Consider the following 143,282-nt stretch of genomic DNA (forward strand, 5'->3'; position numbering starts at 1 on the left):
TTTGTTTTTTATTTCCATAGTACGGTATTTATGCACAGATGCAGCCTATACAAAGGGAAGTTTGGGAGACCTTGGTACTTTACTGTGTGAAGCAGGTCCTGAGACCCAAAGGCTGAGCACCTCTCATTTATTCAGACAGGTTGAACTGACTGACTTAGCTAACTCAGGAGTGAGTACTCCCTGTTTCACTGCCAGAATGACATGGTAAAGATGAAGCCTTAATTGCTCTTTTAAAGAACAAATGCATATTATGATGTTTTCTTGAGACAGGAAAAAGAGTGACATTTTGGAAGAGTGGACAACAAAACTTTCAGAATGTCTCTTGGGTGCAGAGGGAGCAACCACACCCCATTAATGGTCTGATTTAGGGAGCAAGGTAATCACTGGCAGTAATTAGTTTCTTGCTATCTTCAGCCCTGCATCCTAAAGCATCTTGCTATGTTTCCGGCTGTCATTCATCTGTATTCAACATCTAGTCCGTCCCTCTCTTCTTATATTCAGTATTTCTGCGCCTTGATCTTCCATCTAGAATTGAGAGTATGTGTAGTCCTCATTTCTCTCTCTGGTTCTTTGGTGACCGTGGCGTGCATATTTCTTGTTCTCTTTTTGTGCTGTTTTGGTCTCAAATTGCTCTCAGGAGTCACTTAAAAACCCAGAACTGTTTTTCTCCTCGAGTAAACCCCTGGCCAGAACCCCACCACGTCGCCCTTTACTGGGATTTCTCCATCTAGGTTCTTCCTTTCCTCGGGGGAATTTTAGGCAGACATGGTAGGGAGGGGCAGGGGGATTTGGCCCTGTGCCGGTTACGCGTTTTCTCCGCACTCACCGCGTGGATCTAGGGAGTTTTTTCCCCGTCAACTAATAGTTCACAGGTGCCATTTCTTAGTTTTCCCCTTCCAGCTGTCTCCTCTCTAGGCCCGTTTCTTCGCCTAGTTTGATTTTTTTCCTCAGTGTTTTACTCACACCACCCAGGCTAGCCTCGAGCTCCCACTGTACTCGAAGATGACCTTGAACTTCAGTTCTGCGGGACCACAGACGCGCACCCTCACGTGCCTGCGCGATGTGAGCGGTCTGGGGACTGAACCCAGGGCTTCACCGACAGTATCCTGGTCCCTAGTTTTACACGGATTTTGTACCATTGACACGTTCTGCACTCAAGATTCCCGAGGCCACTACCTCCCTCCGCCAGGGCCTGACCTCATTTTGGGTGCCCTTCGGTGTCTCTCATTTCTGGCGAGCGCACCCGGCTCTCCTGGGAGCCCCACTTTTGCTCCTTGAAGAGCCTTGGGGTTCGGGGGGCCTCGGAGGCCGAGCTCTAAAGAGGCTAGGACTCTCCCCCTGCCCCCGCGGAGAGCTGGGGGGCGGGGAGCCGCGGCCGGGTGAACCCGGGCGTAACAGGTGCGGTGGCCGCAGCTGCGCCGGGGAGAGCCGCTCGGCGGCCTACGCTCGGGGGTTTTCGGAGGCTTCGCCCTCTCCGAACCAATGCGGGTCGCGGTTGTTCGTCGCCTGGCAACCGGCGGAGCCAATGGGCGGCGCCAGCGCGGGGCGGGGTGGGATGGGCGGCCGCCGCGAGAGGCGGCGTGTGGCTGGCCGGGCGGCTAGAGGCTGCGCGGAGCTGAGGGCCGGGCGGGGGAGCCGCTGCGTGCCGCCGCGGGTGCGGGCGAGCTGGCCCGGCTGCGGGAGGCGCGAGCCGCTCCCAGTGCGGTGACGGTGAGCGGCGGGATTGTGACGCGCAGCCGGGGAGGCCACCGGGCTGGACGTGGGCGCAGGCACCGGGGCCGGCTCTCGGCGGGCTCGGCGCGGCCGTTGCGGCGGTTGGAGAGCGTTGCTGCCCGCTGCCTGCAGCGGGAGGTGCGAGGTAGGTACCGGGGGCTCCCCGCGCCCTTGCGGGATGTGACGCGGGCGAGCACGGGCGGGGTCTGCTCGGCGCGCGGGCTCGGCGATTTCTCAGAGGCTACCACAGGACTTAGCGAGTGGTCTACGGCTGCTGCAGGGGAAGGTGCTTCGTAGTGGTCCAGCCCCATGTTTAGGGGGAGAACTTGCATTATCGCCCCGGTAGGCTTGCTTGAGAAATCATTTGGCCTCGGGTTTCCCAGTGCAGTTCAGTGAACGGTGAGCTCTGGTCAGCGTGCATTTCTCCTAGTGCAGATCCCCGGGTTATGCAAGTCACCTGGGCCCAGGAAATAAAACTTGCCAAATAATTCCTCATCAGCACCAGTAGAGGAATCTTGGCATTAACACCCGCAGTTCAGGCTCCTTAGTCCTGAGTGTCAGGCTGATAAGTGGGAACGCTGATGCAGTTGTGAGAACTGGGATTTCCTTCTAGAGTCTAGAATCTAGACAGTATGGAAGGTGGAGGGTTTCCCAGCCCAAGGGTGAGAGCTTCCTGGATTTGAGGTTTGCTTCCATTCGGGTTAGAGTCCAAGCTGGGAGCTACATGAGAATAGTGCTGCCGTGGAACCGTTGAGCTTTTGGAAGACCCTTCTAGCTCATGATTTAGTCTCGAGCTGGAAAGGTCTGTATATGATATGACATGTTTACAAGGCTGGATAAAGTTTGAAAAGATCTGTATTAGAAACATGCTGTCTTGAAATTTGAACAGTGGCAGATACGTAAACTTCAATCCAGCCAAACTTAACCCGTCCAGTCTCCCTCCTCCAGGAGAGCTCGTGGGCCCAGGGAGCTGACAGCGTTCATTCAGACTAAACAAGTCTGAAAAGCTGTGACACTTTGTCCCCCGCCTGGTGTTCATGAAAGTCCCTCACACAAAATGGTTCTCCGCGAGGATTAGGAATGGATAGAATTCAAACCAGGGCTTTTTTGGTGACTGGTGGGGCCCCTTCAGCTTAGTCATCTTACACCCTTCCTTCCCCCCATTCCCCATCTGTACAGTGAAGATAATAAGGGCCAGGGATTAAGTAACCGGGTGAAGCAGCTTGAAGAAGGATGCAGAGACGCGGTTATTCTAGGTGGGAATGTGGAGCACTCTCCATAACACATTGAGGCTTGTGACAAGGCTTGTGCCTAGTGTCTGGACCTGCTGAGGCAGGTATATATGAAACAGGAAGGTTAACTGTAGTTTTTATTTTGTTTTGTTTTAATCCCAGAGGCCTCAAACCTAGCCCAATCAAATTATGTACCTGGGTTCTCTGAAAACCGGACAAACCAGCTCTTTGGGCCAAACTGCCTAGGATGCAGATTTTGTGGAAGTGTCCTCATTTAGCATTCAGCTAGAGAGAAAGACTTTCCACCACGATTTGAATTCATGCCTTCTATCCTGTTTACACAGGCACTGAGGCAGGAGAATAACTTGAGTTTAGGAGTGCCAGCCAGACAAAGTGGGACGATGTACTGATGCTATTTAAAAAGAAACAACACCCCTTCATTCTAAAAGCCCTCACCCCATCCCTTGGGGGCCCAGACCCAGGACCAGGCACACTTTAGGTAAGTGTTCTATTGTTGAGCCAAATGCTCCTTTATCCTGAAGCTGGGTTGCTCTGTCACTCAGCCCCAGGTAGCTGTGGTTATTGCCCTGTGACACTAGGCCCAGCTACTCTATCTTTTACAATAGCTGTGAGCACAACTTGTTGACAGCCTTTTGTTCCTAAGAAGACGCTGTGTCTTGGGTAATTATGGCTCCCTGTTAATGAGCATACCTCTTACCTTAAAATCACAGGCTTATGGGATGAGAGAGTGGAGAAATATTGCATTCATTTCATTATTGGTAACGGAAAACCATAGACTCACCATTTGATTCAGGTCCAGGATTCTATATAGCGTAGAGCAGATTTATTATGCTAATAAATATATTCTTTCAATAAACATCGGGCACTCAGCAGCTACTACCAGGCTTAAGGCTGAATACTTTGTACTTAGGAAATTTTCTATGTGGGGAAGGGGAAAAGGCAAACGTGGGAGGGCTTTAGAAAGGCATCTCAGCGGTGTCCTGCCAGGCACTCACCAAGCATCAAATGGGCGCAGGTTACAGGTGGCTGCTGGAGCTGCGTGAGCCATCAGAGTCCAGGCAGTGCTGTGAGCCTTGACCAGAAGGCAGTAGGAATGTCTAAACTGTTTTACTGGGGGGTCCTGTTGCTCCTGCCAGGGTAGAGTATGTCCACCCACATCAGTAGGTGGCACCGTCCGTGGGGCTGTAGACCTCGATGGGTCAGGGACTGCCAGAAAGTAGCCGCTTTTCACAGGACACTTATCTGGAGCTCACAGAAACCTTAAAAAACAGCAATGGTTCCTCACAAGCAGGTCTGTATCAAGCTTTTTTCGTTGGCCTCCAGTTCACAAATAACACCACCAAATTTATTATTATGAAAGCTTGAGCATTAGCTTAGGCTTGTGTCAACTAGCTCTTAAAACTTAAATTCATCCATAATTTTTAAACCTATGATCTACCACGTGACTTTTACCACTCTCCCATTGTGTGTCCTATTCATTCTGGTCTGGCTGGCATCTCTGGCAGACCTACATTCCTCCCTATGACTTCCTTCCTCTCTGCCTGGAAGTCCCACCTCTCCTCTCCTGCCTAGGCCAATCCAGTAGGCCATTCAGCTTTTTATTACACCAGTGACCCCCAACACCTCTTCACACAATGTCCAAACAGCCCGCAACACAGGTCCTGTGGAACTGTCTTCTGTTGCTGGCTGGGTGGCAGAGCTCCAGAGTGGTGAAGATGCTGCCCACCAGTGGGCCACAGTCAGAGCGCCAGGCAGAGCCTGAGAGATGGAGGCCCAGAAATGCCAGGGAAGCAGTGTGGGGTTCAGAGACGAGCCATGTGAATGAATAGTGAGGTCTTATGGAAAGGAAACAGAATTGTCTGGTGGCAGTCTGGAGTGCTGTGCACGCCTCTCCTCCCTCCGTCGCCACGCTGCTGTTCTTATGTTTGTTGTTGGCGAGGAGTGATGATGACAGCGACCTACTCCGTGAGGCTGTGCTGGCTGCAGAAGTGTATGTTTGGAGCATGTCCTATGTGACAGGCTTGTAATTAGCCAGGCCTGGTGGCTGGGAAAGGAGGATTCCAAGTTCAAGGCCACCCTAGGCTCCTAGATAATCCCTGCCTGAAAAAAACTAAAGCAAAGACCTAAATGTGATTCAACACAAAATCCTAAGTTCACTTAAAATAAGAAATTTGGGTGAGGTTTTTTTGAATTTTGTTTTGTTGTAACTGGATTGTGTAGTTCTCGTGGGTGAACTTTGTGGACGGTGTCATTCCACAATGTCAAAGGTTGGCTGTGTCTGCCCTCCACTTTAGTCCCCATTGAACACTTCTGTTTGTTCTGTCCTGATCTTGTCTCTACGCATCTACACAAACCCAGTTTCATTAACTTTATTCCTCTGTTCTAAGTGGTACTTTGTCTAGTACCAAAGACAGGCTTTTGCATGAGAGAACATGTGTTCTTTATGCCAGCATCTGGCACATTTATTCTCTGTCCTCGTTCACTACGGAGCCCATCGTGACTGTAAACTACTACTTTTGCTATGTCTTTCTTGAGAATATTTTCATTGTATTTTATAAAAGTATGTATGCTTGTATACTGAAAATTGGGTCTAGGTATCTAGGTGCATGCCTTTAATCTCAGCATTCAGGAGACATAGGCAGGTGGGTCTCTGTGAGTATGAGGCTAGCCTGGTCTACATAGTGAGCTCTAGGATAGCCAGGGCTACATAGAGAGAAACCCTGTTTCAAACAAACAAATTGAAAAAAGAAAAAAGTGGGATAAAAAGAAAAAATAAAGTACTTTTTTATTTTAGTTCCTGGAATAGAGTGAGCACTAAAAAATATTTTTGTGCCAGGTTGCTAAAAATAGAACATACTTAGAAATATTAAGTTTGGAGGAAATCTGCAGTATGTTGCTCTAAAAGAATGCCCGTTCTGTTACCCTGAGGGCACTAGCTCTTACAGGTCGGAGTGTGTTCTGGGTCGTGGTCTTGGTTGTCCCAGCTAGGACGGCAGCACCTTCTTCTTGTTGTTCTCTACCGAACAAGCTCTCTGTGTGGGATCTGGAATGAAAAGGTAAGACAGCATCTAAGCAGTTGTCAGCAAGTAGCCATTGTATTCTGTGAGGAGGAGACAGGCTCAGGGAATCTTCACCATTCCCCAGGATGCTGCTGACTCAGGAGTGGGCCTGGATCCCAAGGTCCTGGAGACTGTAGCTAGTTTATTCTCTTCTCCCGGGCTTGTAGCTGCAGATAAAACAGCTCTTAATTTCTTCCTGTTGACTGAGGTTTCTGTCCCACCCCAAAGAAGCACACAGAGGTCTACATTAATTAATAAACTGATAGCCCAGGCTTCTCATTAACTCTTATAACTTATATTAGTCCATAATTCTTGTCTGTGTTAGCCATGTCGCTTGGTATCTTTTTCGGCGAGGCAGTCAAGTCTTGCTTTCTCTGCCTCTGGGTGATGGCTGCAGACTGAAACGTCCCTCTTCCCAGAATTCTCGTTGTCCCACCTATACTTCCTGCCTGGCTACTGGCCAAACAGCTTTTATTTAAAATACAAGTGGCAGGGTACAGACCATTGTCCCACAGCATCTTCCATCAGAGTAGGGCTGTACCTCCCCAGTCGTCTCCTGTGGCCATCTACAGAGCGGGGGACTTAGCCAGTGAGCCACGTGTGGCATGTGCTGGAGTTGTAGCAAACCACGTGTGGCCCGAGGTCGATGCTGGGATTATGATCCTCTCCATTAGCTAGCATTACATAAACAGATGGTACACGCCTTCTTTATTCTTACTCCTCGCATTATTTGCCAGTCTCTGCATAGCTTCATAGATCTCTGAAACTGAAGCCAGAGTCCCTGCTCTTTATACTTTTCAGGGAAGACATAAAACACTTGACTCCCAGAACCCTTGAATCAGTGTGCCCCATGGCCAGAAGGACTGGAGGGAATTTCAAATGATTTTCAGTGTGATGAACAGTATGCATTTTTAGAAGTCTATAAAGGACTTCAGCTACAGAGTGAGCTAGTTTGTATTCCTTGGTTTCTGTGTGGGTCACGTGGCATGGGTGAGCACACTCACAACATGCATGTGTCTCACATGTGGGTCATTGGGTGCTTTCCCCCTTTTGTTTGAGCCATGGTCTGTTACTGGTCTGGAACCTTGCACATACTGATGAAGAAACTAAAGAGAGAGATTACATACTTCATCTAGATATTGATCTACACCTGTAAACCTGGAGGAATAACATACTGCCACAGAATTCTCAAATCCTCACACATCCTGAGTGAATGATGGGCATTCTCTGAGCCTGTCTCAGCATTATAAAACAACATGGCTAATGACGGGTCCTTAAGGGACCACCCTTGGATCTGCTTGTCTTTGCTTATGTCTTCCAGCACCTGGCTTTCCCATGGGTTCCTGGAACCCAAACTCAGGTACTCAAGGCTCCTGAGACAAACTCTGAACACACATTCTTTTGTTAATTTGTTTTATTTTAATAATAAAGCACCATTGAATACAAAGAGGGATGTTGACAGTACCTCTCTGTAACTGTATGTCGACCCCTCCTCCTTCTTCCATAAGGCAGTGACCACTGAATCCTGCATCATTCTTGTGTCTTGTAAAATGCAGATTTATCACATTTGATTTCCAGACTGTATAATAAAAACCAGGTGTTCATGCCCTCTCTCTTGGAACAATCTTTTTGTGGTGTATGCTTTATAATTCATGTTGTGTGTCCCTAGGTTTTCAATGGCTGCATTACAGCCCATCTTGGGAGTAGGTGCCACTTTTCCCTTCTGCCATTGGAGGGTTATAGTGGGGTCATACCCTGAGCTGCACTCTGCTGCTCCCAGACCTGCTCCTGGAGTCCATGTGTACTCCAAAGTCTCTCATACATACCGCAGCAATAGTCAGGGCTGTTTGAGGACTGTACCTACAAAGTCTCTCATACAGACCACAGCAATAGTCAGAGCTGTTTGAGGACTGTACCTACAAAGTCTCCCATACAGACTGCAGCAATAATCAGGGCTGTTTGAGGACTGTACCTACAAAGTCTCCCATACAGACTGCAGCAATAGTCAGGGCTGTTTGAGGACTGTACCTACAGCACGAGGGCCCTGCTGCCTGTGCTAGAAGGAAGTGACTTTCTGACAGCCACTTTTGGTGAGGAGCATCACTAAAATTGTGTCATCACATGAAATCTTTTATCATAATTTGCATCTCCACACTATTCAGCCTTTGCCCAATCGGGAGCTAGGATTAGAATCCTGTCTTTGGTGAAGTTCTTACAGAAAGAGATTGCTGTCTTGCACTGCAGGGCCAGATGGCCAAGAGAGAGGCTGTGTGGACTGGGACTGGAATCCTGGCGCAGCTCTCTGCTCCTCATTAGCCCTGTGACCCTGGATGCATTACCTAACCCATCTGCCTTCATTATCCTGTGCATGGAAAGGCGTTCCTACTGCATACAGGGATGCAGTGGGGTGGACTTGGAAACGTGTGAAGCGTTTAGACCAGTGTCCTGTGTTCTGACTGTACTTTGCTTAGTTCTACACCTGGTGTCTAGTTAAGTTCTTGCAGCAGACTGAAGAAATAGTGTGACCCTTACCATACAAGCGAGGAGACCAGCTTGCAGAGATGGCTTGTGGGAAGGGACTTAGAATAGGATCTCAGGTGTGGGACCAGGCCTAGGATGCCGTCATGCTGCATCCCCAACTGCAAATCTTCCTGATAGCCATAAACTCAACATGAGGGCCGGTTTCTAGCATAATAATAGCAGGTTTCTAGTTTGGGCCCTTCTGGTGTGGTAGTACTAGTTCCTTTGTTTGTGTAGGTTCTGCACACTCACTGGTAGCATCACTGGACTCTTATGGAGTTTACGTCTGTGGAAAAAATATATATACATATATATAGTCCTAGTTCATACAGGGGAAATAATTCAGGGCTTAAATTTGTAAAACTAAGAGGTTGGATTTAGTGTGTTTTTGTACCTGCAGTTAGGAGAGGTGTTTGCGATGGAATTAAAAGCTATAGTCGCCTCTGGAATGAAATTATAATTAAAGGTGTTTCTCAGATTGTCAATAATCAATTTCATTTTTGAGATTGGTGATATAAATACGGCATGCTGATAACTGAGTCTTCAGGTTCTGTGACTGCATTTAGAAGATGACTAATGTTTAAGGATTTAGTTTTAACAATTTTATTTTCATATTCCAACAATCTGCTAACTCAATTCGGTGATATTTTAGCAGAAATGTTAGTGAGCTATCTAAAAATCCTGTCAGTATTTAGAAGGCCAGCTGGCACCACGTTACTGTGTTCTTGGGTAATGGAAAGCTGTTATTTTCTGACACTTGATGGGCGTTTATTGTAGAATCTGGATTAGGTAGGCATTGTGTCTTCTCAAGCTTGGATTGCAAGTCAGCTTGGAAAGAACACTTAGAGAATGTACGGTGTAAAGAGGCCCATGCCATGAAGGTGGGGTTTCTGCCACATTCATGTTCCCTTTGTAGATACAGAACAGATCTGGGGTGACCAGGGCAGGAGAAAAAGGGCATTGGCTAGCACATCCTCAACCATTGGCTCTGCAACTGCATCTTCCCATCGCCGCTGTGTTTCTTACACATTTGCCAGCATGGACACACTGCCTTGTCGTGCGCTGTTCATCCGTTACTGCCCGTCATTTATGGTGTATTTGGGTAAGCGTGTAGCTGCAAAAGATGGAATGGGTAAGAATATGAGAGATCAAAGAGAGTTGGTGGCTGCATTAGCAGAACTGTGTGGGTCCTCAGGTCCAAGAGTGGAGATGTGTGGAGCCTTGATGTACCTCAGGCTACAAAGATGGGGCATTTCCTAACTCTCCAGAAGCCTATGAACTAGTAGGGACCCATCCAACATGATTGCAGAAAGGTTAAGTAGGAGATGCTAGTCACCATAAGTCCACTCATTTGCATTTGTAGTTCCTGGTATCATTTTTGTTCCATTTCATCAAGATGTATTTAAATTAGTTTTAGAGAGGACACAGAAATGTATCTTCTTTTTTAAAAAAGAAAAGTCATCTATTAGTGAATAACAAATTATTGCGGTTTACCAGCTTAACACAGCAGGCCTGTGTCATCTCACGGCTTCCATATAGCAGGAATCTGGGACAGCTTAGCTGAATTCCTCTGGCTCAGGCTCTCATCAGGGGCCGTCATCTAGGTGTTAGCCAGGGCTCAGGCAAAATCCACTTTGAACTTGCTCCTGGCTCTCGGCAAGCCCCGTGTCCTTTTGGCCCCAGATGTCAGGTCCTTGTCACGTTGGCTGTCAGGCTACTCACAGTAGGACATCTCACTTGGTCCAGAAAAGAACCTGACAGAGTGAAGAAAAAGCTGAAATGGAACCACACATTCATAGCCTGATTTTCAAAGTGAAACCGTATCATGTTGTCTATACTGTTAGAAGCTGCTCACTAGATACAGCCCTTACCTAGGAGCAGAATGACCCAAGGGTGTCCCAGCAAGAACGGGACTCTTAGAACTGCTTGCACCAAAGCTCTACAGATTGTTGATTTGTTAAGAATCCAAGTTTTTAGAGAGGATAGCAAACTTCTCTGGTGGAAAGGCTGGGTATAATTAATCAGAACTCAACATGTTTGTGTGAAATGTCTTAGATGTGCAGAGACAGTTTGCAGGCTTGCCTAGATTTGAGACCTAGTTCTGCAGAAATGGTGTTCTCCAAGTGAAGTCACTTAAAATTGATGAAAAGGACTCAATCTTTCAATGACACTAGGTACACCTCTTTCTGAACTCGGCAGTTGTCGATGGTTCCCATGCATACTGTTTAAGGTGGTGGGAGAAAGAAAGGGGCCCAGAGTGCCCCAAACAGAACCATAGCCTTAGGCATCCTGTTGTGCGCTCTGATGCCTAGTGTCCATCTCAAACAGAATGATGAGTTTGGGAAATCTTTCTTTCTAAAAAAGCGTTCCTTCGGGGATGGATGAAGAAGGCGCAGTAGAAACGAGGAAGCCGGTCGTGAGTCCTCGGGTCCCTGTATAAGATGTGCTGAGCCCTGAGCTACACCAGGACTTGGCCACAAAGATAGAGCAACATTAAGTGCAATGTCTCACTGCTTCCTGGTCTTCCTTCGAGATTCTACCCAATAAATTGCTACTAGATCACTCTTAAGCTTAGCTAATTACTTTTCCAGAAGGCTAGAGAGCCCTTGTTATGTTTATGTGTGAAGGGTACAACGTTTTCACCCAGAACCAACTACCTCGAAAGTGGTGATGTAACCTTTTTACTGAAGTTATTGCTATTTTCTGAAAGTAATATAATTTTCTCTTATGGAGACTATTGATTGGAATCTGTGTTAATTCTCTCAGGAGAGTTCATTAGATGTCAGTGTACATGCTGCCTGCAGATAGTAAGATGGTGTCTCTCTAGTGTGAAGAAGAGAAGAAATTTTGTTTTGTTCTGGGGATGAAACCCAGGGCCTCCCATTCTAGGCAATGCTTTGATTGAACTATGCCCCAGGCTGAGAGTGCTGATGTCCTCACTGGTCATATTGTAGGTTTTGTTCCCTCTACATTTTAGATGAATGAAATAGACTTTGGGTTCATGTAAGCTATTGATATTTCAGTCAAAGTGCGCACATGGACCTCACCTGTCTTGGAGTCTGGATGGCTCTCCGAGCTAGTTGTGCATGCACACAGTGAAAAAGATGTTAGAAAATGCCAGGATCCAGATCACGTGACCCAAATTGTTACGGCCAACTTTTCCCCTATTTTGAAATGTCAGTAATACTGTGGGCGTAGCCAAGCCTGTGATGGTGCGCTTTGTCATGGGCTGTTACAGTCTCGTACAACTGTTTGCTTGGTTGTGGTCCATCTGTGACAGGCCTTGCTCACTCTTGGTACTCCCACACTGCGGTGGGTGTGCGGTAGCGCGAGGCTGTGTAACACGGAGATGCCCTGATACTGTTTTCTTTGAAATTAGCCTTGATTTATTTTAAAATCATTAAAATAAAATCTTAAATTGAGCTACAATATAGTTAGTGTGAACTAACCTCTTGGGTTTTCCGGACAAGGTACATTGCCCTTTCTTGAAAACAGCTGGTAGAGTAACTTCTCCCAAGTCTCATGGTGTATAATTTGGTCCATCCTTAGATTGCATGGTTTGTGTGTGCGTTCGTGTGTGTGTGTGTGAGAGAGAGAGTGAGAGAGAGAGAGAGAAAGAGAGAGAACGAGAACAGGATAGGACAGGAAACAACTCACAGGCTAAACTTGTAGATGCTGAAGAACTAAGTACAGGCACAGAGGCCTTCAGTCTTAAGGAGCAGGTGAGCGTTCTCGGTCTGTGAGTCTCTGTGAGTGAGAAAAGCCATGCAGCTCTTTTCTCTCCTGCAGATACTGTAACAAATGAGCAAGTCTTCTTGGAAAGGAGCTGGTCTGTTCTTGCGTCTCCCCAGCCCTGCGATTACAGGGGATTAGGTCGCTGCTGCTTTCCATATGGACAGCCGATTACAGTGGATTAGATCTGCCCAGCGTCTACGTGGACATGAGTTTCCAGGGCTTCTGAATCTCTGTCCCCCTTTCCTTGAGAGCAGTGGTGCATTTCTGCCTGTCTTAGAATCCTGTCACTTACACCAGACAGAGCTGTGTCTAGGCCATGATTGTGATGAACAGTTGTAGATGTGAGTACACATCCATAAAGGACTGACTAGTGGTGAAGACCCACTCTGAATGGACAGCCACATCCCATAGGCTAGCATTATGCAGAGATTGAAGGAGAAGGCCTGCTCATGTGGATACTAACATTCCCACAGTACCCACCTTGTCTCTCTCTCTCTCTGCTCCTCCCCCACCACCAGTGATGTAGCTGCTCTACTTGGCCACATCTTCCCTCCCTCTCTCTCTAGTAGGCTGAAATCTCTGAGACTGTGAACCCAAATAGCCCTCTGTCTGTCTCCGATAGTTGGTCATGGCGATGAGGAAAAGGAACACAGCAAACTCACACTGTTCACTCCATGTACCAAGCAGTGTGGTAAATACTTCATGCATTGCCTCATTTAAGGAGTCACACTAAAGTACATGTCACCATTATGAGACATGACCAGTGGAAAACATACCCAAATGTAGTAGGAAGGCTGCTTGTTCGTTTTCTGGCTGCCCAGGCTCCTGAAATAACCACACAGAAACTGTATTAATTAAATCACTGCTTGGCCAATTACTTAAGCATTATTGCTAGCTAGCTCTTACATCTAGAATTAACCCATCTCAATTATTTTATATTTTACCACAAGACTCGTGGCCTATCAGCAAGGTTTCAGCATGTCTGTCTCTGGTGGCAGCTCAATGGGTTCTCTCTAATTCCTCCTCCTTTCTCCCAGCATTCTGTTTAGTCCCCCCCCCCCCCACCGCCTGACTCTATTCCTGCGCAGGCCCAAGACAGTTTCTTTATTAACCAATGGTATTCATAGCATACAGAGGGGAATCCCACATCACCCAAAGAAAGCTGTCACCGATATGTGGGTTTGTTTTGCTTAGAGCTGTGTCCCTGAGTCCTAAAGTCAAGTTAACGTGTTTTTCTTACCGGATGCAGACTCATCCTTATTACCCTTCTCTTCATGACACTGGAGACTTCCACTGAGGGATAAAATGATCCCAGATACCTTCTTTATCATATCACACAAGTAGAGCAAGGTACCAGTGCCAGACTGCTCAGCCTGCACGGCCTGCCACATGTCGTCTGCTGTAAGGACCATGTGATGCTCTGTGATCTAGATGCCCTGACTTCTTTATGCATGTTTCTGTCCGTCTTGAGACCTACAGGTTCTTTCTCTAGAACACATCTCCGCCGCTTCCAGGTGTTTGTTTCTGTGGCTGGACCTGTGCTGTTGCAGTAACCTTGTTACCGTCCCCAGCCTTTTCTGCTGATTCCTGTAGTTTTCCCAGAGTACTAACAGTGATGCTGCTTGCAGCATAAAGGAGCCCATGTTACTTTCCTGTTTCGGGCCCCTCTGCAGCTTCTCACGCAGTCAGAAATCCAGCTTGCTGCCCTCCAGCCTTGCTCGCTGTGCACCAGGCACACCGGCCTTCTGGCTTTTTCTTGCCAAGTTCAATTTTGTTTCAAGTCTTTGTACTTTCTATTTCCCTTGTCTTGGGACTGACTCCATAGTATTTAAGTCTTTGCTCAAATGTCACTCTCTTGTGTGAGCTGTGACAGGTAAACAGCATAAAGGGAGTGAAGATTTATTTGGGTTCAGAGTTTCAGAGCTTTGCATCCGTGCCTGACTGGTGCTGGCCCCACTGTGGCAGGCCTGAGGTGTGGCTGAGCATGCGTGAGAAGTAGAAAACACACAGTAGAAAACACGAGCTCTCCTTGTCACTGATGGAAGAGGGCAGAGCACTTCTCACCCCAGAAACCGATTCCTCTAGGTTCCACCCCTGACGTGTACAGTACCTTCCAAATAGTGCTTCTAGCTGCGGACCTAACCTTTAGCTAAAGAGCCCCTAAGGGACTTCCATTTGCAAACTGGAACTGGCCCATCACTATGTAACTTTCCCTGACTGATCTAGATTTTCCCTACCCAACACTTAGATGTTGCCGAGCTTGTTTTCTTTGTAGCTCTAATCTACCTGCTTCTGCAGTGTGTCCAGCTCACCTTCCTCAGAAGGTGAACGCTAGAAAACTCAGCCTCCGCCTCCTGTGTGCCTAGAAATTGTGCTTGCTGTGTAGTAGGAGCTCAGGTCACTTAGGGTGAGGGAAGGCTTTGATCTAACCTCACTAAATCGTTAACTTTTTTTTTTTTTTTTTTTTTTTTTTGGTTTTTCGAGACAGGGTTTCTCTGTGGCTTTGGAGCCTATCCTGGAACTAGCTCTTGTAGACCAGGCTGGTCTCGAACTCACAGAGATTCATCTGCCTCTGCCTCCCAAGTGCTGGGATTAAAGGCGTGCGCCACCACTGCCAGGCCACTATGATGAACTTAATTTGACTTGTTAGATGGTGAGTTATAGCTTATAACAAAGAGTATAGAACTTACACATACAACTTAATGAATTACGTGTGTTCCTATGTAATTGAGCCTCAGATAAGGCTGCACTATACCCCCTCACTCCCTCTTCCCATGGGATAAACTGCACAATGTTTTATAATTAGCCTTTAACATTTAAAAATTGGAAGATTTCCTATAAAAGTGCAGAACATCTTTAAAAATTGAAAGAGCCTCCAGCCCAGGGGCAGCCTCTTGACTGCAGTTTGCTGTGCTGAGAAGCAGCTGCCCACAGTGCCCCACGTGTCCTCCCATTTGCCCACACCCTCACCTCCTGCCTTCGCCTGACCTGGAAGTCTGTTGCCAGTTGCCAATTATAATTTCATTTGAATTGCTTTTCTTGTGGTCGAAATGCATCTCATCTGTTGAAAGGTGGAAGCAAGAATAGTAAACAAAAGTCCCGTCTTAATTTAGTCCACTACTCATTGTATTTCTAGACAGATATTCCTTAGCCATTTTTAATTCTGCAGCTTTGTTTAAATCTATACAATGTTCTATTGATGACCAGTTTTCCGTGGACATGTTTTTGCTTTGATTTTCCATATTATGAACAACACCCTGTAGATAAATCTCTGTGCACATCATCTTCTGAGGATAAACTTGTGAGCAGTGTTTCCAAATCCATGTTGCCAGCTTTGCCCCTTGAGTATGAGATGGTGTTGCCTAAAATGCCATACATAGAATGTTTCTTCCTATACTGTGCCAGTGGGGCTCAGAGTGTAAAAGATATGCTGATGTAATCGGGAGAAACAAAACAAGATTTCACCTTCTCATATGTATAAACAAGAATTGTTCTTGGGGCCAGATGGTGGCACATGCCTTTAATCCCAGCACTCAGGAGGCAGAGGCCTGCAGATCTCTTGAGTTCAAGGCCAGCCTGGTCTACAAAGTGAGTTCCAGGACAGCCAAAACTACACAGAGAAACCCTGTCTCGAAAAACTTAAAAAGAAAAAAGAGTTGTTCTTGGATATGATACAGAAATATTTCCTATTAGAGTCCCATACCCTTAGAGTCAGATCGGGTACCATGTGTCTTGGGAAATCTCTAACCTTGATACAAATACATATTATTTGTATTGCACTCATGCAAGTACACACACACACACACACACACCCTACACACACACACAGAACCTGTGTGTCTCTGTGTTCTAGTTTGCATTTTTGTTGATATAATTAAACATCCTGATGAAAATCATCTTTGGGAAAAGGGGGTCTATTTGGTTTATAATTCCAGGTTATGGTCTGTCATGTGGCAGGTCAGAGGTGGGAGTCTAGACAGCTGGTCACAGAGGTGGGAGTCTAGACAGCTGGTCACAGAGGTGGGAGTCTAGACAGCTGGTCACAGGTGGGAGTCTAGACAGCTGGTCACAGAGGTGGGAGTCTAGACAGCTGGTCACAGGTGGGAGTCTAGACAGCTGGTCACAGAGGTGGGAGTCTAGACAGCTGGTCACAGAGGTGGGAGTCTAGACAGCTGGTCACAGGTGGGAGTCTAGACAGCTGGTCACAGAGGTGGGAGTCTAGACAGCTGGTCACAGAGGTGGGAGTCTAGACCACCTGGTCACAGAGGTGGGAGTCTAGACAGCTGGCCTCACTATCACCGTTGTTAGAGTAGTGAAGCTCTAACATGGAGATTCTGCTTACTCGCTCTTTTGGTTCAGTTGGCTGTCTGCACTCTCACACAGTTTGGGGTTCAGCCCAGGAGACAGTGCTGCTCACATTCTTGAGCTAATAATGGAAACTCCCCCACAGGCATGTTCATAGACAGCCTGATCCAGGTAATTCCTCATTGAGATTCCTTCCCAGGTGGTTCTAGGCTGAAGAGCACACTGTGCACCTACAGGACCTTCTGTTGAAAGGAGCACATAAATGGACCACAGAGCTGGCTCCGTGGTTAAGAGCCCTTGTTGCCATTGGCAGGAGCATGGATTCAGTTCCCAGTACCCACATGGTGGCTCACAACCATTTCTTTTTATTTATTTATTTATTTACTTACTTACTTATTTATTTATTAAAGATTTCTGCCTTCTCCCCGCCACCACCTCCCATTTCCCTCCCTCTCCCCCATCAAGTCCCCCTCCCTCATCATCCCTAAGAGTAATCCGAGTTCCCTGCCCTGTGGGAAGTCCAAGGACCACCCACCTCCATCCAGGTCTAGTAAGGTGAGCATCCAAACTGCCTAGGCTCCCACAAAGCCAGTCCGTGCAGTAGGATCAAAAACCCAGTGCCATTGTTCTTGAGTTCTCAGTTTCAGAGAACCTGATGCCCTCTTCTGACTTCTATGAGCACCAGATATGCATATGGGGCACATACAAATTCAGGGAAAACATTTATCTGCATAAAAAATGAAATGAAATGAAACTCAAAGAACGTACAAGCTATTTTTTACTCTCATTGGGTCTCGCCTTTTAAATTTTAAATTTGACGCCTCTGTCCCTTGCTTCCTAAGGAGATGCTCACGTAGAGTGCCAGAAGCCCTTGTACATGTTTCAGCACTGAACCACCTCCTCAGGTATCCTGGCTCTGGAAATTGCTATGGGAGATTGGATGACTGTTACAGATCCCAGTCTGTGTGCAGGTAACTGAGTCCGAACAGCAGACGCCATCACAGAGGGATTAATGAGAAAACCACAGACATGGCAGATGCGATGTCAGCTATCAGTGGTTAGCACACACCCGGTGTTCATTTCCAGTAAAGTTATAAAAAGCCAAGTGGGCAATAGATTATTTATTACCATTTTTGAGAGAAATTTTACATATTTGAAATACATGTTTTGGCTCCTTCAGTATCTAACTCTTTGAGTCACATACACTGAATGGCACGGACAAGTATGTTTTTCCTATTTTTATAATCCAATAGTGGAAGTTAAGCTGTGAATCCATTTTAATATATCTACCAAGAAAGAGCATTAATGTAATTGTGTCATTTTCTCATTTTTGTAAAAAGTAAAAATGTATATATTTCACACAAAAGTATTTTGCTCTAATTTTATGTGTAATTCATAATCTTTGGTAATAGAGATTATGGTAGTTTTTTAATTGCTTGAATGCTTTTTTATTTTCAGAAAGCAAAAATCTCTCTCAATATACCTCAGAAACAAAGATGTCTCCATCAAGTTTATACTCCCAGCAAGTGCTATGCTCTTCAATACCTTTATCAAAAAATGTGCATGGTGTTGTCGGTGCCTTCTGCACAGAAGAGAACATTGAACAAAGCATTTCATATCTTGATCAGGTAATATTTTTTTTTTTTTGGTAAGAAGAGCATCAGTCATGTTATATACCAGAAAATATCAAAGCTACAAGAAAAGCATGTGCCAACCTGAGTGTGTCATTACGTAGTGGCCAAGACTTAGACGTTAGGTCTGCAGAGACTGTGGGAGCATCTGCACTGACACAGGGTTGACTGCTGTGCTTGCCCAGCTGGATGCCTTCTGTCCCAGGATCCTGTGCGGGCTGTCCAGCCCTCGTTTCATTGATAACGAAGCTGGTGAAGTTACGCCAGGTCATGGGTGATTGGTCAGCAAAGAATTTAAAGTTGTTTAAGTTTTTGTTCTCTGAATATTTAATATTAATGATCTAGGAATTTTTTTTAACTTTTTTCTTTTCACTAAGTTATACATTAATCCACTGCAAAAAAAAATTAATGTACATACTGAAAGTTCCAGTCGACAAATTGATAACTGTATATTATATGCTGCCTGATGTTATCAAGTCTGCGTACACTGTGGGATGGCCCTACAGCGCACGGAGTGAGGTTGGCTTTGTGTCAGGGTGACTTCGGTCTGCTCTGCAGTGTTGAGGATCAACATTGTTACTAGCTTATCACAAGGGGTACAGTAGCTCATTCCTGCCAAACTGAAACATCCTGCCTATGACCAACATTTTCCCAGAGATATCCAGCTGCTAAGAGTGCATTTTCTCCTCTCAGGAACTGACTACCTTCGGTTTTCCTTCCTTATATGAAGAATCTAAAAGTAAAGAGACAAAGAGAGAGTTAAATATCGTTGCTGTTTTAAATTGTATGAATGAGTTACTTGTGCTTCAGCGGAAGAACCTTCTGGCCCAGGAGAGTGTGGAAACCCAGAACCTGAAGCTGGGCAGTGACATGGACCACCTGCAGAGCTGCTACACCAAACTTAAGGTACACCTTATTGTCCTCCTGCGGTAGTGCTCACCCCTGCACAGTGCACAGGTGGAGCTGCGTTTAAGGCCTGATGCTCCTTTAGGAATGCTTTCAAGTAATTTGCACATATTGATGGTTCTGCTTCTTGCTGTCTATGCTAAAGGCCTTGGTTTTGTTGTTTAGTGACTTGTTGAAGCTGTAGCAAGTTAGGAACTTAAGAGTTCTGAGGAAAATCAGGGTACTCTCCTCTTCCTGTCTTGCTTGATAAAGTAGGTGCTTCATAACATGCTGACCCCACGGAAAACATTCCCAGGGTGTGTGAACCAAAGAACAGAGCTCAGGAGGGGAGCGAGGCAGACGGCTGCTGAAAGCAAGGAGTCCCCGGCTGCAGGGGAGACTGCAGTTCCCTGGGCTCCTCCCTTGTCACCCTTCTGTGTAGAAAGGCAAAGGTACTTGAACAGGCCGTTGGCCTGCCTCCTTCACATACACATGTTGTTGCCAGTTTTGGTTTGCTTTCTTTTCTTTATAAAAAGCTTTTTTTATGTTTTTCCGTAAGAAATACATTCTCCCCCAAGAAAAGAGGAACAAGTGTTTAAATCATGGTATAGGAAAGACTTACATTATAGTTACATTATTATATTTTCCCTCAGTGTTCTATATAAGGCCCTGCTTATGAGAACAAAGCCTTTGTGTACATGTGTATGCGCTTGGCAATTGGCTTTCTTGGGGTTTTCCATCTACTAGTCCTTGGCCCTCTTCCTTCCCACCCCTTCTAAGACAGATAAGAAAGCCGGAGAACCTTGACTCTCTGGATGCTGCAGGAGAGCACAGTCTCTGTAATGTTTGTAGGGTAGCAGTGTGTGCCGCCCTGCTCGTGAGCACTGGACACATTTGGGGATGCTCTAACCAAGTGTCACAGATCCCCGTACCACATGCTCCTTTTAGCCCATTGCTGCCCAGTGTACCTTGTCTGTCTTCAGACCTGGTGCGGTAACGCTGTCTCTGTAATAATGCTTTAGCTCCTTGTACGTCCTGTTTGCCTGAAGGACAGGGAGAGCACCCCACTGTGTGTCTTGGCTAGTGGGGGACCCTAGAGGCTGGAGAAGGAACTTAGTGGTTTCTAGGGCTGTGAGCTGTGCATGCTCCAATGACTGAGCCCTCTTAGGGCCTGGATGCTAATCGGGCTGATCCAGATCTGTGACCCTGGAGGACAGTTCGCCAAGTACTGCGCAGGGATGCATGCTAAGTTGCAGTGACTGAGGCCGTTCCTGTGAGGAATGAACTAGAGCAACCTAGAGCAGTTTGCTCTATGAGGATATCTTTTACCGTGGATTTGACATGAGCCAGAATCTGTTACTTTGCTTAGCTGAGGACAGAAATTTGTAAGATTTCTAGATCTAATGTGATTAATTCACCAAGTACTAGAAAAAAAACAGTTCCTGCTCATGTGTTTTCTGGCTACTGGAGTCCGATTCATGAGTCCATAGTTATAACTTCAGTGCACACACACACACACACACACACACACACACACACACACACACACACACACACACCATGTCATGTTTTCCTTATACATCTGTCTGTTGATATGTCTAGGCTGGTTCCATAGCTTAGCTACTATGCACAGTCTTCTTTCCTCGCATCCTGAGCAGCATTTGGAGTTGCTTCCTTCCTCGATGGTCGTAGCTGTTCTGACGAGGGCAATGTGGAATCTTGCTGTAGTTTTTAGTTTGCATTTCCTGTAAGGCGAGATGCTGAAGACTTTTTATATACTCACTGGCCATTCAGAGTTCTTCTGACAACTACCTTGTCAGTGCATCAGTCCATTTAGTGAATGATTTGGGGCTTTTGTATTTAATATTTGAGTTCTCTTTATAGATTGGATTAGTTCCCGCCAGACCTGTAGTTTGCAGATTTCCTCCCATCTTTTCCCCTGCTGACTGCTTTCTTTACTGTGAATAAGCAGGAAGCTTTTTGGTTCTGTGATGTCATTTGTCCATTCTTGAAATCAGTTCAGGAGCCCATCAGATCCTTGCCTCACCCTCTGTCTGAGCTGTTTCCTCTGTCCTTTCCTCTGGCAGCTTCAGGTCTGTGGTCTTATACTAAGGCCTTGCATCCATGGGATGGGGGAGGGGTCTCTCCTGCTTTCCCAGCACAGCGTAGTGAAGAGGCTGACTTTATCCATGCATATGTTTTATGCCCATGGTCAAAAATGAGGTGGCTGTAGCTGTGTGGATTTCTTTCTGGGTCCTGTGTTGTATTCCATTGGCCCTCATGTCTGTTTCTGTGGCCACGATAGGCTGTATTTTTGTTGCTGTGTTATGTTGAATGCCATTGGCCCTCATGTCTGTACCCATGGTCACAGTAGGGCTGTATTTTTGTTGCTGTGTTGTGTTGAATTCCATGGGCCCTCATGTCTGTACCCATGGTCACAGTAGGCTGTAGTTTTGTTGCTGTGTTGAGTTGAATGCCATGGGCCCTCATGTCTGTACCCATGGTCACAGTAGGGCTGTAGTTTTGTTGCTGTGTTGTATAATTTGGAATAAGGTGTCGTGGCACCTTCAGCTGTATTCTTTCTGCTTATGATTATTTTGTCTGTTTTGGGGACTTTGTGTTCCTCTTTGAATTTTAGAATTTTTAAAATAATTTCTCAGAGTTCAGACTTGAGCTTTTGCAGTGATAACATCCCCAAGCTCATCACACTCGGTGGCATTTATCATTCCCTGAAGCCCGGCATCCGCAGGATGGAGGTGTTGCTGTAGGTGAGGGTCTTCTTAAGTGTGCTCTGAGAATGTGAAAGTCTCAGAGAATTCTGGACTCTTCAGTGACAGAATCATAGATGAAGACCCTTTTGTGAGACCATGTTGCGGTTCTTGTATATAAATAGAATAAAAGAATGTAACTAAGGCATATGATTTTGTACATCAGACTTGATAGTAACTGCTTGAGGTAAACATTCCGTGGGCTCCAGCTCCAGGTTAGTGTCACTGCACTTCTGTGGACTCTGACTCCTGTCGGCTTCACTCAGATGGCTCATTTCACGTTACAGGAACAGCTGGAAACCTCGAGGCGAGAGATGATTGGGCTTCAGGAGAGAGACAGACAGTTACAGTGCAAAAACAGGAATCTGCATCAGCTCCTGAAGAATGAGAAGGATGAGGTGAGTCTCTGTGGCCGTGCCTGAGCTGAACTGCTGATTGTGATGTAATGGCCACTTGGCTTTATAAAAGATCCGGTGTCACACCACCCTGGTGTGACACACCTGTCCCTGTCTGTGTCACACCAGCGTGGTGGACACTCCTGTGCCTGTCTGTGTCACACCAGCGTGGTGGACACTCCTGTGCCTGTCTGTGTCACACCAGCGTGGTGGACACTCCTGTGCCTGTCTGTGTCACACCAGCGTGGTGGACACTCCTGTGCCTGTCTGTGTCACACCAGCATGGTGGACACTCCTGTGCCTGTCGTCTGCCCTGCTCCAAGAAGGTTTGCCTTTTTTGTTTGTTTGGTTGGTTCTTTCGTGTTTTTCGAGACAGGGTTTCTCTGTGTGACAGTCCTAGATGTCCTGGAGCTAGCTCTGTAGTTCAGGCTGGCCTTGAACTCACAGAGATCCGCCTGTCCCTGCCCTCCTGAGTGCTGGGATTAAAGGTGTGCACCACCACTGCCTGGCCAAGAAGGTTTTCTTACTTAGTACCTCAGGCCATCGCTGGCAGCAGGCAGTGCCTCCTGTGCCATCCTTCCCTACTCACTCGAGGGCCCACGAGAACTCAGCATGTTCGTCCTTTGTCTCCTCAGTGTTGCCACAGAAGCACGGCTCACCCCTTTCCACCTGCTCCTCGCTTCAGCAAGGTCTCCCTCTACAGTGAAGTCCTCTCTGGCTCTCACCTGACCAGGGCCCATGCATGCTAGGCAAGGCCTTTACCTACCACTAAACTATCTCCTTTCCCCTCTTGCACGATCTTAAATGTTATCGTTTTTCTAGCAAAGAATTAACCTTAGTAGATTACCTAGAATGCACAAAGCTATGACAATTCATATTAAAAATTTCATTTCTAACTGTAAATACCCTAATTCTAATCTTTGCTTAGTAGGTACCTAGCCCTCTTATTTTAGCTGGTGGAGCTGTGTGGAGCGCGGAGCTGCAGCGCTAGTGTCCTGGAGGTGTTATTTATGATGCGTCTGAGAGCAAGCCGTCAGGCTTTGTTCTGTCCTGTGAGCCTGTCAATATAGCTATAAAAATATTAGTTTAATGTTTTATTCTTTAAGGGACTTAAAAGGGAGTTTATTTCTGTTTTATTTATACTTTATTTTATTTTTGTATGAGGGTTCACTTCCATGTCTGTGTACCCCATTCATGGCTGGTGCCTTCGGAGACCAGGAGATTGGATCCTCAGGAACTGGAGTTACAGGTGGTTGTGAGCCAACTTATAGGTGCTGAGCATTGAACCCAGGTCCTCTGTAAGAGCAGCAAGTCTCTTAACTACTGAACCTTCTCTTCAGCCCCAGGAATCTATTTCTTAAAAAGCCCATGAACAAATAGATTTCTTTTTATGCTGTTTAATTAGTGTTTAAAAGAGAACAGTGATTATCTAACCAAAGTTACTGCATAGGAAATTTTGATGTAATGTGTTGATTATTGCATTTTGCTTGATGGTGGTTTGTCTTTGGTATGGAGTAAGTTAACACATTCTGTGATCAGGGTTGGAAACGACTCTAAAGAACAAAGTATACCAGCTGAGCCTGGTAGCACTGGCCTGTCATCCCAGCTGCTAAGGAGGTGGGCAGGAAAACTGAGAATGAAGTCCAGTGTGGACAGCTCTGTGAAACCCTGCCTTGAAGTGAAAGGCAGTCTGGGAGTGTGGTCAGCGCCTTGCATGCACAGGATGGCAAACTCAGAAGAGCAGTCCCTGACCTCGGCTCCCCGTGCTTGCTGCTCAGAGAGAAAGCAGCTGCTGGCAGCCCTGTACCACTGTGTGTTGTCGTTCACCTCGTGTTTTTAGGTGCTTTCCTCTGGCTATAACAAAGGAAGAATCAGGTTAGAAGTAAAAACTCATTGGTGGGAAGATGGGCATAGGACTTGCTTTGCCTTTTGAATTTATGGATTTTAGTGGGTTTATCAATACTTGTTTGATAGAAAGTATTTTTGCTTTCAGGTACAAAAATTACAAAATATCATAGCCAGTCGGGCTACTCAGTATAATCATGACATGAAGAGGAAGGAGCGTGAATACAATAAGCTAAAGGAACGGCTGCATCAGCTTGTTATGAACAAGAAGGACAAGAGACTAGGTATGGCACTGGCGGATAGCGGGAGGAGAAGCTGCGGGGATGTGCCCGTAAGCGTGGCAGTGGAGTGTCTTTGTCCGCTCTAAGTTCTGAGTGGCTCTAGAATTGAGGTGTTTCCTATGAACTACAAACTGAGAGAACTGATTTGTGGAGAAAACAAAACTGGGTTTTAGTTTGCATCACTAGTTCCATGTTGTCTTAGTCACTTTTCTATCGCTGTGAGACAAGTAACCAAGGCAGCTTAGAGGAGAGTGTATTGGGCTTACAGTCTCGGACGGTAGTGCCCATCGTGTCAGGGAGCATGGCCGCAGGCAGACAGGCATGGTGCTGGAGCATTGCTGAGAGCTTACATTCTGAGACAAACTATGAAGCAGGAAGAACCAAAGCCCACCCCTAGTGACACAGCTCTTCCTGCAAGGCCACGTCTCCTAACCCTTCCCAAACAGTTCCACCAACTGGGGACCAAGTATTCAAACATTTGAGACCACCACACATGTGTGTGTTTAACACACTGGGTATGGAGAGAACAGGAGATAGGAAGCATCACATGGCTCCTAAATGTCAAAAGGAGGGATTTTAGAGTTAGCTTTGTAAATGTCAGCAGCAGCAGCAGTCTGGGGTGGGTTGCCGTTTCTTATCCCAAACCCAGTTAGAAATGATAGGTTTCATCTTAGTTCAAAATTAGAATAACTTTTCTTATGCCAAACGATCTGTCTGCATCTGGGGAAGATGGAGCATTAGTACTGTCAAGAACAGTGATGTGGTTAACAAGGCAGGCCAGGCCAGGCCTTCTCTGTAAGTGCCAGACAGTGAGCTTAGTGTTGCCCTCTGCCACTGCAGGGCAGGTTCCCCTAACAGTATGTAAATAGGCCGATGAGTTCTAGGAAAGCTTTGTGTTCAAGAATGGGTTTGTCACCCCGATAGTGCAGTTAATGGCGACACTGAGCTCCCGCTAGTGAGCACGTGCCTCTGTCCTTGAGAGCTCGAGGGTCATTTCATTCCCCAGCCAGGGAAGAAGTGAAGGGTCCTGACTTATGTGCCAGGTCGGGTCAGCCCCTCGTGTGTCTCAGGGTAGTAGAGTTTTTAGCACGCGGTACAGAGATTGATTGTGTTCTGTGCTTACATTTGTAGCCATGGACGTTTTAAACTATGTGGGTCGAGCTGATGGAAAACGAGGCTCATGGAGGACCGATAAAACAGAAGCCAGGTATAGCCGTGTGACCTGACAGTGGTAGCTGGGGTTGCTGCCAGTACGTGTTCTCACATCCGCGGCTTCTCCCCAGGAATGAAGATGAAATGTACAAAACCCTGCTGAATGACTATGAGTACCGCCAGAAGCAGATCCTGATGGAGAACGCTGAGCTGAAGAAGGTCCTCCAGCAGATGAAGAAGGAGATGATTTCCCTTCTCTCTCCCCAGAAGAAGAAACCCAGGGAAAGAGCAGAAGATGGCACAGGCGCTGTTGTGAGTGTCTCTAACACCGACCTCGGATGCTAGCCCGCACAAGTCAGACTCTGGCTAGGTAACTCAGTGAAGGCGGTAACAGTGTTGGGGAGTACACACTGCTCTGCCCCTATAGTCACTGTGACAACTGAAAACTGCCCTGTGCATTTTCAGGCACATCCTGGAAATCACCTGGAGACGACCATCTGGTACTTCATGAGCATCACCTCCTTCATGTTTCTCCTGGAAATGATTTCCAGAATTACGATGCTTAAAATGTTATAATCATTTGACTATTATTTAATTTTACCCATCTTAGATGTGAGCAAACTTAGGCACAGTAGTTGGATTTGTATCTGCACTCAACCACCATGCCGTGTGTGACAGTCTTCACTTCTGTGTGACCGTGTTTACGTCGTGTGTGACAGTCTTCATGCTGTGTGTGACAGTCTTCATGACGTGTGTGACAGTCTCGTGCCGTGTGTGAGAGTCTTTATGTAGTCTCTGTGGAACTCAAAAAACATTCAGTCCACACCTTTATGGAAGCTCATTGTGTTCTAAGTCCCAAAAAGACAGAACGAAGATGGCGAAAGTTCCTCAAGAAACACTTTGGGAAGTGCTAGGCATGTAGAGAAACGGTGACCACCTGTGCCAAGTGTGGTGACTCTTCTCGTTCAGTCAAAGAAGACATCACAGAGAGAGTGGCTGTGGAGGGTTCTTCCAGACTAGATGCTCTCACAGTAGAAAGCACGGAGAAAGTCTGCTTGACTCAAACACCTGCCATGGGAACCTAAGTCTTGGCTTTAAACTAAGTTCACAGTGTTAAAATCTGAAGATAACAGTTTGATTTGGGTCTGTCAGCTGCTTTCAGATTGTGTGTACCAGGTGCATTTGGAATAGAGTTCATGTTAGGCTTTTGTCCCACCCCTAACAGACAGACAGACACACACACACACACACACACACACACACACACACACACACACAGGGGTTGGGGCAGGAGAGGAGAGAGAGACTAAAATCTCAGAATGTCTTAACTCCCAAGTGCTCAGGTCCTGCACCTCTGGTGAGGGTGCTCGGCCTGTAGTCTCAGAGGCTTTCGATGGGTTACAGGCCTATGATGGCAAGAGCTGCCTCTGAGCCTTCTGCCAGCTTTAGTCAGCTGCTCTGCTCAGGACCTCAAGTACCCCAGTGCTGACATCACAGCATCTAGCCCTCCTCCGTTCCTGCTGTGCTTGTCTGTGAGGGAGGGGCCTAATGACTCCTCTTTCTTTTACTTTTCTGCCCCCTTTCTCCTGAGGGTATTTTTCATAGGCAAGGATTTTGACCTTCCTGGAAGTTAGTAATAAATAAAGACTATTTAGTATTATTTCTCTGTGGTAACTTAATCAACATTGGCATATTTTCCTATAATTCCATGTCTTGCTACAATTAAAAGCATGTCGAGCATAAAATGCCGAGGGAATTGGGATTGCTCGTTTGACTCCGTAGATAACCTCAAAAGGTCCGTTTGTGGTGACAGTCTAACAGAAGTGAGTCGGCCCATCTCAGTGCCGCCTGCCGGCCGTGTGACACTCAGCCCACGTTTACCTTTCTGCAGGGTTTGTAACAGAGCATGGCACAGACAGCATCTGCCTCCCTCAGACAGCTCTGTAGAGTCAAAGCTGAAGAGATGTGAATTTGGGAGTTTCTGTCTTCAATGTTAGTAGTGTATTTATAAGGTACTAGGTAATGGGTAGAGAGACTGTCTCAGTCTGCCCGGTTGTGAAACCATTGTAAGTCGCTGCTCTTTCCTTTTGTTCCACCTGGGCTGTAGGTCATCTCTGATATTGAAGATGATGCTGGGGAGCCGAGCAGAGAGAGTGGATGGGGCCTTTCCTGTGATACCGTGAGAGAGCAGCTTACAAACAGCATCAGGAAACAGTGGAGAATCCTGAAGAGTCATGTAGAGAAACTTGACAACCAAGGTGACTGCCGCTCCCATGCATGCGCAGTGGGCTGTGACATAAGCTGTTGCTGTCTGGTCGCACAGACAGCTGAACAGCCGCACTGTGGGCTCAGAACTGCTGGTCACAGGCCGCCTGCTGCTCTGAGTGTCCCCTTCTACCTGGTTTGCCACTGGCTCCGGAGCAAGCCTTAGAGAGCAGCAAGCATCACTGCCATCCTGATGCTGTGTCCCCAGGCAGCTCCGTAGTGAACTGACTAACTTGGAATGCAAGAACATGAAGGGGAACCATTTTATATGTACTAAAGTCTGTGTGCTTTTAAGTCAGGAAAGTTAAATTTTTATTTTTTATTTTTATCATTTTAATGTGTTTGTGTGTCTGTAAATGGGTATATCATGTGACTGTTGGTACCTGTGGGGCCAGAGGTGTTGGCTCCCTTGGAGCTGAAGTTACACATAGTTATAAGCCCCTAGCATGGCTTCTAGAAACAGAACATGGGACCTCTACAGGAGCAGAGTATACTTTTAACCCCCGCCATTTCTTCAACATTAAGATCTCTATTGAGTAAATGAAGTCTACATAAAATTAATTGAAATTGTGAAAATAGTGGATTGTCGCACCAGTGCTGTGGTTGTAAGGGCAGCGGCACAACTCCACGTTGATGTGCAGAGATGACATCGTTTCGTCATCACTGCTTATTAAAGTCCAGACAGCTGATGGACTCTAGTTTTGTAGGAGTTAATGTGAGCACACACAGTCGTTAGTATCTTTCCGTCGCCATCGAAACAGTTTATCCATCCGTGGGGTTTGTTAGCATTCTTTTGTGGTTGGGCCGGTAGCACCTGAAGACTGGGTAGCAAGAACCAGAGGCACAGCGAGGCATGCTATTCATCTTCTCATGATAGTCTTGAATAGATGTGGTTTATAAGTTAAATGTTGGCAGCAATGCTTATTTGTAAATCCATTTAGCCCTAAAATTGTATAACTGTGTAGTTGTCAGAACTTGGAGTTGTTTTGCTTTAAAACATTCCATTTTGTTACGACTTAGGAAAATGTAAAATGCTATAGAAAATAACTTCCTTTTACAAAACCCGTGGGAAGCACAGGAAGGGAAAATTTGGGAGACTTTTATTTTGAAATGTCTGTTCAAGATCAATGTGTGTCCACAAAACCTGTGCTGGTTTCTGGCTTCTAGTCTTGATAAACACCACGACCAGAAGCAACTTGGGAGGAAAGGGGTCACCTAACCTTACAGCTCATAGGCCATCATGAAGGAACCAAAGCAGAGGCCATGGAGTAGTGCTGCTCACTGGCTTGCTCCTCATGGCTTCCATAGCCTGCTTTCTTACACAGCACAAGACCACCTTCACAGTGGTGGTCCCACCACACTGAGCTGGGCCCTCCTACAAGGCCAGCCTGATCTATAAAGCAAGTTCCCAGAGAAACCCTGTCTCCAAAAACAAAAAAAAAACAAAACAAAGCAAAATTCCTAGAGACAGTGCCTTGTGGGCTTGCCCACAGAGCTGTCTGATGGAGGCTTTTCTCGGTTGAGGTGCCCTCCTCCGAGATGACCCTAGCTTGTGTCAGGAGACAACAGACTAACCAGCAGACGGGATTCTGTCAGTTTCAAAGGTCCACATGGAAGGCCTCGGTGAGGACGTCATCTCACGGCAAGACCATGAACAAGAGACTGAGAAGCTGGAGCTGGAGATCCAGCAGTGTAAAGAAATGATTCGCGCTCAGCAGCAGCTCCTACAGGTAAGTGGGAGTGGCCTCGGTGTTCCTGAACCTGCTAGATTCTTGCTCCGTGTCGCCCAAGGTCTGCAGAGTTGAATTCTGCACCAGGAGTAGTAATAAGTTGTACCCCTTCTTCACATGCTCCCTTCTTTGCCAAAGGAAGCAGCACTTGGGGAAGCAGGTTTTCAATGGCTAACTGATTCTGCATAGTTTATGTCCGTGGCCAAGCTTTGACCTGTCTTCCTCACCCTCCCTTGAAAGTGTGTGAGCTGTGTGGGCTTCCTGACTTCCCATGTTTAACCCTGAACAGCAGCAGCTGGCCACCGCCTGTGACGACGACACCACCTCACTGTTGCGAGACTGTTACTTGCTGGAAGAAAAGGAACGCCTCAAAGAAGAGTGGTCGCTTTTTAAAGAGCAAAAAAAGAATTTTGAGAGGGAAAGACGAAGCTTTACAGAAGCTGCGATCCGCTTGGGGCTGGAGGTGAGCTCTCAGCGCCGCTGCATTGGGCACGGTGTGCAGGTGCACGCTCCTGGGTCCAACTTGGCTCTGCCGTCATTTTATCTGAGTGTCACATGGGCACCTCACTGGTGTGGGGATCTAACTGAGAAGACTTCCATGGATTTAAGCCAATAGAAAGTCTTTATTATCCAGCCAGTGACCACTGTATGTTTGGGATCCCTTCCTCAGGCTGAGCTTTTAAGCACAAAAACCAAATCTTGGGTTGACATACTTAGTTAGCAAGAACAGTTAGCCAGAAGCAGAGCCACAGAAGTGAAAAGGCAAGGTTAGTGCATTTAGAGACATTCCCAGAACTATGGACTTTGAAGGATTAGGTCTTTGTTTCATGGCCTGGGTGGCACTTCCATCATGGAGTCAGTTGTGCTAAGGCCTAGAGGCCTGTACATTACGAGTAACTGGAAATGGAAGGGAGGCTGAGCAGATGGATGATGTTTTGTTAGATTTTCAGTTTCTTTTGGGCATCTCTCTCTTATCCATTGTGATACATGTGGTACCAGAAGATAGTACCAGCAGCAACCTTGTTTCATAGAGCAGAAAGCACAGTAAAAGACAGTGTTTCCCGGACTTGGAGAGGAGTGTATAGCACTTAGTGGTTTGTTGACGGGTTGCATTCTGTCAGCAATGCATTGCCTCCTTAGGGCCCTTTCAGAAATTACAGACACAGCGTCCCAATGTGGTTTTAAAACTCAGCTGACTATACAGAATATTATGGAGTGAGACAGTGTCCTCTTTATCTCCAAATTTATCCCTTAGATATTACCACAGATTAAAAGAAATGTCTACTAGGAGCTCGGTGTGGTAGCACCTTTTAATCCCATTTCAGAGCTGGAGAGAGGGTACTTTCTGCTTTTACAGAAGACCCTGGCTGGATCCCAGCACTTACAACTGTCTGTAACTCCATTTCCAGGGAAGGAGGCCTAATGTTTGGCCTCCATGGGCACAGGCACGCATGGGCTCAGATGCACGTGCAGGCATTCGTACACATAAAATAAAAACTGGACTCACAGAGCTCCGCCTCTTGAGTGTGGGGATTAAAGGCACGTGCCATCATGTCAAGCAAAAATGCTTTTCTTAGCTTTTCCATACCTCTCTTGCCCGCCCCTTCACGGTGAGATTGTCTTCATTGTCCGAGTGCTATCACATTTATACTCTGCCCTATGCTATAAACACCTATAAATAAGGTGAGTTGTCTAAAGTTGGCACCTAAAAATTGAAAACCGGATAATAATGTTGATAATATGATTATGTGATATTATTCATTCTATAAACAAATAATTCATTTGAACACATAAATGATGGCTCTGAATCCAGGGCCTCATACATGCAAAAGCAATCCTTCTGCCACCAAGCTAGTGTTGGCCCTGAAAACGTAGTAAGACTTTGCCTGTTGTAATCTGCTGAGTCAGACTGTGTTCCTGCCACTCAGGTTAGTTTCTTTCGTGCTTTCCTTGTGAAGTCTATGTCACTGTCTTACATCACCTTTTAAAATGAAACACGACATAGTGACAACCAATCTGAATACTGGAATATCTAAAACTGTATTAGATTATATCAGCTGGGTGTTTAATTTTAACTTCTAGCTTTCACCTCAAGAATTAATTGAAAGAATTATTCGTTTTAGTTTTTGTTGTTGAGGACAGGTTAGTTGACAACATGGCCTTTGTTACTTTGTAGGTAATTTTGTCGGGCGCTAGCCTACAAGCCCTTTTGTGGAAGTTTTTGGGATTTTCGTAGTTCCTAATTTTGCCAGGATATGTCTTAGTTTTTTTCATCCAGAAGAATCTAATGTCTTCAGTTTAGAGACGTTTTTCTTCTGCTTGTTTCCCCTGACATTGGTTCTAAGTTCTGGATTTTCTCTTATGTCGTCAAACTGTTTCCAGGATCAGTTTTATTGTTTACTTCAGCCGCTGAGTTGTTATTTCAGAGTTTGTAATTTTCATTTTCTTTGTGCACTGTCATTGTTTTGTGTGCATTTATGAATCTCTGATGTGTGTGACAGTATTTTCAGAACTCTTGAAACATTGTTATCTGCAGTTTCCTCATCTGCCATTGGTTTTCTTTGCTGTCTGGTGACACTTGGGTCCAAACTCCCATTTATGAGTCCTGGTTACTTTAAGGCCTAACACTTATTTCCTCTACAATTGCAAAGTCTCTTCCATCAGGAGCTGTCTTCCTCAGGCCACAAAAGTGTCCTCCAGCTCTCTGAGAACATGTCCACTTGTCGACACAGGGGACACACAGAGATTGAGATAGGAGTCATCAGCTGACCAGAGAGGGGGCCACGTTGGTGCACCCTGTGTCTGCCCTCTTATGGCTCAGGAGCAGTGGCCACAACAGAATGCTAGTGGAGAAAGCAATGCCCGATGTAATCAGAAGTCCCTTCCAAGTGGCTGACTTATGAAGCAGAGTATTTTCTGATACCAGTTTTATGGTCATGTGTTCTTTGTGTTCAGAAATGCGGCTAATACTCTGCTCAGGTGAAACCCAGCGGTTGTTGGTGTAGTTAGTAAAAGCTATGATTTTCTATTATTTAAATTGTTTAAAAATTATTATGTATGAGGGTCTTTAATCTAATGTATGTCTCTGTTGTACGTGTCTGTGGACCCTGTGTGCCTGATGTCCTCAGAGGCCAGAAGACCCTTTTGTCCTTACATCCCTGGAACTGGTGGTACAGACAGTTGTGAGCCATTGTGTGGGTGCTGGGAATTGAACCCAGGTCCTCTTACGAGCAACAAGTGCTCTTAACCATGGCACCATCTCTCCAGCCCCAAATTTTTATTTTTTAAATATTCTATTCTCAAGTGTCTTTTAGTTTCTAGGCAACTACTTCATACAAAAAGCATTCAGGTGGCCAGAGAGAAAACAGCTGGAGAAGTTATGGGGAATGACGTGTAGTAATTGCCAACTCTGGTTTGTTTGTACCCTAGAGAAAGGCGTTTGAAGAGGAAAGAGCCAGCTGGTTAAAACAGCAGTTTTTAAACATGACGACCTTTGACCCCCACAACTCAGAAAATGTGAAGCTGCTCAGTGCCTTCTCAGGAAGTAAGTGCTCCCGAGCTATGGACTCTGCGTGCACACGCACACAGGGCCATCTGTCTGTCTGTCTGTGGGAAGCCTTCGTCCAAGGGAAGCCTTTTCTGTTTTTAATCTCTGCCTGCCTGTGTGTTCAAGTGCTGGTGATTGAACCCCGGAGTTCAACCCATAATAGGCTACAATTCAACAAGGAATTGTACCCTGGTCCCCAAAATCAACTTAGTGTTTTATTTACTGAAGTCACAATAGAGCTCATAGGAGAACCTTGCATATAACAAGGCATTTTTGTGAGTGTATAATAATACCATGCTTTTGAGATTCATGATTTTAGCTATTAACCATTTTTAAGCTAGATTCTTCTAGTTGCAGAATATGCCTCAGAGTTGGCAATTAATTTGTTCTTTCTCAAATCCCACTCCAAATTGCAATGATTAATCCTGCTTGTCTGTCTTTATTGTGTCTGATGTGCCCTGCTCTTTCCCTTACTCCAAAAAACCAGGTTCTGATCCAGACAATCTTATAGTGCACTCACGGCCACGGCAGAAGAAGCCACACGCTGTGGCTAACGGGGCGCCAGCTTGCACATCGAAACTGACTAAGTCTCTACCTGTTTCACCCTCTACTTCAGACATTTGCCAGACACGCTCCTGTGTGTCTGAACACAGGTATTAGTTTTTAAACGGCTGTTTTTAAACACTAAAATGGTCAGTGTTGGCTTGCTTTGGAGAAGTTGTTACATATAATATTTGTGACAATAGAGGCTTTGGAGAGAAATCTGCATGCACAGAGGTTCCCAGTGTGTGAGTCTTTGTGCTAGATATAGAAGTCTAATGGAGAACAATTTAAAGTATGGACTTATGGACCAGTCTTGAATGGTGCACAGCTTTCATGCTAGCACTCAGGAGACAGAGGCAGGTGAATCTCTCAAAGTCTGAGGCAAGCTTGGTATACACAGTGAATTCTAAGTTAGTCAGGGCTGCCTAGTGAGATCCTGCCTTAGAAGAAAGACAGGGATGACTCATATCAGGAATCACTTAAGTATTGAAAAATGCCATTTTTATAGTTCTTCAGAGTACATAGTTTAAGTTTCTTTGTTATGCCCATTACACTGGTATTGAAAGGCAAAGAGCCAAGAAAAAACACTTCCTCAGGGTGATAAAGTAGATTTCTGCCTATGGAGAAAATATTAAAGCAGTTTAAACCCAAACATATCATTTTATAGAATAATTTAGTCTGTATTTCTATGTCAGTAATCTAAGAGCTACAGGACAAATATTAGGAGGGGGAAGAAAGACACAAGCTTTTTGCAAGAACAGTATTCTAGTTTTCTCTACAGGAAGCAGACTGTGGTCAGTACTATAGTCAGGAGGCACTGTAGAAGGTGAGACGGGATCGTGTTCGTTTGGAATCGGGTTATCTTGTGAACACAGGAAATCCTTGATCTGCCCTGGGAAGATCTTGCTGCTCAGGCCTGTACCTAGTGACTAGATGGAAGTCTCAAATAGAGCCAGCTCTAAGTGTGCCGCCTTCTCTTCTCAAGTGGCTTCCTGAAAGGTTTTGTTAGCAGAGAAGCGGCAGTCAGACTTGAAATGTCAGGGACATCCGTCTGCTCTAAACAAGGAGCAGATATTTAGTTATTAAGATTTATCTTATTTCTTCCAGGAGTTCAATCAATGTGCTGAGTATAACTCCTGAAGAAACTAAACCAAATGAGGCCGGACGAGAATGTACGAATCAGAAGTGGAGCGTGGTGTCGAGACCCAGCTCACGGGAAGGTTGCTACAGTGGCTGCTCCTCGACCTACACAAATTCCCACGTGGAGAGAGACGACTTACCTTAGATTCACAGACAGCGGTGCTCTCGCTGAGCTGTGCATCTGGATGCATTCACGTCTGAGTCAAACAGGGTGTGTGATAAAGTCAGTCGTCTAATTGAAGATGGTCTGGGTGGTTTGTCTGGACCCCGTCTTCCCCCAAAGAGCTGCAATGCTAAGCTGTTGAAAAGGATACAAAGGCGTTGGGTGTGTGATAGTGACAGAAGCCGCGGGCTCTGTGACTAGAGGAGTGTGTGTTTGGATGGGAACAGAAGCACTGGAATGAATTTCCTCTTCCAGGTATTGAGAATAGCACTTTTAGGGGACCGATTATTGTAAACATTAAATTTTTGTCCCAAATATGGTTGGCATTGGAAGTTTAGCCTTTACTTGAATGTATACTGTAGATTTTTAACAAAGCAAGTTCTATATTTATTATGTTTAGTGTGATTTTGGGATTACCTCTTTCATGTTTTACATAAAGTGAAATTTATGTATGTTCTGTACATAGATATACATGATTATGTTAAGAGGCTTTAAGGTTTAAAATTCCACACAATGCTAGAGTGTAGTATTTAATGCCAGTGTCTTCAGTGGCATTATGTTTACAGATGTGCTAGGACAACTGCCACCTGACATTTAAGATTTTATTTTTAAGCCATCTGGGCAATAAAAATTCAAAGCAACTCCATGACAACTAGAATTACTAACATTACATTTTTGAGATTTTTAAAGCATTATATTTTATTTTATATATGTGAATGTTATTATTTCTAAGAGGAATATTGATTATGGAGTAATGGGGGAAAGATAAAAGTGTCTTTGAATTATAGTATAAGAGGATTGGTTTAAGGTATTTGGATGATAAAGGATATTTAATATAGCTGGATGGTGATATTTTCCTTACCAAATGGGTGCCAGTACAGTAATATCTGTACCAGCCAGGGCTTTATATCATTGCCAATAATTTTGTAATTAAAAAATTTTCAACTAGATACTACTACTACAGAAATAAGACAGTGTAAAACATTGGCTTTTGTAATTGAGATATGACATTCTGGACGCTCATGTCATTTCATTTTCAGAACAATCTTAGGCTCTTTTGTCTCATGTTTCTGCTGCATGTTTCTTCCTGAGAAGTATGTTATTATTGATAGTGATGACAGTAATAATAAATGTAGACCTAGGCCAGGCTTCTCCTGGATTGATTCATCCAAAAGCTTTTAAGTGCCTCACCCTCTTGTCTCTGCACATAGACGCCGACATGAGTCCTTGCTCAACCATGCAGGTTAGTCCCGTCCGCCTTTCTCTTTCCTTGCCCCTGTTTGTGGCTCTTGCATTAAATTCATCAGGCTACCAACCAAGAAAACTGTGTTGTCCATTGACTGTGTGACTTTGTGTGGGGCTGCTCAGACAGCACGACCTGCGGAGGCACTGCTGCCCACTAAGCGTCCTCTTGCTGGTAGCCATGCTCATAGATCAAGGAGCTAGCGTGTGTGTGAGTCGCTACCTTCAGCCTGGTGCATGATCATTTCCTTACTCTTTAACATGTGACATTTCAGAGATACTGCTGTAGTCCAGAGGAGGAAACCCAGCTGGGATATAATTGCCTTGCTGTTGAAGAAAGGCAATCAAAGTTTTGAAGTAGTTTCTGATTATTTCTACCCCACATCCCCACAGGGGTCTGTCTCCATGACAGCCTTGGCCAGATAGAAGCATTGCTGTTTTTCGTCATAGCTGTGCTGTATTCCATGAGGAGGGTTTTCTGGAAAGGAACACCTGCTTTTTTTGCTGTGTTTGCATTCCAGCACAGGCTGAGGCTCTCATACCACAAAGAAATTCCTGAGAGTTTAAGGTGCGAAGGAAACTGTAGAAGAGAACCAGATCTCTCTGCTTTAGGGGTGTGCACGAATCTGCTAAAAGCCGTACATCTTCCTAACTCTCTTGTTTTGCTGCCCACTCCGATTTTAAAATGATCCCAGATCACCAGGCTTCCCAGAGAGTTGAGTGTGCTATGCTGGAGAGTATGGGTTGATGGGAAAGCTCCCGGGGCTCTGCCTCTTGATTTGCAGATCTTTGCAATGTGCAAGCAACACAGCCATGCTGGTCCTTATGACCCCATTGATAGTGCCAGTGTCTCCCGGCTCGAAAGCCTCCTGGTAATTGTATGTGCTTTATCATTATTGTTATTGTTTATCAATATAGAAATCTGAAACTTTGTACCTCAAGTTGGTTTGTATATACTCGGCATACCCACTTTGAATTTTCAAAGCTTAAAAATGGAATTGAAAACTTGAGATAGTTTCCTTCTCTTAAGTAACTTTACAGTGATTAGAAACTTAATAGAAAATTCAGTGACAGAGAAGACCATGGCTAATATTTAATAAAGGAGTATTTTCTTAGAGAAGCGAATATTAGATGATTTAGGTTTACAGGACTATCCACAGCAGGTTGTTTGCCTCGTTATATAAATGGAATACAGTACGTTATTTGGGAGTAATTCTGAGGCTCCTCTCCTAGCTAAGTGAGATTGTCGAAAGGCTTTTTAATAACTTGGTTTTTGTAGGAGAACGTATTCTATGGTGCATGATGAGACTGGTGCCTGGAATCCAGTTAACTTCCCCTGGGTAGGTCAGTCTCAAAGGCCTTGGGACCGCAGGGGCTGCTTCTAAGTGTGGGAGCTTGGAACACTGTGAACTAATGAAGCCCTTCTGTGACTGCCGTGCTGTTAGCGTTCTTAAAGTGTGTACACCAGTGTGGACATGCTCTTGGAAGTATACACCGCAGTGTGGACATGCTCTTGGAAGTGTACACCGCAGTGTGGACATGCTCTTGGAAGTGTACACAGCAGTGTGGACATGCTCTTGGAAGTGTACACCGCAGTGTGGACATGCTCTTGGAAATGTACACAGCAGTGTGGACATGCTCTTGGGTGGAATTGTGGGACTGCAGTAAACACACCTTGCCTGTGCTCGTGTTCATTCTTCCACTCAGTAAGCATGGGCGGAGGACCTGCTGTTTGTCGTGTCTGTGTTTGTCATGCTGGCCCCTGAGGATCAGAAGATGGGCCTACTCACCCCATCCCTGAGAATCCCTGAGTTGAATGCCGGCTGTAAAACCTCAGTTGTCATAAACCGCTGGTGTGTTAGTCCCGCATCTGTCTGGTCTGCTCCAGGTCCCCCGCTTGCCCGCGTTGTAATGGTAGCAGTGCTTGGCTTCCGCAAGCCCTGCCACTATTTCCCGTGGGATGCACAATAGAATACATTTATTGGTTTGCAGGGTTTTTTTTTTCCACAAATGTCGATATACAAAGCAGATAAAATTTTATTCCCGCATGGGAGAGATGAATCACCATCCAACAGAAACTACGCAAAGATGTGCATCCAGATGAGATTGTGAAATAGGTGATTTCCCTCTTTTTTTTTTCTTTCTTTTCTGAATTGAGTGTTTGGTGATTCACCCTCCCCCTTGCCCCAGGGCTGAATGTAAATTAGAATGGAATGGACTACTGATTAAATGATTTTATCTACAACCACCAATTGTCTAGTTGAAGTTTTATTTTTGTGAACTCTCAGGAATAACACATTTCAAAGGGTTGAGGAAATGCTGTCATCCAGTGCCATGTTCAGACTCATGTCGGTGTTTGCCCGTAAAACCTTGGAATGTCTTTATCAAGTGTGTCACTTAACAGACAATATCTGTTTGGGAGGTGTACCTGTTGACAGGGTGATCAAGTGGCACAGTTCTTCGTTGGAAGAAGGGGCAGTGACACTGGCCTTACTGAGTTCCGAAGCTCTGCCCGCTTCTGAGGTCTGTGCTTGAGTCCTTACAGAGTTTTAGTGTAGAGCAGATCACACTACGCTCAGTAAAAGTTCACAACGTACTACAAAAGGCTCCCATTCCTGTAAGTCCTGTGTGGCTCAGTACTTACCTCACTTACCCCGTCTTCATCCCACTCCAGCATCGTCAGGTCCTAAAGAGCTGACTAGGGCATAGTGAGCCATCTTCTAAGGGCCCGGCCCGGCCGCAGCAGCCTGGCCGCAGCAGCGGGAGGAGTGAACAGCTCTTTGTGAGCCTCGGCAGCCTGCTGTGGGGTGCCATATAGTTGATGCTGATAGTTCATCCACTTAGTTCTTACACAAGCAGAGAGCTGCAGCGATTGTGAAAGCTTCAGACATTATCTTTGGAAGAGACACTTTAAAATGTTTTTCATAATAGATTTTAAAATGTTTAAATGGAATTTTACCCATTTAGTTATTAAAATATAGTGTACAGAACACATTTTGTTTTGGCTTTTTCAATAGGCCTCTGAAAGAATATTAACATCTTTTCAGGATTTATAACAAGCTCGTGTTTGATGGTAACCTAGCCGGAGTGAAACCAGAGCACTGGTGAACAACACTGGTGTCTTCGGATGCCCGGGTCTCCAGCTTCAGTTCCTGATTTTTTTTTTTTTTTTTTTTTAAATTCTGCACTAGAGTGGACTCACATTAACCCTGCATGTCTGGTGTTCACTCGGTGCAGAGAGAGGTTCGGTGAAGTGCGCTTCTCAGCCTGTGTGGAGCAGAGTGCTTTGGGGAACAGGAACGGTTTGTAAGCATTTTTCTTGCTTTTTTTTTTTTATCTTGAGAAGCCCTTTTGCTTTAAGTCTTTGAACTATTTTATTTTAGCTAATGGTTTTCATTGATATGAGTTACTGAACATGCTCATATTAAACACTCCATATTAAGAAAATCATATTAAACACTCCATATTAAGAAAATCAAGACATCCCTTAATCTGTCCACATATTAAAGTTAGAAGTTTATGTAAAAGGAATATAATAAAAGGCTTTAAAAGCCTGTGGTTTTATAGTTTTTTAGAAACCCCTTTTTCCATGAAAGGTAAAAGGCCTACTCTTTGGTAATTACTTAAGCACAGGAACAATTGCTTAAAAAAAATTTGTTATTTGATGTCAGTGAAATTAATCTTCCCAAACAAAATCTCACTGGTAATGCCTCAAAGGTGAACAGAAATCCAGCCACACAGTGCTTTGGCATATTGTTGTAAAAAGTAAACAGTTAAAAAGAAATGATTTGCTAGCACGTGAAAGACTAGCATGGGCCTTGTCCTCCTACGGCTCTGTTGTTCGTTTTTGTCAAGGGGAAATGTCTTGGCGCAGACACCATTCATATACGCTTCCAAGCCAAACTTTGCTCCTGCAAGGCCCAGAAGGACTGGTAAATCTCAGGTGAACTCTGGACTTGGTAGTAAGGGCCAGAGACAAGTGTTCCTATCCCAAACACAAGGGCTTCCATGTGACATCCTGGAGTGACATTCCTACTGACTCAAGAATCCCTCTGGAGGGACACCTGATCAGTCCATAACATTCCCTTGTTACGGCTCTCTTGATGGCTACAGAGAAAGTTCTAAGAGTGATGGTGCTGCTTGTGACTGGCCTGGGCCACAGGCCTCAGCTGTGATAAATGGTCACCCTGTGTGGTGTGTGCCTTTGTGAAGCAACTCCAGTTGGAGTTTCATTAGTTCTGCCCCAGCCCCCTTCCCCAGAACTGGTTCCTTTGAGTCCGGCCTCAGTCACTGGCAGTTCCTCAGAGAGAAGCAAGTTGTACTCTATCCCAGTAAATAGCTCTTAACATTTGCTTACATGTGCAGCGAAAACCAAGGAAACCCCAGAAATTTGTACAAATTCAAATAAATATAAGGGGATAAATTTATGCATAATGTAAACCTTGCCTCTGTTTGTGTTTTGTGTGATTCTAAGAAACACCAGGTGAAACGGAAAGCTACCCAGCCAAGGTAGGCTGCACAGAGCTATCTCAGACATGTGCCTATTGCTCCAGCTTATGATGCGTTATAAACCACACCCATGCCCAGCTAATAGCATATTTCCCATCAGGTCTTATGTTGGGAGCACTAAGACCCCAGATCCTGAATTTCTTGTAATCCCCTGATCTGAGTGCCTACAGCTGCTCTGAGCACGAGACCTTCAGGAGTTTCTGATGGCAGGAGAGTGGTTTCTGGTGGGTTTGGCTGGGGCCTGGCTATCTCTATATAATCTGTCCCTGAACACAATAAAGGGGGACATTCTTGGGAATTCAAGGATGACCCGTGTCGCTGTCTCTCTGTGTGTGTGTGTCTGTGTATTTTAACCTCCAGCCCCCTTGCCTGAAGCTCGGTAACTGGGTGCCAGCGCACAGACACTGGGGCGCGGTGCGCGGAAGTCTTATGCAGCCCACAGGCTGCAACAGAGGGGCATCCTCCAGACTCCTGCATGGCGACTCCATTCCCACTGCCTGGGGTACAAACTGATCATTCCCCCCAAACACAATGGAGCCTCAACAAGGGCATGATGGTCCCTTACCTCTCTCCATCATTGTGGGTTCACCCAGTGTGTTTCTTGTGCTGACCAGATGTCTCAGCTTAAGTTGAGTGATCAATGTGCGCCTCTGGTTGACAGGCAGTAAACACACCTTTGGCTCTAAGGAGCACCTCTGTACCAACTCAAGGCTAACTTGAGTGTCATAGTGCAGTCTTGGCATGTTAACAGAGAGACCTGGCCAGCAGCGTGGCCACCATCTCTAATCTCTATTGGTCTCCATCGTGTGGCAGGTGGAAAGATCACTTGCTCAGAGGCCAGAGCATAGGCTCTGGAGCAGCTTCAGTGCTGCTGCTCCCTGGTGGAAAATGGAGACTACTTGGCATCATTGTGAAGATCACAGACTTGTAGCTACCTGGTCCAAGTTGAAATCTTAGCTCCATGTCTTACTATCATCAAGCTACAATCAACCCTCGAGGCACACATCAGGTTTAGATGGAAAAACCCTGAAAAACAAGAGTGTCTGCTGAGGCAAGCTCAGGTCAAATCCCTGCTTCATATTAGTAAGATGGGTTCCTCGGACCATCCACTCTGGTTTAGCTTCATTGTCTGTCACGCCTACCTTCCGTGGCTGCTATGTCGATGCTGGTATAAGGAGTCAATCGTACCGGAGTGGCGAGCGGGGAAGTGGCGAGCGGAAGTCCTCTCATCACCCTCATCACAGGAGACTGAAAACATGCTACTGCAGACCCCGAGAAGACATCGCGGGGGTGGAATCTGAGAGTGTTAATGTCAGCGTGAGGGATCTAGGATATCAGCCTCCACACACGGACCGTCTGGGTTAGGTACCCAGTTCATTGTGGGAGGGAGACCGCCACCGCGGGTTGCACCGTCCTCTGCTGATTTCCTGCACTGCAGAGGGGAAGGCCAGCTGAAGGCCTGCACGCATTTGTCCTGCTATCTGATCGTGACCAGCTGCTTCCAGATCCTGTTGCCTTGACTTGGCTGCTGTAGTAGACTCTATGCTTGAACTGTGAGCCGGCATAACCTCCTTAATTACAGCAGCAGGAAGCCAACCTGCGAAGATTAGAAGTAAATTAACGTATTCTATCTCCAGTTACCTTAAACTTGATCCTCTTCTCAGAGAGCTCAGGGAGGTCTTTGTTTTGATAATACTTTTGTTCTGGGAAAATAATTCACAGCACTTAAATTTTTATTGGTGTTTAGGGGGTTTACAAGAAATTTAAACTCGTATGTTATAATTGGTGTTTTAATTGTTATTATGAGTTTAATGGCATTCAGTTTCCTTTAGAGCCATAAAGAGAATATTTATTCCTGTTGATGCTTAAACAGAATTCCCCAAGGAAATGCAATAATTTTCAAAATGTGCTTTATTTCTAGCATTTAATGCACTTGCTAAGCAGAAAAATTTTGGAGCAACCCTAGGATCTGATAGAACAGTGGTTCTCAACCTGTGGGCCGCAACCTTGTTAGGGGGTAGTCACAGGACTGTCTTCACAGGGGTCGCCTAAGACCAGCAGAAAACACAGTTATTTACAGTACAATTCAAAATAGTAGCAAGCATTTTCATTATGAATTAACAATGAAAACAGTTTTATTGTTAGGGGAGGGGGCTCATCACACATAAGAAACTGTATTAAAGGGTCGCAGCATTAGGAAGATTGTGGTGATATTTTGTTTGTGCAATGATAGATAAAGCTTGCCTGAGGATCGGAGTGTGGAGCTAAGCCACTAGTTAGTCATAGAGGCCAGGCAGTGATGGCTCACACCTTTAACCCAGTACTTGGGAGTCACAAGCCTTTAATCCTTTCCCGAGGGAGGTAGAGACAGGAAGGGAAATGGCTGGGCAGAGAGGGGAGTATACGGCTGGAGGAGACATTCAGTCTGAGGACTTGTATAGACAGGACACCCCATTCAGCTGGAGGAGTTCGTCGAGGTAAGAACTAGTGGCTGCTCTGCTTCTGTGATCAACAGCTGACTCTGGGTTTTTGTCATTAAGACCGATTAGAACTCGTGCTACAGAAGGCTGAGAACCACCGTGATGGAGCCTGCTGAAATTGCCCTGTCATGTTCTGATAACAAAAAGAAAGGCGCTTCATGAAGTTGTGACTCTAATCCAAGATCACTGCACAGAATTTTTATCTTTAAACCCACTTTAGTTCATGCTGGAAAATCACAATACACACAAGCAAATATCTGGTAATAAGATAATAATATCACTCCATGTATTTTACATGTTTTCTTTAACTCCTGTGTAGAGACTTGGGAAAGAATGCCCGTTTTTTTTTCTTTTTGATCGAATTTTAGTTTTAGAAAGAAAATATGAGCTCTTGGAGTTTATTAAGTATTTATGACGAGTTTATTAAGTATTTACTACAAGCCAAGCTTGCACTGAGCTTCCGGCATGGATACGAGGGGGGAGCAATGCTAAGCAAGTGATTCTAAAACAATTGTAAGATGGATGAGCAAAAAAATCCTTCAGAACACACAACCATGGCATGGTGAAAAGGGACAGAGAAGATAAAAGCAGTCCAGCTGAGATACCTGGTAGGCCTCAAGTTATCCCCACTGCAGTAGGACCCGCCCTCTAGGCCCCACCCCACGTCCCTCTAGGCCCCACCCCCACCGAACAGGCCCCGCCCTCTAGGTCACAGGCACCCCGCAGCAGGCCGGCCCCGCCCCTCAGCAGCAGGCCCCGCCCCTCAGGAGGGGCTTTCCGGGCCTCCCGCACCCAAGGCATGGAGCTGCCTGCTGTTCCGGGACTCCCGCAGCTGCAGCTGCTGCTGCTGATGGCGCTCGGGCTCTCGGCCGGGGACTGCCCGTGCTCGGACGCCGCGCTCTGCCGACCGATCCGCCATCGCCCCGACTTCGAGGTCAGCACTCACTCTGCCCATCGTTCTGGCCGAAAGAGAAGTCGCGGCGCTCACAGCAGCGTTAACCACCCGAGCCTTCCTCTTTTCGGATTCCCTTCCGAGTAGACGGGAAACTCTGGGCGCAGAGGTTGGGCGGTTTCCCCGGCCGCTGCCTGAGCCCGCTAGTGCTCCAGCCTCACTGTTTCCCCAAGGCTGGCTCCTGTCGCCGCCAGCTCAGCCTCCTGCGGTGAGGGTAGGCGATCCGGTTCTCCTGACCTTTACTCTTTTTTTTTTTTTTTTTGGTTTTTCGAGGCAGGGTTTCTCTGTAGCTTTGGTGCCTGTCCCGGAGCTAGCTCTTGTAGACCAGGCTGGCCTCGAACTCCCAGAGATCCGCGGTGGTGGCGCACGCCTTTAAAACCAGCACTCGGTAGGCAGAGGCAGACCTTTACTCTTGATGCGGATTAGTTCTTTCGTTAAGGACGCTCACCCACGCAGGAGTGGGACAAAAACAAGTATTTGAGTAAACTTTCCTTTAACCCAATCTTAAGGCTTATGAAGCCACAGAACGAGTTGACAGCGGTAGCTGGACCTAGAGGAAGTCAAGAGAGGTCAGAGTCTAACAAATTTGTGCAAAGAAGGAACAATTCATGGGTATTAACCTTGTATTTGGTTTTGAGGCATAGATATTTAAATTCCTGTGTTTGCACACATTGTTTAGAAAAAATAGTGACTGTTTTTGTAGATTCTGCCTACTGTGGAAACCTAACATCCTACAAAGGGAAAGATTTGGATCCATTAACGTTTCTTTGAGCAGTGGTCATGGGCAGCACTCATTATAGAAAGCTCAGAAGTTAAGATCCTGAGTAATGGGCCTTTTATTCGGAGCCGAATCTGGAAGAGAAGCAGTTGGTTGGCAAAGGATAGCTGTTTACATTTTTATGATCTGGCTGGACTTCCCTACTCAGAGATTAGTCAGTTGACTGGTTTCAGCCTGAAGCTCCTCCCCCTAATTAAGTGGTTTTATAACAGTCTGATTTATTGTGGTACTCAATACTTAGTGTGTTATATAGTATTTGTGAGCTTTTTGAATTACACACAAAGAAATGAAATTCTGCTCATTCATATACTCGTAGTAACGAGGCCTTCACTGGCTTTTTGTTTTTTGAAATGGGAAGACTAGATGATGCGACCTCCTCCCCCTGAATATGTGTGTGTTGGGGGGGGGGATACTGGGGCTGAACTGTGCTTTGAGATAAACTCCGTTTGTACTGGCTGCCTTTCCCGTCAACTCGACACAAACTGGAGTCTTCAGAGAGGAGGGGTCATCAATTGAGAAACCTGCTGTAGGCAAGCCTGTAGGGAATTTTCTTAATCAGTGATTGACGTGGGAGCCCATCCCTGGGCAAGTGGTCCTGGGGTTATGGAGGAGGGTCATCTGTCTATCTATTGCTTTCATTGGTTAATTAATAAAGAAAGCTGCTTGGCCTGATAGGGAAGAATTTAGATAGGCGGAGTAGACCGAACAGAATGCTGGGAAGAAGGGAAATGAGCCAGTGGCCATAGCTCTACTCTCCAAGGTGGACGCAGGTTAAGATTCTTCCTGGTAAGCAACTACCTCGTAGTGCTACACAGATTATTAGAAATGGGTTAATTAGGATGTGAGAATTAGCCAGTAAGAGGCTAGAGCTAATGAGCCAAGCAGTGTTTAAAAAAATACAGTTTCCATGTAATTATTTTCGGTATAAAGCTAGCCGTGCTGGAGCTGGGCGGGAAGGCAGCCCACTGCTCCTCACTACACTGGGGTCTCCAAGAATGCAGGCCGAGCAATCCTCCAGGTTCCTGCGCTGTTTGAGTTCCTGTCCTGACTTCCTGTGAGGATGAACGGTGATGTAGGAGCATGAACTAAATAAACCCTCTCCTCCCCAAGCTGCTTTGGCCCTGGTGTTCATCACCGTAATAGTCACCTAAACATGACACCATTCTCCACCATGCCAGACCCAGCACCCTCTTCCTTTGTATTTCCAAGATTGAGAGTGGTTACTGTTTTATCAAAGGCCCTAGATGGGGTTTTTGTTTTTAACAAATTGAATCTTAACTATGAGAATTTAAACATTGGGCCATTCAGTTTCACATTTTGTGTATAGTTTATTGGATAGTTGCTTGGCAGGAAAAAATTAACTATGCATAGTTAATTCTAAAGGATAAGAGGGAGGATGAGAGAATTAAATGTTGGCCTTTACGATTATGGTTAGTGCTTTACACAGCCCTTCCCCATCCACCCTCCTGTGGTCCCCAAAATGCTGCTTGAGACTGTCGCCTGATTTATTAATTTTATATGGTTCCATTCTCGTTAGCATTTCTGTGTTGTAGCTGCCTTTGGTTCCTGAGTCTTAGAATACCTAGTTGTAACGACTTTGACTTCATTGTCTGCAAATGTTCACTTGTCTGCAAGTATATCTTCCTTTTCATCATACAGGTTGCAGAAGTTCCCTAACTTGCAGTCATCGTGAATTTCTTGTCACCTGACTAGCAGATTCCCTTTATATCGTACCACAGGCTCCTGCATCTCCTTGCATGCCTTAATGCTATTGTAATTAATTTCCTAGGGGATACCTTGGTCTTTCTGTGCCTCTAATGCAGAGCAAAATGCCTCTCCTACATTTTACTGGAATTCATTAAGAATTTATAAGATCCATAAATTAATACCTTGAGGTAAAAAGAACATGAACAGTGATGCTTTCGTGCCTCTAGAATTATCTTTGAGGGGGGAAGGATGCTGGAGGAACAAATTACTTTAAAATTGGACTTGGCTGCTATTCTAAGTCAGCTCCATCAAGAGCACACAGAGAAACAACCAACATCTGTGGCTCCATCTGAAACAGAAAGAAGCTGGAGCTCATCAAACTCTGACGTCAGCTGCACTGCTCCCACCTTCGCGGGGACCCCACTTATGATCTCGTCTCATCCACCCCAACACTTCCCTCTTGTGATTCCAGTTTGGGCCCCTTTCTCACTTCAGCAGCAGATTTTTTTTTTTTTTAGATGCATTCCTTTTCCTTTTAAAAATCTTTGTGTCCTAACATTAGGTGATGAGGAAAGCAGACAAAAGAACACAAAAACCATAAATGTGGAAAGTGGACGGTTTTCTCATTTCAACTCTGTCACAAACTTTTTGTTTTGTTTTGCTTGTTTGAAAGATATAATAATCGATAGTAAAAATACAAAACCTTAAGTGAACCTCCGTGGCTTCAGACTTCAGAATTGCCACTGAGTCTATGTAGAAGTTCACTGAGATACAGTTTGGTGTGTCAGTGGCTACCTTAGTCTAGATGAGTGATGTTCTTATGTGAGTCCATTATACAAAAGTGTTTCCATTAGATACAAATGCTTTTGTTCTCTCCATTTCCCTCTGGATGCTAACTTCTCAATAGGGCTGAATTATTGACATAGCCACTCACAGTTTACCCCAGCTTAACCATTCTCTGCTTCTTTTCTGTACTTTCTCTAAATCCTAGGTGTCTGCCATAGTAAACATTCATAGTCACTGTGCTCTTTTTGTCTTCAGGCCTTGACAATAGCCAGTGCTTCTTCCAAGCCCATGTAGCCAGCAGTTCCGCTGGTAGCCTGATGTGTTTATCCTGCACTCTGTGCCCAGGGTCCACAATACCTGACAGGGAAGTGGTTCACGTATCTGGATGCCAGTATAATAATCTCAGATTCAGTGTTGGTGCCCACCCCTCTTTTCCTGGCAGGTCTTTATATTTGATGTTGGACAGAAAACTTGGAAATCTTATGACTGGTCACAGATTACAACTGTGGCAGTTTTTGGAAAATATGACCCAGAACTTATGTGTTACGCTCATTCCAAAGGAGCCAGAGTAGTGCTAAAAGGTATGTTATTAGCAGACACATGTGCCTAGCCAATGGAAAAAAAAGTATGTTTTATTTATTATAGTCCTTTTTTTTATGCCTTTCTTCTTCAAAACCTAAAGTTAATTGTAGATACTGGTAAATCTAGTTCAACAATACTGATTTTTTTTTTTAAAGTTAAATAAAACCAAGTGTTTTTGAGAAAATGTGATTGCCTAATTACAGCATGCTGACCTTTATTTCTGGCCTACAAGTGCTGCTTCTGAGAGTAATTTTACTCATAATGACCATTTTGAAGATTAGTCAGCAGTGGCTGCTATTTGGCATACGATTTCTCCATTTGGAAAGCACATTAGAGGCTTAATCCAAAGATTACGATGTGTCTCAAAGACAGTTTGGGCTTTGTGAAGTAAATGGCTTTTAACTTTGAAAAAGCATCTGTATAATTATGTCTGTGTCTTCCAAAGGTGATGTCTCCCTGAAGGACATCATTGATCCTACATTCAGAGCATCATGGATAGCTCAAAAAGTTAATTTGGCCAAAATACAATATATGGATGGAATTAATATAGACATAGAACAAGAAGTCAATTGCTCATCACCTGAATATGAAGCATTGACGGCTTTGGTCATGGAAACCACCGAACGTTTCCATCGTGAGATCGAGGGATCACAGGTAAAAAATATTAATTTTTGTTGTTTCTGGATTTTAATAATATATTCATGAAAGTATAACTTATGATATCTTAGTTTTATAGTAATGGTTAAGAAATTTCTGCATATACTTCCCAGAACACCTTTTCTGGTGTGTTAATATTATTTAAGTTCTTAAATTTCTAGTAATAACAAAATACAACATGGGGACTGTTTTGTCTACTTAACTGCAGCACTGCAGGCTATGGGGCAGCAGGAAGTCAGAAGGGTCTAAACTGCCTTATACTAGTACAGAGCAGAAAAAGCAAGCACTAAAATGGAGAAGTAGTGCTGGGGAGTTGCCTCATTCTCTGCAGTCTATTATTTGCAAAGCACTCTTGTAGGACTAATGCTATACAGCCAGTCAGAACTCCAACAGCAGGCCATGAACATAATTACAGCAGATCTCAATGCAAGACATTTTGCCAGACAATAGGTAAGTAGCAGAGGGCTGCGTGCTTCCAGGTCAGGGCTGTTAAACATAGCCACATAGTAAGATAACCCAGGGTCTTAAAAAAACGAAACCCTAAATACCTGTGTACACATACTAGAGAGTCTTTTCCAGAAATATTCATGAGGCCGTGGGTACAACCTCCAGCACTGTAAAAAAAATGGTCACTGTCTTAGTTAGGGTTTCTTTTGCTGTGAAGAGACACCATGACCATGGCAGCTCTTACAAAGGAAAGCATTTAATTGGGCTGACTTATAGTATTACAAGTTTAGTCCATTATTGTCCTGGTGAGATACATGGTGGCATGCAGGCAGAGGTGCTGGAGAGGGAGCTGAGAGCTATACATCCTGATCCATAGGCAGCAAAAGAATATGGTGTGTACCACACTAGGTGTGCTTGAGCATGCAGACATCAAAGCCAACCTCTACAGTGACATACTTCCTCCAATAATGACACACCCACTCCAATAAGGCCACACCTCCTAATAATGTCACTACCTATGGGCCAAGCATTGAAACACGTGAGTCTATGGGGGGCCATACCTATTCGAACCACCACACTGAGCAAATTAATGATCCCTATCTTTAAACATTTAAAGTCCGACCATATGTGATGGTACATGTTTAATCCCAGTCCTTAATTGATAGAGGCAGGAATACTGGGATTTCAAGGCTAGCCTGGGCTACACAGTGGGATGCCGTCTCAATAAAGTCAAAGTATTTATTTAAGTAGGACTCATAAACATTGTCCTTGGTATCCATGAAAGTTGTTTCTGGGACTTTGGATATCAAAACCTATAGATATAAAAGTCATGTACAAAATGGAAAATATTTGATATAACCTATGCAAAACTGCCCATATACTTGAAATCATCTTTGTATTACTTATAATACCCAATAGAATGTAAATATTATATACATAGCTGTGACATTGTATTCTTGAGGATATAAGGGTAAGAAAATATTCATACATGTTCACTTTAGACAATTAGCAAACAATTTTTATCTGGGTAGAATCAATGGATGTAGAACTCACCATTATGTAAAATATGTGTATTTTGAGTATCTCTTATATATACATGTAATATTCATCCAAGGTAGAGCATCATAAGTATTATAAACCAGTGATTATGAAAGTTGCTCTGGATCACATGAGGATGCTATTTAAAATTTCTTAACACTAATTCATTGAATGTGGGACAGAGCTTGGGGGACTGCATTTTTACCATTGTGCCTTTGGTGATTCTAGCAGAGCTGGTACAAGACTCATTGGTAAAACTAGAAGACACAAGGATGGACATATGGAGTAGGAAGGAGATTTATGATTTAGACTGGTATGATGGCATCACTCTTGCACTCAGGAAATGTTTGCTAAATGTTTGTTGAATTTTTTAAATTTACATTTATTTAATCTGTGCATGAATGTGTGTGTGTGTGAGAGAGAGAGAGGAGGGAGAGAGAGAGAGAGAGAGAGAGAGAGAGAGAGAGAGAGAGAGAGAGAATATTGGCTGTAATGGGTCCACGCTACCATGTCATATAATTATGATTCAGGGACTAACTCAGAATACCTCAGGTAGTACTCCGAGGTGACGTCTCTGTATTTGATTTCTTCTCATGTGGCTTCTTACACTTCTCCAGGGCCCCATCATAGTGTTACTATTGAACCTGCTTCTTTCAGTCAGTGAGTTACCAGCCCAGCCTTCGAGAACATCGGAATTTGAAATTCTTTTTCTTTACAGTGCTGTGCTCCTGGTCCTTGTGTATCCAGACACATGCGCAGGCCAGGCCAGTGTAGTAACAAAATATATTTATTAGACCTCTTCTACATGCGTCCAATCACATATGCATACATTGTAAGCAGTTCTTTATTCTTTAGTAGAATGAGGCAAGAGAATGATAAAAATCTGGTATAATATACTTTTCCATGTTATATAAAATAATATGCAGTTTTTTCCCACAGGTAACCTTTGATGTAGCTTGGTCGCCAAAGAACATAGACAAAAGGTGCTATAATTACACTGGAATTGCAGGTGCCTGTGATTTTCTCTTCGTCATGTCTTACGATGAGCAAAGTCAGATCTGGTCAGAATGTATTGCAGCAGCCAATGCTCCCTATAATCAGACATTAGCTGGTAAGAATTCAAGAAATGATCATGGGCTGGAGAGAGGGTTCAGAGGTTAAGAGCACTGACTGCTCTTCCAGAGGTCCTGAGTTCAATTCCCAGCAAACACATGGTGGCTCAAAACCATCTATAATGAGATCTGGTGCCCTCTTCTGGCATACAAGCATACATGGAAGGAATGTTGTATACATAATAAATAAATCTTTAAAAAAAAAGAAATGATCACTTGGTAATATTTACTCCAAAACCTCACACACTAAAGTACCTTTTAGTTTTTCTAAATTATTTATATACCTTTCATATAAAAGCTTGCTTTATAAATAAAATATAATAAAATGTATTATAAAATTTATTATACAATAAAATAAAAATAAATTGCAAGGCTTTAGTATTTACAAAAAAATTGAAAATTTCATTTACTTATTACAGTATCATGGGATAGCTATATTATTACTGATCCTACATTATACTTCAAGTCTAACACTCTTGTCATATGCCAAGATATTTTTGTTTAATATTATGGAATTTAAATGCAGAAATTCACAGCTGGTCAGAGTGCAGACAATAATTGTATATGGACTAAACCACAAATAGGAACTTATGGGAACTGTATCACACACACATGCACGCATGCATGCACGCACGCAGCTCAGGGACCACTTGAGGTAGATAGAAAGGACGTACTAGCCAGAGCTGCAGTGTCTTCCGAGGACTGCACACTCTGAAGCTTGCAGCAGCTGTGACTGCCTGCACAGGACTGGCACAAGATCCAGTCAGTCACCGTTCTCATGAGTAGATGGAGTTTGTTCATTCTTTGTGTCCTAAACTACAAGAGTAAGAGCAAGGACATTTCTGATGTAGCCATTAGAAAACAGTATTTTAAAAGGTGGAACACCTGAGCTTCTAAAAGAAATTTTGAGTATCACTGCCACAAGGTTTTAAGATTATAGAAGCTTTAGAATCTCAAATATCAAAAATGTTAGAAGCTAACAGTTAAATTAGTATGGTTTCTTGCAATTTTCATTTCTCCAATTATATTTTGTGTATTTTGTTTTCATATCATTTTCATTGGATATTGTCTCTTATTAAAAATGAAAACTTAGAAAGTATGACATAGGACTTCCAGTTCTTAAGGGATGACTTTTATTATCATAGAAGATGTATCTGCACAAATGTACCGTTTCTACAAACGTAAGATTTTCTGTGGTTGCCTAGCTTCTATCTACATATTAACAGATATATAAACAGAATTGTGTTTTTCTATCCCCTTGTGACTAGGATATATTGACTACATCAAGATGGGCATTAGCCCTAAGAAACTCATAATGGGTATTCCCTGGTATGGTTATGATTATATCTGCTTGAATATATCAGAGGTAAGAACAACTTATTTGTTATGTAGTATTACTCCATTATATATTTTGTTCTGCTTTGAATATGTGAAACTTCAAATAATTTCTGAAATATATTTTGAAGTTAAACTTTGTTTTTTTAATTCTTTAATATGGAAGTTTCTGAATGCCATGCATTTTCATTTTATTATCAATTTAATGATTATTCTGTACATTCAGATAATACTGAATCTTCTTTTTCTGACAGTTTTTATTACTTGTCTCATTTGGATTTTTAAATTTTCTTAGTAATAACATGAACATTTTTGTATTTCTAGGATGACGTCTGCACCATTGCAAAGGTCCCTTTTCGAGGGGCTCCTTGCAGCGACGCTGCAGGACGTCAGGTGCCCTACAAACTGATCATGAAGCAAGTAAATAGTTCTGTTTCTGGAAGCCAGTGGGATGAGGACCAGCAAGCTCCCTATTATAACTACAAGGTAAACTGTCATAAACTATGTACGATCTTTACTAGTTTCCATAATTCTGTATTTTGTGGTTATATAGTTGATATTAGTAATTTACCAGTTTTACTGTTTATGTGCATAAACCTGTCTTTGAGTCTGTGTAATCAGGAAATTTAGTTGACTGGGGAACAATCGAAGTTACGTTACTAGTGCAATACTCTGCTTGATCTACTTTCTTTTGAATGTTTATGCATATCACAAACAGGGCTACCTTAATAGCTGACAATTATGCTAAGGTAATTTGCTTTTCAAAGGGCTTTGGACAAAGTAGGTTTTATGTTTGAAAGTCTCCATTTATTTCAAAATAGCTTAACAATTCTAATGAGATTCAGAGAGGTGGGAATGAAGCTGAGATTAATAGATGAGTCGTTATAGTTTTTATACTGAAAAACAGCATTTGTCAATTTTATTTTAAAAGTAAAACAAATTTAAGGAATTTTAGAAGAAACAGACATTACATAAGAAAACATACATATAACTGTATGTATAGCATATACACACATACAAACGTGGACATACGTACACACACGTATACGCAATATTATTAGAACTCTGTTCTGAGAACTGTTAGCATATGCACAGACATGCACATATATGTGCAAATTGCATGCATATGCAATGACCAAGCATATTTAGAAAACAGTTTGCTATATCTATTGATCTGGGATTTCTTTTAAAAAAAAGATTTTTTATTTATTCATTTATTATGTATACAGTGTTTTGCAAGAAGAGGGCACCAGATCTCATTACAGATGGTTGTGAGTCACCATGTGGTAGCTGGGAATTGAATTCAGGACCTCTGGAAGAACAGCTAGTGCTCTTAACCGCTGAGCCATCTCTCCAGCCTCCCTGGGATTTCTATTGTATGGAATTATACTAAAATATTTAAGAAATACTGCAGTACATAAAGCTATTTATTTAACATAGAACCTGCTTCAGTCTACTCAGAACAGGGTAGGAGAACAGTATTTTATTGTTATAGTAATCAATTATATATAATTTAAATAAATATATATAAAACGATAGTATACACTATAAAACGATAGTATACACTGTCATAGACTGTTTTATAATCATTGGTGTAATTTTTTTACTAAATGAGAAGATGCAGAAACATATTTTTAAAAATAGATATAATTTCAAGAAAATATTATCTATTTATGGTATACAACCTGCTTTGATATATATACCCATACATGTGTCTTACTTCAGACAGTTCTTTTATAGTGAGATCAGTTAAAATCAGCAATTTTAAAATATGTAATCCCTTGCTACCTTGCTGATAGTGATGGTGATACTTCCTCCATCTCTCTGACTTATTTCCTTGTTTAAGTAGTGTGTCCTTTGAACGTCTCTCATTCTCCCCAGCCACATCTTCTGATATAACCACCATTTTAGTTTCTTTGGAAGAATAGATTAATTTTGGAGTTAAGAATGTTTATTTCCTAGACACACTGTAAAATATTTTTATTCACATGCATTAGTTGCATATATCAGTGGGATTTAGAGTGGTTTTCAATGCAATACACAGCATCCAATGATAAAATCAAGGTGGACAGCATTTTTCCTTTGATTTCTTTATGTCTAAAGCTCTTGAACTCTTCTCATTCATGAGCTATTCCTTTCATCTGACTGTGTGTGTTGGTAACCACTATCCAGAACATACTAGTTGATGTCAAATAATTCATGAAACATTTTGGGGAGCCTTGGAGGCCATCTGATGGCACTTTAAGCAACTGTCTATTCTTATGACTATGTTCCTCATTTTCAATCACAGTACAATCAAGTTTCTGTTGTGTCTGAAAAGAATCATTCAGCTTTTTCATTCGGTTCAACAATAGCAGCTTCGTCTTGGACTCAATATTCTAGAATGTATATTTTAAGCATGCTTAAACCAATCAATCCACAAAGAAAAGAAAGAAGAATTAGATATGCCTTCTTGAATGAGTTCACTAAACTGTAATGCACCATAGCCTATTTGCTTATGAAATTACTATTGTTCTTCAAAGTAGACTAATCAAAAAACTAATTCCAAGAGTGCCACCACAGATAAAAACATTACTGTCATTCATTCAGAATTACCTTTAGTTTCTTCATGCTATAAAACATATTTTTCATTATAGTTCTGTTTTTTTCTCCTAATACATTTTCCTCCTTCATTTGTTCTTTTGCCTACATCTGGTCCTTTCATTTACTTTTAAATAACCCATGTGTTTCTTGAGAGACAGTGGTACAGGGTACAAGACCACAAGTTCATTGTTCTTGATCAGTTCTGTGCTAAGTCATCCAGGCAGTCCCCTCCAGCAGCCTTTTAGAATCAATTCTGTAAGACCCAGGCAGATGGCACTTTCCTCCTTCACTGCTATTACCTGTTCTTCTGGCTGATTTATCACAGTCTTCATCTGTCAAATTCCTAAGTTAGCACACTTCCAGAAACTGTAAAGAATACAAACAAACAAGCAAACAAGCTGGTTTTAATGGACAGCAGCAGTTTGTCTTTTTAACTTGGCTTACATATCAGTTACCCAGTGGAATATTAACACAGAGGACAAACAAATATGAATCCTAGCACCCGCCTTAGAAGAATTTGATTCGGTAAGTTTTATGCGGAGTGAGACATAGGGATCCGAATTGTTAGTTGTGTCTTGTATTGTTCTAGACAGGGTCTCACTGTGTAGCTTAGGCTTGCCCTGAATTCAAGATCTTCTTGCCTCCCTTGTGAGCGCCAGGTGCTCATCACCAGAGCCTTCTAGAGTCATAAATGTAAATGCTCCATGATTTACAATGATTCAAGTGAGCGTCTTAGTTGACAGTCATCAGAACAGATCAAATAAAGAATCTTAAGACAGGAGGCTCTTAAATAGAATACATTAGGAGGTTAAATTGTTAGATAAATTTTCTGTTGCTGAAGTACCACAAGGTAATATTTAGGAATATCATGTATATAACCATGAAGTAACAGAGCAGGAAAATAATGTGCTATAAAATTTTCATTATTTCTTTGCATGCATTTTGAATCCTTGAATTTAAGAACTTTTACTCTGCTGTATTGAATTCTTTAAATTTCCAATTTACTTGTTTTTGTATAGGATTCCACTGGCCGTTTTCATCAAGTGTGGTATGATAACCCCCAGAGCATTTCACTAAAGGCAGCATATGTCAAAAACTATGGCTTGCGGGGCATTGGCATGTGGAATGCAAACTGTCTTGATTACTCAGAAGACACTCTAGCCAGAGAGCAAACAAAAGCAATGTGGGGAGCCTTAAAACCATGGTTGTGATGGAGAGGAGCATCTTTTGTCAGACTATTAGATTTTGCAAGAATGAGTTGTATAAGTGGGTCTAATTTCATGCAAAGATAAAAATTTATATTTTTTTCATGTTGTCATAACTTACCTATTGGTATACTCAAAAAACAGGTAAGAAATAAATTTTTTATTTGAACATAAAAGATATATATCTTAAATATCCAGGAATAGAAAAGCAAGAAACAAGTCAACATACTCTATTAAATACTTCTCTATGTTTCAATATTATAATTTAGTTAGAAAAATTGCTTTCAAAATTTCATGCTGAATTTTCTCTCCTGGTATTAAAATATACTGTTAAAAATCATTACTGATTTTAAAAATATGTGTAACTACTAGACAAAAGAGAGTAATGTGGTAGGGAATGAATATGATCAAATTAGGCTATATACATATATAAAATATCAGAATGAAGCCCATTATTTTTTACAATTATTACATGCTAATAAAAAATTGACAAGAACTCTGTAACTTGAAATTGTTGGCTTCAAACAGACTTTAAGGCCTAGTCTTTAAGAAGTAGTTTATGTTGAATTTATTTTCAACAAATCTTAAATTTAGAACCAGGAATATGGTATCTCTTCAGATTCATTAAAATGATTAGACATAATTTTTCTGCTTCTTAATTCCTCATAGTACAAATGAATGCTTCATGACATACCCACATTAGCATCACTTAATCCATTAAGACAGTGCATGAGATAAAAGTATGCATACATATTAAACGTGAGAAGATAATTTGGTAATATTTGAACTAGTAAATTAGAAGTACCTGCTATGAGATTTATGTGTAAAATTCTTGTAGTAAGAAGAAGCTGATGTTGAACTTGATTCTATTCACTGTTTATACTTGTAGTCATTCATGGTCCTTCACTTATTAATACTCATTTCTTGCCTAGTTTTCTTGTTTTTCTTCGACATTTGCAGTTTGCTTTTAAGCTACATAAGAACATTATTCTTAGTGTCTTTTTCTAAAAGATCACTTTTGTGAAAATAAATTTTTAAATGTAACAGTTTTTGTTCTCTTTCTCAAAGCAACTAACAACAGTGTTACAGGTCTGGAGAGCTGGCTCAGCAGGTAAGAGCACTGGCTGCTCTTCCAGAGGACCGGGTTTCAATTCCCAGTTCCTACATGGCAGCTCACAGCTCCATTTCCCCAGAGATCTTTTAACTCCAGTTCCAGGGGATCTGACACACTCTTATGGCACACACGGTACACAGACATACAAACATCCGTGCATATAAAATTAAATAAAAATACAATAAATCATAACATTATAAATATATATTACTTCCTGAAAATACATAAATGTTTGTTGTTGTGGAATAATCTTTTTGTACTCTGTGAAGATGTGTTCCTGGGATTAGTTTAATAAAAAGCTGAACAGCCAATAGATAGGCAGGATTTCTGAGCAGAGAGGACACTGTGAAGAAAAAAGTGAAGCCTCCAAGGACACAGAGCAAGCAAGATTGGCACTACAGATATAAGGAATAAAATGATACGGCAGAAAGTAAGTTAATAGACGTGGGTCAATTTAAGTTATAAGAGTTATATGATAGAAACAAGCCTAAAACTATTGGCTGAGCTTTCAAAACTAATAAGTCTCAGTGTCATTATTTAGGAGCTGGCTGGCGGAACAGAAAGACTCATTACAGTTTGTATCCTTTGAACTCCATGTACATAAATCCTACCTTTACATATGATCCCCTTCCAAACTGGAGGAAGTGATTTATCAGGTATGTTATGATAATGTTATGTTTTTTATTTACATAGTTGTTTATGACAGTAAAATTATTTACTTCATTAGTATATGTTAAATAACTTCATATTTCTAAAAATCATTTTATATTTCTAAAAGCAGTACAAATTAAATTATTAGACACAAATTTGCCATACATGTATATACAATTGTTTTTAATCAAAATATCAATATAATAAATTCTATTTCTAGGCAAATATACTGGTATTTACTAAAACATTACACATTTTGCTAATCATTAATTTTGCTATAATACTGGCTTTTAACTTTATTAAAAATGAGAAATTATAAAATGTAGGACTATAAAATAGGTAATAGTCTTCAAAATAGTCACTAGATTTATATAATTTGCAATACCCACACACAACGTAAAACTGAAGTCTTACTTTTAAATTTATTCTTAACTTATACATCAGCCTTATGATTTACATAAAATATTGCCAAAGAACAAAATGGCTTGCTTTGTTCAAATCCTTATCTAAAATTTCAAGAGAGAAGTTAAATGAACATACATATTGGTGGTCGGAAGGATGTGCCCATTTTCTTCTGTGTCAGTTCAGCTTTCAGTGTCTGTAAATCTGAAACTGCTTGTTTCCTCATCTGTAGAAAGAGGTGTCTTTTAAACATGAGCTTCATCTCAGCTTTCTAAAAGGATGTCATGGTGGGAACTGTCCTCACCCCTCATGCCTTCCCTCTTACTAGATCACTACAATAAGCTGAAGTTACCCATCATTCTCACATCCTTTATGAGTATATAAATGGCAGTTGAAATGTCTCAAAATATAGAATGAAAGGAACTTTATTTTTAGGAACTTTAGCTTCAGAATCTCAGTGTGCAACAAGTTAAAACAGGCAGTAACAGGCTCCTGAATATAAGAGCCTTTAGGAAATGGATAGTTAAGACACATAACAGGATACACCTGTGCCCAAAATGCTTCTAAGGGTCTTAAACCTTTGATTTCCTCGTTTTATAATTAAGGAAATGAGCCAACCAAAAGGCTAAATACTTTGCTCAGAGTGTAAAACTACAAGTTTGGAACAGCCACCTGTATTCCACATACTGTGTACGGACCAAAAGCATGAGCACCACCTATGAATTTATTAGGAATAAAGAACCTCAGGCTTCCCTGGGTTTATGAAGTCAAATCCTGCATTTTAAACAAATTCTCCTGTTAAGATAAAACCATTAAACTTCAGAAGCACTACTTATGCTCCACTACCTTGAATAAATATGGTTGATTTTCTGTCTCGTATTTCTCAATGGTATTGGTGGGGATATTTTAGGTGGTTCATTCAGAAGTCAATAAATACTATTGGTTACATGTCCTTTAGGCACTATGATTAAATACAGGATTTTTTTCCTTCCAATTCGTAAGATGAAAATTTCTTGTCTTTAAAACTGAATTACTATTTAGGGTGAAGTCATAAGTCACAAGTGTAAAGTTACAATCTATACAGAAGGTAAACTCTAAAGTGCATGCTCCCTGGAATAAAGTGGAGGAAGTCATGATTGAAAGTTTAGATATCCTCCTTTCTGCATCCCCACTATCCTCAGGTATACAAGTCTCAACCTTGGCTTCTTCTCCACATACTGGACAAATTATTTTTTATTGCATACTACTTAATAAAGTTATCCTGTGTTCTGTCCCCCTTAAGCCCTAAGCATCCTAGTGCTGAGGCAGCCTTCCAGGGAGTGAACTGCATCTAGAACTGCTCTGTCCCACGTAGTAGATAGGAGTAAATAAAACTCAAAGTTTAGCATCTAGCAGAAGAGCCATGTTTTATATTTTTGAAAATAACAATAAAATGATTATACAAGAAAAGGGAACAAATTAAGTGGGAGTTTGAGGCTTATTAGGTTTGTCAGATTTATGAATGTCAGAAAATGTAGAAAACTGATTCATATGATCCTTTAACTTTTAATTACTTCTAGTAAAATTTTACTTAATTTTTCTTTGGCCTTGTAGCATGCATCTTTTTATAGTATTTAGTTTTCTCCCCACATTTTTAATCCATATTCTTTGTTGCTAAAGTGCACTAACTTAAAGAGTCAGTGTAGCTACCCTTACAGTCAGTGTGGCTACCCTTACAATATTGATATTTAAGGATAAACTCCAAACTATTTTATTTCAAGATGAATGTTATAATCTGATTAGAAGAAATATAGATTACCTTAACTTCTAATATGAGTTTCATTTTATCAGTATCCAATTTTCTCTTAAGTTGGTCAATTGCATGCTGTACTTCAGTGATCTGGATTATAAGGTAATTCTGTGTGAGACAGAAAATCATTTATTTAGAATAATATTTGTGTATTTAGTATAAAAGGCCTTATGAACATAAACTATGAAGTGATCACAAAAATAATCTATTTCAGAAAATCTTATTGTTTTGAGCAGATACTCAAACTCCTTTCTGTTGAGCTTGTGCTTTAGGAGTGACCTTCTCTCCTGTCCTACCTCTAATCATCTATTATTTTTAAAAACTGAGTCTGGCATCATGGCACATGCTTCTCAGTATTCAGAGGCTGGGGCAGAAGGATCTCAAGTTTGAGGCCAAACTGGGTAAGATCCTGTCTCAGAAAACAAAATGGATATTTGTAAAACTGACCATCAATTTAACATCAGTAACACTATTATCTTATGAAGATATTAGCAAACACTTTTTCTTGAAAAATGTATGCAGTACAGTTCTCTTTACTAAGAAGTTATTTAAGAATTTTATACCTCCATGTATGACTGTGGTGGCATAAATCTTTAATCCCAGCACTTAGGAAGCAGAGGCAGGCAATTTCTGAACTCAATGTTAGCCTGGTCAACAGAGTGAGTTCCAGGACAGCCAAGGCTACACAGAGAAACCCATTCTTAAAATACAGAAAACAAAACAACAAAAAAAGAATTTTAAACTTCCTTTGTGAATCAAATTCTCATGCTGAACTGAAGCATGATTAATAAAAACAGAGAGAAATTAGGGTTCAACCTGAAGGTCAGAAAAACAAAACAACCAGCCAATGGCTCTTACCTCTACCTCAGTCTGAAATGGCAATCCTACCTTCAGGAATCTCAGAATGAGACTGTGACTGAGAGCTGTCTCCTCCTGTTTTATAATCCTCTCTAGTTCTGGGATTAAAGGCGTGCACCACCTAGTTTCTATGGCAATAGTGTGGCTACTGGGATTAAAGGTGTGTGTTACTACTGCCTGCTCTGTAAGGCTGACTAGTGGGGCTGTTTTACTCTCTGGTCTTCTGGCAAGCTTTATTTATAAAATGCCACTACATAGAACCAATAAAATTATAAGATAAAAATATTAATTAGGCTAAAATAGTATTGAATAATATGTTAAGTAATTATTTTAGCCTATTTGGATTTTATTTAAATTTACCTAAAGTAGTAAAACATTATCTATTTCATCATGTCACTATCAAAGTGAAGTCATTATCAAAATTAACATCTTTAAATCTTTTGGACATGTAAGATAAATCTAATAAAAACAAACTTAATGAATGAATGCTGGTTTATTTTTGCCTATTTAATTATGTCGTAGAATTATACAATAAAGGATACTCTTGTCTGCGATGTAAGATTCAAGATTATCTCAAGAAAAAAAATGAGTTGATCAAAATTCCATGATTTAAAGAATTGCATAGAATATCAGTAATTTTGAGTTCTGTTGGTGCTGTAACTCCTTCTACCCATAGGACTACAGTGAGCTAGCTCTATTAGCACCTTACTCTTGTTTATCAGTTATTGATTTCTTTGTAATGCTAATAATCATCCTAAGGCAACCAGAGCATTTGTTACTGAATCAGAGTTATGCCTAGTTAACCTCCACAAGGCTAAAGGAAAGATTTTTATATTTCTTGACTCTGTGTCGTCGTAGGAAGCCTAGTAGAATCACTGTATCAAGGTTAAACATTGGAATGAAATAGTTGCCTTTCACTGTATCTAGGGTAAATATCAGAATGAATAGTTGTTTTCTGGAAGTTCTTAGACCTTAAAGATATCATCATGAAAAACAGTGATTGTTTTCTCTAAGCTACGGAGCTGTTTTTTTGAAGCAACTCTACAGCCTTTGCATGATTTTGGTCACAAGATGCTCCTGGCACACCAAGAGGTCTTGAATTTCTGGGTGTTGCAGACAGTGACAATAAGGACAAAAGTGGCAGGAGCGTGATAATTTCCTTCAGAAAACATACAGATTAGACCATGGCTTTGGTATGAGGAACCTGTTTACCCCCAAAACAACTTTTATGTGACTAAGCCTTTGCATGGCTGTTGGAAGTTCAGTTCATAGAAGCTGTTCCTCCTTGCTATGACAGAGAGCTGAAATTACATCTTGAAATGACCCTTTTTCAGAACACCCAAGCACTCTGGAACAGGTTTCTCTCCTGTTTTAAAAACTTATGATCTTGTTTTTTTGTTTTTTTTTGATTTTTGAGACAGGGTTTCTCTGTAGCTTTTTGGTTCCTGTCCCGGAACTAGCCCTTGTAGACCAGGCTGGCCTCGAACTCACAGAGATCCGCCTGCCTCTGCCTCCCAAGTGCTGGGATTAAAGGCGTGCGCCACCACTGCCCGGCTAAAACTTATGATCTTATTAGTCCCTTTCAACTCTACTGCTGTTCCTAGAAAAAAAGCTATCTTAGGAAGCCAACAATACCAACAGGGAGGAAATACCAGCGTCAAGGCCCTAAGAGACATTATCTTCTGACTTGTGCCTCCTCAGCAGGCTAGGGACTTTGTTTTTTACTCTCCAAGCAAGTTTTGCTCCAAGTAACCTGGAGAATCCTAAACAAAACACAAATTAAAGCATACTTCCTGCATAGGACTTTTCTAGAGGAAGGGAGAACAGTTAATAGTACCTTTGAATCTGAGATATTTGCCAGATTCCTTGGTCGCATCTTGATCTCCCTGGCTTCAAGCTGCATGAGGAGTTTTTTATAGTAAAGTTCCAAATCTTCTCGAAGTTTTGTTAAAATTTCCTCCAGTGATGCTGTGACTTTCTTGGTGTCCAAGTATTTTTTCTTCCAGCTATCACAGACTACAAACAAAACACAAACTACAGAAGTTATAGGTGGACACTGTTAAAGCAGTGGATCTCAACTTGTAGGCTGTCACCTCTTTGAAGATTAAATGACCCTTTCACAGGGTCGCCTAAGATAACTGGAAAACGCAGGTATTTACATTACAATTCATAATGGTAGCAAAATTACAGTTATGAAGTAGCAAAAAATAATTTTATGGTCAGGGAAACTACAACATGAGGAACTCTATTGAAGGATCACAAATTAGGAAGGTTGAGAGTCATTATGTTAAAGGACTAAAGTTTTAAGGTAGAAAGAATCCTAGAGTTAAAAAAAATACATATATATCAATCTAAAATATTTTCCTTCTTTCCTTCTTTTCAGTTCTTATAGACCAAAAGCTGAAAAAAAGTCTGCTAGATAGTAATATCCTTACTGCACTGGTTTGAATGAGACAGGCTCATATACTTGAAGGTTTAGTGCGAAGTTAGTAAAACTCAGAAGGATTGGGAGGTGTGGCCTTATCTGGAGATGTACCACTGGGGGTGAAGGAAGCAGACTTTAATGTTTCAAAAGTCCATGCCAGGCTCAGTGTCTCTGTCTCTCCCTCCCGCTTGTATCAGATGTAAGTTCCCAGGTACTACAGCAGTGTTATATCTGTCTGCTTGCTGCCATGCTTTCTGTCATCATGCTCATAGAAATCCTCTGAAACTGTTAACAAAGTCACCAACTAAATGCTTTTTGTTATAAGTTTCCTTGGTCTTGGTGTCTCTTCACAGCAATATAAAATAAGTAAGAGATAAGTTGGTACTAGGGTTTAGGGTATTGCTATGGCTGGTTAGCATGTTGAATGTGACTTTGAAGAGTGTCTGGCTGCTGTAAACTGGGTTTAACAGGCCATCCTACTAAGAACTTGAAGGACAGTAGTGATGGGAGCAATGTGGACTATGAGGCCCAGCTCAAGAGGTTTCAGAGGCGAACACTATTAGCAACTGGGTAGAGACAACTATTGTAATATTTTGGCAAAGAAAGTGGCTGCTTTTTGTTTTTCTCCTAATAATTTCCCTGAGGTTAAACTGAAGAGTTTTGGACTAACATTAAGGCCAACATAGTACTGACTGTGTCACATTGTTATTAGTGACCACTCATACATATCTAGAATGAACAAGAACAAGTGGAGCAAAAATACTCCTATGTTTGAGGAGCACAAGGAATGTAATACTGGAGTCAACTCCTGAGCACAAGGAAATGAGAAGTTTATACAAAGACCTGATGCTAAATGAAGAAAGGGAGAGAAAGCTCCAACGGGAGCAGAAGCCAGGAGCCAACCCAGTCCTGGGACACTGGCGGATCAGGACTAGATCCGTAGTCAGTGATCTCCACTGGAAACAGGTACAGGAGAGTAACGGCTGAGCGAGTGAGCCAGAGACCGCTGAGGGTCCAGATGTGAATTTGGGACCTCAAGGGAGTAGACCTAAGCCAGGACCCCTGTGGGTCTGGGCGTGAGTCTTGGACCTACCAGGAACTAGGCCTGACCAGGACCTCTGCCAGTCTGGGTGTGAATGAACCTGGGAACTCCGAGGGAATAGGCAGGAACCAGAGATCTCTGTGGGGCCAGGCATGAGTCTGGAACCTCGGAGGGAAAAGACTTGAGCCAGGACCTCTGTGGGTCCGGGCATTGGTCTGGGACATCAAAGGGAATAGACAGGAACCTGGAACCTCTGTGGGTCCGAGCATGAGTCTGGGACCTCTGAGGGAGTAAACCTGAGCCAGGTCTTCTGAGGTTCTGGGTGCACCCAAGCCTGGGAACTCCGAGGCAGCAGACTAGAACCAGACTTCTGCAGGAGGAGATCCAGACCAGAATTTACAGAAAGAGGGCAAAGCCAGCAACCTTGGCCAAAAAGGCCTGAGACAGCAAACTCCAAGGGAGCAGAGCAAAGCCCAGGAGTGCTGACCTATCTCCAGGAATACGGAGTAACCAACAGGGTAACTAGAACTGTGACACTGACTGTACCATGTGGAACAACCATCTGAGCTTTGGACTCACTGGTCCAGAAGATTATGCAACAGAATCTCAGACACCCCCAACCACACCTATTAGAGAAAAAGATGAGTAAAGGTAAGAACACATGCAACACCACAAAGAACAACACAACACCAGTAAAACCTAAAAACCCTACAACAGCAAGACCTAAACAACCAAATATGGATGAAGCAGAAGAAAATGACCTAAAAACTTCAAGAGAATGTTTGAAACTCTTAAAGAGGAAATGACAAATTCACTTAAAGAAATAGAGGAAAAGACAAAACAAAAAATTGGAAGACATCAGCAAATCACTTAAAGAAAACCAAGAAAAAAATAAAATATATGAAAGAAACTATTCAGGTCTTGAAAACTGAAATAGAGACAATAAAGAAAACACAAGCCGAGGGAATTATAGAAACAGAAATCATGAGAAAACAATCAAGAACCACAAACACAAGCATGAACAGCAGAATACAAGAGATGGAAAAGAGAATCTCAAGCACTGAAGATACAATAGAGGAAATAGACTCATCAGTAAAAGAAAACATTAAATCTAACAAAAGCTTAACCCAAAATATCAAGGGGATACAAAACAGAAAAGAAGTCAAACTCTCACTTTTTGCTGATGATATGATAGTTTACATAAGTGATCCCAAAAAGTTTACCAAGGAACTTCTACAACTGTGTAAACCCTATCTGTCCTGGAACTCACTGTATAGACCAGGCTGGGTTTGAACTTAGATATCAGCCTGCCTCTGCTTACCAAGTGCTGGGATTAAAGGTGTGTGTCACAATACTTGGTCCCCAAATGTTTTTAAGATTGTGTAATCTAGTTTAAAATCCTCCAAGAGCTTCCAAGAGCTTCTAATCTTATTTATAATAAAATCCAATCTTTTGACTTGGGTTTTCTGATTTTCTCACTTTTTTGCCTACATTTCACTTTATTTAACATGCTCTATCTACCCTGGGCATTTTTCACTACCACAAGGCCATCCTTATCTCTTCACTTGGATATTTACTATTCCTCTTATGCAGACTGTTATTTCTTTACAATGCCTGCCTCATTAATCTGATTTGGGTATCTCTATTCAGAAATGACTTCCTGGGAACCCTAGCTAAAGTACCATGCTACATTCCTTTCAACTGTATGTGTGTGTTTGCCTACATGCCCATCTGGGCACCATGTGTGTGCATTGTCCATAGGGGTCAGAAGGTAGTACTAGATACTCTGGAACTGGAATTACAGGTGACTGAAAACTGTTACAAGGTTTTTCAGACTTGAACCTGGATCACCTAAAAGAGCAGCTGGTTCTCTTACTGCCAAGCCACCTCTCCAGCCAACTGTGCTCTTTTAAATTAGTTTTGAAATTCTGATCACTAGTTGATATTGTCTTATTGTCAGTCCCCTACTGTTTGGAATCACATTCCTCATAGCAGGGCCAAGTCCAGGTCGATTCTGTTCATTGTTGCATCCTTAGTATTTAAATTAATACTTAGCACATAGCAGGATCACTAAATATCTGATATTTTGTGTGTGTAGGTGAGCATGTACATTTCTTCTGAAGTAAAAAGTGACTCAATTTTCATTTTAGATATGAAAAGAGTAAGACGCACAAGAAAAAGGAAACTTGCCTAAGTAAAAGACTGACTTAGTATTAGAATCTAGGCCCCATAACTTCTAGTCCAGTGTTAATTTGACTCTTTCAGTATTACTCAGGGTTAAGTCACTACTTCAAGGCAACAATTCAATATTCTTAAGCACATTCTTCATAGCTTACGAAATGGTCCATGGCCTTCAGTCACTTTGAGGATTGAAACTTTTAGTATTTTGCTATAAATTAAGAATTCTACAATAGATCAATTCCACATATGGCTTTTTCTTCATAATCCTCAAATGCAACTCAAAATGAAGGCTTCACAAACCATTTACTATTTCTCAAACAACCATCTTATACTTTCCTTGCTCTGGCTCATATTTCCATTCATTCCTACTAGCTCGAATCATATTGCTTCTGGTTTTATTGCAAGAAAATGACTTTCCCCCTTAAGTTCCCTCATTCATTCATATTAGCAAAGCAGCAAGGCACATATACCCCCAAATTAAGCAGCTAAGGCAGTTCAAAGACCTAAAGATGGCTTCTAGAGTTAGTGATACATGACCTGGAATGACCTGTTAGAAACAACCCAGTGAGCTGAGCAGAAGCAAGTGAGAGAAAGATCAGTTGATGACTAGGGAAGAACATGGTGGAAGGCATGAAGCCACGGGACACACTTGGACCCTAGTGCATCCAACTCCTTCTGGAAGGCTTTGTTTCTTCCATCCAGTTTATGTGTTCCTCCTTTAAATTTCTACACATACAATTGTGAATTTCCTCTATAAAGCACTAGACATGATGTATCATTTATTCTTAACTTGGTTATCATTTTCCTGACTGTATAGCTATTGTATCTTCTCAGCCCCTATGACAGTGTCTAAATATGCTAAACACTTTATATTTACTTAATGAGGGAAAGAATTTGAGTTTTGATAGCAAAAATATTTGAGTTTTAATTTACAAAGCCTTATGCAAAGCATTTATTACTTAAAATCAAATGATTATTTTTTATATTAATGTACTTCAATTACATATTATATTCTATATTAATGTACTTGTATTTATGTATTAATGTACTTCAATTATGTACTGTAACAAGTGAGACAATTATTATGAATGTATTAGTTATACTGAAACTATCAATTTTGTAGAATTTAGGGTTAGTTTTCTTTATAGTTATAAAATCTTAAATAAACTTACCACGATATTGTTTTGATTTATTTTGCTCAAATAGCTTTTCAACTTTTTTTAATAGTTCTTCTCTAATATTTTCCAGATATTTTCTTTCTTCCTTTACTTGTTTCATTTGTTCAATAATCTTCTCTCCTAGAGAGATTATAACCCATACTCATCAATTCTGAAAAGCTAAAAGATGGTTCATATCCCAAAAGACAGAGTTAAAAACCTGAAAGTGTATAAAAAAGAACAAAATTTATTCAGAATGTTTTTCTTTCTGCTCTTACCACTATGGAGAATATGGAGGAGACATTTTGATTTGCTTGGGTTTATAAAATAGTATATTTCTTCTGCATTTACAAAGATGTGTGAAACTAGAAAGTCAGATTAAGTTATCCTTTTATTTTTTTTAGTTTCCTTATTTTTGGTAAATTTATTTCAGGCCCAAAGTTACTGTGCTTATTTATATCTTATACAGAAAATGCATATTTGAGATTGAAATATTAGTGACTAAATATACAGTGTAGTCAACATAAAATTAATATGATTTATAATATATAATATATAGTACAATATTTATAACAAAATTTGCCATTTAACTATTTTCAGTGTAGTTAAGTGGCATTACCATTCTTACAATGTTTTATAACCATTCCCACCACCTACCTCCATAAGTCTAAAAGATTCATAAATGCAAACTTTTTGGCCATTAAATTATAACTCTTCATTAACACAGTTAACTGTGCCTCACAGAGATATTCGTACTTATGGTGTTACAAATACTTACTCTCGATTTTTAACAAAGAGGAATCTGTTAATCTTGAAGAAACTCGCTGAGAAGGAAATGAAGGGAAATCAATAAGATCTGGTAGGGTGATGTGCTCCTTGTCACGCACCTGAAAGCAAGCAGGAGAATGAGCAGAACTGACAGTGTGAAGCATTCTGTAGTCTGTCCACAGTGTGTGCTCAAGCACACCGGCAATGTCCTTTTTATTACATAGTGATGAACCCCAATTCTACATTTGCAGCTAGAGATTATTTCTCATCTCTCGTCTCTGCATTTCACTATGGCTTGGACATTTTATGAAGACAGTATAAACAAAGGCTTTAAAACTTCATTATCTTTCTAAGTGTGATTTCTGTTTAAGATTTCTGATCTTAGTCACTCAAAATAATAGCTTCTGAAAGTTTTTAAGATGGTCATTGACTTTTTTTCACCCTGTCAATTTTGATAATTTATACTTGCCAAAAAAATTAATGAGATGAGTCTACCACATTTTCAAAATGTTAGCATATTGCTTTGTATCTATCTTACTGTTACAAGCCCTACCTTCTCTGCTTATATTTAAAGTTCCTCAACTTTTCCTCCCTCCCTCCTCCTCCTCTTGTATGTATATACTTGTTTTTGTATCTGGTGTATGCCTGATAGGGGTTTAGAGGACAACTTGCAGGACTCACTTCTCTCCTTCCATCAAGTTGGTCCTGGTGTCATCAAGCTTTGTGTTAAATTCCTTAACCTGCTGAACCATCTTGCCAATTCTTGCCTTAATTTTCTTAATTTTCATATTTTTACCTGTTCTTGATAACTCAAGTCTTGCCATGCTATGATGACAGCATAAGGTCACAGAATCCTGCATTTTACATGCAAGTGTGGAAATAGGAACTCTACCCCAGAGTGTGGCCAGGAGCTCACAATTAAGCAAAGTTGGACGCACACTTTCTATTACAGAGCACTATATATAGACAGCACAGAAATGTCAACTCTGCTCCATTCTAGAGTGGAAGGACTCCACCAAGAGCGATATTTGGTAGATCATAGCACTTTGAATGAGTGGGTCCAAAAGCAAGCAACTGAAAACACAAGACTGGAGATGGCTATCACGAGCAGAAAGTTTCTGAAGGAGGAAGGGAAGTGCTTTGAAACAAGAGCTGTTTCTTGGAGGCTAATGGCCAAGATGAGAGTTCCGTTGAGTTAAGTTAGTAGAAAACAGCTGCTCAGCTACTGAAAATGCCTGTATTTGCTATGGCTGCAGGAAGGAAAGGTTTATTTCAGCTCTAGTTTCAGTGATCTCAGTCCACAGCTGGTTTTCTCTAGTAATGATGTGTCTGTGATGAGGCAGACACATGGCCACATGACTGTGTGATCCAGAAAACTACCTCAGAGTAGCCAGGCACCAGAACAAGAATGTCTACCAATGGACTTCTTCCGTCCTCTCCTTGTATTCTGTACAGATCCCCAGCATGCTGGAGGGTGGTGTCTCCATTTAGGATCTTCACCACTATCTCTCTCTAAACACCATCATAGACACAGTCAGAAATGAGCCTTACTAATTCCTAGCCATATTTCAATCCAATTAAGTCAACAATCAATATTTATAATTATATCTACCTCATAAGATTTGGTGTTGTTTGCAGGGGCAAGGAAATTAAATGAATTGGTATTTGTAAAATCCTTAGAATAATCCCTGGTGATAAATCTAGTATTACTAGCATCTTATTAGTGTCCTAATTCATGCTGCAGATATTTACAAAATTCTCTCCATGTTTTCACTTCTTCAGAATAAACTGGCAATATAAATACTGTCCATTAGGTCTTTTAGACTGTTCCTAGACACATGAAACAGCACATCCAAAGCCACACTGCTAGTAACTGAGAGTTGATAATAACATCAACCACTACTATCTATCCTTTCAACACATGCAAGAAATCTGATCTAAAAGCTGCGTTAATGAAATATACCTATCAGTATATTCAATTACAAATTATCTAATAAAACCACCAATTAAAGGTTAAAGTACCTTAAAAATAATGAAAGCATTTTTAAAAAATGATCTAAAAAGCTATTGTGGATAACATTTTCATCCCACTTACTTAGGCATATTATTTCTTCACCAAAGCAGAAATAAAAATTGAACCACTAAAGATATTACTGATATTACAACGTATCTATGGAATTATAAATAAAAGTGGGCATTTAAGATATAGCTAAAATTTTAATTTCTGTATTATTAGTATGTTGCAATGCTACATTTAGGTAAAAATTTTAATACCATACCGGTTTGGCCTGCCATCTATTGATAGCTGTATTATCATCATCATCTTTCCAAAGATATGGACTTAAAAGAGAATAAGATTTGAAAGTCATTAAAACTTTATTCCATGAGTATTAGAAACTACATGTTCATACATAAGTGATGCTATATAAATACAAACATAACTTTGAAAATGTTTAAAGTTAACCTCAAAGCCATATGGGTGGCTTATATCAGTTTTCCTAACTTTTTCCATGGATAAAGCAGAAGACTGCTTGAGCCTAGGAGCTTAGGACCAGCCTGGGCATCAGAGTGCAACCCCACCTCTTATTTAAAAAAAAAAAAAAAAAGGCTCATACTGATGCTGGGCTATCTATTTTATTTCAAACTCATTAATAATCAACATAAATTATATTTAAAATGAGTAGTAAAATGAGACATCTCTATGGATCCATTATGGTAGGGTTAAAAATAATTAAGTTTCTCGAAAAATCAAAAAAAAAACCTAAAATTAATTAAAAGTTTTAGAAACATAATTCTTTTGTAAATAAAATGACTTTGCTTATACAATTGTTGCTTAATTTGAAAAGACTGTAATCTAAATATTGTATAAATAAATACATTCTTTTCCTTATACTCCAGATTAGGGTATGTGTAATTACCATTTATACCAATTACCTTTTTAGCTTTCCCAAACAATCATTTGACTCTTCCAATGATCCTGGCACCTCAGAACTTCCATGGTGGTTTTGTGTAGTCTGGCTTTCCTCAGCTGATGTTTATGGTCATGCATGGCAAATAAAGCACAATTATTAGTAAATATAAGTATAATAAGTATTATATAGTAATAATATAGTAAAACAAGCATTGTTTTCATATGTGTATCTTATAATCTTATGTCACAAACTTTGCAAATACAAATGCATATTTTCCAGAATAAGTTTCACAAAATATTAGTTCATATGAATAAGATTCTCTAGTGAACTCAATTGATCCCCCACCCTCATCAACAAAACAAACACCTACATGTGCACACTTGCTATTGCATATTTCTTTATGTGCAACATAAATCTGAAAGAGGAAATAAGTTCGTTTTTATCAGACTTAAGTCTTCATAAAACCTTTTGTCTAAAGATATTTTTTTAAATAATCTGAGAAACCTACTAAAGAAAATGCTGGTATGAAAACAGAAGGAAACTTTCACATACACTTTCACTTGTAAAATCTCCCTTTTTAAAATAGAATTCTAGGGGATGGAGAGATGGTTCAGCAGCTAAAGAACATTGACTACTCTTCCAGAACACCCAGGTTCAATTCCCAGCACCCACACAGTAGCTAATAGCCTCCAATGGATCTGATATCCTCTTCTGGCCTCCGAAGCAGTGGCATATGTATGGTGCACAGACACTGATGCAGGCAATACATCCATACACAGAAAATAATTTTTAAAAAATGAATCTTTAAAAATTTTAAAGAACAATAATTTTTTCAAATATACCTTTATTAGTGAAGACTATTTATAAATCTCTATTTGTAAAGATCCATGGGCCTAACTGATAATGTAGACCTTTGTAGATTATTTCCCCCTAAAATCAGTATCTAAAAATTTATTTAAAAATAGTGAGCCAAATTAACATTTTAAAAGTAACTTTACAAAGCTTGTCAAATTATTTTGTGGGGGCTGGAGAGATGGTTCATGGACTGCTCTTCCAAAGGATCTGGGTCTGACTCCCAACATCCACATGGTGGCTGACAACTACCTGCAATTCTTATCCTAGGGGATCCAATGTCCTCTACTGTCCTCTCTGGACACTGCATGAATGTGGTGCACAGACAAAAACATGAAGGCAAAACCCAAAACACATAAAGAAAGCATTTTTTTTTCAGCTTGAAGCTAAAGCACTTTAAATTTAGCTACCACATTCCCAGTTGATATTGACAAAGTCAAGCAAATGGGAATTTTCAAAATGATATAATTAATGTTAAATGAATAAAAACTGGATATAATAGCTGCTTAAAAGTAACAATGAAACACCACCCTGCTACCCCCAGAAAAGAAATGACAATGCAAAACCTAGTAGATTTGTGGGTCCATTTTGGTAGGAATATAAGGACACATATTTGTCATTTCTACCATCAATAAAAAGTAGGGCAACAAGTAATATCTATGCAACTGTGCTTGTTTGTGACAAAGGTTAAGAGAAATTTAAGCAAAGAAAAGGCATTTGACAGTACAGAGTACTAATAATACTTATAACATTTTAAATCAATAAAGAAAATTCAATATGCCTCTAGTCCAGTGTATAAACATGGGCTTTTAACAAAACCATGCTCAAGTCCTGGCATTAACATAGCAGGTATGACATCATTCTTTCCTCCTCTTGAAAGTGGCTTAGTGCTGAAGCACGCTATCTAAGCCTTAGAAGTCCCTGACTTCAAGATCTTATTTCAATCCCAACTGTCATTTTCCTAGATCAGTGCCCATGTCTTTTCTTCTTATTGTTACTTAAATTGTGTTTCTAGAATGGAAATGCAACCCTGTCAAATACTCCAGGTGACTTCCACTGTTCACTGAATTCATTAGCTTGTACAAAGTTCTTCAATCCTTACCTATCTCTCCAGAAATATAAATTCACAGTACATTTCTAACCCCTCTCCTCATACTACAATGGTATTAAATACTTGAACACATCACCATTAACTAAATCCTGAAAATTCCACCCACATCATGGTTATATGGAGGAAGCATTCTGAAGGTATTCATGTCAGCATTTAAAAAGTTTCAGAATTTGGGGTATTTTGATTTTGGAGCACTGGACGTCAAATTTCAGATCAGGGATGTCCACATCTCTGTTTCTCCCTTTTTAATAAACCTGTCGACCATACCCTTTGCATGTTCTTCACCAGGCATTTTCCAGTGAAGATGATTCACATTTGGGAGACTGAATAGGGTGAATAATAAGAAAGGAAATGATCTCAGGTCTTCTCTTCTACACAAAATAGACTAATAGAATATTTTCAAGAAACTTTTTTCTTTATTAACCTAAACAGTAAAAATGATGATTCTTCTTGAAAATTTATTGCTATGCCAATAAACAGCTATATTACAAACCAAAATAGGATGGATGAATTAAAATATACAGCTTGAAAAGTCTCAAAAATATATTTGGTTAAGCACCAAACTGTGGATTGCTATTACTAACACCCATCTTATTGGCAAAGAATTCTAAATGAATAAACAGTAAGATACACAGTTCTTGGTTGGGAAGGCATGGTGGTGTTCAAGGTTATAGAGGAGGCTTGTGGTTCTGGTGGCAGTACTACATGGCAGGTGCTTGTCACATGGAAATGTCCAGGAAACCAAGAGCGTGTGGGAGCAGTGGAGCTGCCCTACAACCCTGCTGCACCAATGGTCTTATGTTTGTTCGCTAGGTCCTGTTGTGGAATAATCTTTTTTGTACACTGTGAAGATATGTTATTCTGATTGGTTCAATAAAAAGCTGAATGGATGGCAAATAGCTAGGCAGGATTTCCGGGCAGAGAGGACACTGGGAAGAAGGCAGCAGAGTCACCAACCAGAGGCAGTATACCCAGGATAAGCATAATGGAGATGAGGCAACAAGCATGTGTAAGAATGTAGATTTAAAAATGTGAATTAATTTAATTTATAAGAACTAGTTAGGCCGGGCGGTGGTGGCGCACGCCTTTAATCCCAGCACTTGGGAGGCAGAGGCAGGCAGATCTCTGTGAGTTCGAGACCAGCCTGGTCTACAAGAGCTAGTTCCAGGACAGGCTCCAAAACCACAGAGAAACCCTGTCTCGAAAAACCAAAAAAAAAAAAAAAAAAAAAAAAAAAAAAAAAAAAAAAAAAAAAAGAACTAGTTAGAAACAAGTCTAAGCTAAGGCCAAGCTGTCATAATAAGGCTCTGTGACAATTTTGTAAGCTGGTGGACCAAACAGAAATCTGTTTACAAATGGCGTCCAATGTGGGGGCTTGCATATCCAAACAGGGGCTGAGAAACTAAGAAAAGATCTGCACAAGGATCCAGATGCAATTTCCTAGTCCTGAAGTACCTCAGGTAGACTGGTGCCTGAGAGCTGGAGCCAGCTGCCAGTGCAATGTGCAAAGCTGAGCCAGGCTGGAGGCTGCTGACACAGCAGCTTAACATTTGTCTCACAATCAGAGAAGGCTGCAAATGCTCAGGAAAGACAGATCAGACAGGAAAAAAATCTCTAAACAAGCTACAATGTGTTTAAAAAACAGCATAGGCTTACTAGAAAAGAAAATGGGTATGGACAGATAGATATATCTATATAGACAGAAAAAATAAATGGTTTACAAAAAGATAAAGTCTTTAAAGGGGGAGTAAAATAATATAAATAGGATAAGCCTTGTAAAGATGAAAAACATACAGAGATTATGTATGGTGTTAAGTTTAAACTTTGAATCCTAATGAACAGGGAACGACAGCTGTCGGGAGACAAAGGATTGTGGAAGGAACTGCTGAATTAAACCAGCCTAGATACTTTAGGAAAGCCTTAATTTTAGATGGAAGTCAGAAAGGCTATAGATTTACTCAAGATTGATTGAGATGAGATTTGATTGGGGAAGACTCCCTGAAAATCCTGGCTATAGACATAAAGAAATCAACCTAAAAAAACTACAAGTGACATATCTTGTAGTCAATAAAACATAAAATAAAAAATTATCTTTAGCTGACTTGTGCAAACTGCATATTCCATATTTGTGTTAATACAGATATATATGTTACCTTTGAAAGTTTGTGTGTTTTTAAAGCAAGGGGACCAGACACCAATTAAAATGGGTGACCCAGGTGATCCAGCCTCTCAGATGCCTCTGCTGCAGTTTCCTCAGAGTCCTACATCCAGAACAGCTTCAAAGCTGCTGGCTGTGATAGTTCAGCTTCACAGATTACTCCAGCCAGGATTACAAATAAGCCATATGCTTTCCCATTGAACAGAAACTGAATAACAAATGTTATGACTAGTTTTCCCAGGAGTCAACAATCCCAAGAAGTGGGGTAGGTGGTCATTTAGTGGGTTGTGAATGTTTGTCATCATTTAGGGGTTTGGTGACAAATTGTTACTGGTCATGGTCAGAGAGAAAGTAAAACAAAGGAGATTAGATTCAGGGATCTCTTTCTGAAGGGAGAAGGGGGATATAGTATAGAAATGATGGAATAAAAGGATGTTGAGTCTACTTTTGAACAACCACTAGTCTCAGATATTTTACATTGGTACAGATTTTGTATACTGATATAAAAAAGTTATTTTTGTTATACTGTATATGTGTTTCCATTATTGTTTAAGATAGTGTACTCATGCAGCTCATTTAAAAACTTAATATAAAATTTTAGTCCTTGAAATCTACTTAGAATAAAGAAATACAGGTTAATTGTTAGTCATCTATAGCAATCAAACTTATGTCAGCTATGTTTTCATGCAAAGATGTATTTTAGATAGGTGATCTTAGAACACTTCAAAGACCTACAAAATATAGCATTTAAAATGTTTTAATAACATAGGCTTTTCATGACACATCTGCTCCTAGCAGTACCAATGTACTTCAAAAAAAAATTGATGGGCATCAAAGAACTTCCATATGAAGTTTGCTTTCTGTGCAGTAAAAGCTAGCCACTTATGCAAGAACTCATGCTTGCCTCAACTTCTGACAATATGCTATCCAAGTTGGATGGGCAGAACACAAACGAAGGTGACTGCTAAACTTTTCCAAGCCAAGGTAGGACAGTCCTTCAAAATTCCTGCTTTACAGAAAGGTCTGTCAGATATTCTAGGCCAATAGGCCAAAGATGGACTCATCAATGTTACAGAGGAACCCTGGGGTGACTGTCCAGGCAGCCAGTTATCTCTGTTGTTCCATAGTTTTAGAAGTTGCTTTTACTGCACTTCCTGTTTACTCAAGTATGTTTATACTTCTTGGGTCTTTGATGGAGATTTAAGACTAGATAGTTATGATTTTACAGTTTTCCTTGTTACCAAATTCAGAAAAGAAACATGAGATATGTAAAGTTTATAAGGTTGAGAAACATAAAAGCGTAAGCTGTTTATCTAAAATTTTTTTTTTTTTTTGATTTTTCGAGACAGGGTTTCTCCGTAGCTTTTTTGGTTACTATCCTGGAACTAGCTCTTCTAGACCAGGCTGGCCTCGAACTCACAGAGATCTGCCTGCCTCCCGAGTGCTGGGATTAAAGGTGTACGCCACCACCGCCTGGCTAAAAAATGTTTTAAGATCTAAAAAGAGCTGGATGGTGGTGGTGCACACCTTTAATCTCCGCATTCAGGAGGCAGAGGCAGGCAGATCTCTGTGAGTTCAAGGCCAGTCTGGTCTACAAGAGCGAGTTCCAGGGCAGGCTCCAAAACTACAGAGAAACCATCTTGGAAAAAAAAAATCTAAAAAGATATTTTTAGGATGGTAATACAAGTTACGACAAAAGGTGGTTTAGGTATAAAACTTGGTACTAAGGATGCATAATGGAGTATTATCTCTAAATTTTCCAAATACAAATGGACTTAACATTGTGAATGTAATTCTTTCCTGATAATTGTTCTTATATAGTTTTACTATGCAATAGAATTAAAACCTTCCTTTTTTTAAGACAAAAAGGGGAAAATATGAAATAATCTTTTGTACGCTGTGAAGATGTGTCAGTCACTGTTTGATTTTATAAAACACTGGACAGTCAATAGCTAGTCAGGATTTCTAGGCAGAAAGGATGCTGGGAAGAAGGCAGAGTTGCCAGACAGAGGTATAATAAGCAGGATGGGTACAATGGATGGAGGCAATGAGCACATGGAAGAACACAGATTTAAAAAAAAAAGGGTTAATTTAAGTTATAAGATCAAGTTAGAAACAAGCTAAGGCTGAGCTTTCATAATTAATAAAAATATCCATGTGATTATTTGGGAGCTGGCTGGTGGGAGAGAAAAAGATTCATTACAAGGCCCCACATGCAGGCTTCCACAACTTCCTAAAACAACACTACAAGCTGGGGACCAGATGTTCACACACATGCACCTGTAGAGGATATTCGTATTCAAGCTATGACATTCCACCTCCCACTCCTACAGGCTCATGGTCCAAAGGTTCCACAAGCTTCCTAAAACTTCACCAGCATTTGGAGACAAAATCTTCAAATACATGGTCTTACAAAAACATTTTATATTCAAAAAATAATATCAACAATATTTGGAACACATATATCAAAATTGTGACAAGTTACTTCTGAGTAGTAGAATCATTATTAACCTTTATTATTTATACACACTGCAGTTTATGGAACTTTAAAGAACAAGCATGCCATCTCATCTGAATTTTAGGGGCTTTGTTTTGCTTTGCACCAAAAATTAACCCCATTTAAGAACCACATCTGTAGGCTGGAAGATGGGCTAGCTGGTAGAGGCACTCATCAAGTCTCACGACTAAATCCCAGGACCCAGAACGGTGGAAGGAGAGATCCTATTCCCATAAGTTGTTCTCCTGACCTCCACACACAGAGACACATAAATAAATGTAAAATACAAAATAACCATATTTTGATGAATTTGTGTAATTTAACGTTCCCAAAAAGTTTTAAAAAGTTGTATGCAGTTATCATAATTCATGTAGTATGAAATCTGACACAGTCAAAATTTGATACAGTAATCACATCATCATTAGCCACTCCACCTTGTACCACTCAGAAACTCTGAATTTTATTGTGAATGCTTTTAAATTTTCCCCTTAGTGCTTAGGTGATTACCATGAACGAAAAGCAGAGCTATGCCAATATGAAGATTCTCTCAGGATCCTATTGGCATCAACTAACACTAAATATTAACACAGGAAATATTAAAGAAAGTAATGTTTGGAATATCTGATGTAGAATAAACTGAGAGGGCAGTATACTTAGGAAGCAAAATCCTGCAGCTGCAATGGATGCTTTCATTAGTTTGGGGGAGATGTACCTCACATTTGGTATACCCATTTTTTCTTGCATCTTTTTAGCCCACGAAATACGATGAATATGATCAACTGACATTTTTCTAAACAAATTTGTTTATGTAAGCTTATCTGCCCCTTTGTATGTGTATGACTGTGTGTGTAGGTGTGTAATGTGTATGGGTGTGTGTAGACATGAACACATAGAAACAAGAAGTCAATCTTAGGTGTCCTTCTTCAGGTGTCATCTACTTTTGTGTGTGAATTTAATTTTTTAATTAGTATTTTTTTAATTATGTGTGTTTGTGAGGATATACACATGAGCCCAGGTGCCAGAAGAGGGTATCAGATCTCCTGGGCTGTAGTTAAAAACATTTGTGATCAGCTTGATGTGGATGCTAGGAACCAAACTCAGGTCCTCGGCAAGACAGTAAATGACTTAACCTCTGAGTCACCTCTCCAGGTCCCACCATTGTGTTTTTAAGATAGGGTCTCTCTCTGGCTTAGAGCTCACCAAGTAGGCCAGTCTAGGTAGGCTAATAAATTCCAAGGCTCTACCTGTCTCTGCCTCCTCAATGCTGGGGTCCAGGTGCACACCGTCATACCCAGCCTTTGTCTTAATAAGTGCCCTGTGTGCTGAATCCCAGCCCTTGTGTTTGCAAGTCTAGCACATTACACTCTGGGCTTCCTCCCTAGCCCTTATTTCATCTTTAACAGAGTATTTTAATTGTTTTCCTTTCCCATCTGTACATTTTTAAGTTCCAATTGAACTACAGCTTCCCTTGTATCTTCCTTCTATTTGTAAGGTTAGATTTGCTCAAAATTTGCATATAGGCTTGACTGCTCAATTTCTATATATAAGAAACTCTGCTTTCCCCATTTTAGTTGAAATCACCTTCTTCTTGATTTGTAAAGTCTTTCCAAATATTTTCCAACAAAGTTGGATCTCCAGGTTCATCCTTTGATAAAGTTATACTATCTGGTCTGTGGATTATTCCATTAATCTCTGTGGTATCATTATTACTCTGCCGTTCATCTAAAGTAACTGGTGAAGATGCTGAATAAACATTTCCTAAGTGGTCTATTACAGGAAGCAAATATAATTCTGGCTGAAGAGCCTAAAACACAGGAAATTTTTTAAAAAGTCAAAAAACAACCAAATCCACTTTCAGTTTTAAAATTAGTTAAGTTTCAGATCATAGTACATACATATGGAGGAGCAAATGCTTTGAGTTTCAGTTCTGATTCTTGCCTTTCCTTCACCTAGATTTAAATACATAAGAAAAGGTTACATCTTTGATAATATTTTTCAATTAGTTTTCTGTGCTTTTCTATGGAAGATATACAACCACATATCAATATTAAAGTAACTATGGTGAGATTACATAGAACATAGAATCCTGAACGAAACATAACCGAAATTCTATGACCTTCAATAATAAGTATGGTAATCAGTTTAATGGGAGTCAGTGTGTTTGTGGCACTATTCTGTGTGGAGTACATAAATTAGCACAGTTGAGCTTTGCAATTTCATGAGACAGATATGAACAGCATCTCTAATTTACAGACAGGGATACAGAGGCATAAAGATTAAATAACTTGCTCAGATCATATAGCTGGTTACAATTTGTGCCCACAATGTCTTTCTACTTCTCAATGAAGGTAAAATAATTTTAATTAAAGTATTTAATCATGCTACTCATTTGCTCAAAAACTCCAATGATTCAGAAAAAAATCATGAAATATTCATGTGGCATTCAAGACCTTTAGAAGTGTACTTTATAGCTGGCCCTCTGCTCTCCCAACCCCACTTTCTGACATGGTTAATACAACAGAAGACAACCATCACCTTCTCAATTGTTGACTTTCCACTCCTTTGATCGTTCTCCTTTCTCTGCTCAGAAATCCTTTCTCACCCTTCATTCTTTTCAAGATCAGATATTACCTTTCAAGATCCAAGCCTGAGTATCATTTCTTCCTCCATGTCCCTTACCTGCTTCTTCTGCTGGAGAATCTCTTTTTCTTCACACACAAAATACGACACTTGATTTATTCAAATTATATCATTTACTTTGACCACTACACTGAGTGCACTGTAAGGGCAGGCTCCATATTTATCTTATATGCAGTAAAATGTTAATAAATAATTGTTTAAAATAAAATATTATAAACATTTTAGAATTTGAGTCAAATTATCTCACAGGTGAAGGAACTGACTATAAACGTTTTTAAAAATGTAATTTGATAATATAGACTTTACTTGGAAGGAAAAAAGCAAGAAAACTTACCACAGCTAAATTATTTCCAATGCATTTCAGAAATAAAAATTTTTCTGCAACAGCATCTACACCGAGAAACTCACCAAGGCGCTCCCTCAGAGCTTGTAAAGTAAGTTCAGGAGATACTCTGAAATATCATGACATTGTTTTAAATAGATTTTGAATGTATTAATCAATCAACAGGTTTAGTTAACTTAAATGAAAATACTAATTTAATGCATTAAACATAATTTTATGTCTTATGTTTCGACACTGCCTGGAATGTTAGTTTCCCGTAAGTACTTTTCAAAACAAATGATTAAAAACCTGTCCTTTAAATTTGTACAAATGGCCAGGTAGTGGTGGTGCATGCCTTAAATCCCAGGACTTGGGAGGCAGAGGCAGGAGGGATCTCTGTGAGTTCAAGACCAGTTTGGTCTACAGTGAGAGTTCCAGGAATGTCAGGGCTACACGGAGAGACACTGTCTCAAAAAACAAAACAAAATGGTACAAATGAATATGGATTACAAAAGCACTTTTGTATTGAAAGGAAATGTTTGCTTTTCTAATCTACATCTAAGTTTTATGATTAAAACACAATTTTGTTATGGAATTTATATGCTTTTTTCCAAAAGTATTATTATGGCATATGGATGTACACTGTGTGTCGACATCAGAGGACAACTTTGTGGTATTGGTTTTCCCCTTTCCCCTTTATGTGATTGAACTTAGTCGTGTGTTAAGTACTTTTAGTTGTTGAGCAATCTCAGCAGCTCAGGACTGTATATAATGACTATATGCAATGTGTTTTAGAAAAGAAAGGAAATCAACGTGACTGGAAAAGTGATGGGAAATTTTAGGAGGTGAATTGCCCTCAAGGGGAAAACAAAGAGCCAGATCACATAGTGTGATGTATGTCTGAATGTAAAAATACACATATACACATACATACCTGCAGTTTTATTCCTTTAAACAATTATAAAGACCTTGTCAACACACTGCTTTAACTACTGTTCACAGTTCAACTGGTTTCGAATTTTAGATCATTTCTGTTCATTATTTTTGTGTATACTCTTAGTAATAAAGAGGTTATACATTGTTTTTTTGGGTAGTAGCAGTAATATGCCCAGGTGATGTCTGTTGCTATAGCAATGATTGATACAAAGCTTAAGTATTTACTGCACTACTAGTGACTACACCTGGTACCTCATTCATTACTCTACCCCGATCCTATCACTAGCATTACACAGCACTGTTTAGTGACAGCATTTATTGAACTAGAGATGGATCCATTAAATCAACAGGATATTTTTTACTTAGAAGATTTTCAATTTTCAGAAAATATAATTCTCTTTTCCAGATAATTTGTTTCATGGCCTCAAAATACTTGCCTTATAAATCCAGCAGAAATAAACTTGTTAATAACTTCTATTGAAATAGTATTTAATTTATAGTTCCACGATCCTTCAGGGACATAAAAAACATGAAGTTCCACCAGCTGAAGAAGAAAGATATCAGTTAAAAATTTTCTGAAATAGAGAAAGAATCAACTTATTAACATAAAATTTTAAATTAGATAAACACAATTGAAAATAGAATGTATTTACTCATCTGAACAAACGACAAAACAAAAATTTGTTAAGTTGACCATTTGACACTTGGTGCACATTTTCCTTTGAAACAATGATACCTGTTGGCTCACACCTTACTCAACACTTTGATAAATGACATTCTTCTTGTGGCATTCAGGAACAATATTAGATAGTACGTTTTCCTTTCTTTCGTCCTTCCTTCCTTCCTTTTCACAATTTATTACAATGTACAACAGGCTCCAGGATAACACTTCATTCTAGCTTTAAGTGGCAAAGGATGTTATGGCAAGGTATCTAGATGTTTGGTACACGGATAGCTTACTTTTGCCAGACTTTTTAATTTCATCTCTAGTCAAGAGCCCTTCCCAGAAGCCTTAACTTTTAGCTCCTTAAGTTTCTTCCTCTTTGACTCTGCTTCAGAGCCTGGTCTTCCTCATTCATCTCTTGGCCGACATCTTCAAAGGTTTCTTTTTTCCCACTTCATGGCCTTTTTCCCAAACCCCGATCATAAGCCAGAAATGGAGATGGTGTTTTCTTATTGCAAACTTTTACCCATCACCTCCATCCTACATTCTCAACTCCTTTAAAGTGACTTCATGGAATCCTTATCCTTTGTATGTTGTCTGCCTTTATACAGTTTTGGGGATTGTAGCTTCCCAGTGGCAGCCTAAAAGCTAATACTGTGGTTTGGGGAGTATGTTTGCTCCCTACAGTTCTAGGAAGAATCTATTCTTGATATGGGGCTTAACTGTTAGCTTAGCCTGTTTATGCTTGTACCAAACTATTAAAGAAAAACTTAATGACATATTTTATGTCTCAAATCAGTATCCCATTTAAAATATTTAATTACTACAACAAAAACAATAATAGCAGGGTCTCTTTAGGAAAAGTAAATATTCACTGGACATTAAAATTCAAAGGACTTAATGAATTATACTCTTAACTGCAACAGTAAATATATGGGAACTGTAAACGTTTGAATAAGGAGCTAGAGAGACAGGACTGCAGCTAAGTGCACTTGCTACTCTTGCAGAGGATCCAAGTTTGGTTCCCAGCATCCACACTGCCTGTAATTCCTGTTTTAAGTGGTCCAATTTTGCCCTCTTGGCTCTGAGAGCTCATGATACATATGCGCGCGCGTGTACACACACACACACACACACACACACACACACACACACACACACACACTTTGCTATTCCCTTAAATTCTGTACCCAGACAAGGTGCCTCATTTGCCGACTAATCTTGGGCCCATGTGATATTAGATGCTCTTCGTTAAGAAGCATAAAACAGGTTACAGACTCTCTTAGATAGGATTATTTACTAGGAAATATAATGAGATCAGATTTAGGAAAATGGGAAGATAAAGACATGGAGAAACTGTTTTAAATAGAACGGTTAGTGTTGCAGATGTGGAATGAAGTCTGAATAAAGACTTAAGGGAAAAACTGAAACAGTCAAGTGAACACCTAGAGACAGAGTTCTATGAAGAGCTAAAGCAAAGACCTCAAAGTGGAAACAAACTTGAAGAGGAATAAAACAAACAGGTGATATAAGGGTAGCAAAGTAGAGCCTTGAAGGAGGAAGGGAATGCAGTTTTAATACAAGTTTAAGATGTGACACACTTCGTATTTTTCTTTTGTATGAAATATATATATACAAAATTATGAATGTTTATTTAAATATCTACAATTTACACAAAAGTTTTAACATTTTGTTATGTCTCTTTCCTTTTTTAAGAAAGGATCTTTTATAGCCTATGCTATCCATGAACTCTCTGTATAGGTGAAGAGAGAATTTAACTCTTGGTCCTCCTGCCTCTGTCTCCCAAGTGCTGGGATTACCAGCATTCACCACCATGTCTGGCACTCTCTCGTCTTTCTTGACAGAATAAAGTAAAATTGATACCATGATTTTATATCAAAATATCCCTAAATATTTTGGGATACATTATCTGTCAAAAAGGCCTTCTCTAATATTTCTATTTTCACATTAAACATTTAGTCATTTATTAATATCAACTAGCATGTGATCTATATTCAGAGTATAAATTGTGAAATTTTCCTCAATGATTTTTAGTCAAGAATGCAATCAAGATTCACATATTAGAAGCTAGGTATGGTAGGGCACACCTATGATCCCAGCATTAGAAGAAAAGTCAAGTGTGCAAGAATAATCAAGTATGAGCTAAAAGCATTTGCATCAGTGAGGAAATAAACAGATTTGCCATCATCGGAGAAAAGGGGCAAGCAGCAGAAGTTTCTGGGACAGGGTTAAGAATCAGCTTCAGATATGCTGTTAGATGCTTATTGATCATCCAAACATCAATGTCAAATAGTCAGCTGAATAGATGTATATATGATCTGAAGTTTGTACAGGAGGACAAAGATGGAGATACACATGAAACCTGTATAAAGTTGGTATGAATATTTATTAGGCTAGATGAGACTATCACCCATCAAGAGCAGAGAGAATAATAAACTACAGAGATATTGAAAGAGGAAGATCCAACAAAGAAGATAGAATGCACAACCATGGACAGGAAAAATAAATCCAAGATAATATTTACTCAAGAAGCAATGGGAGCTGGATGGTGGTGGTGCACACCTTTAATCCCAGCACTCAGAAGTCAGAGGCAGGTAGATCTTTGTGAGTTCGAGGTCACCCTGGTTTGCAGGGCTAGTTCCATGACAACCAAGGGTACACAAAGGAACCCTGTCTCTAAAAGCAAAACAAAACGAAAGAAGCAATTCTATCAAGGAAGAGAAGAAGTAATGGTGTCAGCTTTTGTACTCAATCAGATAAAGTATGTTTAGAAGAATTAACTAATAAATTTCATGATTAAGAGGTGAATTTAATAAGAGCAGGTTTGTGAAAAGTGGAAATATGATTGGATTAGATCAAGAAAGAATAAGAAATTCTTAGCAGCTTAAGGAGGTTAAAAAAAAATACTTGTACATTAAGTCAATGAGTGACACACAGCATGAATGCCTTCCAGTGAAAGATTCCACTTCAGACTCATGGTCAGGGATTTAAAGTGAAATGGTCCTTATACTTACATATTCTTCCTCAAGTCTTCAGGGAAGAATAGGGAGGAAATGTATTCATCAGTGCTGTGGGACAATGGTCCTGTACTCTAAAGATTTGTCAGTTGGTTTAATAAACTGCTGATTGGCCAGTAGCCAGGCAGGAAGTATAGGCAGAGTGATCAGAACAGGAGAATTATGGCAAGAGGAAAGGTTCAGTCTGCAGTAGTAATCCAGATGCAGAGGAAGCAAAATGAGAATGCCTCACTAATAAAAGATACCAAGACATGTGGCTGACACAGACAAGAATTATGGGTTAATGTAGAAGAAGCTTGAGCTAACAGGCCAACCAGTTTATGATTAATGTAGACCTCTGTAATACGTTTCTTTGGAATTAAATGGCTACGGGACTGGGCGGGACAGAAATCTCATTCAACACATTAGGGTTTTGTTTATCAAAGAAGTACAACAAAGCAAGAGATGACAAGTGGTCAGAAGCATGAGCCAGAGTGATCCTATGCCCTATAAAGTTAAGCTGTGTCTGGTAAGATCAATTCATTGCAGGTCATAACAGAGGAGTGAGTCACAGATGTAAGTAGTATAATCATATAATCTGATAATGTGATATGGGAAGTTGGGGTCCTAGTAGAATTAGCATCTAATATTTTATGTCATTCACAGCTTTTGTTTTTTTCAAAACCAGTGATAGGTATGGTTTTCTTACCTCTGATGAAGAAGGCCGACTTGGATTGAGTGACATACTGACCAGTGTCTCAACAGGATAGTTACCAGGTGGAGTTTTGGATGTTTTATATCTCTTTCTTCATTTAAGCAGCATTAAATAAGCGTTTAAATAGATTTTTGGTTTAAGATAGCATTCCAGCTATTTCTGGTCTCTGATGTGTTCAAACAAAAAAAAAATGCTTTAATATAAACACAAAGTATAAGCTTAGAAATGTATACAATCTTATTATTCTCATTTAAAAAGACATTATACACTAAGTAGGCTAGTTATTCTAAGAAAATTTACACTCTGTACAGACAGCCTCCTCAACTTATAATGGTGTGGAAGTGACACTGTCCTTGAATGTGAGAACTGCTGTCTTCTCTTGAGCTAGCAATGTGTGGCTTGACAGTTTCTTGGAATGCTGGGCATTAACAGTAAGCCAAAGCTCTTCTGCCAGTTACAGGATTACAAAGGTGAATACTCTTGCTAAGCTACAAAATTCAGAAAATTAATTGTATTAAATGCATTTTATTTTCAAGTTACAGTGGAGCCTCATGCCCATCAGGATAATAAACTGGTAATTATATCAGGATGGATTTTTGACAAGAACATGTTTTACTATTTACTAAACAATTCATTTTTATGGGTCAAAATTTGGGTTAAATACATATATAATGTAGAAATATACTTTTACAAGGGGAAAGCCTGAATTTATAACAATGGTCATTGAATGATAAAAACTGTTTTCTCATATGCATTTCATTAAGGGCATAGATTAAATGTAAGCAATCATTCTAGTTAAAAATACTAGTCTTTAAATATATCAAGCATTATTTTGTATTATTTCCTGTGGTTTTCCTCATAGAATTTATGGTAATTTATAATAATGCGTGATAAATTAAATGTATATCAAAAATATAATAAAAACTGAAAAAACAGAGTAGTTGAAATATTATTCTAAAAAGAAATTTCCAAGGCTGGTAAATCCTAGACGATGCACACACTAATTAACAATCCTTAGACTAGCACAAGGGAAGCGATCTTGTATCTCAAAGCATTGCTTTACATTGACCTCCAAGCGGCAATTTAAGTCATAAAGTTCAAAACTTTTCTGACCTTGTACTTATCTCAGCTCTATGAAATACCACTAATTGTTTTAACATTATCAAAATTAAAAAATATATTTTGTACCCTGTCTAAACAACAACAATAATAATAAATATATATATATATATAGATATATATTTTGTGGACTATAAAATCTTTGGAATCAAATTGAATATAGAGAAAGAAGCCATAAGGCAGTTATCACAGCCACAGACAAGCTCATCCTCTGAGAAAGTTGTAGTTTCCTGAGGTTTACAAACAGATGGTAAAAACAGACTAAGCAAATTGACTGTAGCAGGCAAACAGAGGAGGAACACAGCTGAAACTACTTATCAGCAATAAAGGCCAGAAATTTTGCTGCTGAGGTCATGAGCCTTGGATTTTCTTCCAGTTTGGCCTATGTGTGGGGTAGTTCTAGTTTTGGGATTTTCACACAGAATCAATTTCCATGACTTGTCTATGTCATCTTTTCAATAATAACCCAATGCTTGATTAACTTGAATCTGTTAATAAACCAACTAATATTAAGTTTAAATTAAACTTAGGCATGCTTAGAATTTGGAGTTGATACTAACCAATCCTAACATAATACTTGGGATTCTCAAACTATTTATCCATAATAATTAGTTAATGGACAACATAATGCCAACATTTCAAGCAAAAGATGATTTGATGAGCAAAGATGACTACAGAGTTCTAATCTCTCTCATGTACTACAAAATTTTGCTTTACAACCTTTCTTCCAAGAATGGAGAAACAACCTTATCTTGGATACTATTTCCAATAAATGGTTACCAGTTAGTCTAAAGGTGAGTTGTTTAAGCTTGGGTGCAGTGCAGTGGAGGATCACTTACATGGTATGTGTGCTGGCCCTTAGGTTTGAGTGCCCAGACCAACCTGATAAAAATAGTTACTGAAAAGTATCCCAAGGCCACATCTGGTCTTTGCAGAAAAAGACTACAAAGATCATTAAAAATAACTCTGAGACTCAGTTGCAGAGCTAAAATCAAATTTTAAGAATTTCTGGTATTTTTCAGAGAAAATAAGGATTTGAGTAATTTTTAGTAAATGATCAACTTGATGCTAGCATATATGAGGAGATACTCGGTGAACTAGAAATCCTAATTAACAACTAAAATTGGGAGTTTGACACAGGCTATACTTAAACACAGCAGAACTCCACATAAAGCAATCAAATGGATTGGGCAGCAGAAAAGCAAGTTTAGTACTCTATAGTGTAAAAGGCCATTCACTGCGGTCTATACCTTAGTGCCTTAAATCTGACAAGAATATGACTTGGGCTCTTTCAGACCCATTCCAGTTCTTAAATTCACTCAAATGTGAAAATGCTTTATCCAGGAAGTAAGTCAGAATATGGTCAACCTTATGCCAGATCTGATGGGCATACACCACGACACAGGCCTTTCTAATCAGGATAAATTCAGGTTCCATTTCTGTTCTGACAGTTTTGTTCTGCCTCATCCATGGATAATCTAATAAAGTTCTAACCTTCCTAAAAAGATAATTTGTGTTAGCTAAAGAAAGCACCCAAGGACACCCCAGAGCCTATACACCATTCGGCTGTTTAAGATTGTAATACTAATTAAAGAAGGAAACCTTGACCTGTCGACCTGGGCTCTGGCAGTACAATACATCATGGCAGGGGCACAGACGGAGGGGCTGCTCACTTTGATATAAGATGCGGGAGGGAGGCTTACCTCCCTTCCACTAGGCCTCACTTCCTAAGGACCCCACCTTCAAATCAATTGATTCCAGGCAATCAAGCTTTAGCACTTAGGCCTTGGAGTGTATTTAGGAGAGAACCCACAGTGCCAGGTGAATGTCACATGGTCAGAAGGAAGGTAGAGGGAAAAATGCAACATTTTAGAGCAAAAATGGGTGATAACATGCATAGACGTTGATCTAAAAACACAAGTCTTATGACCCAACTTATTACTGGCTAAAATTTTTTTAACAAGATTTCCTTATAAATTCCATATTCAATTATGAAAACTATTATATCAACATATGAGCAAAGCCATGGGAAGAAATGCATTACCTGTACATAACAGGATAAAAACTAGGAAACCTGAGCTGTAAATCGCTCACTTTGTCCAAACTTCAATTTCTGAAACTACTATAAAGTACAGTATGTAAACTCAAAAGTCTACAGTGCTCACCACTGCATGGTGGAATCCCACAGTAATATAAACTCATTGGGAAACTCATTTTGAGATCTCCTGGTTTTTGGTTAAAATGCAAAGGATCGTGAATCTTGGAAGTATTTTATTTATTCAATATTGAACTCAGATCCAACGAATGAAAGTTGAGTAAGGTATGGAAGTTAGGTAAATTTAAATTGGCAGTGTCCTGCTGACAAAACACAAGAGAGCAAGGTTGTGTGGTTGTGTTTTCTTGCCATTTATTGTTAATAGGATCTCTTGTCTTTGTTTAGACAACAAAGTCTATTTTTAATAATCTAAAATGAAAACAGATGGTAATATCTTAGAACACTGTGGAAGATTAAAGAACAAGCTTTTACTAGATGCCGATAATTCATGAACTGCATCGAATGCTCACAGCTTCAGATGCAAGTGAACTTAAAGGGGATTCTGTTTCTGCTCCCTTCCTAAGCCAATATGCAGTGCCTATTAGATATTCTATAAAACTAGGATAGCATCTGGTGCTCAAGGCAGTAACACACTGTGGCTTCCTAACTCACCAGTTTGGAGAAAGAAGAAAAACCTTCCTGAGATGAAGACGAAATACTTTGTTTATTGCTCCACATCGACTTAGTGGGTACTGTCTGCTATGTGGGATCTTTGAAATGCCCCCAGCACTAACATTCCTTAATTCTTACTGGAACTAAAGTAGAGCATTCCTTAAGTCACACACGTTTTATCTCAGGAATCTGCCTTGAGATTTCAGAATACAATGCAGGCAACAAGGCACGAGGTAAAGTATTTGTGCTACCTTTCATATTCGTTCTTTCATTCCTTTATTTCTGTGGCACAAGTCTTTAATCACAGCACTTGGAAGACAGCTGCAGACGTATCTCTGTGAGACTATGGCCAGCCTGGTCTACAAAGAGTTTAAGGCTAGCCAGAGCTAGACAAGTGTCTCAAACAACAATATTTTCTTTTTAAGTTATTGTGTATGAATGTGGGTCTGGGCATCTGTGAATGCAGATGTCCCCAGAATCTAGAAAGGGGGCCACAACACCCCTGGAGTTGGGAGACTGGCTGGGGCTTGTGAGCGGCGCAGCCCGGGTGCTGGGAACTGAATTCAGGCCCTGTCCTCTAACCGCTCTCTCTCCAGCCTCACTTTTCACATTCTTTACACATAAAATGTCATTTCGTTTTATTCTCAAACACCGCAGGAAGCTTTCTAACTTGGGCAGTTTTAAGGGTACCTGGGCAAGCTGTAGAACCAAACTCAAACCACAGCTTCTTACACATTCACTGAGAGCTGGGTGAAAAGCCGAACTCCCTGAGGACGTTTTAATGGTCAGTCATACGATTTGTCAGCCGAGATAGCAGCACTGACGACGAAACTCAAGTTAGAGACGTCAGGTCTCAGCCGGGACGCTGCAGCTTGAACTAATTAAAAACTTAAGTGTTTTCTCCTGAAAAGCCCTCTGGGGGTTTAGTTACAAGCACGAAGCGATTACGGCGACCTCAGTAGAGCAAACGTTCCCTAAACGCAAACGCTTTAATTTGAAAAGCACGGGACTAATTCCCGGAAGAGCGCGGGAAGAGAAAGCGTGGTGGGCGGCCAGTCCCGCGTCCCGGGCCAGGCGGTTACGGGGGGCCCCGGGGTCGCCCGTTGGACGGGTCCCCCGGTGCCAGGCTGAGCCCGGGGACGCGTCGGCCTGCGTCCCGGGGCCGTGCTTGCCCTCACCCCGCCGCCGGCTCCGTGAGGGAAACCGAGGCCCGCCCCTCCGCCACCGGGCTCTCGGGACCTCCCGGGCGACTCTCCCGCCGCGGCACCCGGCGTCCTCCTTACCTCACCCGAACCAGCCCCTCCTGACGCGGAAGGCGCCGGCCGGGCGTCGGGCCGCACCGCCCTCGTAGCCGCTGCGCCCACCGGCCGCTCCGCCCCTTCTCGGCTCGCGCCCACGGGGCACTCGGTAGGGCACCCGGGGGGCGGGGCGGGGCGCGCATGCGCGGCGCGCGCAGCACCGGAAACTTAGCCGAAGTTTGGAGCCCCGCCCCCCACCCCCCCCCCGCCCCGCGACCTGCCGCCCCTCACCCGGACCGACGAGTCGGCACGGCTGTCCCGAGCGCCATGTCGGGTTCCTCTAGCGTCGCCGCCATGAAGAAGGTGGTTCAGCAGCTCCGGCTGGAAGCCGGGCTCAACCGCGTGAAGGTGGGCGAGCGTGGGTGGATGGGCGTGCGCGCGCGAGCGTGGGCGGGCGGGCGTGGTGGGCCCCGGTGGGGAAGCGCGGGCGGACTCGCGGCGACTCGCACTCGGTCGGCCCGGGCTGCGGCGGGGGGCTGAGCCCGCCCGCCCTTCCTTCCGCCGAGTCTGCCCTCGCGGCGCTCGGCCCCGAGTCTCGCCACTCACTTTCGAGTCCCACTTCTCACCCCGATCTTCACCAAACTCACGGCCCCCGCTCGGCCTTTGGACACTTCCGAGGCTGCATAGTGGCTTCGAACTACGGCTTAGTGAGCCAGTCTGTTTGCGGAACGTCCCGGAGCCTCAGGACACCACCCTCGCTCAGTCCAGCATCGAACAAAGAGGTGTCCCGAGCCGGCTGGCACGGTTTGCTCGGATCTGACCTTGCTGGGCTCTGTACTGCTTCACACGCCCGAGCAACTGATTAGCGCCAGCCTGGGCTGGTCTAACTTTGCCGTCTGTTAGGATTGCCTTGGCCTGGACTGTTGACTTTTGGGGAAAGGCCTTCTGTCCGTGTTGGTAGACAACCAGGCATTCAAACGCTGTTGTGAGGACTGTTTGCTTACTTTTAAAAATCCTAAACAGATTGGCATCTTTCTCATGCAATAGGTCGGGTTACGTGTGAAATACTTCCCATGAGTATAAAAAGAAACGAGAATATAAATCTCCCTGCTAGAAGCTGCCAGTTCCCAAGGTGATTTGATTTTATATTCGGCAGGCTAGTCTTAATTTCCACCGTGCTTTGAGGAGAGAACTTGTACGTAGGTTCCCCAAGTAGAAATGTCAGAGACTGTTTAACTTCCTTGTGGTAACCTTAGGAGGTCAGGGAGCCGCCCATCTGTCTTGGTTTGGACTCCATTTCCCTAATCAAATTCACACCTCATCCAAGTGACTTACTTACTCAGAACTATCTGTTGGCCAGATAGAACTCTGAAATTTGAAGCAATCTATTGATTATCATCGTGCACATATATTAACTATCCTAAAGTAGGCCCGGAAGGAGAAATAGTGGGTTGGGGAGGAAAAGAAAGCCAGGTGAATGCAGTAATTACAGCCGTGACCCTTAGCCCCAGTGGCCAAAGAAATGAGCTCACAGACTGGAGAGCTTCCTTTTCCTTGAAAAGCCTAGCTGCTCTGGGGCTACCTCCTAGTGATCTTGCCTTGTGCATCTTAATTCTCCCGAAGGCTTCTGAGTGGGATCATTTAAACCACCACAAATAGACACATTTTTGGAGTTCTCACTCAGGAATTGTAAATGAGTTTTTCCTCGGTTCCTAAATTAGATTAGGTACCATTTAACACCATCCATGCCATGCTTATGCTGGGTACTTTTGTGTGTGGCATTTTAAAGCTAGCATGAACTTACTGTTGTATTTGTTTAGCTGGTAATTACACGGGCTTCACCAAACTCACAGAGGTAGGACAGGGTATCTGGAATCCTGACTGATAGTTTCACAGTGTCAGCCTCCTGGATGTTAACTGTTACTCTGTCTTGGGCACTAGCTAGCGGCGTTTCCATTTGACTCTCAAGGTTCCTGTTTAGAGTGCTGTTTTTTCATTGTTGCTACTGAGCTAGGTTTGTTACCATTGAGATCACAGCACTCTTTACTGCACTGTTAGTCTCATGCTGAGAAGTAGTTTCCACACACAATGGTACTTGAAAACATTGTGGGAAAGGAATGAACAGGGAGCACTTAGGCTTTTTGATGGATGCGAACAAAGCCAAATGGCGCAACATTGTGAACACTGGTACTTTACCCTCCACTCAGTAGCCACTTTTAAGGGGCAAAGCAGGGTATTGCTGTTTGTATAAGCATTTAAAAATGGCAGGAACCTTTTGTATTCAGGGACGAACATGGGACTTACTGTCCTGAATTGCTGTATGAGCCAAACACATGTAGGTTCAAATTGAGTTTAAACTTACCCCAGGATAAGTTTACAACATAGCTGTTATCTGAGGGGCTTTTGATTGAGGGTTGTCTACTCTTGCGGACACATCAGGGTAACAGACATTTGTTGTCATCACCCTAGAGATAGCTGAGATTGAGGATAAAGTAAATAAGGGAATTAGATGGTTTTGTGCATTCCTATCATGCATGGCCTATATAGCATTGTTTGTTGTGTTGGTATCTGACTTCAGTCTGCTAGTTGGAGATAGGGTTTCACCAAGTAGCCAGGCTGGCTTCGAACTCAACTGATATAGTTATAAAACCTGACACAGGCAACCTTCTGCCCTGTTTCATGTGACTTGAAAAACTAAGTGTACCTTAATTTAACAGCTCTAATTTAAAAAGGAAATTGTGTATGCATGGGTGCATTTGGGGAGATAGGTAAGAGACCAACCTTATAGAGGTTCTTCTCTCCTGCCACCTTTTTGTGGGTTCTGGAAATCAAACAAACTCAGGCCCAGTTGGACAACCTTGCTGAGTAGCCTGTCTTTAAGAAACACTTTGCTCAAATGTGATTTGGTAGTGTTAGTACATGTATATGTGCAATCCAAATAGGATTTCAGTGTTGTTTTTAATGCTCTATATTTCCTAAGCAGAATATATGCATAAGGGTAAATGCTTGAATGAATGCACGTCTTTCTTAAATGCAAGACAGTATATGGATGGCTATAAATTTGAAGAATATAATGAAGTGTTTGGTTGTCTGAGTTCTGTGTTAGTTACCTCAGGTTCATTCATGGGCATTTCCAGTTTGCTTTCAAGACAGTTTCCCTATAATGTTCAGTTTTTTGTTGAACTACTAAAACTACATACTACTTTTAACAAAAAAGCAAGCTATTGGGCAGGGGACTCAGTTGTTAGTGTTTGCCTATGAATACAGAAAGTCCTGAGTTGGATCCCAGCATTGCATAAACCGGGCTAGATGAGGCAGGCCTTTAATCCCAGCACTCAGGTGGTAGAGGCAAGAGGCTCAAACATTCAAGGCTGTTTGCTACATAAAAAGTTTGAGGCCAGCCTCGATTACAAAAGACAAAACAAATCCTATGCTCCCCAAACCAAGGTGTTAGGACTTGTTGAACACCCTGTCATAAAAAAACAAGACATGCTGTGTTTCACAGAGAAGTGGGATTTTACTTTGTGTTGAATCATTTGATGCTTACGGTAAGTAGAAAAATATGACAAACCAGTTTCATTTACTGTTTTAAGTATAAGCCAGTATAGAGCTGTTAGCTGTCGATTTTGAAGGGCTGTTTAAGTGTTTTCATACATTAAAACCTTACCAACAGACATTTCTCCACTCATTGTTATTTATAGGTTTCCCAGGCAGCTGCAGACTTGAAACAGTTCTGTCTGCAGAATGCTCAGCATGACCCTCTGCTGACCGGAGTGTCTTCCAGTACAAATCCCTTCAGACCCCAGAAAGTCTGTTCCTTTTTGTAGTCAGCTATCTTGAGGTGAGTTTTCTTCATTCGTGCCCTTTCCACATAAAGGAAGAAACATCTAGGTCTTTATCTGTAATATTGACAGCATTTTTGTTTCCCAAGTTTTGGTTTTGAAGGTCAGTGAAAACTTACTAGTAGTCAAGAAGACTAATGGTTTCTATTTTTATCATAAAGGGCTATGTAATAACTCGTAAAAAGGTATAGGAGACTCAGAAAACTCCACTGCGGTCACAGGCATGTGTTTGTATGTACTGGCCCTAAAAGCATGTATATGTGGAGCCCCTAAAATACCAGTTTGCTTATTTACCTGTCAAATTGAAGTTTTAACGAAATGTACAGTACTTAGAGGAATGACTGTGGGGGCTCTGGTGGATTTGGATCAACTGTGGAAGAGAGCCAGGGTGGCTGAATAAGCAAATAGGGCAGAGGTATAGGGAATAAGGAATAGGTTTTACCTTTATTTTCATTTGTTGAGCAAAGATAAAACACAAGAGATTTGCACTTGGGTTGGCAGTGAACTGGATTTGAGGACTAAGACGATAAATCACTTGCTATTTAGTATATCTGTCAAGAGTTTATATTCTTGTCCTAGATTAAATACCATGTGTGAAAAAACTTGTTGTTTCAAAGATATGGCCAAAACAGCTTTGGCTAATTTAAAATTAATTAAAGGATACTTTCATTTGTAATCTTCGATACATTAGTTAGTAGTATTATTGAATTGGGAAGGAAACTTAGAATGTGTTTTAAAAACTACTTTGTGTGTAGTACACACCCTTACACTAACATTCTGACTCAAAAAGTCCAGGAAGCTGCTGCCTAAAATACCTTGTTACATAGGCTTTGTAGATTTGGGGTGTTCAGGAAGTGTAAATACTGTTCCAGTAAATCCTGTGATTGGTTACGATGACTAAGCTTTTTGAAACACCAAGGAGAAGGGGAATAGAGCTGCTTTTGGGTAACAGGTTTTCCATGAGGGATCCTGTTAACATGAGTCCAGCTCATGTCTTCACAGTTAACAGTGTTAGCATTTTCTGACTTCTGGCAGTATTTAGTGGGGAGCTATAGGAGTTTCATATTTTTATGATTTACTAGAGATTCCTTTTTAGACTCAACTCCTGTATATTTACTAATTTATTTTCATCTAATATAAAGTGTTAAGTCTGAAGTCCTGTTAGTAGCCTTTTTGTTTATGAGTTCACACTAAAGTGTTTAAATGATTTATATTTATAGATGACTGGGATAAGAACCCAGATTTCAAAATAAAATTAAGGCTGTTAATTCCAGCAATAAAAGAAACTTTGGATATTATGATTTGAAACAGTTTAGGGTAAGGAAAGGATATTTAGATAAAAAGCACTGCTTCTTAAAACGGTGAGTAAATTTACAGATTGTCTTCCTAAAGTGCATATTGTAACCCAGTGGATCTAAGGAAAGGTTCCAGAACCTGCATTTCTTTTGCAACCTGTGTTGTTGGTCTAGAGTACATTAAAGACACAGTAAAATCAGTGGAGTCTATAAGCAGCTTATAAAAATAAAACCAGCTAAGCCGGGTGGTGGTGGCGCACGCCTTTAATCCCAGCACTTGGGAGGCAGAGGCAGGCGGATCTCTGTGAGTTCGAGACCAGCCTGGTCTACAAGAGCTAGTTCCAGGACAGGCTCCAAAACCACAGAGAAACCCTGTCTCAAAAAACAAAAAAAAAAAAAAAAAAAAAGAAAAAAGAAAAAAAAAATAAACCCAGCTTAAGTAACTTAGCAACAGAGAATGCCAAAAGGAGACGACCATTAGAAATCCTCTTAAGAGAATTTTTATCTCAGTAAATTTTCACAGGGCTTTCAACAGCTGGGCCGTAACACATTATTTACTTCACTACTGTCAGCTTCCAGGTCTGAGGCCATGGCCAAGACTGATGTTTTTGGTGGCTGCCTGTGAACTTTAGAGGTAAAACTGCCAAACAGTGACTTAGAAATTTTAATAAAATTTGATTATCACTGCCCATCTTTGGTCTTCCACTCAGTGCATGGGTGCCTTTTTTTTTTTTTCTTTTTTCCTTTCTTGGTGTGTGCTGAATTTGCTATCAAATGAGGTTAAATGTTTTCTTCTGTTTTCCCCCAGAGGTTTTGTGCCTCTTCAGTGTTTGTTATGAATTACTCAAATTTTTAATTTTTTCACACCCTATTTTTAAAAACAGGTTTTACTTTCTATAATAACTTATTGTGAAGTTGTTATACCTCTTTTTCTCCTGTATATATATATATGCTTAACTGTATTTTATAGTTTTAAGATAAGACTGGTTTAAAGTATATAACTATTGCTTCAATATTGAGATCTGTGTTTATCTTGTATGAATTTTTGAGTCATTTAAGCTGCTAAGTAGTATTTTGTTACATACGTAGATTGTCTATTCATCTCATGGGCTGCATTAAGGTTGTTGCTGTTGACAGTCGCATGTTCAGTGTCCTTGCATTTTTTCTGTATATTGTTATGACTGCATCTTAGTAATTATTTTTTCAAAGGATCCTAGGATTTTCCTCATTGAATGTTTTTATGTTTACCTTTTTATTATGATAAAGTATATTTCAGTAGTAATCTTAGTGGTGTGATCTGTACAACGCCATAAAACAGGATGATAGATATTGTGCCAGGTCTGAGAACCAGGGAAAAGGTGGGTTTTAGTATCTTTGTAGATTGCATCTTCAAAAGTAAAAAGAAAAGCAGGCTTAGGCTCAATTTCATTAGAAAACCCTTTATAAAATCATATTCAAATGAGCCACCTAGAAACAGGGTTGACTTATGGTGGGTGTGGACCAGCCAGCCACAGTAAGCTGAAAATACATGAAGGGTCGTTGGTAATTGAGGGTTCCTGGGGTGGACTAGAGGTGCTGCCGCAGTGCTGCTGCTGCTGCACAGCAGCTCAGAAGAACAGTGTTACCGGGTACGCCCTGGTAGCCTAGGAAAAGTGCAAGACTCAGAGTACCGGCATGTGCTGCTCTCACGCCATTGTGAGGTGGAAAAACATCATTTCTGTGTTATTACTCAGGAAAACAGGCAGAGCATAAACCATTTTCAAAAATGAAAACAACTGTCCTTGCCCAAGTATTACTGATAAAAATGTCTTTTAAAAGTTACTGACACTTTATCTTTGTTTTCTCCATCAGGTTTCTTAAACCACTTTTCATGAACCAGTGGATATTCTGAAGTCTGTACAGAAGCTTCTCTAACACGTGCCATAATACACAGTCTTTACTTGTCAATCCTTAACATCTACCTCTCTGAATCTTCATGGATTTCTGTTTCACAAGGTTTAACTATTTTATATACACTGGCTGTAGCATACAATAAAACAGCATAAAATTCTCTGGCCTTGTTATTGCTATGAAATGCACTGTATTAGATTCAATGCTTTACATTGGCAAGGCTTCTAAGAACTTACAGACTATTGCAAAATTTTATTCAAGTTTGGGAGACTTCCACTTTCTTTCAGCTAGTTATGTTGGGAGCAGATCCTGAATTTCTTGTAATCCCCTGATCTGAGTGCATACAGCTGCTTTGAGCATGAGACCTTCAGGAGTTCCTGATGGCAGGAGAGTGGTTTTTGGTGGGTTTGGCTGAGGCCTGGCTATCTCTATATAATCTGCCCCTGAACACAATAAAGGAGGCATTCTTGGGGAATTCAAGGATGACCCATGTCGCTATCTCTCTTGTTTGTGTGTGTCTGTGTATTTTAACCTCCAGCCCCTTGCCAGAAGCTTGGTAACTGGGTGCCAGCGCACAGAGCGCAGACACGGGGGCGCGGTGCACGGCAAGTTATAGGAATTACTTTGACTATTCCAAATACGGGTGGAAAGTGGCTCAGTGGGTAAGAGTATCTACTGTGTGACTGTGATCTGTATTCAGATCCTGCCACCTGTACAAAGCAGAGCATGGTCGTGCATGCCCATAACACCTAGCACCTGGGGGAGAGGGTTTGTTGGCCACCAGCGTGGGTTAAAATGGTGAGCTCTAGGTTTAATGAGACTGTTTAATAAATAATACAGAAAGGGATTACAGGTCCTTGGCACTATCCTCTGGATTCACACAAATAACAATAACAAAAGACTCCAAACAAAACCCTTTGTAGTACATTTAGCAGTTAAACCAGAAAGGTAGTTGCTTTAGTTTGGAAATAACAGTCCCATTAGAAAAATCAAGAACTTGAGCCAGGCAGTGGTGTAGCATGCCTTTCATCCCAGCACTTGGGAAGTTCCAGGGCAGCCACAGTTGCACAGTGAAACCCTGTCTCCAAAAACAAAACCAACAATAACAAAACTTGAGAAATCGAGACAGTATCTGAATGAAGCAGGATAGTAGACGGTGATTAGGTTAAAAGGAGCAAGAAAACAGGAACTGAAAGATTTAACTCCAGTGACCTGTGTCTTGGTGCCAAGTCCTGCGAATCTGGCCTCCAGGACTGGTGTATTAAATCAGGGCTACACACTATCTACCAACAATACTTCTAGCCTGTAAATCCTTTGGGAGTGCATATTAGAAAGTTTGACTCTTCATTCCAACAGAATTATTCACAGCTAATCTGAAATGACAAGTTTTAGGACTTTCACCAAAATTACATTTATTTTTCAACAGTGGAAATTCATGGCACCTGGTCATTTGTTCAAATGTAAGATTTATAAAATCAATAAATTCCATTTTGAAAAGGGTGTTTTGTTAAATAATTTACCAAGATTTTCAAGACAGGTCTGTCCAGCAAAATCCACTACTACTCCCTTAGTACGTTATAAATGGAATTTTCTTCTACTTGTATCCATTTCCCGTGGCTGAAAATTAGAGAAGACGATGAAAAACAAATCAGCTGGCTTTCATAGATCTTTATGAGTAACACTGCTAAAAACACTATATATAGGTATATCTGAGACCCTAACAGTTGTAAGGTTGGATTTAAATGAGCTGAAAATTTCTGTTCCATGCCTGCATGTAGTTTTAAAGTAAAAATGGGAAGGCTGTACTGCTGCTAACTAGGCAGGAAATGCTTTATAGACATTTCAACTCTTAAGGTGCTTTCCAGTGCTCTTGAGCCCAAACGTGGTAGTTCTCAAACAGCGAAGCAGAGCCACTGTGCCAGCCTTCAGAGCCTGCTGGGCCTACGCCCCAGGAAGCCATCCTGGTGCAGTAGGTCTGGGCCTGAGATTTTCCCCTTCCTAGGTTGATGTTGGTCCTGTTTAAAGACCATTGTTCTGTGGGCTATTTAAGCAAATCCAGGTTACAGGCCATGATACCACATCAGATCGCTTCTTTCTAGGTCATGGGGAAGAAATTCTGTTACACACCTTAACATGTAACTACATAGTTAAAATGGGTTCTAGAACAACGACCACATACCTTATGGATCCACTCATATTCGCCATACTTCGAATCAAAGGTTCCTTTCTGAAGAGAGCGTAATTTTAAGGTGAAACGTGGTCCAAGTTCCTGAATTCCCACTTTCTTTTCACTCTTGAATATATATCTTCAGAGACAAAAGTTGAACAGTTGGGATCATTCAAATTCATTTTCTATGGCAAAGCTTACAGGACTTGTTACATCAGAACAGGTTCATACAGACAAAAAGGTCTAAGTTAGTGTTTGCCCTTACCTGTGAAACCTGAAGAAGATGTAATCCCGCTGATTGTGGAAGGTGGCAACCTGCCTTCCAATAAATTGAGGATTATGAGGAAAGAGAGAAGCAAACATGCGTCCAATAGAATGGCCTAACCGTGTTGTAAAGTTATTCAGAATTATCTCGGGAACATGTTTTGTGGGGTCTTTGCCTCGCCTCTGGAAAAAAAAAATACAATGTTCAGTAAAGATAACGAGAAGAATTATACGTTATAATTTTTGGGTCTAGAATTTAGACAATTATTGGTTTTGACCAAGGGTCTCACTCCGGCTCAGACTGGTCTGGCACTGAACCTTAGCTAAAACCCTAGCCCTTCTTCCTTGGTCAGAGTAATCCCATGACTTGGGATTACTGCAGGAGCCACCAATCCTGACTTTAAAAATTCTTAAAATGACAGAAATGTAAGAGATCGCTTATCAAACCCGCAAAGATATATTTAATGTGCTAATATGCACTGAACACAGCCTAATGTTAACCCTTAGAAAATCAACACTCATAGCAAGAGGACACTGCTACTGTCAGAACTGTTTATGGCCTCACAACAACCTGCTGTCATCCAAAGGTCAAACAATTAACATCAATTAAATCTTTAATAATCTACTGATAACCTGAGACCAATATTGGTCAAGGAATACATAAAACTCACCTTAATTTCTTTACGAAGACGAACACTACTCATTTTAAAATGAGCAGTTGGACCATTTGGCAAGTGACTCAAAATAAGGCCATCTGTTTATAAAGGTTAAGAAACACACCAGACTATATGAGCCCTAGATTGCATAAATAAGTTGTCTTCCGTATGTTTGAGGGTGCCTAGAAATTAGTAGATGGATGTATTTGTTCTTCTGGGTTAACTGAATTTTTCCTACCAAACCAAAGTCAAACCACATTAAATCTTACAAAAAAAATACTAATCTAGAAGAGTCTTTTATTTTTACAATTAAATGCTATCATTCTCAATAGGGTACCAAGGGCTTTCAAAGTCAAAGAATACAACAACAAAAATCTCCAATGACCACTACTCAAGAAGGAAAAAGTTGGGATTCAATGCTACTGGTATGTCAGTTCACCTCCACTCTATTGTCCTGTTTGTAAGATGAGGACATGGTAAGAATATCATCTCAGCAATGCAAATTCAATCAAAATCAAAACTGCTATTTCTTTTTTTTATTTTTTATTTTGTTTTTTTTTTTGTTTTTTGAGACAGGGTTTCTCTGTAGCTGTGGAGCCTGTCCTGGAACTCACTCTGTAGACCACACAGGCCTCGAACTCACAGAGGGCTGCCTATCTCTGCCTCCCAAGTGCTGGGATTAAAGGCATGCATCACCACCCCCTGGCAAAACTGATTTTTTTTTAAAAAAAAATCTTTTGGGGTTAATGAGAAATTAAAATCAACCTTTATAATCCAGTTATAGTCTAGCATGAACAGAATGCTAGATACTGTAAACTACATATTAAATATGAGACCTACCTATCAGCAAGTACAGCAGCCAAAAGCACCAGAGTCCCAGCTGCAGTAAGGGACTAGCATTTAAGGTTTTGTAGCACAAAGGTACTCTAACAATGAATAAGTTAGGAACAAGCAGACAAAACTAAAAGCAGTGGTTGATAAGAGTGTTCAGTTAATAACAGCTTTTAGTTTAAGGGTGACGGGGGCATCAAAAAGTAAAAAACTAGGATTGACGGCCCAGGCCAGCAGTCCAGCAAGAGGGATAAAGTTTCAAGGCCTGTGCCTGGACAACTTTAACCCAATTTCAAAATTAAAAAGTACTTAACAGGGCCGGGCGGTGGTGGCGCACGCCTTTAATCCCAGCACTTGGGAGGCAGAGGCAGGCGGATCTCTGTGAGTTCGAGGCCAGCCTGGTCTACAAGAGTTAGTTCCAGGAAAGGCTCCAAAACCACAGAGAAACCCTGTCTCGAAAAGCCAAAAAAAAAAAAAAAAAAAAAAAAAAAAAAAAAAAAAAAAAAAAAGTACTTAACAGGGATGGAGATAGTTTACTGCAGCCTGGAATTTGAACCCTTCGGCTGCTGTCTTTACTGAGTAAAGCAATGGTTCTCAGCTTTCCTAATGATGCGACCCTTTAATACGATTCTTTGTGTTGTGGTGGCCCCAACCAGAAAATTATTTGTTACCTCATAACTGTAATTTTGCTATTTTTATGAGTCATAATGTAAATATCTGAGTTTTCTGATGGTCTTAGGCGACCCTGTGAAAGGGTCATTCACCCCCTACCAAAGGGGTCATGAAACACAGGTTGAGAATGGCTGGACTAAAGGCAGCCAGGAGAAGCTATATTACACCCATTTTTTTTTTAAAGCATTAACCAGGCTGGAGAGATGGCTAAGCAGTTAGAGCACTGACTATTCTTCCAGAGGACCTGAGTTCAGTTCCCAGCACACACATGGTACAACCATCTGTAATGAGATCTGGTGCCCTCTTCTGGCCTGCAGGTATACATGGCATACATAATAAATAAATCTTGGGGAAAAAAAACTTCATCCTTAGATATGTCATCTTACTTTTCTATTGCCTTCAAGCAACCTTAGAATGTGGGGTCTGAATGAAAACAGTCCCCACTGGCTCATATATGTGAATTGTTCGAGGACTTTAGCAAGGGGTTAGAGGTGTGGCCTTGGAGGTTTGTCATTGGGGTGAGCTTTGAGACTTCAAAAACCCTCTCCAGGCTCTGTCTGCTCTGTCTCTCTCTTCTTTCTCCCTCTCCAACTTGTAGATAGGATGTAAGTTCTCAGCTCCTTCTCCAGCACCATGCCTGCCTGCTGCCATGCTCCCTGCCACGATGGGCGTGGACTCACCCTCGGAAGCCGAGAGCCATCCCCTAATTAAATGCTTTCGTTTAGAAGTTGCTTTGGTCATGGTGGTTTGTCACAGCAGTAGAAAACTAAGACTATGCCCTAACCAAAACCATTGCACACCTATGTGCACACAATATGAGATTTACAGAACAATTCTGTCCCCACTGCCACCATTAGTTCTCCTCGGCCTCCGCGCAGCCGCCCCGCTGCTCACTAACGTTCCCCTCTACCATCACCTCTCCTGACTTGAGATTCCCACCTGGGTCATTAAAGTAACAGTTGGTGCTCTCTACTCCAACTACATTTTCTGACATAGCTGATAATCAAATTTGGATTTGGCCCTAGGGTCTCTAAGTAGTAAGCCACATAGGATTTAGGTGGGTCATTTCACCTGCCCCACACTCTCTAATGACAACTGGAAGCTGCACATCACAGTCTCAACAGCAGTACGAGCTTCCTGCCATCTGTCATCACTGACTCGGGTTCAGAATGAAGGCATTAGCCTGACAGAAATGCAGGTACAAACTTCATCTTTTGTGTCCAGTTTTCCCAAGTGGTTCCTCACACAATCTTATCTACGACATGTAAAGAAGCTATTTTTGCCCCAGTTATTTCAAACACGTGTAGTATTTCGCTTCTCCATTAAGGACTGCTGCAAATCCTTACAGTTAGAATTAACTTACCATAGTGCTCCTCACTTAAAATGGCAGTTAGGAGTCAGGAAAATGCCTTTCCCTTAACCCCAGTGTATTAGAACTGGTTTTTGTTTACTTTTAAACAGGCTAATGGCAAATATTGAGTTCTTCTATTTAAAGATTCACTCCAGGTTCAACTTCATGAAGTACAGCCAAGTACTTTCTTGCTGCTTGGACATTCACGAAACCATGAAAAGTAAGGAGACCAGTAGATATAAAACAATTTTCTTCAACTTTTGTAAAGTTTTATCTAGAACAATCCTATTAAATTGTGGATTGTGTCAAAAGCAAAGATTCCTGTTTCATAGGTTCCCAAATAAAGTGGTTTTGTTTGTTGGGTACACGTAAGTTGTATTGTTAAACTAACATAAATAATGGAAAACAGTCACTGTGGCCTGTTTCATTAATGAAGAAAAGGGGCTGAAATCGCGTCCCATAAGGTGGTTAAATGGCAAAAAAAAAAAAAGAATGTTTCAGATAAAAAGACTTATTTTGTCAAAACAATGCAGGCTTTCCAAAAGCTAGAAATGCTGTCATCTGTGTACCTATATGAAATATTAAAGAGAAAACATTAAATTGATGAATGCTTGTTTTAGCAGCTTTAAAAGATTACAACTTAACTGCTACAACCAAAACAGACCTTGCCATTTTATTTAAAGGCAGCAATCACTTTAAAAATTGTTCTTTTCTTTAATAATTATGCATAAAAATTATAATTATATAGTCAAACCAAATAATAATCTAGTCAACAAATGCCACGTTAAAGAACTAGTTTTTTGTCTATTTTGGTTTCTGAAAAACTAATACAGGCGAACAAAATAATACACTTAAGTTATATAAAAATGATGAAAGCTGTGAAAAATGGATTTAAAAAATACACTGTATTAGAACAGTGAGTGTTCACTGGTATAAAAAAAGAATGTGCTGTCTTTTGGCAGAATGGAAAGTCCAATTGCTATTTTTATAAATTCTTTACTAATCTGACTCACCCAATTGGTCATCTAAATACTGAAATTATAGGTACTATTCAAGAAATAATAGCAAGTACAAAAAGAAATCTAGATATATTTTACATCCTTTCGTCAACAGAAACACCTTGGGGTCAGAAGACAGTACGACAGATGTGAGACACAGGGAACGCTTCACTGTTGCTGATACCCACACCACCGCCAAGCACATGGCATGCTCCACCCTACCTCACAACAACACGCTTCCTACAACCTAGGATGAAGTTACACCAACACATGGTGTCAGCCGGGCCAGAGCTCTCATGCCGCCTCCTTTCCCACTGACTGCCCAGCCTCATTCATCAGACCTGGCTCAAGTGTTCCCCGTTAAGTCCCCCTCCCCTCATGTTGCTGGAACAGTGCTGTTAGTTAACAGGACTTTTTGCTGGAATTCACTATGGCAGGCTGACTGCTGTTATGTGTGTGGGATTCCTCTCTATATGCTGTGAATATGTTTTATTACCAATGGTTAATAAAGAAGCTGTTTAGTCAATGGATTAGGAGAGTAAAGCCAGGCAGGAAATCCGAACAAGGATCTATAGAGAGTAGGCAGAGTCAAAGAGACAACGTGTAGCTACTGAAGGAGACAGAAGCAGCTGAAACCTTTCTAGTAGGTCACAGCCTCATGGCAATTTAAGATATAAGAGCCACGTAAAAATACACCTATACCGTTGGCCAAACAGTGCTATAATTAATATAGTTTCTGTTTGATTATTTGGACCTGGGCAGACAGAAAACCAACACACAATCTCCTTTTACAAAATGGTGAACAATGTGGGGCATGGATCCACATAAGACTAAAAAAGCTTAAAAAAAAAAAAAAAAAAGAGGGCTTCTAGACTCACAAAAAAGGGGGGCAAGCATAGCTTCTTGATAGTTGCATTTTTTTTTTTCCCAAATAGACTCTGTTGTGAGCCACAAGCAGAGGTGCGGATCCTTTAAAGACTGGCTTCCTGGTTGGTACTGGCAGAATGAGTGGCTCTGGATCTTTCAGGAGGTCGGGCTACAGAGCACTTAGGGTTTGTGAGCAAAGTGCTACAAGTTGCTTAATGGCAACCTAGACCCTCTGCTCCCCTGGAGCTGGGGTGGTGAGCACGGTTGCGGAGGTGGTGAAACCTCCACCATGCTTTACAGAGCAGAGTCAGCAGGCAGCAGGTGGAGCTGATCCTAGCCACGCACACTTAACATTAAAAAAAAAATGCACTCCTGGTCAGAATATGATTACAAATACACAATAAAGACAGATTCAGACAGAAACAAACCTTTAAACGGGTCATAGTATGTTTAAAAAAGCTTGGGAGAAAGAGTATAAACAGATATTAAAAAAATAGTTTAAAAAAATAAAAAAAGTCTTTAAAGAGACAGTAAAAGTAATATAAAAGAGTACAGACAAATAAGCATGGGTTGATTCCGGACTCTCTGAGCATGGCGGTCAATGAAGGCTGATGAGAAGCCAAGGACAATGGCACTAGGTTTCGATCATAATACATGAACTGGCTTTGTGGGAGCTTAGCCTGTTTGGACGCCCACCTTTCTGGACATAGATAGAAGGACCTTGGTCTTCCCGCAGGGCAGGGAATTTGGACTGCTCTTCAGTATCGAGAGGGAGGGGGATTGGAGTGGGGGGAGGAGAAGAGGAGTGGGGATAGGGGGAGGGAAGTGGGGGGAGGGGGCAATATTTGGGAGGAGGGGAGGGAAATGGGAAATGGGGAGCAGGTGGAAATTTTAATTAAAAAAGAATAAAAATAAAAAAAAAGAAAGAAGAAAAAAGAGTACAGACAGTCACAGATTAGAGGAATAAAATAAACAAGGCACATAAAGATAAAATATACATAGAGAGTCTGGATTATGTATAGCATTGTGTTTTCTTTAAATTTTCTGACTGCAGAGAAACATTTAGTTCTGGGGACTGCTAAGTTAAACCAACAAAAAGGTATCTTAACTTCAAAATCGGAGTCTAAAGATATGTTACTTTGGAAAAGTGGTTCTGTTTTTATTTCCACATAAGATGAGAACCTGTGGATTCCTTCCAAGCTAATGTGGTTTAATGAAACATCCTCCCTATCCCCACCGAAAGGTCTCCATGAACCCTAAGAATACTTCACCCAACAAACAGCAGGAAGCAGTTAAAAACTACTCCCAAATTCCCAAAATGATTGTTTATAAATGTTTGTTTTCATTTCAAAAGAAATATGATATAAACACTTTGCATTGGTATAGATCTTGGTCTACTGATACAAATTTAAGGCTGATTTGTTATACTCTGTATATGTATTTCTGCTCTTTTTTCTCATTTAAAAATGCAATGCATAATTAAAAAATACAAATTAATAGTCAAACTTGGCATGTTAGTTAGGTTTTTTAGATATACAGAGATATATTTCAGTTAAATAGATAATCCAAAACTTCAACGACCTACAAAATACGGCATTTAAAATGTTTTAAAAACTTAGACTTTTCTTGACAGTGAGACATGTCTACTTCTTGGCAGCACCAATACTTCAAAAAGGTTGATGAACATTAAAGAAACTTGTTATCAAATTTGCCTTCAATGGCATTTGTGCAAGAAACTGCTCTTGCCTGGACTTTGGACAGATGCAATGCTATGGAAAAAATGTCCATTCTAAAATGATAGGAATCCTTTCCCTAGTCCTTCAAATATGTTTAAAAATAGGCGAGAAAAGGGCCAGAAAAATTCCCTTACAAACAAACCCAAAGGATACTCGGTGTTTTACGATCTTCATTAATAACGATCAGGTCTGTGAAATCTCTTGCAATGCACTGTGGAATAATTTTTTTCAGAGCCAGTCCTCTTCTGTAATACACGTGTGAATCTGGTATAACTGTCGAGAGCTGCTCGCAGAGTCGTACTGTTCTCTGTGAGAAGATAAGAGACATTACTCAGAGTAAGAAGGAAAAAGGATGTACTAATAAGGACAGGACCGATGATGATTCAAAGATAGCATTACCAGAAGTGAACAGACAGAGGAAGCATGAAGGCGGAGCAATGTCTCCTGTGTCAAAGGCCATTTACCCCAAAGCCAGGTTTCCAACAAGGAGCACAGCTCCTTCATGGAGACAGAGACATGGCAACGTCTGCAGACATTTTGTGGCTAGGACTGGCGCAGGGGGTAGATACTGCTGGCTTGTAATGGACAGAGGCTGGGGATGTTGCTAAACATCCCATAATGACAGCACTTCATAACAAGGAGTTATTCAGGCATGATGCTAAGAGTTGTCATGGTTATAAAACTACCCTGAAGAACTGTGCTCAGTAACCTACATCATATCATCAGCTGTCTCCCTTTACTTATTCACTGTCATTATCAAAGGCAATTAACCATTTCACTTTTCTGAATAGAGCATTTTACATATGACATAAGAACTCATGGACTACACTAATCAATGTGTTTACCCCATGAGGTCTATCCGATGTCGTGATGAGAATCTTAGGAGATGTCTGCCTGTTGAAGTAGGAAGCAAATTCATCTGTAGCTTCATCATAAGCCACCTGAAAACAGAGGACAGATTATTTTGTATCAGACAGTTCACTGAGCCTGGATTTTAAAATGTTGCTTCACCGACTGTTAGCTGACAGGTGCAGGAGGAGGTGACATCAATAGTGACATGAAGTGGCTGACTCACATCCGCACAATTCGAGTATAAACTGGGTAGCTATCAAAAATGCTTCCAGGGCACAAACTAAGATGTGTGTATTGCACAGTGGCTACAGACATGGACAAGAATACCAGGCCTGACTAATGCTAGTCCTGTTCATGCTGGTGGACGAAAACAGCAATACCAGCTTCCAGGACTGGGGTAGCAGCATGGAGTAGAAGACAAGAATCATGGGGGAAATGTGAAAACACGAAGCTTTGTCAAACCAGGGTTGCAGACCTAACTGAAGGTAAGTACGGAGAGCTAGAAACTTAAAGGTGATGCTCTGAAGTAGGAGTTGTAGGTGTACTTAAGATGCTGTCACCACAAACCCAAGGTGGCTCTGATCTCACACACACTGAGGGAGATCTGAGAAGCACTGAATGTGGAAGGCAGGGAGACGAAGATGGGTGGAGCGCGTAAGGCGTTCCTCCACACGTGCACAGCCCAGACAGAGAGAGGGGCAGGTCTGAGGAGCTCCAGGGGTTCAACTGGGCTTGCCTAGTCTCCGACTGACATAAGGTATGTAATAAAAACAGGGGCCGTCAGTAAGTAGCGAGGCAGGTTACAGATAAAACAACAAGAATTGAGCAGTCATCCTGCTACTGCCGGGAAGAGAATGATTTCACACTTTAAAGTCCAAGCAAGTTACAGAAACAACAAAACAGTCCTTAAAGGATAAACCAGAGCTGAACACAGTAGCTCATTCCTGTAATCCCAGGGAGGCTGAGCAGGACTGCTACCAGCTTGGAGTCAGGCCAGGCTAGGCTACACAGGGAGTCCCAGGGTAGCCTGGACTACATAGGAAGATCCTGTCAACTAACTAATTAACTAACTAAAAGCCAAAATAAACTAAGTAACATTCAGTCAAAACTACAATACTATGTTATGTAAAAATAACTTTCAGCCAAAACTCGGTAGAAAAGAAAGTGTGATAAATTAGGGGAGATAATTAGCAGATAACTGAGTGGGCTGACATGTGAAATTTGCCAAATGGCAAAGCAGCTCTGAGTAATGTGTTCTACGATTTAAAGAAAACATGGACACAGAAGAATCAGTGGACTGAAAAGCCACGAACAGATACCGACCTGGCCCAGTATGGAGAACGGAGAAAACCGTCCTGGAAATGTGAAACTGGGGAAATTACAGCACATGTCAAACACCCAACAGTCTGTGTAAAGGGAGCCTTGTGACAGGCAGAAGAGAACGGCAGAAAAAGTATTTGAAGAAATCATGGCTAAAAAGACAAACTTGATGAAAATACTAACACTTATTCAAGAAGCTCAGCAAATTCCAAGCGGGCTATAAACAGCAACAATAATGAGCACATTAGAGCCAAGCTGTTAAAATCAGAGGACACTTGGAGCGATGAGACATGAGGATCAGCACGGTGCTGCAGAGTATGTTCAAAGTGCAAAATGTCTCCAGTAAACAACGGGGGTAATCAGCAGCTAGTAAATCTGCCACGAGGACAAAAGGGAAAGAAGCCCTTAAACTGAAAGGAGCTATACTAGATGGGAAGGCAGACCTAGAGGGCCTAGGAAACAGGTGCTAACATGGTAAGGCTGTGTGTGCATTCCTTTGTAAAGCTACGGGCGAATTCATGTAGTAACTCTGACTCCAGCTGGGACACAGACAACATGCGGCACCTGGCCAACAGCACCTCTCCATGGGTTAGCTGGATTATGCAGATTCACACCAGACCTGGATGATTAAAGATGCATGGTGCCTTTTGTTTGTTTCCCTCCAGTACCAAGAATAAGCTCTTAGAGCTCATGTATGTTTCAAGTCTAAGGGCAACTACCAAAACAATTAAAACAGCACACTCAAAAATCAACATCAAAGAAAATAACCAAGGAAGAACTGAGACAATACAGGCGGGGGGTGGGGGGTAGATGATGTAAAAGTCTAGCTATGTTTATAACTGACATTAAGTACTAATTTCAGGCTGACCAAAGAAGCAATATCTAACCATATATGCTCTTGCTTGAAACGTGATACATATTAAATTCAAGTCCAAGGATAACTTCAAAGCAAAACATGGAAAAGCATACTGCGGAGAGTCCCCAGGAGAGAGTTTACCTGGCTCCATACACAAAACAGACACTAAGAAGCGCTGCTCCATAAGAACGTAATTACCATGCACACAAGTAATTACACACAGCAATATAGCTGTAAACGCAGGTCCCTAACAGAAGAACTGAAACTCATGGAGAAGCAGCTGAGAGGTGGAGTATCCATCTTCTTTTCCCAGGGACAAGTAAATTCACACACAGAGTGTAAGATAGGAGCAGCCTATCAACCAACACAATAATCCCTCCTAAAACAATAGGAAACCCACGATTTCCAAGGGCAACACAACATTCCTCAGAACAGACCACAGGCCAGGACTTAAAGCCTCTAACTGAAAGGAAGTCTGTTAAGCAAGCAAGATAGAATTAACAGAAATCACCCACGAGAAGGAAATCTAGAAGATTTCAAATTCCTATAAATTAACATACACAATAATCAATGAGCTGAAGTCAGTTAAAAGGGAAATTAGAAAATCTCTTGGGCTGGAGAGTGTGGCTGCCTAGCGTGCACAAGGTTTCATCCCCAGCGTCTCTGATCCCACCACACAAAAGAAAACAAACCTCTTAAATAAAGAACAAAAGCAACAAGCTGTCAAAGTGTATGGACCATGTTAAAGCAACCATGGGAAACCAGAGCTTCAAACACTGTATTAGAAGTCTAAAACTAGCCATCCATCCTCCTTAGGAAGCTCAGGGGTGGGAGAGGCAACAAATACAGCCTGAGACAACACAAGAACGGAAGACTAGGGAAACTGATGAAATAAGACCTGGTGGCGAATGACACCTGCCAGACACGGAGGATGAATCCTAAAGAAAGGAGAAATTAATTCTGTGAAATATAAATAGAGCAGAGTAAGATCATTAGAGTCTAAAGCCATTTATCATATATTCCCAGCACTCAGGAGAGGCAGGCAGATCTCTGTGAGTTCAAGGCCAACCTTGAACTGTTAGTTAGTTTCTGGACAGCCAGGGCTACACAGAGAGCCCTGTCTTAAAAACAAAACAAAAAAAAACTGGAGACGTTTGAAAGTTCTCACAACACAGAAATGATATTGAGACATAAATGTATTACAATTTAATCATCAGGAATGGTATATATGCACTAAATTATAAACTCATAAATAAACATGCCAATTAAATTTAACCCAAAAAAAAAAAAAAAAACCCTAACAAATTGTGAGCAATGAACAATTATTCCACTAAAAAAGAAACTTTGGCGGGGCGGTGGTGGCGCACGCCTTTAATCCCAGCACTTGGGAGGCAGAGGCAGGCGGATCTCTGTGAGTTCGAGACCAGCCTGGTCTACAAGAGCTAGTTCCAGGACAGGCTCCAAAACCACAGAGAAACCCTGTCTCGAAAAACCAAAAAAAAAAAAAAAAAAAAAAAAAGAAACTTTGATGTAAGTAATAGTGAAAGTAGCACATTTTAAAACTTGTAGGATTTACACAGGTGATACTCAAAGGAGTTCTGTTGTTCATAGTAAACAAAGAGCAAATTGATAAAATAAAAATAGATGAAGCTCAGTGAAAGGAGGAGGAAACAAGGGAGACAGAAATGAAACACAAAATTCAGTAGAGAAAAATTAAAGAAATTAAACTACTTCACTGAAAAGAACACAAAGAAGCTGTCTGACAAAACCTAATGAAAAGAGAATGTTACACTAAACTATGGGTTTTCTTAGAATACAGACTATGGGTCTAGCTCTTCTGGCTGGGTGATGATTTTTAATCTACAAAATATTTACAGTGAAGTTTTAATTTTTAAAAAAGTGAGTACTAGGAGAGTTAATGACACATTACCATAGTTTAATGCATGAGCTCAAATAAAGATATCAATTCTAAGCAAGTAACAACAACCCAAAACTGTAAAATAAAAAGACAGCATGATACCAGGATGGGCTATCCCAAGAATACAAGACACTAATTTTTAACATCAGAAAACCCATGGATGCATAATGGTAACATGGGGAAGAAATACAGAGTATCTTATCTCAATATTTTCAGAGGAAGAACTCTATACTCATTCATGACAAAACAAAGCATACATGGGATTTCTTTAAAGCATACAAAAAACCTACACCAATGACGTAAACACCAAGGAGGCTGAATCGGTAGTATTCTTTCAAATCAGGAACAAGACAAGGACACCATCACTGCCTTCTGTTTACTCAACAATGTATCAGAAGTTCCAGTCAGCACAAAGGTAGGATAAATAAAGAGATAAATCTATCATCGGATAAATAACTATCAAAAATTTACAATGAATAATTGTAATAATTATTAGATAAATTATTAGTAGCCAGTTTAGGTATGCTACGGTGAGAGGAACTGGCTTTTCACAAACCAGCAAACAGAGCAAGAGTTAGAGATGCATGTGTCCTAAGAAAACACAGGACAGGAGCAGCTCTAACAAGACTTACAAACAAAACCAGTACAGAAAAGATCACAAAACTTACTGAAATATATTTTTAGTATTTAAGAAAGATCTCAGTGAAGTGATGAATGAGGGCCCCGTGCTGGCATGATGTGCTGCCATCCCAAATGTTCTGGGAGAGCCAAATATCAAAGAGAGGGGTAAGGAACAAGGAGGCAGGGAAGAAGGGGGTAGCCTGCTCTTACATCCACCCACACACCAAGGGCGAGCATTCAGATGTCTGACGTTACCTCTTCGTCATTGGGGTCTACTGTGGTTTCATCGTACACTCGTTGGTTGTCAATGGTCTTGGGAATAGCCTTCGGTGGAGCCTAAGGAAGATGGAAAACGCCGAGGTTTAGAAGCATTTTATGAACTACTTCACATTACAGTTGGGAAACAAAGTCTTCAAGTAACCTCCAAACAATCTGTTCCTCATTTCAAACCACAACTACAGTTCCATAAATCCTTGAAAGAAAATGGAGCAATAATGCTACCTTTATATAATCCGAAGAGACATAGGCACAGTAGATACAGAATCAAGCAACTTAAAATAGGCACAAGTAGCAGAAATCACAATCCCTCTCTAAGAAAAATATCTAACAGTAAAAAGGAAATTAACAGAATGGAAAAAAAAAAAATCACAAAGGTACAAATCCAGGGGCTGTTTCTATTTTCCTGAGATCTACTGGGAAATGTGACTGGGGACATATGACAAGAATAAAAGGTCTGTAGGGGTGGCCGTTCGTGATGGAAACAGACATCAATACAGCAAACGTCCAGCAGCAGGGTAATGGCTAACACCCCGCACATCACTTGACCCGATACTGCAGAATTATCATGCCGCTTAGCTCAAGAAATGGTATCAACAAACCACCAAGGAAAACACAATCACGAGATAATACTAAAAGTACTTCAAAATACATGGACACCATGCAGGGATATCAAGGAAATATAAGCTGACAAATCATTTAGGACGTTGGGTATATATGTGTTTAAGAGGTGCAGTTTGTGGGAGCGGTTGTCTTCTTCCACCTCAATTTGCCACGCTACACAGCAAGAGCCTTTACCTTACTGAGTTACCCTTATGTAATCTTAGAAGATAATTCAAAGAAGTCATCTTTCAAACACAACAACTGATTTTGTTGTGTTTTTAGGAAGGGTGTTGTGTACTCCAATTGAAAGCCTATTAAACTACACCCCCAGCCCAGGGCCAGTAATAATGTTAAAGTTGATTAGCACACCGATTTGCTGCAATTAGCAGATTATGGGACTTTCGGAGATACTAATATTACATGGTATTTTAGAACGCTGAAGGTCAAAATAGCCTAATATTGATGATTCTATATGATTTGAACTGATGCTATTTGGACAGTGCAAGTAAGATGTTTAGCTTGTGTAGTCTGAACATTTTTGTCTCCCTCGGGAATCCTTATTCTCATGCATTAAAATTTTAAAAGTATAGCCAGGTGGTGGTGGCGCACACCTTTAATCCCAGCCCTCAGGAGGCAGAGGCAGGTGGATCTCTGTGAGTTCGAGGCCAGCCTGGTCTACAAGAGCTATTCCATGACAGGCTCCAAAGTTACAGAGAAACCCTGTCTCGAAAAACAAAAAAACTTTGTAAGTATAAATTAATAAACTAAGCATATGTGTAAAAGTTTTAAAAATGAAAAATTTAGTTGTGCAACCATGCAGGAGTATTGAGCAGTTCTTTCAGCTTCAAGTCACAAGAGCTAAACCCTCACACCTGAAGTGGGGAGTTCCTGGGTCCCAAAGCCAGGAAGAGCTTTCTCTGCCTCCTGACTAACAACAGCATCACTGTGTCTACTGTCTGTGCACAACACACTAAGTAAGGTAAAGTTCAGGGGGTATTTAAGCAGTTTCACGAGTGGTTCACTTTGAGAATAGGCCATGGGCTGTCACCAGTTTGCTAAGGTGGGTAAAGAGTAGAAAGGGATTTGCTATGTTAATTTTCAACTCTGAAATGTTCTAGGAGAAGGAAAGCAACATAGTATTAGGAAACACTACTTCATATATAAGACAAATTACATGGCTAAGAACCTTAGTTACCTTATCACCAAGAGCCTCTCTCTCTTTTTTAAGTTTCTTCTTAGCTGCCAACTTTTCCTAATGGAATAAAAACAAACAATATTGAGAAACCAGCAGTTAACTCGCAAACTCATACTGAAACCACAAATTAGTTCTAGGACCAGTCTGAGAATTACTGTGATCTTTTAAAGTAAGCACACAAAACATTTTAAAAGTCTGCTTGGGTAGTCCAGGCTTGCTTCCAACAGAAGCCCCCTTGCCTCCACTTCCTTAGTGTTGATCACAGGTATACACTACCATCCCCCACCAGACAGATCGTCCTTTAATAGCTAAATCACCGAACCACAAGCAGGCAGTCTAATCAATAGGATTTAACAGAGAGCTTGCTTTGTCAAATCGATATTAAGTCTGAACATTTAAACTTTCAGTAGCTTAAATTTTCCTATAAAGCTTCCAATTAAATTAAACATATAACAAGTATTTTCCCCTAGTGCTTACATTCTAAAGATCATGGCTATAACGATTACTTCTGGAAAGCACCAAAGATAAAGAGTTTTCAGGGTGTTTCCAATAAAATCACCACTAACTATTCTTCTATTTTATAACCAATACAAGCGTTTAAGATCAATAGGAACTTATTTGTTACACACCAGTATCTCTTGACTTCTAGAGAAAATGCTTGACACACTACAGAAGAGCATACATATAATTTTGTAGTGCCTACGCAACCGCACAGCTCAAAGACGTCTTCTAGGACAGTTCTCCCTCATACTTGAAAACCAAACCAGGAGACAAGTAAACCAGGAGACAAGTTCACTGCATTAACTCCAGCCTAGCACTTACAAAAGGATTCAGTAAGGAAATGGGGCAAGACGAGCAAATAAAAATTAAAACATCATGTTTTTATATATGCAGCAGTCAGGAATTTTGTTTTTTCAAACTGCAATTTAGACACAAATAAGCCTTATGATCTTGGGCAAGCCTCACAAGTCTATGTTTTAGCTTATGTTTCCTCCCAGAACAGAGCGAGCACAGGGCACTAGACAGCAAATGCAGCTACCAGACACTTCACAGTACTAATCACTTCAGCGAGAGCTCCTGAAAGCAGCCGAGTTTGGGATCTGGAGTTTAGACGGAGAAATTAACCAACGCGTGGCTGGCCGGGCAAAGGCGGGGTGCCAAGCCCGTGCAACCCCGTGCGAGCGCGTGCCCGTGTGACCCGCGCCTCCGCCGCGCGCGTACCTTGCGCTGCTGCTGTTTCCACCGCGTGAACATCAAGTGTCGCCGCTGTTTGTTCTTAATCTCCGAGATACTGAAGCCCGGGGGAAAGGCGGCCGCTTTCCGGGGCTGCGCCCCGCTCTCCGCCGTCCCATCGTCCGCGACCGCAGCCTCCTGAGGCTCTTCGGCGACGGCTTTCCTCTTCAAGCCTTGCTTCCCGCCAGCCACACTCTTTTCGCCGGCTTTCGCCATGTTCTGTACGGAACGGAAGTGCTCCTGTCCGTGAGCCTGGTCAAACATGTTTACTTCCGGGGGAAGGAAGTTTTTGATCAAATCTGGTGCTTTAAAATCAGGTTTTGTTCCCAACTGTACGAATACACAGAGGAGTGCCTAGATTCCTTCACTGAGCCTCGGCTGAGTGACACTCCTTACAATATTTAGTTACAGTTTGATACAAAAAGACAAAATGGCTCACAAATAATAGTGTGGTGGGCTCTAAGTAGTATGTGACATTAAAAAAAAAAAACAGCAAGATAAAAGAAGATCAAAAGAGAGGAAAGGAGCAACTTTGAATGGTTCTCAAATTGTGCTTCTGTCATCAATCTGAGATTTTAGGAAGTAAAGATGCTTATGCAATAATCCGACAGCAGAGCCTTTAATCTGCGACAAGCTGATAATACAGAAGAGTCGCCCAGGAGACGGAAACGGCCACCTCTGGGCACTGCATAGCAGCAGCCATGGCCACTATTCAAATGCCACAGACCACGGAAGTCGGACTAAGGATTAGGAGAGAGGAGAGGAGGCTTGAAGTTGAGCAGATCCTGTCAGGGCTTTGTAAAGATTCTGGGTTTTATGTAAGATGCAGGTCTCTTGGTGTATTTTGAGGGGAATAAAAGAATATGATCTGACATTGTGTTTGATTTTTGAGGTGCTGTGGCCCAAACGTGAGGCTTTGTTGATGTTAAGTGAGCGACCACTCTTCACAAAGCTCGATTTACAGCCTCCTTGATTCACATATAAAAACAGCACTCAGTAATTGTTTAAGAAGAAACTGAGGGAAGATGGATGCGGTAAGAAGTGATAGTATTCACCTAAAAACAGCTCTCACCTCAAAGCGAAAAAGAGGTAGTTTATTCTGGAGTCAAATATGAATGATCATGCCGTGGAAACATAGGGTTAGGCCTCTCATGGCATTTTCCCGTGTAGAAGCATGTCTGTGAAGCTTTTTTATACTAACAACAAAAAGTCACCAGTCCAGACGCTTTCCACATACATTGATGGAGACCAAGAAGACAGATACGGAACAGTGAGAAGTCTCAATCAACCACAGGTCTCCAGTTACAGAGTTGAACCCAATCCTATTGGCTAGTGATGAAGCTATTGTAAAGCCGAGGCGGATCACATTTATGTTTGTCGTAATGCTGGTATAAACTCCAAATGATGACAGTCATATAAATTACATTACAATTATGGAAAACTACTACGTTACTGGCAGATGTCATGCTGCTGGTTTGTGATTTTCTGCCCTACACTATTAATCTTTATGTACTCCTATTTTCAATATTTTTCCTGTAAAACCGTGTGCCATGTTACAGCTGTAGCAGTTTTTATATATTTTATGTTTTACCGTATTTCTTGATTAAGTCAAAGGGCAATGCGAAGTGATAGCCATATGCTGCTGTTTGTATGAATACACACTATGTCGTTTGCACAATGATAAAATTGTCTAGTAAAAATATTTCTCAGAATATATCACCATGATACTTGGAAATCCACTGTTAAGGTATAATCATCAAATCCAAACTGTCTATGCAAATCACCATACTGACTTCCACTGAGAAGCCAGTCTTTGGACATATCAATACTTTTAGCACTATTTCATTGTTCTATGACTTAGCTTCCTCTTTTCACCATGTTTTCTATTGTAACTGAAGACCAGCTTTCAATATTTCTGTAGCTAAATCTTTTCAATCTTGGAGGATAATTCTGTTCCAAGTGGTTCATAAATTTAACATCTTCACAAAGGATCAATGAATACTATTTGAAATGACTGCTTCCTTAAATCTCCTTAAATATAATGTTTCTATAGGATTCCAGTGATCATCAATATAGCTTGTGGGTGCCTGTCATCTGGTGGCCATTCTTGTACGGTAACTGGATAAACTAAAGTTGATTTTCTAATAACATTGGGCTACTCCTCTTCAGTTTCATTTTGCCATGGTGTTGTAGGTTCTGCTCTAAATTCCCCTGTTTACATGAGAATACTTTTCTTAGCTTCACTGGTAGATGTTCCCAAGGCTTGTATCTTATTACTCAATTTTTCACATTTGGCACAGATATCAAACCACTTTTTTAAAGATAAAAATGAAGGGATTGAGCCGGGCGGTGGTGGCGCACGCCTTTAATCCCAGCACTCGGGAGGTAGAGGCAGGCGGATCTCTGGGAGTTCGAGGCCAGCCTGGGCTACAAAGGGAGTTCCAGGACAGGCTCCAAAGCTACAGAGAAACCCTGTCTCGAAAAACCAAAAAAAAAAAAAAAAGAAGGGATTGGAGAGATGGCTCGAAGGTTAAGAGCACTTGCTGCTCTTCCAGAGGTCCTGAGTTCAATTCCCAGCAATCACATGGTGGCTCACAACCATCTGTACTGAGATCTGGCGCCCTCCTCTGGCGTGTGGGCATACATCGAGGCAAATTGTTGTATACATATTAAATAAATAAAACTTTAAAAAATGAATTACCAAACTGATAATAATTATAATCAACATTATGTCAATGCCAGCTGTGTCTTTTATTCCTTTATTTATTTTTTCAGATTTCAAATCATCCACTGTCTCATCCTAACTCTGTGCATCACAATATTACCCATTTTTAATGTGGGAAAGATTTTTTAAATTAAACTTAATTCCTTTTGTAAGCATTCCCAAGCATCTCACCAAATCTGATGACTTTTCATTTTGTCCACAGCAGTGCCTATGGTGACAGCAAAGCTGTGTGTGGCACACTTGACTGTGCCATGGGTGGCAGGTTGCCAGGCAACCAAACTAGTGCAAAGGATGCTGGGGTCACAGTGGCTTGCCTCTGCCGTGCACAGACCAGGCTGAGGACACAAGCAATTGCTCCTGTGTAGCCCACGACTGAGGGTGTGAGTGGGTGCCAAGGTGGTCAAGCCACCACAGCAGTGACTGGGGAGGGAGGGGTCCAGAAAATCTCCACAACCCATGGGGAGAGGAATGAGCTGCCTGAAAAGCAGACACGTGGGGATATCCTGGAGAAGCACACATGGCAGGAAGTGAGGGCACTGCAGGGAGCACCTGAATGACACAGCTGATCAGGGGTGGGGAGGCCGCAGCAAAGTCAGTGGCAAGCAGCCTTCCCAAGATCTTGTGTTCCAATTCGGGTACCAGATGAAGTGTTTATCTTGTTCTATTATTAAATATCAGTGGCCTTCTCTCCCCCCCTCCCCCTTTACTGATCCAAAAGGCCCATGAATCTTTGTAAGGCCCTCTCTACTACTTCCTGTGTCTCTCTGTCTCCTGGATCCTCCAAAACTTCTAATTCTGGTTAGCTAGCTGCTAACTCCATCCTCTGACTCAAAGCACATTTACCGAACACACAGAGATCATTAAAACAGGGACGAAGTCCTCCTTACTCTCCATTTCTCTAACTTTTTATATAGTTTCTACCTGAGTACTTTTCTCTTGATGATATATTGTTTTAATAATAATCCTTAAAGCACTTCGTGGGTGACTGCTCCCACCCACTCCTGCACTCCTTCGGAACACTTAGTGCAATCTGCTTCAGGCAGTAGGCATGCACTAAGCTCAGATCTCTGACTAACTGGCTGACTCAATGTGCTACCTGTAATTACATTTTAAATTTTAATCAGGGCAGTTCTAGGAACTCCAGGGGATAAACTCAAAATCAGCTACTCAGTTTGGGTTTGCAGAAATTGTCCAGAGTGAAGAGACTTCATCAAAACTTGTCAAAATGGAGAATTTTTCAGGAGAAACCAGAATATAAAAAAAATCACTGGAGATGAACAGTTTGCTGTGAAGATAACATTTCTAGAACAGAACTCAGTAAAATGCAGTTACTCTTATTTTTTTTTAAGATAATCAACCTACTGTAGTTGTTGCTGTAGCTGGATAAATTTTAAACAAAGGCTATATTAGAAAGAACCATTTATCTTTTTGATCATCTTCAGCATTATCTATGCAAATGACAGCCAAAGCTACTTAAAGGAATCAAGAGCTAACTAACACCTAACACTAGAGACTGTCTAAGTGCTTCCACTGTTTCATCTGAACCCTAATAAAATTCCCCCAAGGTGAATTTAAGGTAGAAAGAACCTTCATTTATCCAGTGGGAAGATGGAAATTCAAATATATGAAACACCCAGATTAAAGTATAAATTATAACCTTATGCTGTAAATTATCCCTTTTGACTTACCATTAGCATAGCCTGAGGTCCATTTTGCTTACGGGAAATGATTGGATGGAAACAGTTCCACACATTTGCACGGAGCTCATTCTCTTGGCTCTCAAATCCATTTTCAGAAACAAAACACTTGAGGTGCCATTTGGAACATTCAAGAGAAGCAGGTGTGTGAGCACACCTTGCAGCAGTGAATGTAAGAGCCATATCTGCTATGGTCGAACTACTAAAACCCTTGTGTCTATTGAGTAGATAGTGTAGTTTGATATAGTTTTGATAAAATTAAGAAGATATGTATTTTGTGTAATTTCTCATCTCTATAATTAAACCTTAGGGACTTATTTTAGGTATTCTCAATTACAGAAACATAGAAAGTAGTTCTCTCTGTGATCTCATGGAGATGAGGTAATATATTAAAATTTCTTTAACTGGTATAATTACAGAATTATTTGTTAAGAGCCAGGAGAATTACATATTTTCTCCTAGATTCAGTTTCTTTTTCTTTCTTTTTTTTTTTTTTTTTTGGTTTTTCGAGACAGGGTTTCTCTGTGGCTTTGTGGCTTTGGAGCCTGTCCCGGAACTAGCTCTGTAGACCAGGCTGGTCTCAAACTCACAGAGATCCGCCTGCCTCTGCCTCCCAAGTGCTGGGATTAAAGGCGTGCGCCACCATCGCCCGGCTAGATTCAGTTTCTTATTAGGAAATCAAACAACTTTCAAATACCTGAATATGATTATACAAGCAAATCATTCAGAGAGAGGTGTAAAACACAGGCTAATAAGCCTAGGTTTACCATTTGAATTGTATGAAAACTACCTTCTAGCCTTCTCTAAAATAATGTATCTAAGCATTTTGCATATTGATAAAGGACATGAAATAGATATTTCATGTGTTCACTCAAATCTTTATCATGAATAGTTCTTCATTAATTGTGAAATTGGCATCCACAGATCACAAGACTTGCTCTGACTAAGGGGTTGGAGCATTGTAGCAGGAGTCCGCATGTCTGTTTCCTGGCCACCCAGACTCCTGAAATAACCACACAGAAACTGTATTGATTAAATCACTGCTTGGCCAATCACTATAGCACATTCCTAGCAGCTTTTACACAATAAACTAACCCATTTCTATTATTTTATATTTTACTACGAGGTTCATGGCCTACCGGCAAGGTTCCAAATGACAGCTCACATCTTCTCCTCTGGTGGCTACTTGGCGTCTCTTGACTCTGCCTTCTTTTTCCCAACATTCATTATAGTTTTCCCCACCTCGTTTATTCTGCCCTATCAACAGGCCAAAACAGGTTCTTTACTCATTAACCAATAAAAGCAACACATATACAGAAGGACCTCCCACACCAGAGTATGTGATGTTTTCCTCTAGCTCACTGCAACCCAGTAAGCAGGGGTCGTGGTATTGATCATCATTCATGGTATTAAAACCTTAAATCTTCCTAAACATATTTAGCTCTGTTTAGTGAGTAGAACTTAATCCATCCACATAGATTGCTCAAGAGTAAGATTATCCCAGTATTTAATCATTCATACTAAAAATATTTCTGAGCATTTAGAACAAGACATGGACCTTGTGGGGAAGATGTTCACGGGGTTTCTGTCCTGCTGGTTTCTGTTCTCCCACCAGGTCCCACAGCCATTTAGCCCCAAAGAAATCACACAGAGGTCTATATTAATGATAAACTGATTGTCCCATTAGCTCAGGCTTCTTATTAACTCTTATAACTTATATTAACCCATTATTCTTATATATGTTAGCCACGTGGCTTGGTTCCTTTTTTCAGCAGGGCAATTATATCTTCCTTCTTCTGTGGTTGGGAGAGGACTAGGGAAGAATGGGCTTCCTTCTTCCCAGAATTCTCCTGCTCTCATTGACTCACCTCTACTTTCTGTCTGTTTGTCCCGCCTATATTTCCTGCCTAGCTATTGGCCAATCAGCGTTTATTTAAAACATAATTGACAGAATATAAACATTGTCCCTCACCAATGAGACAATATAAAATCTCTTTCTGCCAGGAACTTAAAATTTAATTCAAAACCCAAATACACAAATGGGTTTAGATCTCAAGCAGTCATTAGATAGCATTGAACAAGAAGAACATTGTAGGAGTCAGGAAGTTTGTCTTCCAGTCATCATTCAGTAAATATTATAATATCAACCAAAACCCTGAGGGTTTTTTTTTTTTTTTTGGTAATACAATATGTTTAAGAGCCTAGGTTTCAGAGTCAGGCAGGTGTGAGTTTTTTTTTTTTGTTTTTTTTTTTTGGCTTTTTCGAGACAGGATTTCTCTGTAGCTTTTGGCTCCTGTCCTGGAACTAGCTCTTGTAGTCCAGGCTGGCCTCGAACTCACAGAGATCCGCCTGCCTCTGCCTCTGCCTCCTGAGTGCTGGGATTAAAGGCGTGCACCACCACTGCCCGGTGAGGTGTGAGTTCTGATCCCTGCTCATGCTGTTGAGCTGTGTGAAAGTGAACAGTTTGTCTACTTTTCTCGAAGGCTGTCAGTCATGCTTTCTATACATTCTCTCTGTACATAGCATCTAGACTGTGGTGTTGGGAAGTGAACGAGTAAGATGAACATCACGTGTCACCCAAATTTCACCAGCTGTCTATAATCAGCCGTTCATCCTTATAACCGGAAGACCACTCATGGAAGTCAAGAAGCAACATAGACCAGTCTACCTAGTTATTAGTGTGTGTATTTGTGTGTGTGCATGTGTGTGTGTGAGAGAGAGAGACAGAAAGAGAGAGAGAGACAGAGAGAGAGAGAGAGCTGTATGTCACATTATGAGTGTGGAGGTCAGAGGACAACTTGGTAGTTAGTTCTCTCCATCTGCCTTTCTGAGGCAGCTTTTTCTTGTTGTTTCTGCCATGCAGCTACCCCAGGTTAGCTGTTCTGTGCTTCTAGACCATTTCCCTGTCTGGGATAATCAGAATTGTAAAGTCATTTTAGCTTAGGTTGTATGAAGTCCAATAAAAATAAGCTTTAAAATGTGTAGATTTAAAAAGTGACAGGGTATAAACCAAACTTGCAGTAAATTTCATTATATGAACTTTATTGAGAGGCTAGTACATTCCAACAAATGAAAAATGCCGCCACCAAGAACAACAAAAAACTAAAACTACCAATTATGGATGCAATCAACTTTAACTAAACTATATACTTACAGGAGAAGAGACAAATTATTTCTATTTCCCTTGATAAAATCAGTTTCTGTTAACATTGCTACTCTAATGCCAGGGAGGAAGACTGACTGACAGTATGGACTACTGCCTTGTGAATTAACTGGAACTGTTGATCAGTTTCAATTTTTCAGGCTGGGGCAGGGGGAGCAGACGTCACAGCTCCTTTCTCCACTTAAAGGAAGGGGTTCTTGTTGTTTCTCTCAGTACTGCCTTCTTCTCCTGTCATGGTCACTTCAGATTAGGTGACTTTCCCCCTTATAGATCATTACTTGTTACAGCAGTTTGAATCATTTTTTTTTAAGTCCAGAAAGTGCCATTGCCAAAGACTCTGGGTCCTACTATGAGGGAAACAAATGGTCTCCTGGATTCCTCTTCCTCGTGTCGCTGTGCCTCTCGTTCACTCTAATATTATAAATCAAGCATCATGGTCATGAAGATTGCATTTTATTGTAATATTCAAGCCAATGAACACGCAGTTCATTTCGACACCCCAACATTCTCAGTACTTTTTGTCTGTAATTCATTTAACGCTCTTGACAATCCAAAAACATTGGGTGGAGATTTTAATAAAAAAAAAAAAAAAAAACAACTTCTTTCGTATCCCTATTAACTGTCCTTCCCCATGAATGGTCTGCGCACCCCAGTCAGGGAGAAACTGCTTTGGTGAACATTTTGTACCCCCACTGTCTGTGAGCCTAGGCAATGTGGTCCATTGTGGGATGCTGGTTTCTGATGGGAAAGTTCATTGACTTATTCAACAACCAGCATTCAAAATCTCCCCCACAAAGCTCAGACATCCATAAGGAAATGAACACTGGCAGAAATAATTAGAACAAAGCCAAATAAAATTGCAAACCAGGGATGATTTGCTAGGTGTGACGGGAAAAGGATATGAAGGCCATGAAGTCACCTCCGGGATATCTTTAAAGGGGAAGTGTTTGAACTAGCCAAGTTTAATCTCCAGGTAGACCAGGAATAGGGAAAGGCTTTCCAGGTAGAGGAAATGGTATGAGGAAAGGCGTGGTTGTGAAATAGGACACCAGGGAAATAGAAGTCCCTTGGTATTATGGATGCAGGTAAGGAAGAGAATTGGAGATGAGCTGGAAGAGTAGGCAGGACAGGCAGATATGAGGCAATAGGGACTTATTAGAGCCTATGAACAGCAGCAGTTGGCAGATAGGACAAAGAATTTCAATAAATCAAGCTCTCAAATTGCTCCAGCTGATTGTCAGATGCACGTCCTGTAACCAGGTTCCCAGAGTTACCTCGTCTTCCCCTTCCTTAAGGTGTTCACAGACTGCCTCTGACTTCCTGAACTTCCCTACACACTAGCAATACATTCCATTTTTGTTTGACTTAAGAGTCTGCTCAAATTACATTCTCTTTGTTTCTAAGCTAAAACCCCATATAAAGAACTGATTTTCTTACTTCTTCCTGCTGAAGTTAGTTGGAAATTTTGCATGAAGTTTGCTCTGTTTCCTAGACCTCAGTGGGCAGCCCTTTTCTCTCCGGTTCTTGAAGCTATAACAGTGTGCACAGGACCCTGGCTTGCTCTGCTCTCAGAACTGGCAGACCTCAGTCTTTTCTCTCCTCAGCCCCTTGTTGGAGCAGATGGGATCCCTACTTGGGAAAGTCTTTTTAACTTTATAGTTGACAAACATATCATTTCTGATTGGCACCAAAACATATCCTTTCTACTAAATACCCAGGCATTTTTATGACCTTGGAAAGCTAAGGATTTCAAACCTCATAGGCCTCTGCCGCTTTCTGTCTTGCTCCTGCTCCTAGGCTACTTACAGGCTGTAAATGTATAATTATGCGCTTGAATTGGGAGTCAGGATGCGAACAGAAGAAAAATGAAAGGGCATGAATAAGGGGAAGGATCAAATGAACACTTCAAAATGTCCTGCCATTTAATAACTGAACAATAGTCATGTATTGCTTTTACAATTGTTTCGTGTGTTTTTATTTTATTCTTTATTAGCAGGTAGTATGTATTTATTGTTAGATGTTTTCCTTGGCACATGGTGGGTTTTGTTGCGGTAGTGGCAGGACCTCATGCAGTCCAGTCTGGTCTCATATCTGCTAAGTAGCTGGAGGATGTCTTACATTTCTTCTCTTTCTCCTTCCACAGTCTAAGTGCCGGAGTTACAAACATACACCACTTACGTGATGCTAAAGACTGAATGCAGGGCTTTAGGTATTTTAGGAGTCCCCTCTACCAATGGAGTCATGTTTCGGGCTCCAAGTGGTTCCTTTTAGTCTCAGAAATCCCAGCAGTAATTGCATTGTAGCTGAACATGAGTAATTAAAGTCAGAGTATTTAGGGTGTAGACCGTCAGTATTCAACTGTGACTGTGGGTTTCTGGACCTCTGACAAGGGATTGGCATTAGTAATCTTTCTTTCCTCCCTTCCTTCCGACTTTCCTTCTTTGCCTCCTTCCTCCTCCACCCCACTTTCTGAGAAAAGAATCCAGGCTGGCCTCTGACTAGTAGTGATCCTCTTGCTCAATCCCCTGAGTGATGGAAATCCAGATGTGAGTGCCACTGTGCCTGGCTCATGTACCCGTCTTTGCTATACATGTCTGTACTTCTGGAATGTGAAGTTCTTTGTCTGCTTTTGTAGAATATCACCAACTCAGAAGGTGGGAGGTATGGGGTGCAGTAGAAGATTGTGAGCTTTAGTATACCCCTTAGTTGACTTTATGCTGACATTTCTTTCCTGAGTATCCCAGACACTTGCTGCAGTAATCATCACCAAACTAAGTAGGAGTGTGGTGTGCTGACTAATTTCTTTTTTGTCAACATGACACAGACTGGAGTCGGTGGGGATAAGGGAACCTCAACCAAGCAATTAACCTACATAGGATTAACCTTTGTGCATATTCGTGCGGCCATTTCTGATTGATGGTTGACTGAGAGGTGGGGGCTCAGACCACTGAGGATGTTACCACCCTGAACGGATGGTCTTTGGCTGTATAAGAAGGCAAGCTGAATAAGCCATGGGAAGTAAGTCGGTAGGCAGCTTACTGTGGTTCCTCTTCAGTTCCTGCCTGCAGGTTGCTGCTTGAGTGTCTGCCTTGACTTTCCTCAATGGTGGGCCATGATATGGAAGTGCCACCAAACAAATCCTTTCCTCCTCAGATGGCTTTTCCTTAGTGCTCTATCCCAGCAAGAGAGAAGCCACGTGGGAGTTGTGGGCAGAACCAGGGCTCCCTCTGATCCTGACCACACTTAGAGTTTTCTTTCTCATGTTAGTTCTTGTCTACAGAAACTTGGAACTTCACAGTACACAGAAGAAGAGGGGAAAAAAAGAAAAAGGCCCTGAAGAGAACAGCCAGGAAAGGGATCCAGAGATGACGGTGAAAAAGGAGTGTGAAGGGGAAACCAACACCCTTAAAATATTTTGAAAGTATTCAAAAGTAAAGGTTTAAATTTAGTCAACACGGAAAAGAGACTAAAATGTCACACTCGCCTGCTGTCTTCATACACCTGCACCCACCCCATCTGTCTGCCCTTCCCCAAGCCTTTCAGATGCAGAAATTTTCAGATGTGCATAAAAGAGAGTCATCTTATGAAAGTCACAACTATCGTCAGCACGTTCTTTGGTTATTTGACTCAAGGTGATGGCTTCTTGTTCCTTGGATTCCTTCAACTAAAAAGGAAGTTGCCCCTACTGCCTTAGTGCTGCGGAGTGAAGCTGTCCATCTTCCAGGCTGTTTGAGATGATGTTCAGTGGTGGGAATCATAATTCAAATTTACCTCTTATTGCTCTCCTCAGAATGGAAGTAGCTTGTGTTCTGGGTTTCCTAGGACTACTCTGTATTCTTTTTCATATATATATATATATATATATACACATATATATCTCCAATATTTTCTATGTTTTCGCATCTTTCAGTCTTATCTTTTATATGAATGTAGCGGATAGTCAAATAAATGCTGATTTGTTAAGCATAGTAGTGGAGAAAGCTTCATTCATTCCTTTTATTAGAGATTTGTCTTTTATTTAAGTTTATCTGCCATGAAGGTACCAATATTCCTGCTAGCAAATTCTGGTATTCTCTTGTTATTGTTTCCTCCATTCCTTCCTCTCCTTCTTCCTTCCTGATATACTAAGAAGCCCCCTTCTTCCCTCATCCAGTTGGCTCACAAGGGAAGCACCAAAGGTGACTTTGTCCAGCGACAGCATTTCTTTCAGAGACCTGCTTTTATAATTACCTAGGCTTTGATGTTTGTGTTCCCAAATTTGCTGCCATTCCTTGACGGTGCAGGTGAGTTCCCTCTCAAGTTTTCACCCTCGTAACTTGACTTCCCAGAGGCAAAGACACATCTCTACCTGACTACATTATGAAACACTCGGGTTTGCCTGACCCACCCCTCCTCAGCTGCACCACCCAGGGCACTCTGAAGATGAAGTAGACCTGGCTGGAGCTTAGCAGTGTCGTGCTGGCTCCAGACGAACTTAGGCCGACATGGAAGTCCCAAGACCAGGCTGTAGCGGGTCATCTTCAAACCTTCTTGAAGTAAGTTTTCTCTGGGTTATTTCACTGCTGGTTGTTGTGATGCCACTTCTGTGGCCTTTCCATTAGATCTATGCTCCAGAAATCTGAAGCGTTTCACTGGAGAGTTCCACAAATGGGGGCGACCAGCCACGGGCTCACTCTTGCCTGTAAAACCCTCTTCTCTTGTTAATTTATCCTGTATTTCTTGGTAAAAAGACTTCCTAGGAATTACCTTTACTTCTTGGCTGGCCAAAAATGAAAAGGGAACTTGAAGGGAATTGAAGGTGAGATAACACACCTAATTAGGGAATTCATACATTTTTCTTATAAGTACCTTACAGCCCATCTTTATAGCATGGTTTGTTTGGGTCACGTGAGTTATATCAGCTATTATTTACCGCTTATTCAACATTATTGACAAGTTGAAAATAGGTGGCAAACAGACAGTAGCCCTGTGAGCTGAGGGTGTTTATATACTTTCTGTTCTGCTGTGATGCCGACACTGGGATCTGCCTGGCAGAGACAGACGGAGGTGCTTATCACTCAGAGACTATTTGCTGGTGACTGGCTGATTGGACAAATGATTAGTGTATTTGTAGTTATCTGACATTCTTTGTGAGTGTGAAGTCTGTCCTTCAGAAAAAACTCTAGGAAGACAGATACCCAGATCAGAGGGCTACATCTGTATAGAGACCAGGCAGTTAGTTTATGTCCTAGATAATTTTGCCTTGAAGGAAGCACATTCTACGTTCACAGTTTTTCATTTTCTCATTCAGTTATAAGGTAAAAAGAACTCATATATAAAGACAATGAGTCTATTTTGTTGATTAGTTTTCCCCATGTTAATTGGTGCCTGTCTTTTAGGAATCCCTAGATACCAGCCAGGCAGCTGTGTTGAACTCCACAGCCCAGCCTGGAGGCTGAGCGTAGCCAGGCCCTGGAGTAGCCACGGTTGTGCTACCCATAGCTTATAGGAAGGGCCAAACACAGTTTCATTTGAGCTGCATTTTTTAATTTCATGTTTGCTATTCTTTTTTTTTTTTTTTTTTTTTTTGACCCTTCTGGGCTAGCAGTAAAAAGATGGGAGTAAAGATGAGGATCTGAGATCCTGGTGGAGAACATGGCTGAATCCCACAACCACCACCTTCTTCCCCATATACTTAGCTTAGAATCCATTTTCCCTCCCTTGTTCCTCCTACACCAGATGCAGACCTGGTAGAAGGCTCTCCCAGGAGGGAGGATGGCGTAAATGACATGAGCAGTTGTGCTGTGTCTGCAGGACTATGGCCAGAAGTCGTGTGTGAGACTTTTAGTCAGTATACTGAGCTATAAAAAGCAAGTTACTCAGCCTGATCCTTTTATGTTGTAGTTGACGTGTTATGGGATTTCACTTTAAAAGAACTTAACTTCAATCCATAAATATTTCTCACGTTAGCTAGACGTGGAGCTTTCTTTTTTTAATCCCTCTTGTAATTTACTCGGACTTCATCCAAGGCGACCATGTCTATAACTAATCAATCAGAGAAGACATCATAGCACAGTGGGAAAACACGCAACTGCGAGTAGGGATCCAGCTCTAACCAGCTTTTTCTCCAGAATAGGTCAAAACCCTCCATGTCGCTTTCTCAGTTAAGTGGAGGACGTTTCTCAGCACGAACAGCACTCAGCTCTCATGCTCTGGCTGGGGATCGTAGCGTTACCATTCTCACTTTACGAGTGATAGAAAGCCAAGGATTTGAATGAACCCTATCATCCCTTCAGTAAATGTTAGGTAAATCAGCGTGCAATTTAACTTAATCTAGCCTATCCACTCAGTTTCTAGAGGAGACAACTAAGTGAACTTCAGTCGTGCGACGTGGCATGTTGTTCCTGTCAACCTCTTGGTGGCAGTGAGAGGTAGAGGAAGCAGACATTTTCAGAACGTGGTAGAACTCTCTTTTTTCTTTCTGGCATTGCCTCCTGTGATAGTTCCTATATATCTCATGGCAGAGAGTTGATGGCATCACAATTAACCATGCATTAGTTGTGTTCAGGTTCAATGAAGACCCCGAGCCCTTAGAGAAGAGGGTGGTCACCCGTTTTTTTTTTTAAAGAAACCTCTAATTTTGCCTTCTGACTTCACTCTTCAAATCATGCCAATCGTTCAATTAGCGAAGGAAGTCAGGGGGAAGGTCTATGTAAGCAACCAAAGTTTGGGGTGCTAGTCCACACCCCATGTGGGAAATCTGATAAACAAGTGGTGTGAGCTACCTTAGGTTCCTTCTCTGCAAGCTGTCTTCCTGCTTAGACAGGGAGTGTTATCAAAGCCTAATCTTGTGTTACTCGCAGAAGCTGGTCTCTTTTGGACTCCACTATTTCTTTGAACATTATCAGTATCCTCCAAGTGACTAATCTGTGAGTTCTCCAACCCCCACCACTACATTGAAACATTAGGTGTGTGTGACACCAGTCTTAGTTCATCAGTGCTGTTATTTTTCTTCACATTAGTTGCACAAAATCATAGCTCACGAATAGTTAGAAACATGGGTTTAGAGGTAGGCAGAACTGACCTTGAGTCTCGGCTCTGGTACGTACTACAAATTTGCATCGTTGCTTCATCCTAAGTTGCTGGCATCCTTAGTCACCTTTCTTGTAAGATAGGAAGAATGGTTATGCAAAAACCAACAGAATTGTAGGAAATCAATGACACAAAGCATGCAAAATACTCAGGCAAATACTTGCCATGTAATGTGTGTTCAATACATAATGGCAGCTATTACTATTACCTTCCCTCTTCTACCTATCTCCCTCTAGTGGGTTCACCCTCCTAAAATCTGACTAAGGTCTGCTCAGCTCTCTTCCCCTCCAAAGGGAAGGAATCCTAAGTGCAGTGAAAAGTCTTTCTTTTCAACCGGATGCTTGGGATACCATTTGCCATCTGTGTGATTTTGAAGTATTTCTTATGATTTCTTTGCCCCAGTTTTTCTGTTAGTAAGACAGTAAAGATCTAACTACCTTAGGAGATTATGAAATTCATATTATTTAACACGAGTGGCTAATTTTAATTAGAAACTCTTGTTTTAACCCTATCATAGTGACTGCTGCTATTTCAACCAGATAAACAATTTAAGCTTTTATATATCAACCTTATACACTTTCTACCTCTTTTGTGAGTTTCTTTTCTGAACTTGGCAACAAGGAAAACTATATCAATAACTATCTTGTTTTCAACTCCATCAGAGACCTGCGAAGGATATAATATTACTGGAGCAAACAACTTTCAAAACTAAGAAATGACAGAAATAGCTAACTACCTGGCCAGTCATCCAAGGTTCCTATATAATGTTGGGGAATTCATATCCAGCCTCTGTAGAATATCTGACAGACTTTTCTGTGAAGCAGGAATTTAGAAGGACTGTTTTCTTTTGTCTTGGAAAAGTTCGACAGTCACTTTCTTTAGTGTCCTGCTTGTCTAATTTGGACAGCATACTGTCAGCAGTTGAGGCAAGGGCAGTTCCTTTTCCAATGGCTAACTTTGTCACAATGAAAACAAACTCCATATGTAGGGTCTTTGATGCCCATAATCCATTTTTGAAGTAAATTAGTGCTGCTGGGCACAGATGTGTCTCACAGTCATGAAAAACCTTAGGTTATTAAAACATCTTAAATGTCATATTATGTAGGTCTCTGAAGTACTTGAAGACCATCTAATCTATCTAAAATATATCTCTGTTTAACACTGAAAACATACCTAACATAACAAATTTGATTATTATACATGATTAACTACTAATCTGTATTTATTAATCATACATTACTTTTTAAATGAGCTGCATAGGTAGCACTTTTTGCTATGCTGTATATATGCTTCTACTCTTGTTTAAGAGTAGGTACTTCAAGGTTGCTGTTAGGAATGGTCACGGTTCACTTAAGCAAGAGTAGAAACATATCTACAGTATAACAAAAATAAACTTCAATTTATATCAATATACAAAATATCTAAAACAAGAGAAGAAACATATAGAGTATGTTCTAACAAAAATAACTTTAAATTTATATCAAGATACAAAAATACCTTAAATAAGAGTAGGAACATATATAGAGTATGTTCTAATAAAAGTAACCTTAGTTTTGTATACAAAAATCCATAATATGTAAAATATTTTAGATTAATAGTTGCTTTTTAGCTTAAAGAAGATTCAATAATCTACCCTTTCATCCTATCCTTTCCATATCCCCATCTTTTTTTTTTTTAAATCTAGAAAGAGATCCTTAAATCCACCCTCTTTTGCTTAGTTTCCTCCCTAACCATGACCAGTAACAATTTTCAACTGAGCCCTCTAAATGATACAAACATTCCTAAGCACCCAGTGACCAGAAACAACTCAACTCTCCTCTTGGGAAGGTGGACACTGTGTTCTTAAAATTACTTCATGTTGACTTTGCAGGGTGGCAGCTTCTTTAGGGGACCCTGAGAAAATTTAGATAGTGGTCAAGTCTTGGGAGATCTACCGGTTGTCCAGTCTCAGTCTGATGGGAAAGTACAGGGCCTATCTGAAGTCCTGGCTGGAGTAGTCTGTGAGGCTGGACCCTCTCAGCTAGCAGCTTTGGAGTGATCCTGAACAGTTAGTTAATAGTCAAAAACTGACATTTGGGTGGTGTTTGTCAACTTATTTGCACGACCACTATCCATGTGGAATTGTGGGCCCATCATCTTTTTGGAAACTTCAAGGTTGCTGCTAGGAATGGTCATGGTTCACTGAAGAAAACTTAAAATATTTTAAATGTCACATGCGGCAGATCTCAGAGAGGTTAAAGGACCACACTCTGTTAATTAAGCTTAATTCCTCATTACCTGATTCAGACTCAGACCTGAAATCATGTATAGGAAGCTAGGTGAAGCCTATTTCCAGAATGTTAGTACTCTATATGAAATTGTAGTTTCATCCATAGCTGAGTCTATCAATGCCATTTATTTGCATTTTTAGCTTTGGTCATTGATCATTTATAGAAGTTTATTAAAATACTTGTTTTATGGTTTCTCCTGATTTTTTTTTTCTGAAGCTGTTCTGTCATCCAAAGCAGCATGATTTTTCAGAACAGGCATAAAGTCTTTTAATTGTTCTGTGGATGGGTTTTCCCAATGCTGACAGGGAATGATTGGACCAAATTTGACTTTGGAGACTGCAAGAGCCCCCCTAAGGTGTTTCCCAAAGGCAAGGGATTACCTTGTTTGTCCCATGTTGATCTGTATTCATTACTCCAATGCTAGGCTTTGCCACACTCATTTTCACTGATTTATGAATATTTTTGATATTTCCCTGTATTTGTGTTTTTGGTCTTGCTGTTTCTTCTCTTTATATTTCAGGGCAGTTTGGTGGCTAGAATACTCCTTGCCTGAAGGCAACAGTAGATTTAATTTAGGCACCAGCATTGAATTATTAGTAGAAGCTATATGGAGACTAGTGTTGTCAAATGTTCTTTTCAGAGGGAAAGACTGCCTGGTTTTACCTTGTGTGAGTTCAGACGCAGAAGTGGAACCCTGCCCTTGTATATAACCACATTCGGCAGCACATGTACTACAATTGGAACGATACAGAGAAGATTAGCAAGGCCCCTGCGCAAATAAAATAAAATAAAAAAAGAAGTAGTTCCAATGTTTCACAATACAAAATAATACAATTTTCAGGGTTCAGTAAGTTCATTCCACTGAAGGCTAAATAATTTTCCATGGCTCTCCATAACCATACAGAGCATTGCTTTATACTCTTTATTTCTTATTCATCTGGACAGTCTCCAAGGCAGATTTCATTGCTCTCCTCATCTCCTTTTTACAAATGAGGAGGCAAAGCATCAGGAGGTTGGATATTTTGCATAATGACACAATAAATGGTGGAACTTGGCTTTGAAACCTAGCCCCGAAGTTCATCCTTTGGTTTCCGTTCCAAGCAGGAACATATGTAACATAGGCCTTTCGTTACCCCCGGAGCAAATTTAACCACCCTTCAAAATAAAGAAATCTGAGGAAATTTGATTTAGAATTTTCAGAGAATTAATTTTACAAGGACCCACATCCCTGCTCAAATAGGCACCTCTTCCTGATGTCTTAGCTTGCCTCAGCAGTGAATTTGAGAACCTCTCAGACTGGATCCATTTCACTTCTCACAGAGTTCAAGGCTGGACAAAGGTATTTATGGGATCCTCCAGCGGCTGGAGGATGAGACAGGGACTCAGAGCCTCTGCTCCCACTTCAACAGGCATGGTTTTATTTTATTCACTTAAATACCAGGATTCTAAATAGGACTTACTTCCAATAAGTGTCTGCCTTTACAAAATCTTCTAAATATCTTTCCTAAATCTTTCAAAAATTCTGACCCAGAAAAATAAATGGGCACGAACTTTTGGGGTAACTCTTATTAAATATTATTTCTGGCTAGGGAACTGTTGGTGTAAGTTTGGCAGCCTACCACATAAAATTAGTCTTACAGTTAATAAACAACATGTGAGTCAAACATTCATGGATCACCTGTGTCACAGAGAGAAGCAACATAAAACAAAGTCTAGGACACTCAACGTGGATCAAAATAACCATCAAGATGTGTTCAGTGGCTCAGTCCCTGAAGTTTAGAAACTTACATGTCAAAATAGAAGGTGTCAGGTGTCTTCACAAGCACTTGCTTTTATTGTTTTTGTCAAGAGCATATATATATATATATATATATATATATATATATATATATATTATATCAGTTATATCTGGTTTCAGTGGCTTTTGTGGTGACACAGTTTTCAGTTGAAGAGCAAAGGTCTTGCTTTCCACATCAACACATGTTCTGATCACAGTTATCTGCAAATCTGCTGTCGGTCTGCTGTTCATCAGACTCAAACACATGCCAACATCGATCTGGCAAACAGGGCGGCAAAGATTCTGCTGGGCCAAGCTTTAGTTCTGTACACCTCAGCATCTGCTAGGCTCATCTGTGTACTTCCTTGTGTGTTCTGGACTAACACACAACTCTGGGGACATTTTGCAAGAACCCTCATCTCTGTCATCTACCAAGCCTCGACATTTCATCGAGTTCCCCATACGCCCTGGCAGTATCTGATCACCTTGGCCTATCGTAAGCATAGTTGGTTTAGTTGGAATTTATCCAACTTCCCCATCTTTCCTCTCAGTAATTTTCCATTCCCTGACCCTTGCTCCACTTCCTCCTACTCATCTGTGCTATACATGGAGTTGAACTCACTAATTTTCTGTCCTCCACTGTAAAATACTGTCACGTGCCCATGGTGATGGCTTTGAAAATATTCCCATTTCCTATTTAACAAATTTTACTTTGTGGCTGGGGAGATAGCACAGAACTTAAGAGCACTGGCTGCTCTTCAAGAGGATTTGAGTTTGACATCCTGCATGGGGTCTGACGTTCTCTTCTGACCTCTGTGGACACCGTACACAGGTGGTACGCAGACACAGATGCAGGCAAAACACATAAAATGAAAATAAAATGAAATATATTAAATTATTCTTTGCCTTTATTTGCTGTATGTGTATGGACATGCGCATGCCACTGTGGCTGTGCGGAGGCCAGAGGACAGCTGTCAGCTCCATTCTGCCTTTCACCGTGTGTTCTGTGGGTTGAACTCAGTTTGTCAGGCTGGCGAGCAGGAACTTTTTTTCAGTTTAGCCATCTTGCCAGCCCTTCAATTAAACTTTAATACATACCCAGTCTCCATGAGATTATTTTTAAAATGGGGAATAATTGAAAAGCAGGCGGCAATCAATGTGTGGGAAGAGTTCTGCTTAGATTTACATCTAAGAATGTTGCCTTTTCCCAGAACCAATTTGTGGAAATGCAGGTCCTTGGGCCACCCAGGATCTTGGATTAGACTTTAGGATTGAGTCTAGAATGCCATATCTGTTGTCAAGAAGCAACCGTGGCGGATAAATTTAAGTTGCAGTTTTCAACTTTTTCCTGTTCTTGTTTCACCAAATCGCTGCTAATTGGCTTCATTTAATTCGCTCAACAGTCACCTCTGTTCTTCTGTTGGGTACAAAGCTTTGTTTTTGGTTTGTTTTGAGATGCAGTCTTACTAGGTCGCTAGTCAAGGCTGGCCTTGAGCTTCCTGTACAACACGTGTGTCCATCACCATACTGAGCTAATGTGCTTTTGAGACAAGGTCTTGCTACACATGCTGGGTTTCGTCACTTTATCCCCCTGCCTCTGTCTCCAGAGCATTGGGATTAAAGGCATGCTCCACCATGCATGGCTACCAGGAACTCTTTTGTTTTGGTTTGTTGAGGCAGGTTCTCATTCTGTAGTCCAGTCAGGACCTTGGATTCCTGGTGGCCTGACTGCCAAGCATTCTTTTAGGGGCTAAAACCAGATACTTCAGGGTTCAAAACAAGCATTTCCATCCTCGTGACACTTATTTTCTTGTGTGGCGGGTCATACAAGATAGACATGGAAGGAAAATGCAGGTTACATCAGATAGCAGAAAATGCTAAGAATGGGGGCGGGGAGAGAGAGGGGAAGGGAGGGAGAGAGGAGAGAGAGAGAGAGACAGAGAGACAGAGAGACAGAGATAGAGAGAGAGAAGCGGGCTGGGGTCTTCAGAGTGAGAAATTATCAGACAGTGCTGGGCAATGTGGCAGAAGGCCTACCTGAGCAGGTCGAGTGTCTCAGTGATGGTGAAGAAGAAGTAGGTGCCAGGATTCCTGGAGCAACAAGAAGGTCAGCTTAGTTGGAGCAGAGTCACCGGGAATCAGGCCACACAGCATCTTCGAGACTCTGTATTTTCAAGGGTTCTGTTTTAATTTTCCATGTGTAAGGCATGTTTGTGTGTCCACATGTGAGGCCAGAGGTTGAAGTCGGGTGTCTTCCTTGACTTCCTTTCATTTTATTTCACTGAGTCAAATCTCTCACCCAGAACTTGCCAATTTGCAAGTTCAACTTGACTAAGTACAGCTTGCCCAGGCTAATCACCTGTCTCTGCTACCTGAGTGCTGGGGTTGCAGGGAGACCACCATTTTCACCTGGCGTTTATGTGGGCTGAGATCAGAGCTCAGTCCTCCTACTTAGGTGGAGACTTCACTCATAGAGCCGTCTCTCCAGCCCACAACGTTTGATTTTTAAATATTGTATAGATTTCACCAAAAGCCTGAAAATTTCTGGAATTTTTAAATAGGTTATTGTGTTAAGAATAGAATGGAAAAGAGAGAAAATAAAGTTGTTGGCTAGAAGGTGTGGTTTTTCTTCATAATTACCTTACCTCATTATCTATTTTGGAATACGCATGCCCTTATAAGGTTAAAATATAAGGTTAATATATAGGGATATTTGTTATGATTAATTTTTCCAATTAATAATGATTTATCATGTAGTACATATGGTGGGGCCTGCAGGAAATATTTTTCAACATTAAACAGGTCTGTCATTTTCAATCAATAGAAAATATTAATTAGACTCATGTTTGCTTTTTCTATTTCCACATCTGATCTTATTTCCTAAATAAAACCTCCTTGTGATTAATTATCCCGAAGAAAATGGTATTTCACAAAGATGTGAATTCTATAGAAAGAGATTTACAACATTTAGCAATTGTTTGCTGAAAGGGAAGACCCTCCTTGAGTGTCAACCTAGGGTCACAAGATTTCAATCAGGAAGAGCTTTGGATATGAAAAAAAATCATTATTTTCTCTCTTTTTTTTCATCTATAGAAACCCAGCTTTTATGCCTGTCCTATTCTGCAGAAAAGCCTTAAGTCGCACTGCACTATTGGGATTTTCCTAGGATGACATTGAGGGCAACGCGTTGCAATCACACTGAATGCCTCTTATTTTTGTAACCAACGCCTGGAAGAGTTTAACAGTATTTCTCCAGGAGCTGACAAGCAGGCTGTTGCTATGCATGCCGTTGGTAAGGGGCTTGGTGTATTTTTAGACTTGCAGAGCTCCCTAACAGAATGCTTCCACAAACACATCCTAACTCAAGGTTGAAGGCCTGAGGTGGTGCTGAAGATATCCCATTGGAGGGAGCTTGGGAGAACAACCGCCCACCTCCCAGAGGTCTAGCAGTGGCCTGAGCTAAGGAATGTCTTCAGTGGTCCCAGGGCTTCCTTTGTGCATGCTCCTATAGGAAGGAGAAGAGTTAGCACGGTCTAGTGAATTATCTTTAGTTTCTGCTTTTCTTCCAAACACTTTACAGCTGCTGGCCTTAGGTGCTATAACATAAACCGAAGAATCCTAACTCATTGCTTCAGTTTTGACATTCGATTTGAGTATGACTTTATTCTCATTGCATGTATAGAAGGAAGTTGAGTCTATTTCATTTACCTTTCCCTCCCATTCTCAAAGTTCTCTGACATTTATTTTCAGCCTACAGTTAGCCAAGTTTGTTTGTTTAACTCAAAAAGGAATGTTCAAAGTGTAGAGGAACATCTCTGTAAACGTAGGGCAGATGGAATGTAACCAAGGAGGCTTACTTTAGATTAGGCTCAGACTTATAAACAAAGCCCTACACTGGGCAGTGGAGGAAGAGGGAGGGCATAATTGAAGGGATCCTTCATGTTTTGAAGTGAGAAACTAGGTTTTCGGTCATCAGACTAGACTGCACCCATTGAGGAGGCTGTGAGAGATTGGTTGGTACTGGTCCAGGACTCCCAAGACCAAGTTCTCAGCACAAAGAAGGGTCATTTTCCTCAAACAGACAGCGGGCAGGGAATAAGAGACAAAGACAGGAGGTAGAGGACCAGAGGGAAGGGGAAGGGAATAAGATGGAGGGGGAAGAGGTATTTGTCCTGGCGTAAGACAAAGGACTGGCTGTGAGTAGAAAGGAGACAGATGTGGCCCGCAGGAAAATGACAGTTTATAAAAATAAAAGGGGAAACCCGGTGTTAGGATGAGGTGTTTAGTTTTAATTGGGCATGTTAATTAGGTGAGTCAAAGGGGCTCTTGATCGCTGGATTCAATACTTTGATAGCTGGACCTTGGCAGTCGGCCTCAGGAGAAGTGGACAAACAAGGGGCCAGACCTTGGTGGCTAGCTTTAGGAATACAGTCTAATGAGTTTTAGCAATGCAGAGGGTGGGAGAGAAGGGCAGAGCCAGAGCCACGCCTACCACATCGAGCTGGCTGGGGTCCCTTCAGAGGCCGTGGTCACGTCCCTGGGGCACAGTGAAAAGTGCATGAGCTGTCTAGACTTACCTGTATTTTTTTTCACCCTAATTTTTTGCTTTATTTTTCTTTCTATTTACCTTTATTACTTTACTTTTGTTTTAAGTTTCTGAAATGTGCTCAGGAATTTCAACTGCTGAGGATATAACTATTCGCTTGGTCGCTTGATGTTTCTTTCTCGCCACAGTCTCTGGGGCTCCTTCATGTCTCTCTCTTCATTGGCGCTCCCTTATTAACCAGCAGTCTCCAGGCTGGGGATCTTAGGAGATGGAACTTCTGTCCCTTCTTCCTGAGAGCTGTTCTGCTGCTTTCTGCACATCACTATAATATTTTTTTATAGTGTTTGTTGCTTTTTTCCCTGTATTATTTTTACTTTCGTGTTATCATTTAAACTCCCACGGCAGTTGGATTTCTCCTTCATCACTGTACTGAAATTTTCCTGGAGTCATCAGTTCTCATCTTTCTTGACTTCTTCTTGTCTTCGACACTGACCACTTTTCCTGTAAAATTTCCTTGTCTTCTGATAATTTTTCTTTGGATGCTCTGTCTCACTCCCCATTAACATACTGTTAAACAGCCTTGGTCATGTACCCCAAATGTCCCTGTTTCTCAGCCCCCTTCACATTCTTTCTTTGGTTGATTAAATCCATGCCCTCTGATGTGCTGGTTAATATATTAATAATTCTTCAACCTGGCAGCTGAGCTGGGCTCAGTCAGGTACAAGCTGCTTGCATGAATTGTACTCAGTTGTGTTCGCTTGTATATCTTCACTCTGACCGGTTCTCCTCTGCCCCTTCTTGGTTTTAATGCTAGAAATGTCCCATTACCCCAAGGTGAAAGACACCAACATTTCTATGGAATTCTCTCTTTTATTGTGACTAATAACTGATCATCAAAAGTTACTCTTTATTAATACAAGTGCTTTTTATAAGTCTTGAAATTTTTCCATAAGTTCAGATGACCAAAAATGAAAATTAGCAAGTCAAGAGCTGTTTTCAATGCCAGGCTCAGCACAAGTTCAAAACCAAGAGGTAAAGAAGGAAAGCAGCAGGAGACCTGGGCCCTGGCAGATTTGCTGAGCGTCTCATTATATGGAAAGGGGGGGGGGGAACAAAACCCAAAGCAAACAAACAAAAATACACCCCCCAGAATCTTTTCATAAGCATTTCTGACATCCTTGCAATATAAATTTGTAGATGAAATCTAAAGCCCCTTGAGAAAGATGTCTAATTGCCTCTTTTGTTTTAAACTGGGGAGTGGGGGTGGAGAAGGCAAAACAAAAACAAGAAAAAAAAAATAGGAAAAACCGCCCCGCAATCTAATCCAACAGCCTGTGCATCTCGGGCAGCAGGGGGCGCACCATTCCTTTACTCTGTGTTGATTTCACCTAGGCAACAAGTCTCCTTTAATAATGACTACATCCTAGCAACAAGGAGAAAAAAATAATGAAAAGATCGATGCATTTTTTTCCCCTCGTGGCTGCTATTTTTTCCAGTATAATTGAAATATGTTTCCGTAGGAAGGGGTCCGTGGCTGTCTTTTTGTTGTTTCTGCCAATCTGTCCTGTTGCTTTTTAATGAAGGGAGGGGGTGGGGCGTGTTTTAATCATAGTGTTAAAAGTGGTCATGGAGGCTGGCGCTCAGCGTAGGTCAGGATTTAGGCAGTACCCTTCTGACACAGAAACAAAGACTCGATTGCTATTAAACGAAACAACAACAACAACAACAACAAAAAAAAACAAAAACAAACAAGCAAAAACCCAGCTGGTCAATACAGTAAGGGAAAACAGCCAGACTGGATTGTTGTCTGTGATGACCTTTTGTTTGAATTGGTTCAAGGAGCTCGAAATGGGGACACGGTGTTTTCAGACGCAGAGGAAAGGGCCGTGGGTGTCTGGGTGGAAATGGGAGAAGAGGCCCTACTCTTACCTGGATTCTACTTTGATTCTGAAGAAAACATTTTTACTGTATGTTCTGCTCAGTTCTTCCTACACTCCTTATTTTTATAAAGAGGAAGAGACACAATGAATGTGAAAATCAAGCCAGGAAATATCTGCATAGCAATTTATATAAGGGACCTAGCTTGGCTCGTAAATAAATATAGGCTATCCTTGCACAGTGTGTGTGTGTGCACCATGTGAATATATGTATACACATGTACACATACAGCTACATAGACATGTTTAGCTGGGCTAGGGCTGTTACACAGAAAAACCCTGTCTCAAAAAAATAAGATATGTTTCTATCTACGTAACAAGCGTATATGTGCATATATCTAGATATAAACCAAAAATATAGGAGGCACAAAAATGAAGATAATTCCTTTTCCAAGTATTATGCTTTTAGAATAATTGCTCCTCTCACTGGGAATAATAATAGCTCTCAGGCAGAAATACTAAAGGATTTTATAAAACGTCGCTTCCTAAAACTCTTATTTTATGAAGAGAAATTTATGTCATTTATTGCACAAGCACATTTTCATGAAGAAAGAATTAGTGATGATGCCTCAAGAAAATCTAAGATACTCTCATCCGTATCCAATAATATCTCTGATGAGATGCCCCGCCAAAGCACTCAGCCCTGCTCCACCATTAGATCCTGCATGAACACGCTCAGAGGAAATGGAATCTAGTTTAGCACCAAGAAATCCTCCATCTCCACCGCTAAATCTGTGAAATGGCTGGCTTTTCCCTCCTCCATCTCTGTTTGTTTCTAAATGACAGCAAATAATTTAACATGCGACAGTAGGGGCTTTAATTTAAAAGCAGCAACAAGAAAATCAAAGGACAGCAATGGGCCAGGTTTGACTGCTAGTGTATATTCTTCCATTACAGAGTGTGTTTAAATCTCTGAACAGTGAACTCAGAGCTTCAGCTGACGTGCTAATGAAGCCAAAGCAAGATGTTTAAGTCCCGTGAGGCTCCGCTGTTACTGTTGCCGCAGATACACTGCTGATCCTGATTATCTTACAA

General features: G+C 41.1%; 5 protein-coding genes and 1 non-coding gene across 13 annotated transcripts; 4 read left to right on the forward strand and 2 right to left on the reverse strand.

The window, feature by feature from the left end:
* Nucleotides 1–1,566: 1,566 nt before the first annotated feature.
* Ssx2ip (SSX family member 2 interacting protein) lies at nucleotides 1,567–38,412 on the forward strand. 3 transcript variants are annotated; one of them, XM_057793481.1, is made up of 15 exons: nucleotides 1,567–1,858; nucleotides 3,290–3,444; nucleotides 17,428–17,556; nucleotides 18,044–18,213; nucleotides 18,910–19,122; nucleotides 22,157–22,267; nucleotides 24,258–24,393; nucleotides 25,522–25,597; nucleotides 25,674–25,854; nucleotides 27,650–27,800; nucleotides 29,404–29,537; nucleotides 29,827–30,000; nucleotides 32,967–33,081; nucleotides 33,572–33,737; nucleotides 34,735–38,412. In XM_057793481.1, the coding sequence occupies exons 3-15, from the start codon at nucleotides 17,514–17,516 to the stop codon at nucleotides 34,910–34,912; spliced, it is 1,848 nt and encodes a 615-aa protein (XP_057649464.1). In that variant the 5' UTR covers nucleotides 1,567–1,858; nucleotides 3,290–3,444; nucleotides 17,428–17,513; the 3' UTR covers nucleotides 34,913–38,412. The 3 variants fall into 3 exon arrangements, with proteins under 3 accessions (XP_057649464.1, XP_057649463.1, XP_057649465.1); XM_057793480.1 differs by lacking the exon at nucleotides 3,290–3,444; XM_057793482.1 differs by lacking the exon at nucleotides 3,290–3,444 and having other exon boundaries at nucleotides 29,830–30,000.
* A 5,532-nt stretch (nucleotides 38,413–43,944) lies between these two features.
* On the forward strand, nucleotides 43,945–57,387 carry Ctbs (chitobiase). The gene is made up of 7 exons (XM_057793156.1): nucleotides 43,945–44,095; nucleotides 47,827–47,965; nucleotides 48,412–48,620; nucleotides 51,048–51,219; nucleotides 52,489–52,586; nucleotides 52,880–53,041; nucleotides 56,158–57,387. The coding sequence occupies exons 1-7, from the start codon at nucleotides 43,961–43,963 to the stop codon at nucleotides 56,347–56,349; spliced, it is 1,107 nt and encodes a 368-aa protein (XP_057649139.1). The 5' UTR covers nucleotides 43,945–43,960; the 3' UTR covers nucleotides 56,350–57,387.
* Spata1 (spermatogenesis associated 1) lies at nucleotides 51,124–91,845 on the reverse strand. 6 transcript variants are annotated; one of them, XM_057793151.1, is made up of 15 exons: nucleotides 91,664–91,845; nucleotides 86,549–86,720; nucleotides 82,596–82,702; nucleotides 81,235–81,352; nucleotides 80,156–80,209; nucleotides 79,842–80,064; nucleotides 71,665–71,758; nucleotides 71,010–71,070; nucleotides 68,741–68,849; nucleotides 67,978–68,103; nucleotides 62,995–63,191; nucleotides 60,309–60,407; nucleotides 58,649–58,736; nucleotides 55,438–55,504; nucleotides 51,124–51,199 (listed from the first exon to the last, which is right to left on the reverse strand). In XM_057793151.1, exons 2-14 carry the CDS (start codon nucleotides 86,582–86,584, stop codon nucleotides 55,482–55,484), a joined length of 1,335 nt encoding a protein of 444 aa, XP_057649134.1. In that variant the 5' UTR covers nucleotides 86,585–86,720; nucleotides 91,664–91,845; the 3' UTR covers nucleotides 51,124–51,199; nucleotides 55,438–55,481. The 6 variants fall into 6 exon arrangements, with proteins under 6 accessions (XP_057649134.1, XP_057649136.1, XP_057649132.1 ...); XM_057793153.1 differs by lacking the exon at nucleotides 51,124–51,199 and having other exon boundaries at nucleotides 53,028–55,504; nucleotides 68,741–68,786; XM_057793149.1 differs by lacking the exon at nucleotides 51,124–51,199 and having other exon boundaries at nucleotides 53,028–55,504.
* A 13-nt stretch (nucleotides 91,846–91,858) lies between these two features.
* Nucleotides 91,859–99,143, forward strand: Gng5 (G protein subunit gamma 5). The gene is made up of 3 exons (XM_057793158.1): nucleotides 91,859–92,026; nucleotides 95,320–95,459; nucleotides 98,607–99,143. The coding sequence occupies exons 1-2, from the start codon at nucleotides 91,946–91,948 to the stop codon at nucleotides 95,443–95,445; spliced, it is 207 nt and encodes a 68-aa protein (XP_057649141.1). The 5' UTR covers nucleotides 91,859–91,945; the 3' UTR covers nucleotides 95,446–95,459; nucleotides 98,607–99,143.
* A 617-nt stretch (nucleotides 99,144–99,760) lies between these two features.
* On the reverse strand, nucleotides 99,761–117,281 carry Rpf1 (ribosome production factor 1 homolog). Its single transcript, XM_057793157.1, has 9 exons — nucleotides 117,050–117,281; nucleotides 115,829–115,885; nucleotides 114,010–114,090; nucleotides 109,033–109,128; nucleotides 108,341–108,494; nucleotides 101,748–101,830; nucleotides 101,078–101,259; nucleotides 100,825–100,951; nucleotides 99,761–100,262 (listed from the first exon to the last, which is right to left on the reverse strand). The coding sequence occupies exons 1-9, from the start codon at nucleotides 117,275–117,277 to the stop codon at nucleotides 100,221–100,223; spliced, it is 1,050 nt and encodes a 349-aa protein (XP_057649140.1). The 5' UTR covers nucleotides 117,278–117,281; the 3' UTR covers nucleotides 99,761–100,220.
* A 17,408-nt stretch (nucleotides 117,282–134,689) lies between these two features.
* On the forward strand, nucleotides 134,690–134,801 carry LOC130890301 (U6 spliceosomal RNA). Its single transcript, XR_009058736.1, has one exon. It is a non-coding gene; the product is annotated as a U6 spliceosomal RNA (small nuclear RNA).
* The last annotated feature ends 8,481 nt before the right edge of the window (nucleotides 134,802–143,282 follow it).

The sequence above is a fragment of the Chionomys nivalis genome, chromosome 18 (assembly GCF_950005125.1).
Source record: "Chionomys nivalis chromosome 18, mChiNiv1.1, whole genome shotgun sequence".
Taxonomy (NCBI): domain Eukaryota; kingdom Metazoa; phylum Chordata; class Mammalia; order Rodentia; family Cricetidae; genus Chionomys; species Chionomys nivalis.

What these genes read in the sequence shown, in the direction of transcription:
- Ssx2ip (XM_057793481.1), top strand. Translation starts at nt 17,514, where the DNA reads ATGGGAGATTGGATGACTGTTACAGATCCCAGTCTGTGTGCAG. An exon ending in ACCGATAAAACAGAAGCCAG is followed by an intron (nt 25,598 to 25,673) that starts GTATAGCCGTGT and finishes GCTTCTCCCCAG; the next exon opens with GAATGAAGATGAAATGTACA. An exon ending in AGAGAAACTTGACAACCAAG is followed by an intron (nt 27,801 to 29,403) that starts GTGACTGCCGCT and finishes GGATTCTGTCAG; the next exon opens with TTTCAAAGGTCCACATGGAA.
- Ctbs (XM_057793156.1), top strand. Translation starts at nt 43,961, where the DNA reads ATGGAGCTGCCTGCTGTTCCGGGACTCCCGCAGCTGCAGCTGCTGCTG. An exon ending in GCCATCGCCCCGACTTCGAG is followed by an intron (nt 44,096 to 47,826) that starts GTCAGCACTCAC and finishes TTTTCCTGGCAG; the next exon opens with GTCTTTATATTTGATGTTGG. An exon ending in AGCCAGAGTAGTGCTAAAAG is followed by an intron (nt 47,966 to 48,411) that starts GTATGTTATTAG and finishes TGTCTTCCAAAG; the next exon opens with GTGATGTCTCCCTGAAGGAC.
- Spata1 (XM_057793151.1), bottom strand. Translation starts at nt 86,584, where the DNA reads ATGTCACTCAATCCAAGTCGGCCTTCTTCATCAGAG. An exon ending in CAAATATCTCAGATTCAAAG is followed by an intron (nt 60,408 to 62,994) that starts GTACTATTAACT and finishes TGTCTCACACAG; the next exon opens with AATTACCTTATAATCCAGAT. An exon ending in ATCCTTCCGACCACCAATAT is followed by an intron (nt 55,505 to 58,648) that starts GTATGTTCATTT and finishes TATTCTTTACAG; the next exon opens with TTTCTGGAAGTGTGCTAACT.
- Gng5 (XM_057793158.1), top strand. Translation starts at nt 91,946, where the DNA reads ATGTCGGGTTCCTCTAGCGTCGCCGCCATGAAGAAGGTGGTTCAGCAG. An exon ending in CCGGGCTCAACCGCGTGAAG is followed by an intron (nt 92,027 to 95,319) that starts GTGGGCGAGCGT and finishes TGTTATTTATAG; the next exon opens with GTTTCCCAGGCAGCTGCAGA.
- Rpf1 (XM_057793157.1), bottom strand. Translation starts at nt 117,277, where the DNA reads ATGGCGAAAGCCGGCGAAAAGAGTGTGGCTGGCGGGAAGCAAGGCTTG. An exon ending in GTCTTCGTAAAGAAATTAAG is followed by an intron (nt 101,260 to 101,747) that starts GTGAGTTTTATG and finishes TTTTTTTTCCAG; the next exon opens with AGGCGAGGCAAAGACCCCAC. An exon ending in AATATGAGTGGATCCATAAG is followed by an intron (nt 100,263 to 100,824) that starts GTATGTGGTCGT and finishes TCTAATTTTCAG; the next exon opens with CCACGGGAAATGGATACAAG.